General features: G+C 46.5%; 1 long non-coding RNA gene and 1 pseudogene across 1 annotated transcript; both read left to right on the forward strand.

Moving 5' to 3' along the window:
• The first annotated feature begins 55,940 nt into the window (after positions 1–55,940).
• On the forward strand, positions 55,941–97,180 carry LOC144805559 (uncharacterized; annotated as a pseudogene).
• Positions 97,181–125,246: 28,066 nt separating this feature from the next.
• On the forward strand, positions 125,247–137,292 carry LOC144805547 (uncharacterized). The gene is made up of 3 exons (XR_013605536.1): positions 125,247–125,349; positions 129,975–130,046; positions 132,483–137,292. It is a non-coding gene; the product is annotated as an uncharacterized LOC144805547 (long non-coding RNA).
• Positions 137,293–144,179: the final 6,887 nt, after the last annotated feature.

Here is a 144,179-nt window from a genome sequence, read left to right on the forward strand (position 1 = left end):
GCTTGCCCTGGTGCATATCCCAAGAAGGCAGAAGCAAGTGTAGCTGAAAGGGGCCCCCTGTCGAGGCTTGGGCGTATGAAGTGCTGCAAGATTCAAAGGGTCCCCGATACTCCGGTATGAGCACCAGAAGTCATGAGTCGGGGTGGTTAACGTATGGATTGGACTCTTGCCCTTCTGCAGCAGCAGAATGCCTTTCTTGCCTAGGCTAGTGTCCCTTTGTGGTGCGTGTTTTCCGGCGCTCAGCACGTACCGCTTTCGGTGCACATATTCCTGAGGGTGCTGCAGGCAGAGGGTCATTGCCCAGGTACACTCAGGTATGGACACCATGGAGAGCTACAGCAGAATGGGACACACAACCATATACTGGCCGTCTTTGACATACCGAGTTGCCCCCCATTCTCACATACACCACCAGGTTGGTGCTTTCTCTGACTGCCCTCAAAATAGACCTCCCCAGTAGATGTACTACCCTCAGTGTACGCTTGGCCTGCCAAGGCTGCAGCTTACCCTGCATGGGCGGATACGCACTCACGGCGCCTGCCTCCTGTGGCTGCCTAGCCGGTCTGAGGCACACTTAGCATGCACAGCGCAGATGATCGAAGTGTGACGGGGCTGTGAGGAGGAGTCCTGCGGGTGGTGCCACACGCTTCGAGGAGGGTTATGCGGTTGTGCATGCTGAAGCAGCTCATTGATTAATTCAACAAGATAATCTGTGATCTGCCCCGAAACAGTGGCTTCTATTTCCGCACTGTTGTTTAACTCATAAGTACTGCTATCTCGCTCAGGCCTGCAGTCAAATATGTAATCAAACAAATATGCAAAATCTGTAGCAATTTTACGACTCACTCTATTTTGCCTGCCACTACAAAATGCTATGAAGAGACCATCATGCTGCACTAAGGAGAACCTGAGGCCAGAGCACATTCATCACTTAAGAGGCATTGATTGGTACAGGTACCGTACAGTAGCAGAAAACACGCAGCCTCGTAGAAATAACACCGGCCTTCCGCGTTGTAGTTTTTACCTAACTTTTCAAAACGTTCCCATTACAGTTTGCATTGCATTGCCTGCTCAGCAATCTCGTTGCTATCTCTGAATAATTGTAAAACTGATCTGTTTAGAATGGGACCAGATTTACCGTACCACACTAACTGCCCACCACTGCGACCCCCCCCCAACGTGAAACATCCTTTATAACGCAACTTTTACCACGCAGTGCCTTTACGACGCAACTTTTACAACGCAAACCATTACAACGCATTGTGCTGGGGGGCGCTCTAGGATGGGGAATAAGTTTAATTTACTGTCCAACACCTTCCCTAGTGTCCACGGGGACTGGAGTTTGAATAGTAAATTAAACTATTCACTATCCAGCGCCCCAAAGCACTATGCGTTGTAATGGTATTCGTTGTAAATACCACGTTGTAAAGGCATGCGATGTAAAAGTATGCGTTGTAACGTCATACATCCCCCCAACACACGAGATCACTGAATTGTACTGATAAAGCAGAAGATAATTGTATGTTATGGTTACAAGGCCGGTGTCATGTGTCTAAAACCCAGTGACGCCATTATAGCCAGGAAATGCTGGGGAGGAGGCAAAGGAAAGGGGGGAATAATGGAAATTTGGGGGGAAGATGTAGGGGGAGATAACAAAAAAGATGTTGTGTTCACTCATAAGCTTGTTAAGGATCCATTTTCCCCTTTATGAGAAGGTCCATGTACACCATTGTACAGTAACCCAGGTCTGTGAGGTGCAGCACTCGTAGATATTTCGTGCAAGAGAGTTCTCAAAATGCATTTGTGAGAAAATTCGTGGAGGCCCCCCAGTGCTTCCCAAACTGTTGCGGATAATGTAGCTGAGATCTTCTCCATGATCAGGGTGTGGTACAGCTTGTGAAGCCAGTCAAATCTTCCAGCATGTCGCCCATACCCCAATGACCGTTTACTGTTTGCATGTGAATTACAGATGCCCAAGTTGTAGGCGTTGAAACAGCTGTGCGGGAAAGGAGAAGCTCCAGAAAAAGACTGAGCGCCATTAGCACATGTAAAATGTTTTTTAGATACATATTGTTCATACTGACTGCTGAGACATGGTTAGATAAGTCCCTGTTGCCCTCAGATTCCTCCAAATTAAAATCCGGTTTCATCTGCTTTAATACATCAAAACAAGTGATTTTTGTTTGCTCTTATTGCTCAGTGCACTTTACCACCACTAACCAGTGCTAAAGTGCTTGCGCTCTTTCCTTTCAAACATGGTAAAATTGGCTTACACCAAATTGGCAATTGTAATTTACTTGTAAGTCCCCAGAATGTGGTTCTACATGTACCCAGGGACTGTACATTAAATGCTGCTAGTGGACCTGTAACACTTATTGTGCCACCCACTTACGTAGGCTATTTAAAGATGTGTCATGTCAAGGCCAGGGCCTTTGTGTTAATTATTCATGCTTTCTGGCCAGGTGCCATTTGAGACATTTCCATGCCTTCTGTCAGCCTGGGTGCTTATGTGTGACGTTTCCATGCTTTCTGGCCTGGGTGCTTAATTATGTGTGCTATTTCCATAGTTTCTCACCTCAGTGACCTGGAGCTAGAGGCTCATGTGTGACCTTTCCATTTTTACTGCCTGTGTGCTTAAGTGTGACCTTTGCATGCTTACTGGCCTGGTGGTGTAACCAGGCCTGGGTCAGTGCCTAGGTGCTTATGTGTGACATTTCCAGAGTTTCTGGCCTTAGTTAGTGGCCTTTGTGCTCATGTGTAACATCACGTCCATGCTTAATGTGTGACAACATGAGTGACAATTTACTATGCTTTAAAAGTTAATACAATCTAATATGTAATGAAAAATGTTTTGTTTTGGCCTTTCTATCTCTCAAATTTTTTGGAGGGAGACAAGTTTAACCCCCCAAACTACCCCCTAGTAGTGGTTGCTCACTGCACTTGCTCGCTACACACCATGTGGGGGCTGGTCTCACTTTTACTTTGTTCTCTCTGATTCACTACTTGTCTCTATTTTTTGTGCTCTCTGAAAGAATGTCTATGGGTACATATGACTGGGTGGGTAACCTGGTGCTCTATAAGGTCATCTACTATTTACTGTGCTTTGAAAGTTGATAAAATTGAATATGTAATGAAAAATGTGCTGTAAAATTCACCATTTCGGTCTGTCGTTTTCCAAAATTTTCTTGGGGGGAGAACCCCCCCAAACCCTCCTAGTAGCAGTCGAGCTCGCTACGCGCCGGACAGGGGCTGGTCTGCTGAAATTTGCCAGGGCTGCTTTCAGTTCCCAGTCCGGCCCTGCCTTCCTCCCTCTGCACCCCCTCCCAGAGTTCTGCACCCTCCTACCGGGAGAAGTACCCCTGGTAGTCAAACCCTGGGGGACCGTGGTAACAAGTGTCTCACCCTCCAGGTTAGGCAACCCCTGAACCTGGAACCCCAGCCCAGGATCTAAACCCTGCGACTGGTCAGACCCCCGAACCCCTGGAGCTCCGATTACAGATACTCCGGGTTCTCCTGACACGAGGGGATCCCCTTCACTGGAAGGCACATCCGGACAGCATAGGCTCCCAACCTGGGGTTCCCTTATGGAATTCTCCAGGCCCTGTGACTGCGGTTGGGGCACCTCGGGACACCTCCCTGTCTCACTCCTTCCTGTAGATAGGATGTGAGGCCCTACAACCCTCTCACTATCCTGGGACCTAGCTGGCTATTCCTCACCTCTCCCGCCTCGCTGGGTCGGAAGATCCCTGCTCAATTCCCTTCAGTATCACTCCCCAATGTCCTCTCAGACTCTCTGGCACTTACCCGAAGGTCTGCCTCCAGTGCAAGTTCCCTGGGGTCTGAGAACCTACACTGCAACAGGTGGTGCCGCAACCGGGGAAAACAACTGTGTAGCAGGCGCTCCTTGATGACTACCTTGAACAACCCTTCCCCATCATCCACTATGCGATCCACCAACCAATCCTCCAATGCAGTCCAACACTCCTCTGCAAACTCCTTCCAGGACTGGTGGGACAGTTTTCCCCTGCCCCTGAACACTAACCCGTCCCCCTCTTCCTGGGAATCAGGCAGTCTCCTGGGCTCTGGAAGTGGGACTCCCTGCACTGAAACTACTCTTGCTGCCACCACTGGATCCCACCCTCACTGGTGAATCCAGACCACAAAAACAACCACTCTCATGGGACAACCTACCCACCTGAGCTAGTCTCTTCACCATCCTCTCTTGCGCTAGGACCATTTCCGTTTCTAGCCTCTGCTCTTCCACCTTCAGCTGCGCTAACTCCTTGTCATGCCTAAGCTTCTCCAGCCCCAGCCGATGCTCCCTTTCTTCCCTCCTATCTACCCACTCTTCTGGGGACAGGGAAAGGGATGGGGCAGTGCCTCCGGGACTGGACCCAGTGCGAGACTCCCTATCTATGGTGTCCTCATCAGCTACTGGCACCTCTGCCCTATCAATTTCTTCCTCCTCATCAGAGTAACCACCCTCCAGGGTTATGGACTGGGAGCCCTCCCTCTGGTTTCTACCAAATCCACCCTTCAAATACGCGGAGGGGTAATCAGACAGGTCTCCACAGGGCTCTAAGGGTGCCCCCCTCTTGAGAGCTTCGTAGAGGAACAACTTCATTTTAATGTTGCCTACTGATGTTATCGCTCTCTCCTTGCAGAAACTCAAAATGTCCTGGTCGGTATAATCCATGAGGTCGTCTTCTTGGCGCAGCGCTTGCGTGGCACAAGGTCCCAGCAGCTGTAGGGACCTAGGGGGCCCTCCTTCCTCGGGGGCCCGGGGGACAGAGCAGTAGGCACTTCTGGGCCAGGTCAGCAGTTAGTGGGGGCATCATCAAAACAGGGTGGTAGGCTTTCACCATCCCCACTGCAGCGTGGCCCTCCTCCTACATGGCAGCCTGAACTCCTGAAGTGGGGCTCCACAAGCTCTGGTGACAGTAGGGGGGTCCTAGATGGGGGCAGGGTCCAGCACACAGGCCCAATTGGCGGTGTCCCCTTGCAGCAGGTCCCCTCACATTCCTGTCCCAGCTCTGTCTCTGAACATGGTGGCACATCCCCCTTACTTATACCCTCCTCCCCCCACCTCCGAGACAGTGCCAGAACCTTCTAGAATTCTGTGGCAAACTGGTTTAAGCTGGCTCAGGGGGAGGAGTAGAGCACCCTGGGTGCCAGGCTTTACCTCCAAATGCTGGGGTGGCTGGGTACCTAACAACTAGACTGCTAACCTCCTGCAGTCAGGTGGCACAACGCACAGCCATGGCATCCATTTTAAAAATAGCAGTGCACCAGGGTACATTTACACAATGGGGGGGAAATAAGTGTACACACCAATGCATTGCATTTAACATTACACAGGGCTTCTCATACCTCACATGGCCTATTCAATAACCTTTACCATGAGGGAAACATCCTGAATTAGGGGGGCGAAAGGGGAAAAATGTCGGGGAAAAGGGCCAAGTCCAACACCCGGTTTATCATGTTGGGAACTGCTGTGGATGCCTGTTTCGGGGAGAACCCTTGCTTCCGTCTATCGACAGTCCCCCCCCTTGAAATTGAATGGGTGGGATTCTCCCTTTGTGTCGTCTTTGCCTTTTCCTTTACCGGAGATGTTTTTATAGTCATAGGCGGGCTTTCTTTTTTGTCTACAGCTTCTTCTTCTGTGGTCGTAATTATCCTTTTGAAGAATGTTTTTATGTTGGCCGTCTTTTTTCTTCCTTTCCTTTTTTGTTTTCGAGGTCTTTTGTTTTCTGCCCTGAGTTCTTCCTTGCTTACTTTCCGAATGGTTTCATTAAGGGGACTTGTAGAGATGTCTGATTCTAGCCCCTGCGTGTGACCTGGGTGTATGTTTGTTTGCACCGGGGCTTCTCTCCTTTGATTGTCAGGAAGCTGCCTTAAGGATTTCCCTGTGACCCCTGCGTAGGTTTCATAAATTGGTTTACTGACTTCCGGGCCAATTGGGCTTTTTGTCTCGAACTCTCCTTTTGGCTGTTGGGCGCAGTTGGTGAGTTCTGTGAGTTTGCAATGTCTGGCTGTTCTCTAGGATGTTTGAGGTGTTGTTTAGAGACCTCTTTCCCAAGATCGGAGTTGATTATAGTTGCATTTTCCGTTGTCTGTTTTAGATCCTCCTGGATGCCTCCCAGGAGTTGAGGGATTGTTGTGAGTTTATCCACAATTGAATGGCAGGCGCAACTCGGCTGCTCTATTTTGGTTTCCGCTTGCACCCTCTTTATCATGCCATTCATATCTGCCAGCTTGTTGTCAATTTTGGCTACATGTAAGGCCAAGAAGTTTAAGAGGGATAGTTGGATGTCCATTTTTTTCGAGTGATACTGCATGGCCTTTATTGATAATTGAAGCGTGTTTAGCAAAGATGACCATAGGACTTCAGCACTTTTTAGACGTTCTTCAGTTGGTGGGATCATGTCAGAGTCTCGTTTACTATCTGCTGTAGTGCCGTCGGCCTGACTGATAGCTGGTGAGTATGAGGCTACCAACCTCTCCCACTCTTCTGTTGTTAGCTGGGAGTTATCTTCTAAGTTAAAGGCATCTGGTTGATCATGTGCCGGGATTGGGCCAGGTATTCCGTTTTTTTCTGTGGATTCGATTGCTTCTATTTGCTCTCTTTCCGAAGTTTTTTCTGACTCTCTGCCCCACCCCATGTGATCGTGATTTTGGTCTAGCTGAATCCCCAGGACTATGTCCTGGTCCCGATCTGTGTCCGGAGCCACCTTCACGGTGCTGCTGTTGCCTCCTGAGTTGGATTTTTTTTGTTTATTTGTTCCAGCTCCTTTGGAGGCTCCATAGCTGACAGAGTTGGAGTTTTTGGCTCATCAGTTCTTGGTGGGTCTGTTTTACTATCACTGTTGGTCTCATTGCTGCTATTCTCGGCCCCTGTTGCTATGGCAATTGGCTGCACATTTGTCTGTATTGCAATGTTTGGCTCAAGGGGGTAAGTAACCCTTTACGTTGCTACTGTATGTGTTCATGTCGTTGTCAGCCCTGCTGTCGCCATTGTCGAGTCTTTCCGTTTGTGCTCTACTTTCCTTGGGGGTGTACGAATTCCACACTTTTCCACATTTTTTGTCTTCTGCGCTTTCTATGTTGGTGCTTTGACAGCACCCCTCAGGCTCCATTGGCGAGGGCAGGCCCTTAAGATTGCTATTTGAGGTGCTTAGGAAAGAGCCAGGTTCTTTCAGAAATAAAAAAAATAGAGTAAATTTTCGGTTGAAGTCTATTTCTTTCTGTTTTACTGGTGTCTAAGCCAGTCCTTTCAGTCCTTTCTGGCGTCGGGTCTAGTAGTAGGGGCTCTTCTTGTTCCGTCACCAAGTTGTCTGATTGTTTATAAGTTCGCGCTTGTTGGCCCCGTGCCGTTTAGTCGGGACACTGGCTATTACTTTCCTAATTTTTCCTGACCTCATAACATGCTTTGGCACTGTTCTTATGGGTCTTTTGGGTCTTCTGATTCGCGACCGGGAGAGTTGTGATTGCTTGCTTGTACTGGATATGCGTTTTGTGATTTTGCGATGACTTGTTTTAGGTCCTCTGTCTACTTGTGAATTTTTTGTATGGCTGAATGGCACCCCTCCCAATGATAGGTTGCTTTAAATAGCTTGCGGGGTTTTTGTTCTAGTGAGCTTTGACGCAAGTTTTCCTTGGTTGTTCTTTGGTTATTTGATTTGTTTGATTTATTGGTTTTCCTGTTTTTAGTGGTAATTATTGAATTATTGAAGTTAGTGACAGCTAGTGGTGACTCTTTGTTCCTTTGTAGATATAGGTGTTTATCCGGGTTGTCCAGTTAGCTGCTACTCAATTTGTTCAGTTTGTTTCAGATTTCTCTGGGCCTAGTTGATTTTATCTGAAATGGCAGGTTTCGCTGGCTGACGGTTTTCCCTCCTGAGAGATGAGGGATAGGACTGGGTTGACTGGTCTATGTCCCGGGGGGACTGTGCTCCCCAGCCCCTTGGCTTGGCCCCTGTTGGTGTCTCCCCTGTTGGTATCTCTGGTCTATTGTGGTTTTTTGCGGGTCTCTTTCGTGGGTCTCACACCAGTCTCCCACAATTTCCCCAGTTTCCCTGTTAGAAGGGGCGATCCCCGGGGGCCCACAATACACTTCTGACCACCCCGTGACCCACCTCTCCTAGGAACACTGCCGAGCACTGGCGGGAGACCCTTCAGGGGAAGAGTTTCGTATCTAGGATCGCACGCGCTGATGCTTCACTACTCGACAAGGTGACACCACACTGTAGAGTTCTGAAGAACAGGTTCTTTTATCTCGCATAAGAATTTGGATCTTTATGATCCGCAGGGTCACGTATTTACAATCAGAACAAGGGTTCCTCGAAAGTCTCGGTAAGGGTATGGGTAGCAGGACAGTCTAAATGTTCAGGGTCAATGCAAAGCGTATCCGGCGCACAGCTCTCAATCCTCGAGCCGGGGGATACGGTAAGTTCTTGGGTCCAGCCGGACCAGAATATTCTTCGAGCCGCGTCCAAGACAGCAGGGCTCGAGCCGGAACAAACAGGAGGTCTTTCAGTCTTTGGGGAGCCGCGATTCGATCAGCAGGGCTCAGGTGTTCGAGGGTTCAAGAGAGCCGCGACCACGTCAGCAGGGCTCGGATGGTTCAGGCAGATGCTCATCTCTGCCACGCTTGAGCCGCGACAATGTCAGCAGGGCTCACCAAGATTCCAAAGGTCAGGTTGGTAGCGTCTTTTTCGTTGTTCGTTGTGCCGCGATCACGTCAGCAGGGCTCTCTTCATCCAGGATCCAACTGTCCGCCTACTCCAGAGTAGCCCTTGTTATAGGCCGGGTGTCCTTTGAAGTCCGGGCCCTCACGGCCAGTGGTCTGGTGCCCGGGGCTGGGGTTTAGGTGCCGTCCAGACACCCAGCGGGGGGTTGGAGCCAACTCCCAGGGAGGCTGGAGGGGTGATCGAAACCAGTCGTTAGGGCGAGGCCGGAGGTGCAATTGAAACTGCTCCACCCTCTGTTAGCTAAATGAATCCTTCGGCCCCCTGGTCAGGTTGTGGTGCCAAGGTGTCTGGGCTGCGCTTGGGCCGGGGCTGGGGTCGTGCAGCGGCCATGGAGTCAGGGATTGGGGGACAGGGAAGGCCTACGGGCCCTTCTGGGTTGATGCGGGTGGTGGGCGCACGGTATCCGGGAGAGAGCTGTTGGGGTCCAGGAGCGGTCGTCCTTTTAGAAGGTTCCTGCGGGAAGCGAGGTGGGTAGAGGACAGAATGCTCCGGGAATTCTGCTGTACTGGGTGCGGCCGCGGGGCCGTTCTTCGGGAGAGAGAGACCACACCACAAGGCCGGGTCTAACACCTAATTTCCTAAAGGCGGAAACACAGAAGGGGCAGATCTTCTCCCAGTGCCTCACAGCCTGTGTCTCTCACCTTTCTGCCTGTTGCTTTCTGCCTTCTGTCCCTTCTTTGCACGACACTCCGGCTCTCCTCCCCCCCACAGCCATGGGATTAGTGGTGGATATTTAACGGCGTTGTCGACGGAGGAGCAGAGGTGCGGAGGAGCAGAGGGGCAACTTTTTCCGCTTTCCCTCTCCGCTCGACATCGTGGTCAACGCCACGCTCAGCTCCGCTGCTGCTGAGCCGAGGACTCCGAGATCCGCACTTGACTCCGCCGCACACCTCCACTGCTGGCTTGCCACAGAGCGGAGGGCAGAAAGGAGGAGCAGGCCGCTTGTCTCGACCGCAGAACGAAGGAGTAAAGGTATAGAGGTACTGTGGAGCCGCTGCTGCCGCTGCCACTTCCTCGCCCAACTCTGCTCACCACACCTCTGATCACCGGTTGACTGCATAACACGAACTGGACTAGAACCAGCAGGATGGTGAGCGAAGGCTTCGGGAGATGTGTGATGTTGCAGCTGGTGGCACCAATTGCGTGTGTGCAGTCAATAGGTCCCAACACATGAGGGAACGCAGCAATATAATTAAAAAAAAATTACTTTAGTTGTTCTTGCTAGATTTGGGAAGTGCGGAAATTGAAGTGTTAGTCTGAAGAAGGCATCCAGGACACTTTCCAAAAATGAAGACAAAGCACTTGTGCGATTCCTGCTATCAGGCCATAAATACTCTGAAAAGACCCAGATGGCAACAAATAAAGTGCCGCCATTAGTTTCCCATGTGTAATGTGCACATCACAAATAATAAAACCATCAAATAAAAAACAAATACAACAGCCCGTTTGTGGCAAAACAGCAAAGTGAGCACATTTCGTTCGTAGAGGCTTTGAATTCATATTTTTTTAAGTGCTAAGACGGTCAGTAAATTCACCTGGATGCTAAAGCTGGGGCCTGGGAAGAATATACACAGTGGTTAAGGTGGTTTAAGAGCTTGACAGAAGAGCGCAGTGCAAGGACACCGGTCAAGCAAAACATGCCAGGATCTCCAGTCCTGAAGTAGAGCCAACATTTAGGAACCCGTTTTTAGGTCTCGCTGGTGATGCAGCGCGAAATCGCTTTCGCCAGCGAGATCTATTGTGGTCGTCTTGCCTGCCAAGTGGTACAGACTGGGGCACGCGACGATTGATGTCTGTGGGCGCTTCTAAAGAGTCGCGCTTGCGCAGACGCACTTCCATATACACACACAGCCCTTGCTTTCGCTCGGCTAGCATGCACTAACGGCGCGCACACACACACACACACACAGCCAGCCCCCTTCCATAAACACACACACAAACACGCACACACACAAATGCGCACACACACACACACGTACACATACACACACGCACACGTGCACACATACACACACACGCATAGGCGCATTGCCCCCCACCCCACTCACCGCATCGGTGGCCTCAGACGCCACTCCTGACTTCTGCCACCACCACATGGCTCTCCCTCAGGCATGGTAGCCCCGCGTCAGTACTGCTTCTCTGTGCCAGCCACTCCGTGGGTGCAGGCTTCAGAAGACGGAAGTCCCGCCCCACGACAGGCGTCATGCACCCGAACTTCCGGTTTCGGGATGTGCACGCTCACGGCTGCACATCCCGACATCACGGCCTCTGGCAGGAAGTTTTCATTTTTACTGAACACGGGCACGGGAGCTCGCACAGAGGAGCTGGGACAGCATCCACGCGGAGTCCCTCCCTGAACAGCCAATGCCGGCCACTGACCGCTCTGACCCGGGCACCCGCGAGCACCCCGTCTCGGAGGCCCCATGGGCGGGTCATCATGCAGCCAGCTGGACGAGAGCACGTGCGCCTACATCTGAGGTACGGCACTTTCGGGCGGGTGGTGGGGAGATGGGACTAGTTCTTAAAAGTCATCACTAGTGCCCGTGCGTAGCTCGCAGCATGACTCAGGAGTTGGTCGCCATTGTAATACGAACACACTTGTTATGTCTCAGAGGCCTCTAACACGAGGTAGTGCAGTTAGACCAGTGTGGCGTGTGGATTCATACACAGAAAGTAGACGGGTGAAAACCAGGGCTGGCTTTAGGGCAGTGTGGTCGAACTGAGCTCTAACCTGTGGAGGGGGAGCTGGCCTCATAAGGGGGTCCTTATGTTTTGCAATCATTTATTTGACTGAGGAGGGGCACTTTTGCCAGGTGGTAGTGAGGGAATCTTGAGGAGGCGGTCATTGGGTGTGGGGGCGCCAAAAATAAATATTGCACCGGACGCCACCAATGCTAAAGACGGACCTGGTGAAACCCTGTAACTCAGAGACGCTATATAGTCCACTTAACCTTTGTTATTGACATTTCTACATTACGCATATTTAAATTAACACAATGCATAGTTCTAAATTTAAAACGGGGGTAATAAGTAATTTGACCAAAGTCCGGAGCAAAGGCAGGATTGCAAACAGACTTGCTTGCTGAGGTCCTGCATCAGCAAATTTGTCACTTGACCACATCTCTTCTAATTGCCCTGCGCTCAGATCGATTCATATTTTAGAATATGCGCTACTCTTAAGTTTGAAAATAGCTGATAATTTGGCAAATTGGTAGCTAATAAGTTAGAGTAGCGCTCAATTGCCAATTGTGTATCTCAGAGCGAAAAATGCAAAAAATGCCATACATTTAGCAATAAACCACCCATGAGCTGAACATGGCTCGCTGTAACGTCGATAATTATTAACCTTTTAAACAAGTGCCATTTCAGAGTTCATTAGTTGCAAAATGACTTATGTGCCGTAAATGGTTTTCAAATAAGGTTATTTAATTTCTGGCTCAGTCGGTGTCTGCGGCTGCTGAAAGCGGCGAGCTATTTTGTTGACTAATGACATCCTGCACACAGTGATCAGACTTCCCTTTCCGTTTTACAGGGGCTTCATGCGATGGCAACCACATCAGACGGTTTCTGTGTGCCATTCTTTTGAAGTCCTCAGCAGAAACAGATTTTTTGGGATACCTGTTTTTAGGTCTTGCATGGCGAAAGCACCGCATGAGGCAGTGGTTTTCCGGTGCTCAGCAACGGCACTTAATTGTCAACACAGGCACCTACAGCGCAATCAACACCCAAAGGACACATTTCTTTTTCATTTTTGTAGGCTCGGGGAGGTTAAGTAAATTGCCCAGAATCACAGGATGTTGAGCCTATGCTGAGACTCGAACCTGGGTCCCCAGCGTTGTAGTGTAGTTCCTATTATCCCAATAGGCTCTGCGCATTGGAATAATACCTTCAATAGTATAGGCCTAGACCAGACGTTAACTAGGTCTACTACTGTCGATATTAGACTTAAAGTTTTGGGTTTGCCAGCTAGCTCAGAGTTCACTAGAAACTTTCTCGAATGTTCAGGGAGGAATTAACTTCCCTGATTAGACAAGAAGGGATTTAGTTTCTGACAACCATAGAACATGACAACTTTGCTCTCCCCTAATCAAGAGTATATCTCTAGAGTCGTGTGAACAAAAGGCAATTTATTTTACTCAGTCAGTACGTGCATTCTTAGTCTCATCAGATTGTAGAGAAAAGGAAGAGACGGGCGTGTTCAATAAAAGATGTTATTTATTGATCAGTCTCTTTTCTCATACAAGAGAAATGGATCGATATTATTGCAATACTTATGGTTAAGTAAAGTGCATACATTAAAAGCAGAAGTATAAAATAATACTGTAAAAACATTGATATGTTTTCTAAGCCATATGAAGGTTTAAAATGAATAAGATAGATTACATACATATATACATTTGACTAAACGTACTCAACTGGTGTTTCTAAATACGCCTACCCCGTGTACCTGACCTAAGCCTAATACGTGGGCGGGAATAGAAAGTTACAGTTTAAGTTAAGTTTGTTTTGCCAAGTGACTGACTAAAGAATTCTCTGTGAGGGGTTATTCAGTTCTGTACCTGGAATCTAGGAATGAGGGATGGTATCTCTCGTCTCTGGTCTCGATATTCCAGGCTGCCTGCGAGGGCTACCCGGAAACGCCGGTGCTGGATTTCTCGGCAGGAGAAAGGCAGCTTCTCTCAGCGCATCAGGAAGGCGGGGCTGCGCCAGCGGGGTCTGCTCTGCTCTGGGCTTCGGCAAGTCTGGCTGCTCCGTCTCGTCACCACCGCGTGTCTTTGCATAGTGCAATATCGGTAATATTTATACCTGTAAGGTGCCGAGATTGACGTAAGGTTGGACATAGATACGTCAATAAGGATGTCATACGACTTGGTCGTTAGCGCATTCTTTTGCTGAAGTTCTCGGTGAAATCAAAACAATGGCCGCAGGGTTTTTCCCAGGTCTGTCATAGGTTTGATTTGTTTAGAGAACTCTGTATGCCTTATCAGGGGCTGGAGGAATATCGCTTGTCTAATTAGATGGCAAGCGTTATGACCTAATCAGATAACACGTTCCTGTGCCGTAGTGTGGCTTTATCAGATAACGGTTCCTGCATCATGGGGGTTTTCTGCCTCATGGGATGGCTGCTAGTTAACTTGTTAGTTTGTTAACCAGAATAGGGTCAGGAATAGGAGGGATCGATACAGAACCTATAGGAATACATCACACCCACTCCACGATAACTATGGACATATTTACTAATCTAGGCATAGTAAACATAGTACAACATACTATAGAGTATAGTGTATACCTTACCACCCCAAAATACATAAATGCATTTTGAAATGATCAAATATACGGAAAAAATGCAGTCATATGTATTGTATGCACTCAAGCTGTAGAATAATGCTAAAGTAAAACGCATTTGTATACATTATTGCTTATTCGGTATATGAGAATTTACACATGAAATGGCTCTTAATACAGAAGAAAAAGGTTCGAGACCATTTCATCACAGAATATATTAATAATGAACATTCCAGCGGGCAGCTAATGTCTATAAAAGTATCTAAAAATAGAAATTTTAGTTCTCTAAGAATAGTTCTTACTTTAAGCAGAAGATAAGTGTCCCGAAAAATTCGTAAAAAATATTTTGGGGCTGCTGAAAAAATTGCTGTACGTGAACTGGAGGGAAAATTGTTCATGTGACTTTATTATTAAAGTTGAAGGCCAAATTCAGGAAACGCCGTGTGCGAGCTTGCTCAAAAGTTTCTATTTCTGCTCTGGTGAGAACATCATATCATTTAGGCTTTCGAAAAAGCTGTCAACAGCTTCCTGGGAAAGTTCCACTAACTCGGAAATAGGTGTAACCATGCATTCGTGCGCATGATTGTCTCCATTGACGTTCTGATTTGGATTGCTGACAGAAGGTCGTACCTGATCGATGCTGCTTTCATCTTGAACTTCACTACCCCTCAATCGTAGTGGTGAAGCTTCCACGAATGCCGTCATCAGGATTGGTAGCCGTTGAGGGCAGCACAAAGCATGAGCCTTGATTGGACTCAACAATGTTTCTGCATCCATTGGCGCATCCGATTGTAGCGTCAGACAGGTGTCTAACACGCATTCTTCTCCGCATAGCAGGCACCTTAATACAGGTAAAACACATCGTTGCCACATTGGTCGAAATGATAGAAACCAAGTCATGTTCAGGTCTCTAAGCCGGGATAGTCCCAGGATTTTTGATATCCGGTCCCGGTATCCAATGGCTCGGATTGTTTCTTCCCTTGTCGCAGGTGTTTTGTCTGTGACACGGTTTGCCATAACGAAAAATTAGGACCAAGAATAGGATTCCTGCAATTAGTCCCAAGATGAGGGGAAGTCCGCCAAAAATCGAGTGGACGAAATCTGGAAAAATACCCAGTATGGCTTTGAATGGTGTTAATGCCATCTAAAATACTGTCTTAAATACATTTGAGACCCCACTGGTATCAGAAATATTTAAGATTTCATTAAGGATTTCTGCGAAATGTATGGGGGAATTAGTTGATAATAAAGAGTGTATCTCTGCAGTCGTCCTTGCGACTTGGAGATCATATGTTTCTTTTGATGACGTGAGCCTGGTCGGCGTCTGAAGAAGCACTGTTTTCATTCTGCTTAAAGTATCTATTCGAATAGAAGTAATTTTCAAGTTGGGCCATGCCCTTGCCTCCCTGTCTGGAAAGGAGCTGGGGAACAATGAGTGTCCACAGCACTTGACCTTCGCAGTCGTAGTTACGAGATAAGGAGTCCCGGGCATAAGACTACAACATCTGCGATCTACAATTAGAATGTAACTCCCATTATAGAGTCTTTGAAAGAATGGTTCTATCTCTGTTGCAGGTGCGCCTAGCTGGTGACATGAAAGGTTGTTTGAATTCCCTTCACAGGCTCCATGCAAACTAATTCCGTTACACAGTAGTGTACCGCTTAGTGACATCGCACAATTATTGCCACTAAGAAACACTTTCTGTCCTTTATTACTGACACATGCATGTGAATAGGGCAAGTTCCATGTTGTTTTAATGTACCCTTTCCCCAATTTTTCGTAGATGCCAGCCAGTATATATTTTTGGCAGTATTGAAACCTGAAGGTTGATATTGGAATATTAATTATCCCATGTATTATCCATTCACTGACAGGTCGTTCTGACATTGTCACTGGTAATCTTTCGAGTTTCTCAATGCTCAGGATTGTATAATCAGCACCCTTTTGTGCCATACTGATCTGTCTATCAGTAAGGTTAAAGATATGGAATAGTGACGTTGTGTTGATTAAACGCCAAGGCACATAGCCTGAACGCAGATTTTGTAACGTCCAGCCAAGCTGTACAATAGAACGCAATTGAGACTGACCGTGTTGTAACAACAGTAAGTCTTGCGATAATATGTCGATTGCTGAAGACACAATGCTGTCCAGAGAAAAAATTCTGGAGGACAGAGTCATTAACCCATTGTCCACTACAGAAAGTGATTTTTCCAAATTAATACGGTCAATTTCCCGTATTATTTCTGCTGTTTCAATTTGAGTCACCTTCCAGGCCTCGTTGTATGCTGCATATACAGAGGCTGCTATGAAACGTTTTTGACGCTGTTTGCGTGGTCCCATAATGAAATCACGCAAGTCAGCACCATCAGTAAGTAAAGTTAGGTGTTGCTTAATTTCTGCCAGTGTGGAAGTTTTAAGCCATTGAAGGCATAATTTGCCCACACTGTAGGTGGTTATTATCCCTGGGTGATGTCTTTGGGAATATCTAGGGTCTGGCCTGGTAATTTTGAACCCCTGTGTTTTGTTCAGGAATCTGTCTTGACAGTTATTAGTATCTGTGGGCCAGATCAACCACTGTTTCCAATCAGGATGTGTTCTGTTTTGGTTTAATACATAGTTTACGTCTATCTCTTCATCTGTAGAGCTATTGCTGTTCATTGTTGGTTTTGGAATAGACGGTTTATTTAAGTCTTTGATTTTGGCTAGGCCAAGACAGGTAGTTTGTTGAACAGTGTCATTTAAAAATATAATTTGTTCTGGGATCATGCAGGCTCTAAACAAAGATTCTATACCCTGTACTTGCCATTCTTTTGTACCCCAAACACTTTTCAATTCAACATTTTTGTCCAAATAATCAAAACCAAAAGTATTCATTTGTTCAAAAAATGAGTCTGAATATATCAATTTTGTGTTTGTTATCATGGTCTTTGTCCCTGTCTTATTTGACAATTTGAAATAAAATGTTTCAGCATTACTTGTGTTAAAACCTGAAAAGTATGAATATTTGTCATAAACGGTTCTTGAGCTTCCTTTTGGAGGGGTTGCACAATGTTCCCATTGATTATAATTTAAAACTAAAGTAAAAACATCGCTCAAACGTAGCATGTTCCTAGCGTATATGCCATTTAGACTCGCAAATCTTTGTATAACAGTCCAGACGTCAGCCGAGTGCTGAGGATCTACATTATAAGTGGAAACTAGCCTGTATATGTTAATCGGACGCTTTGCTTTTTACTGTTGATCTTTTCTGGAGTGAAACGCCACGGTAGTATACCGTTTCTCTCGCCACTGCGATCTCTGTTGCAGTTTGGGCATTTTTTAACAAAAATGTGATGCTGCAGGCTCATGCCTGGCCACCAGTACCTTGATTGTAATTCTTCCAGAGAATCTTTTAGTTTGAGGTGTCCGAGACCCTCACCCATATGTGCGTCTGCAATTAACAACGTTCTCCTGTCCATGTTTGGAATTACTCTATCCCCCACTCCAGGGATTCGAGCAAAAGGGACGGAGTTTGCATCGATTATGTATGTATAATTGAGTTGATAGTTGATCGGTAGCGCTGAGCAGTCGCCTTTTGATGACGTTTTCACCGCCAGCACTGTTTCACCGTCAATGTATTTTATTGTACGTTTTTTTCTGACTACGGAAGCCGATTTAGTTGCTACCGCTGTGGCTGTCTCAGCCAATGAATTCCCTGCAACGTGAGCGCCATCACGCTGATGACTCAGTGAGTGTGTCACGTGAGTCTTTGGTAGTTCTTTTTGTAACAGAACTATTTGTTCCCAAAGCAGTTTTTGCTTTATTGTTGCACCTGTGTCATCTTTGTAACCGTTTTGAATCCATGTCTGCAAATCGTTGTTATATGATTTGACGCAGTAATATGAATCGGACACTATAAGTGTCGGGAATTCGCGATCCGCATTATCTAGCGCCATTTTCAATGCTAATATTTCAGTCTGTTGTTCTGAATTAGTTTCTACTGAGTGTGTTTTTGTTAATAGAGGTCTTAGTTTACCTCCGCGCCACACTTCTTTTGTAATCTCACATGTGGGGTTGTATGCTTGTTCTCCCCAAACGGAGGGTTGAGCATGTCCGTCTGTATAGATTACACAAGCGTATTGTCGTAAGGGCAGAATGTCGATTGGCAGAGGGAATGTTCTTTCATATTCTAGATTTTTTAATTCTTCTAATTCTGGATCAAAGTAGTAGTATACTTTGTCCGTTGTAATTGAATTCACCCATTGTATCCATTCCGGATTCAATGTTGTTGTTGGTAAATTACATGGTGTTGTTAATGCCTCAAAGGCTGGTTCTGCTGTTCTGACCGTGATATGTCTACCGTCAGCTTTATCTTTTTCTATAGCTATTGCGGTTTGAACTGCATGAACAATGTTTTCTTTAATACTGAACTTCTTTTCAGCTTCTGTGTACAAGTGTGATTTGAATGCAATTGGTACCTTTTCTCCCTCATTAGAGGTCAGGTATGTGAATCCGCATCTTCCTGGGATGACTCGAATCACAAGATTGCGTGTGTTATCACGTGTTTCTAATTTTGTTTTAATTAACATGTCTGTTTGTAAGGATCTCAGAATTTCTGTGTGTATTTGAGTCCAATTCGTTCTTTTAAAATCTGGTTTAATTAGATCATAAAGGGATTTGACCCTTTCTGCGTAATTTGCAATGTATGTTCTTCCGAAATTTAGGAAGCCTAGAATTGACTGTAGGTTTTTTAGTGTTCTAGGTGCTTGGAGTACGGCACATTTCTCTAGGAAATTGTCAGCCAGGCTTTTGCCTTCACTTGATAATTCATATCCTAAGAACAGGACTGTCAGATGGGCAATTCTGGATTTTTTAAAGTTGAATTTGTAACCCTCTGCTGCGAACCCAAGTATTATGGTGTTCACTCTTTTCAAGTGAGTCTCCAAGTCATCATCTGTTAAGTAAATGTCATCGACATAAGATAATGCTTCGTCATCATATGTTTGTAGTAATTCTGTTACTCTCGCTGAGAATACCCCTGGGCTGTTCTTGTACCCCTGGGCTAACCGACAGAATTGTTTTTGAGTGCCGTTTATTGAAAATGCAGACAAATATCTGCTCTCTGGTGCTATGTTTTGACAAAAGAATCCATTAGAGATGTCTAATGTTGTTTTGTATTTTTTGCGCACTATGTTATTCATTAGTGCAGCACTATGTGAGTTTTGCACTGCAAAAGTTTTGCAACATGAGTTAAGGTGTCGGTAATCCAAAACTAGACGATATGAATTGTCTGGTTTGGAGACCGGAAACAAAGGGTTGTTCATTTGTGAGGTGCAAGTTTCAATCACCCCCTGGTATTCTAATTGATCTAGTATTTCTTTTACCTGTTTTTTGGCTTCTTGCTTAATTGGGTACTGCCTTTGTGCAGTAGGTTGTGACTTTTACTGGATTTTGTGAGGAGGAGAGTCCTCATCCCATCCAACGTGATTTTTATATAAAGCAGGAGCTAGAGCTACTGCCCACTTTCTAGCAAGTGTATATTTTTTATGAATTGGGATATGATTTGAGAAGGCAGGCATAATTATTTCTTCGCCATGAGGGCAATCCCTGACAAACTCTGGTGGCCAGTCTTTTTCAGCTAGAAGGATGTCATAGCCCTTGGAGAGATTATCCCAAAATAGTCCCCTTATTTTTCTAGTCTTATCCCCCTCTATACGTAATGTTATTTCATATATTTTGTGAGGTTTGCTAACTCTGGTGTCGGCAGTTTCCACTTGAAGATATTCATTCGTGTCCACTGTCTCCAGATGATTCATAAGGACTTTGCGAGCTATGCTCACTTCTGCTGCGCTGTCTAGCATTGTCTGAGCCCATTCTCCGTTTTTCAGTTGTGTCCTCAGAATTCTCGGCATTGTTAACTATTTTAATGCTGGCTACCTTCTTTTTTTGAAATTTTAATTTCTTTTTTAGCTGAGCAGGTTCCTTGTCTTTGGACTTGGCGTGCTCTTCTCTTTGTTCTGATCGTCCTCTTCTTTCCGATTTCTGCGAGGAAGTCTGAAAAGATTGAGAGGGACGTGTATCAATGTCTTGATATCTATCAGGCTTTTTTATATTATCCCTATTTCTAAGGTTATATCTTTTCCCAGAGGGGTCACTTTGGGGTGACCTGTGTCTTTGGTTCGGAGATTTTTCTCTCCGCCTAGGAGACCTTCCTCTGGACTGGAATTTCCTTTCTTTAGGATTGGAGTGTTTGTTTCCATCCCAGTTCTTTTTTGGTGATGTTGAATTATTATTAAAAAATATTTTTTCAGGACTTTCAATCAGTTGTGGTTTTACTGGTATTCCACCTAAACTATCTCTACCTAGTTCCTCATAGGATTTTTCTATGATTCTGGCAATTTCAGCTGGTTGGTCTGCTATATCTGTCTCTTTTAACCTCTGGCGGATCGCCACGTTTGCTGCTTCTCCCTTTATGTTGGCTAATAATATAGCCGAGACCTGCTTGAAGTCTTTTAGTAATTTCATACCAAGAGTTAAAGCGGGTTCTGGACCGTATTCGTCTTGAATTTGTTTTAGCCCATCTGGTATTACCGAAATGGATGGAACACCGTGCGTTTTTGTGTAGATGGAAGCAAAGACTGTACCCCAAGTGTCACAGTCCTCAATGTGTGGTGCGATTCCCATTGGAAGACAGATAGTCAGAATCCTATGTTTTTCTAACGGGGTGGTGTCTGGAAACACCGCCTCTATTTGGGTGATTTTTTGTGCTAGCCAGAAAGGTATTTGTTCCCGTTTAGTCGGTACTTTGCTAGGCAGGACTGTATGTTCTGTGGTGTAATTTTATTTGTGTTCCCCTGGTGAGGGGTCAGCTGTGGAATTTTAATTGCTGGTTGAATTGTTGAAGTCCGCATCACATACTGGACTAGTTGTCTATGTACTTTTATTAATTGTTTTAGCTGTGTTAAAAGCTCTGCTGCAGACATCCCGTCGATGTCTGGATGTGGTGTGTATCTGGCTAGGACTGGCCACGTTGCTCCTGGTCTACCTAAGGGACCGAGCCTGGTGATGTGATTATTATGTTTTAGGGCGCCATCAAATAAGAGCAGGTGCTCTTGAAATTTGAGTGGTACTTCCACCTCCTCGAAAGGAGTGTACATTTCAGGAGGTTCCTCTATCTTGTAATAGTGGAAGTACTTTGTTACAGGATTTGCTGCTGGAAAGTTTATCCATGAATAGTATACCTCTGTCTGCCGATATTCGTGTGCCTCAATTACGAATATGACTGTGCCACCTCTAGGTGTCAGTCCATTTTCTATAAGTTTTAAGGTTATAGATTTCCTTTGGATGACCGGAATGAGTATTATATTCGGGTCTGCTTCCTGCATAGTAGCATCAGCTTCTGCGAGTTCAGTTGCTAATCTAACCGCCTCTCTTTCATCATCACTGTCTACCATTTTACTGACAGGAAGTTTATTTCTTTTGTTTGCAGATCAGGTTTCTTATGGAAACAAAGATTAGATGCACAATATTTTGGAACAGTGTATCCTTCAACGTTGACTAAACCAAGAACCATACATAGGAGTTCCCTCCTGCGAGGTCTGGCGGATATATTACCTTTCACCCACTCCAGACGTCTTTGGAGTATTATGGGAAAAGGGGTCTGAGTGAGAAAGCACGACTGAGTTACTCTAAATGTCTTACGTTAGTTTTATCGCCCTTTCCAAACGCGTTGGGCGCCATGTAGTGTAGTTCCTATTATCCCAATAGGCTCTGCGCATTGGAATAATACCTTCAATAGTATAGGCCTAGACCAGACGTTAACTAGGTCTACTACTGTCGATATTAGACTTAAAGTTTTGGGTTTGCCAGCTAGCTCAGAGTTCACTAGAAACTTTCTCGAATGTTCAGGGAGGAATTAACTTCCCTGATTAGACAAGAAGGGATTTAGTTTCTGACAACCATAGAACATGACAACTTTGCTCTCCCCTAATCAAGAGTCTATCTCTAGAGTCGTGTGAACAAAAGGCAATTTATTTTACTCAGTCAGTACGTGCATTCTTAGTCTCATCAGATTGTAGAGAAAAGGAAGAGACGGGCGTGTTCAATAAAATATGTTATTTATTGATCAGTCTCTTTTCTCATACAAGAGAAATGGATCGATATTATTGCAATACTTATGGTTAAGTAAAGTGCATACATTAAAAGCAGAAGTATAAAATAATACTGTAAAAACATTGATATGGTTTCTAAGCCATATGAAGGTTTAAAATGAATAAGATAGATTACATACATATATACATTTGACTAAACGCACTCAACTGGTGTTTCTAAATACGCCTACCCCGTGTACCTGACCTAAGCCTAATACGTGGGCGGGAATAGAAAGTTACAGTTTAAGTTAAGTTTGTTTTGCCAAGTGACTGACTAAAGAATTCTCTGTGAGGGGTTATTCAGTTCTGTACCTGGAATCTAGGAATGAGGGATAGTATCTCTCGTCTCTGGTCTCGATATTCCAGGCTGCCTGCGAGGGCTACCCGGAAACGCCGGTGCTGGATTTCTCGGCAGGAGAAAGGCAGCTTCTCTCAGCGCGTCAGGAAGGCGGGGCTGCGCCAGCAGGGTCTGCTCTGCTCTGGGCTTCGGCAAGTCTGGCTGCTCCGTCTCGTCACCACCGCGTGTCTTTGCATAGTGCAATATCGGTAATATTTATACCTTTAAGGTGCCGAGATTGACGTAAGGATGGACATAGATACGTCAATAAGGATGTCATACGACTTGGTCGTTAGCGCATTCTTTTGCTGAAGTTCTCGGTGAAATCAAAACAATGGCCGCAGGGTTTTTCCCAGGTCTGTCATAGGTTTGATTTGTTTAGAGAACTCCGTATGCCTTATCAGGGGCTGGAGGAATATCGCTTGTCTAATTAGATGGCAAGCGTTATGACCTAATCAGATAACACGTTCCTGTGCCGTAGTGTGGCTTTATCAGATAACGGTTCCTGCATCATGGGGGTTTTCTGCCTCATGGGATGGCTGCTAGTTAACTTGTTAGTTTGTTAACCAGAATAGGGTCAGGAATAGGGGGGATCGATGCAGAACCTATAGGAATACATCACAGCGTCAAAGTCAGTTGATCAGGCCCTTATGCCACATTCTCTCCCCACTTGTAGGGTTTCGGTTAGATCTGTTATTCGCTAATAGGAGCAATGGTCTAGTGGAAGCTGCCTTCTGACGAGAGCCCAAGCACTTATTTTTTCACAAATTAACCACTGTTACCATGACGATTTACATACCTTTGTGGCACGTAAATGTGGGCTTAACTATAGTAAATCTATATTGCCCTATGTCAACTTACCTTCCCAGTATTTTGGCGGTCTGATACTCTGGCTATATTTTTGCACTAACGTCATCCCCGCCCATCGTTATGTTGCACACCATTCACCTCAGTTTACTCTAGACCCTGTCAGAATGATATTTTTCCATCACAATATTTTTGTGTTTGGTATTCTGACATACAATTCATTCTAGCCTGTATCCCAGTCACTCTTGGAATGTCTCATCTAAATTGTTGTTCAACTGTTACTTGGTTAGTTATGTACAGGTAATATCCAGGGATGTGCTACACGGACGCAGAGCTATACTTGCCAAGCAAACTGACACTGGTATTTTCTGCCTGGCTTTGCCAAATTATGAGGGAATAATTCATTTGCTTTGGCGCCTTGAAGGTGCTGTAAATGATAATGCCTTTTATTTAGGTTTCACAAACGAAAATAAAAATAAAAGGTATTGTTATTTGCAATGTCAATAGCTCAAACGCACGTAAATGCGAGACCTATTTCATTGTTAATGCTTGTTGGTCTTCCTACCAACTGGTGACACTTTCGACATGACACATAGGATTCGAGGCATTTAGAAACAAGCATTGGGTAGCATCATTATACTGTCATTAGAGAGGGCAGGTTTGGATATATAAAACATCAAGGTAAGACAAGCAATAAACGTAAAAGTTTACTTCTTTGTTTGTTGTTAATGTTTTGTGGACGATAGACAAGCCAACACACTGACCCTATAGACTCGCCTGTGAATGTGACACAGGTGTACGTCCTCCACACCGGGTAGTGTGAGATGAGTTTCAGTGACATTTTCTATTATCCTGCACACCTCAAGTACGCCTTGGCCATAGTACAAGAAATGGGGCACAGAAATGTTTGTATCGGGCATCAGTCGGCACGGCAAGCTACAAATTATACGTTTGGTCGAGGACGTTCCAGGGCTGCCTGAGAGCATTCCAGACGCACAACAGCAAAACAACGTCATTGTGTGATTTGCAAAATCAGCCAAAATACCTGTCAGCCATATTGCCCTAGTTTCTCAATTTCCTGCATAAGCAGTGCATGGCTCCTTACATCGAAATCAGACATTGCGGTTTGTTTTTAGCGTTGCATCATTTGAGAAACAATACACGCTCATTTCGTATGCAACGTCAACACTGTGTTTTGCAGACTGCTGCAAGCTGTAAGTAAGCTGTACATTGGCCTCATTATACACACTGCTCCTGTAAACTGAACTGCCTCTTTCTTGTCCCTAAGCAGGCAGGTCGGGCGAGGAATAGCTGAGGGAAAAGCACAAAGACGCGCACTCTGGCCTGCTGCTCAGTGTTCAGTGCAGTGGTCAAAGTGGGAAAAAAACACAAGCAGCACTGAAAGCGATCGTTTTTGCGATCGCTATAGTAACAAGATCAGACCAGCTGCCTTGTGAAGGAGGGGGCAAAGGGCAGACAGGGGAGAGCAATCGGCAGAGGGGAGCTCACAGTTCAACCTTCTCAGCTGCAGAACGTGGATAACGAGTGGTGCGCGCACCTTTCCTGCCATATGCTTTGGCCGCAATAATTTAAAGCATATGTCAGGAAATGCGCGTAATAGACACCAATAGGCCAGGGACAGAGCTATGCACCCGCCTCTGGCCTATTGGTATCTATCTTACAAAACAGCAAGCAGCGAAAGGCCAATAGCAGGCCACAAAAAGAAAATCATACGCACGAGCGTGTGGAATTTGCAGGTCTATTTTTAAAGCCCCTCTCAAACGCGCGGCAGCGAAAGTGAAAGTGATCGTGATTGCGCTCAAGTGGGCGGCGAGCGGGAGGAGAGCGATGCGCTTAATGAGCATGAGGAATGCCATGCTAAAGCGCGCGCCCGCTCACATGCACTGTAAGCTGTCGCCAGCAGCGTTTTTTGGCGGTTGCATTTTTTGAAGCCCTTCTTACAATAGGTCTGGCACGCGATGGGTCAGGCCTCGACCTAATAAAAATCAGACTCGAGTCACAGCAACACATTCAGATCCGGGCGGAGCTTCTACCGTCTGACCCAACGCGCTGTGTGACCCTCTGCAGTCTGTGCCTGGATTCATGTAGTCACGAGGCGCTCACCTCGGGGCGCTTCAGGCTGAGATAGGGCAGGACACTGTCCTGGGTCACCGTGACCGTCTGGACCCTGTCCATTGCGGTCGCTCCTACACGCTTCCTGCTTCCAGACCCCGAGCGTGAGCCTCCTTCCAGCGCTGTTGGGAACTGCTGTGTGGTATTGTTTGGCTTGTAATTGCTGGCGCTTTCTACCTAACTAGCGCCGAGTCTCGCCCTCTGATTTGCGCATGCGCGAGCTATTGCAATTTAATTCGTGTTATTTTTGTTGAACACAAGGTGCTGCTTGGTACTGCTGCTTTCAATTGCATTATCGCTATTTGTTTATTGTTTCTGGAACTTCTGTGCCCTCTGCCCCGTCTCACGTTCCACTCCCATTCCTCCATTCCATTTGGTGTGCACTCCCCTGGCCCGCCTACCCTCCCCGATACCGCCTCCCAGCTGCCCCTCCCACCCACGAATACCTAGCTGACCTCCCCCCTCCCAACGCTGTGACCGTCTGGACCCTGTCCATTGCGGTCGCTCCTACACGCTTCCTGCTTCCAGACCCCGAGCGTGAGCCTCCTTCCAGCGCTGTTGGGAACTGCTGTGTGGTATTGTTTGGCTTGTAATTGCTGGCGCTTTCTACCATAACTAGCCCCGAGTCTCGCCCTCTGATTTGCGCATGCGCGAGCTATTGCAATTTAATTTGTGTTATTTTTGTTGAACACAAGGTGCTGCTTGGTACTGCTGCTTTCAATTGCATTATCGCTATTTGTTTATTGTTTCTGGAACTTCTGTGCCCTCTGCCCCGTCTCACGTTCCACTCCCATTCCTCCATTCCATTTGGTGTGCACTCCCCTGGCCCACCTACCCTCCCCGATACCGCCTCCCAGCTGCCCCTCCCACGCTCCGCCCCCTATCCACCATTTAAGGCAGATGTTCCAACGCGCAGCGTCCACGCGCTGCGGCCGCGCCGAAGGTGCGCCAAAGGTAAGCCCGTCCGCGCCTGGACCGCGCCCAGAGCCAGACCCCCTGGTCCCCGCTTCACCCATCCTCCCCGCATTACATACAACGCCTCCTCCCTCATAGCACTCAACCCCGGCCGACACACTAACTGCGCCCAAGCAGCACCAGGACTCACTCATGGACCCTTCAACTGCCACTCCTGCAAATTCACCTGCGTCAAGCCCCAATCCAAATCCACAAACACCAAACAGAGAGCCAACACCAACCACCTCAAGTGCATCCTTCTCAACACCCGCTCGGTTCACAAACACGCCATCGACCTCTGGAATCTACTCGACACCATTTCCCCGGACATCGCCTTCCTAACAGAAACCTGGATGAATGCCTCTTCAGCTCCAGACATCACCATAGCCATCCCGGACGGCTACAAGATCATCCGTAAGGACCGCCCCATCCAAACAGGAGGAGGCATCGCCATCGTCCACAAGAACACCATCCGCGCCTCAACTAGCTCAGATGACAACCTCGCTATCGCCGAACACCTTCACTTCCAGATCCACACCGACCCCAAGACCACACTCAGAGGCACCCTCCTCTACAGGCCACCAGGACCCCGTACAAAATTCAGCGAAGACATCACTGACTTTATCACCCCACACGCCCTCCCTTCGGAAGAATATATTCTACTGGGAGACCTCAATTTCCATCTGGAAAAGAGCAACGACAGTAACACTACCACCCTTCTGGACAATCTCGCCAATCTCGGACTCAAACAACTTGTTAACACCCCCACACACTACGCAGGACACACACTTGACCCTATCTTCACTTCCAGCAATCATATCTCCTTCACTCATACCACACCCCTCCACTGGACGGACCACAGCTGCATCCACTTCATTTACAACAAGACCTCGACCCACAACCACCCTCAACCAACTCTGCGAAGAAATTGGAACAAAATCACAATAGACCAGATATCCACATCGCTCCTTCAAAAACCCCCTGCCTATTCAACGAACCCTAACCAAGCCGCCATTAACCTCACACAATGGTTAACCCAAACCGCCGACAAATTAGCACCCTTGAAAAAACATCAAATCAAGCAAGGAAGCAAGAACGCCCCCTGGTTTAACGATGACCTTAAGAAATCCAAGAAGCTCTGTCGTTCCCTTGAGAAAACTTGGAAAACAGACCCAAACACTATCACCCAAGCCGCCTTCAAAAACGCCACTCGCAAACATCACCAACTAATCCGGACAGCCAAGAAATCAGCACTCAAAGATCGACTAGACAACAACGCCCACAACAGCAAGGAACTTTTCAACATCATCAAAGAATTCACCAACCCCACCGCCAGCTCTAACGACATCACCCCCTCTCAAGTCCTCTGCGACTCCCTTGCCTCATTCTTTCATGACAAAATCGCCGACATCCATAACAGCTTTGACAACACACCTGTAAACCAATCCACCCCACTCACCTCCGAACCGTTACCTCCTCCGAATATCCTTCTCGAATGGAACCCAATCACCACAGAAGAGACCATTCGCCTGATGAACTCCATCCACTCAGGATCCCCCACAGACCCATGTCCCCATCACATCTTCAACAAAGCAGACTGTTATGTTATGTTATATAGCTTTTATATAGCGTACGGCTACTCGGTTAGAGTGTCCCGACGCTTTCCACCAACAGATCAGAGTAAAATAACACAACACAGCTAAAAACAGAAGACATCAGAGAAAATAAATAAAAACAGAAAGCAGTACAACAAACTAAGAGTTTAAAAGCCAGGTCTTCAGGCCCTTCCTAAACTGGAGCAAGTTGACAGTGCTGCGGAGTGGAAGTGGAAGCAGATTCCAAAGCTGGGGAGCTCTGCAACTTAAAGACCGTCCTCCCACGCGGGCCTTCCTCACCCGCGGGACCACAGCTTTGAAAAGGGATTCCGAACGGAGGGAACGGACTGGACGGTAGAAAGTCAGTCTCCGCTGCAGATATCCAGCTCCTGATCCATGCAAAGCTTTATGCATCAGGGTCAAGGATTTGAACTGGATCCGCTTCCTGATGGGGAGCCAGTGGAGCGTCTGAAGCAACCCGGAAGCTCGAGCTCGTCTGCCTAGGCCAAAAATCGCCCGGGCAGCAGAGTTCTGCACCACCTGAAGGCGCTGGACCAGATAATCAGGGAGGCCAAGAAAGAGGGCATTGACATAGTCTAGCCTTGATCCGACAAGAGCCTGCACAGTAATCCTCCTATGCTCCTCCGACAGCAGAAGCAAAATTTTGCGGAGCATTTTTAGGATTCCGTAGCAGGTGCCGGCCAGGCCAAGAATATGAGTTCGTAGTGACAGCTGGTTGTCTAGCTTAACGCCCAGATTTTTGGCCACCAGGGAAGACTGTGCTGGAGGGTTCATGTCGGTCGGCCACCAGTGCTGCCACGCCGGATCGGCAACGCAACCAAAAAATAAAATCTCGGACTTGCCCGAGTTGGCCCTCAGACTGTTCCGCTGGAACCAGTCGAAGACCAGCGAAAGGCAGTCCCGGATTCTCTCTCCATCAAACTCTTGTTCTTTCCCGCATGTGAAGAGGAGTTGCGTGTCGTCGGCATAGGAGACGATCTGGGCCCCGTAAGCCTCCACCAAGGCCGCCATTATCGCACCCCATCTCCGAGATGTCATCAACCACTCCCTTAACTCCACCACATTCCCAGATAGCTGGAAACACGCCGAACTCAGCGCCCTTCTGAAGAAACCCACAGCTGACCCCACCGAACTCAAAAACTACCGCCCCATCTCGCTCCTCCCATTCCCCGCCAAAGTCATTGAGAAAGCCATTAACAATCAGCTCGCCACCTTCCTCGAAACTAACAAATCACTCGACTCCTCACAGTCTGGCTTCCGAGCCAAACACAGCACCGAGACCGCCCTCATCGCAGCAACAGACGACATTCGAACACTACTGGACAATGGAGACACAGTCGCCCTTATCCTCCTTGACCTCTCCGCAGCCTTCGACACAGTCTGCCATAGCACCCTGATACATCGCCTCAGAAATATCGGAATTCAAGGAAAAGCATTGGACTGGATCATTTCGTTCCTCGCTGGAAGAACTCAGAGAGTCCGCCTCCCCCTTTTAAATCAGAGGCCACCGAAGTCATCTGCGGCGTCCCGCAAGGATCATCACTCAGCCCCACCCTCTTCAACGTCTACATGAGCCCCCTCGCAACCATCGCACGTCAACACAACCTCAACATCATCTCCTACGCTGATGACACTCAGCTGATCCTCTCACTCACCAAAGACCCTACCACCGCCAAAACCAACCTACACGAAGGGATGAAAGAAGTAGCCGAGTGGATGAAGCAGAGCCGTCTGAAACTGAACTCGGACAAAACGGAAGTCCTCATCTTAGGCTCATCCCCTTCCGCCTGGGACGACTCTTGGTGGCCAACGGCCCTAGGAAAAGCCCCCATACCGACGGACCACGCACGGAACCTGGGCATCATCCTGGACTCCTCACTCTCGATGACCAGACAAGTCAACGCCGTCTCATCTTCATGCTTCAACATCCTACGCATGCTCAAAAAAACATTTCACTGGATCCCCACCGAAACAAGAAAAACGGTCACCCACGCACTGGTTACAAGCCGGCTGGACTACGGAAATACCCTTTACGCCGGTTCCACCGCGAAACTACAGAAAAAACTCCAACGCATCCAAAATGCCTCAGCCAGACTCATACTAGACATCCCCCGCACAGACCACATTTCCGCTCACCTGAAAGACCTTCACTGGCTCCCCGTCAACAAGAGAATAACGTTCCGTCTCCTCACCCACGCACACAAAGCCCTATACGAACTTGGACCTGATTGTCTCAACACGCGCCTTTCCTTTTACACCCCCACCCGCCAGCTGCGTTCATCCAACCAAGCCCTCGCCGCTGTTCCGCGCATCCACAAAGCCACCATGGGAGGAAGATCCTTCTCCTACTTAGCGGCCAAGACCTGGAATTCCCTTCCCATCCACCTCCGCCTTACTCAAAACCACCTAGCCTTCAGAAAACAACTTAAAACATGGATATTCGATAAGTAAACCTCCCCCCCCTCCCTCAAGCGCCTTGAGACCCTATGGGTATGTAGTGCGCTATATAAATTCTGACTTGACTTGACTTGACTTGGTCACCTGTTTGGAGATGGATCATTGAACGAGGGGGGGCAGCAGCATCACCGGAACCAGGTCCCGGGGCTGAAAGATGGAAATGGATCAGGACATTTCTCTCATTTCCCTCATTCTGAGGGATGAACACGTGCCTCGTGTGTAGCGCCTTGAGTCTGGGGTGTGGTATTAAAGCGCTTCGTTCCGAGCCACAGTCCTGACCCTGGGAGGCACCTCTGGGCAGGTCCAGGGGAGCAGTGTCTCTCTTCAGGGCCTGTGCATAGCGCCCAAGGCTCAGGGCGGAGCCAGAGGCGCTGTATGGGGTGGAAGGAACTCTGGGCTCCTCTGTCCTTAATGAGAATCCTTCACTGAGAGGCCTGTATAAAAGAGGGGCAGAGGCGGTGAGGCCTGTCCAGGGGCGCAGAGGAGGAGAGGCCTGTCCAGGGGTGCAGAGGAGGTAAGGCCTGTCCAGGGGTGCAGAGGAGCTGAGGCCTGTCCAAGAGGGGGCAGAGGAGGTGAGGCCTATTCAGGGGTGCAGAGGAGGAGAGGCCTGTCCAGGGGTGCAGAGGAGGAGAGGCCTGTCCAGGGGGCAGAAGAGGTGAGGCCTGTCCAGGGGTGCAGAGGAGGTGAGGCCTTTCCAGAGGGGTACACAGGAGGTGAGGCCTGTCCTGGAGGTGCAGAAGCGGTGAGGCCTGTCCAGGGGTGCAGAGACGGTTAGGCCTGTCCAGGGGTGCAGAGAAGCTGAGGCCTGTCCAGGGGTGAAGAGGAGGTGAGACCTGTCCAGGGGGTGCAGAGGAGGTGAGGCCTGTCCAGGGGTGCAGAGGCGGTGAGGCCTGTCCAGGGGTGCAGAGGAGCTGAGGCCTGTCCAGGAGGCAGAGGAGGTGAGTGCTGTCCTGGGGTGCAGAGGAGGTGAGGCTTGTCCAGGGGATGCAGAGGATGTGTGGCCTGTCCAGGAGTGCAGAGGAGGTGAGGCCTGTCCAGGGGTGCAGAGGAGGTGAGGCCTGTCCAGAGGGGTTCGGAGGAGGTGAGGCCTCTCCACGGGTGCAAAGGAGGTGAGGCCTGTCCAGGGGTGCAGAGGAAGAGATGCCTGTCCAGGGGGTGCAGAGGAGGAGAGGCCTGTCCAGGGAGTGCAGAGGAGGAGAAGCCTGTCCAGGGAGTGCCGAGGAGGAGAGGCCTGTCCCGGAGTGCAGAGGAGGAGAGGCCTGTCCAAGGGTGCAGAGGAGGTGAGGCCTGTCCAGGGAGTGCAGAGGAGGAGAGGCCTGTCCAGGAGTGCAGAGGAGGAGAAGCCTGTCCAGGGAGTGCCGAGGAGGAGAGGCCTGTCCCGGAGTGCAGAGGAGGAGAGGCCTGTCCAAGGGTGCAGAGGAGGTGAGGCCTGTCCAGGGAGTGCAGAGGAGGAGAGGCCTGTCCAGGAGTGCAGAGGAGGAGAGGCCTGTCCAAGGGTGCAGAGGAGGAGAGGCCTGTCCAGGAGGGCAGAGGAGGAGAGGCCTGCCCGTGGATGCAGAGGAGGTGAGACCTGTCCAGGGGCAGAGGAGGTGAGACCTGTCCAGGGGTGCAGAGGAGGTCAGGCCTGTCCAGGGGGGGTGCAGAGAAGATGAGGCCTGTCCAGAAGATGCAGAGGAGGTGAGGCCTGTCCTGTTCAGGGGAGTGCAGAGGAGGTAGGGCCTATCCAATGAGGTGCAGAGGAGGTAAGCATTGTTCAGGAGATGAAGAAGATGTCCTGTGCTTGTAAGAGTTTAGGGGAGGTGGGGAGTGTCTAGGTGGGATGCAGAGAATATGAGGCCTGTCCAGTAGGGTTGCGAAGGTGGTGAGACCTGTGCAGGGGTGCAGAGGAGGTGAGATTGGTCAATTCGGAGGGAGTGCAGAGAAGAGGAGGTCTGTCCAGGGCAGGCAGGAGAGGTGAGGCCCATTGTTGGAAAGTGGATTATTAGTTGTGGTCAATATATATCTACCACTGACAGTAATACCACGGACACAATTTAGGGATCAGAATAGGTCTCAGAAAAGTATTCCCATGCTCATCCCATGGTAGTTTGGCTGTGGAAGGGGGCGTGGCTTAGCGCGCAAACGGAATGGCCGCTTAATTAAGCAGCTCCCGTTTCCTACGACCTTGATCCTGCAATCATCCTCACCGTCTGGAGAGCTGCCTCTCCCTGAATCGGCGGAATCAACCTCTCACAGCCTCCTCTACACCCGGTCCAATTTGCGGACTGCTGGGGGCCGCCTCCGTCAAGTTATTGGAGCTGTGACTCTCACCGGCATCCTCCCAGGCCCCGCGGAGGTGCGCGACTCGGCCTCTGGCACCCACGCGAGGCCGGTGCTGACCGCGAGGTAGAAGGCCCCTGGCTAGGGGCTCGTCGCAGAAATCCACCGCGCTTAATCGGGCTGGCTGAGCCCCCGACTCTGCCGTCAGCTACAGCGGACGCCTTCGCGGGCTCGCGCGCGCCTGCCTTCCTGCGTGCCGCCTCGCTGCGGGAACTGGCTGAGAGGGACGCGATACACGGCGGGACCGGCCGCCCTGTCATGGCGGCCGCCGACCACGGCAAGTCTGAGGTGCCCTGCCCCTGCTGAGATCCCGCTGTCGATATGGCCCTCCGTGCTGCGCAGTGAGTACCTGGCTATACTTTGGGCATTGACTTGCTAACGCTGACAATTCATAGCGGACCTCATTATCACGTGCGGGTGCCCTGGCGGCGGTGTTGCCTCTGCTCCCCGAGAGGTGTGCTGTCCCACCACTACTGCTTTTTGTTGGAGCTCGGCCCTCACGGAGGCCTGGCCTGCCCATATACTTGAACCGGGTTGAACTGGGAGATTGCTGCACAGGTCTGCTGGAGGTCCTGGAGGTGCATTGACTGGCCTGGGGCTATCCAACCTGTGTGCAGTGAGCAGGCACCATTGGTACTACTGTTCCCCACCTCCCCTCCGCATCGTCCTGCCTGTGGCCCTAGCCTGGCCGACCAGTTACGACGGCATTTGGTTCTCGGGGCCTGGAATTGACTAACCTGCCTGATCACATTGCGGCCCTACCCTTCCTGGCTAGATCCTATAGCGGTGGCGCAAGAGAGGCGCAGGGGCACGATGGTGCGCACAGAGCACCGACAAGCGAAGCTCAGCTTTGAGAACGCCAAAAAGGGAACAAAGTCGAACGTGATGGATCCTGGGCCTAGCGACGCGGACCCTGCTGCTGCGCCCTCCCCCCCGACTGCTTCTGATCTTCAGGGCCTGTTCCAAGAAATGCGCCAAGGCTTTGCCACGGTGGTGGAGAAGGTGGACAGGATTTCCTCCCGCCTGGACGCACTGGTTCACAAGGTTGACCAACACGAGCGACTCGGCCTCTGGCACCCACGCGAGGCCGGTGCTGACCGCGAGGTAGAAGGCCCCTGGCTAGGGGCTCGTCGCAGAAATCCACCGCGCTTAATTGGGCTGGCTGAGCCCCCGACTCTGCCGTCAGCTACAGCGGACGCCTTCGCGGGCTCGCGCGCGCCTGCCTTCCTGCGTGCCGCCTCGCTGCGGGAACTGGCTGAGAGGGACGCGATACACGGCGGGACCGGCCGCCCTGTCATGGCAGCCGCCGACCACGGCAAGTCTGAGGTGCCCTGCCCCTGCTGAGATCCCGCTGTCGATATGGCCCTCCGTGCTGCGCAGTGAGTACCTGGCTATACTTTGGGCATTGACTTGCTAACGCTGACAATTCATAGCGGACCTCATTATCACGTGCGGGTGCCCTGGCGGCGGTGTTGCCTCTGCTCCCCGAGAGGTGTGCTGTCCCACCACTACTGCTTTTTGTTGGAGCTCGGCCCTCACGGAGGCCTGGCCTGCCCATATACTTGAACCGGGTTGAACTGGGAGATTGCTGCACAGGTCTGCTGGAGGTCCTGGAGGTGCATTGACTGGCCTGGGGCTATCCGACCTGTGTGCAGTGAGCAGGCACCATTGGTACTACTGTTCCCCACCTCCCCTCCGCATCGTCCTGCCTGTGGCCCTAGCCTGGCCGACCAGTTACGACGGCATTTGGTTCTCGGGGCCTGGAATTGACTAACCTGCCTGATCACATTGCGGCCCTACCCTTCCTGGCTAGATCCTATAGCGGTGGCGCAAGAGAGGCGCAGGGGCACGATGGTGCGCACAGAGCACCGACAAGCGAAGCTCAGCTTTGAGAACGCCAAAAAGGGAACAAAGTCGAACGTGATGGATCCTGGGCCTAGCGGCGCGGACCCTGCTGCTGCGCCCTCCCCCCCGACTGCTTCTGATCTTCAGGGCCTGTTCCAAGAAATGCGCCAAGGCTTTGCCACGGTGGTGGAGAAGGTGGACAGGATTTCCTCCCGCCTGGACGCACTGGTTCACAAGGTTGACCAACACGAGGAGAGATTTACCGCGACAGAGCAACGTATATCGGACAACGACGACCTCACTGCGACCCACACCTCCCGACTTGCTCGTATGGATAACCTTCTCAGGGTCATAGCAGCCAAGAATGAGGACTTGGAAGCCCGTAGCCGACGCAATAACATCCCCGTCACGGGTATTCCGGAGTCTACAGCCACTGGGAGGATGGAAATATACGTAGAGTCACTTCTCCGGGCGTCCATAGGGGAGGATGCCTTCTCGCCTCAGTTCATTGTGGAAAGAGCACATAGATCCCTGGCACCTATGCCACAGCCTGGCTTGCCACCAAGGCCTATCATTGCCAGACTGTTGAATTACCGTGACCGGGATGTTGCCTTAAGAGCTGCTAGAACCAAACGTACCCTGAACTATAATGGCGTTGCTTTTTCTATCTATCCCGATTTCACCCCCATTGTGCAGGAGGAAAGGCGGAAGTTTTTGGCTGTCAAGAAAAAGCTGAGAGAGGCTCAGATAGATTATGCTCTGTTATATCCAGCAAGGCTGAGGGTGACACACCAGGGTAAACAACGATTTTTCAAGGATCCGAGTAAAGCTGAGGATTATCTGAAGCAGCATCGCAGGGCACAGAGAGATCGACGAGAGGGTCATGAGGACCCCGAGGAGGAGTTGCCCCCGGTGGTCAATGAAGATTGACGAACTTTGCCCTCCCCGCAAGTATCAGTCTTGGGACTACCTTGGTATCATTGACTTGCACCTGCTACTTACATTGGCGTTGATGTGTATACTAAGCATTGAGCCTCACTGAGCCCCCTGATGGTGCGAGATATGTAGGAACCGCCCCCGCTATCCCTGCCTCTACCATGGACGGCACCGAATGTGAGGCTATTGGGAAGGGGGGTGGCTGTGCGCCTTTGCTGATGTTCCCCCTACGGGATTACCCCGCTGTTCTAGTCACGTTGTGGGAGATTCTGGGGAATGGGAGGTGGGTGGGTGTGGGACTGAATGGCTGCTGGCATGATTGGGATGCAGTAGTGGGTGGGGGGGTGGGACCTGTTACGGAAATGTCTGGTTTGTTGACGTCGACATTTGGCTGGCTGGTGGTAGCATTCTGTGATTTCATATACAAGATGCCGCAGCTTTGGACTCTGCAGTGGAAAAATGTTTTAGTCAGTTCATGTCCGGGTTATGGCTAGTTCTGGATCTACTGTACAATTGAAATGCTTGTCTTGGAACGTCCGAGGGCTCAACGATGCCAAAAAATGCAGAAATGTTATTGCATATTTAGATCGCCAACAGGTACAAATCGCTATGTTACAGGAAACGCACTTGGCTCCACAGGGGCGCCCTACTTTTGGCTGTAAATGGGCCGCTACTCGGTCATTTTCGTCATATTCTTCATATGCACGGGGTGTTGTCATCCTGATCAAACGTAATGTTCCTTTTCAGGTATGTGGTGAGCTGGCGGACCTAGATGGCCGCTTTGTGTTACTCTGGGGGCGGCTGGTTTGCGATACAGTCACACTGGTTAACTTCTATGCCCCTAATTTTGTTGTGCCATGTTTTTTTACCACACTGTGGGGTAAAATATTAGATGTGGGGTCCCGCCATATCATTTGGGGGGGTGATTTCAACATAGCGTTAGTGCCTCCATTAGATAGAGCTGATGGCGCGACCATTTACAAGCCTAGATCGAGGGAGGCGTTGGCGGGTGTGCTCTCGGAGGGTAACCTATTGGATGCCTGGCGACAGCTGCACCCTGGCTGCTTGGAGGGCACCCACTTTACATCACAGACTGGTACATGGGCGCGCCTAGATTACTTTTTTCTGACCCGAGCACTGCTACCTGGGGTGACTAATGTGACACACCTTCCTAGAACGTATTCGGACCACAGCCCGGTTCTGCTGTCTTTGTTGATTCCCGGCTGGGATTGCTCTAGACCACGCTGGCGCCTGCAACCGGCGGCCTTGCTGGACGAGGTCTTCCGTGTTGAGTTGGAGGATGAGATCACTGCTTTCTTCCCAAGGAACAAGGGTTCTGTCGCATCTGTCGAAACTATTTGGGAGGCGTTTAAGGTCACTGTCAGGGGCCACTGCATGTCTAAGAGCTTTGGGGTATTGCGCGACATACAGCGTACGATCCGGAAGCTCGAGGATGAGCTACGGGCATTGGAGGCGCGGATGGTGAAGGGCGATAGCACTGCCGCTCATGCTGAGTTCAGGGATAAGCTTACACACTATGAAGAAGAAGCAAACAGGGAAACTAGGTTTAGGAGTAAACACTGGCAGGCAAGGAAATATTGTGAGGGGGATAGGCCCGGCAAGGCGCTAGCTATACTGACCAGATCGCCGCGCATAGACAACACTATCATTGAGGTGGTTACTCGCCAAGGTCACACTGTCAGGGATTCAGATGAATTGTTAGATGCCTTTGTTTCCCACTACCGCACGCTATATACCACAGTCACTACTCCTGATATGCATTACGACGACTTTCTAAGTGAGCTGGCCTTATGCTGGTTGAGCGATGTTGACAGGCAATTCCTTGCCGCTCCTTTCGAACTGGACGAAATTAGGGATGCCATTATGTCGCTTAGTAACGGGAAGGCGCCCGGACTGGACGGTCTTCCCGCCGAATTCTACAAGACCTATATAGATGTCATGGCCCTGGTCCTCCGAGAGGTGTTCATGGAATCCTTCGAGGACGGCGTCCTCCCATGCTCCATGCGCGAAGTCGTTATCACTTCCTTATTAAAACCCGGCAAAAATCCCTCATCCTGTGATTCGTATCGGCCCCTGTCACTCCTGAATTGTGATGTCAAAATTCTGGCCAAAGTCCTAGCCACTAGGTTGTCACTCCTCATGACCCGGATAGTTTTACCCGACCAATCTGGCTTTGTCCCGGGCCGCTCCACCTCACATAATCTGCACACTCTTTTCTCCCTGCTTCATACAATTCACCCTGACCTCCCTGTTGCGGCGATCTTTTTGGACGCCTCAAAAGCATTCGACTCTGTTGAATGGCCCTATTCGTTCACCGTCTTGGCCCGCATGGGGTTCCCCGCCATCTTCATCTCCTGGGTCCGATTACTATATACTCAACCTACCGCGAGAGTCCTGATCAACGGACATCTCTCCACGCCACTTGACATCTCCAGGGGCACCCGGCAGGGGTGCCCACTGTCCCCCCTGTTATTCGCGATTGCCATCGAACCCCTTGCGTGTCGGCTCCGCCAGCTCCATGGCGAGGGAGCGATTCGCTGTTTCCAGCGCCAGATCGATGTGTCCCTATATGCAGATGATATGACTTTGTTCGTTAAGGACCCAGTGCACAACCTGAACCCCCTGCTCCGGGATTTTGTGGTCTTTGGAAGAATGTCAGGGGTGCAGATCAATTGGACAAAATCCCAGTTTTTCCTACTCACAGATGCCGTACCTGACTTCCCCCTAGATTACCCTCTGGAGTGGTGCAGGTCTGACCTTCGGTATCTGGGCATACAGATCTCACGTGACAAGGATGAGATTCTCCGCTCCAATTATGGCGTGGCTGTGACCAAACTTATTGCCCTTGTGGATCGCTGGATTTCTCTACCCATTTCCATGGCAGGGAGAGCGTCTCTTATCAAAATGGTTGTGCTCCCGCGCTTTCTCTATCTTTTTCTCAATATCCCCTTTCACCCGGGAGCCTCTTTCTTCAAAACACTGAGATCAGAACTCTGCCGCCTTTTCTGGGGAGGCAAAGGCCCGCGGCTTAAATGGTCGATGCTGATCCTACCGTATGATAAAGGGGGGTTTGACCTCCCGGATTTCGAAGCCTATTATCTATGCGCGCAGGCGCACTATGCGTACCACTGGCTTCTCCCTACTCCCTTTATGCCTCAGTTGGCAGTGGAGGACTGGATTGCCAACCGCCTACCATTGAAGGGCCTACTGCACTGTCAGCCCTCGGCCATAACGACACCTCATACGTCGGTCACATGTACAGTTGATGCGTGGCGCCGACTGGCTAAAAGGCTGCACTGCGACCTATTGTATTCTCCCCTACTGCCACTGACGTATCATCCCGAGCTTGCCCTCCTGCAGGAGAAAGGCTTTCAGAGGGTGTGCGCGGCCCTGAAGATTACTTGCTGGGGTGACCTCTTCGCTGCGGGTTGCTTTAAATCTGCTGATGCTTTCTTCAATGAGCATGCACGTACCCCTCTCGAGGTATTTTACTATTTGCGACTTCGCCAGGGCATGCGCGCTATACTTCCTGACTACCCCACAGAGCCTGCCATTACGCCCCCGCTTCACTTCCTGTTGAGCTCGCGTGATGGCTCTCATTTGGTCTCAGGAATGTACCGTCACATTAGAGCGAGTTGCCCGTTACCGATGGCCCCAGCGAAAACGCGCTGGGCTGCCGAACTAGCTATTGATATCACTGATGACCAATGGATGTACTGCTGTACTCTTACGGCTCGAATATCGGCGAGCAGTAGGCTCAAAATCATTCATTATAAATACCTACAGCGCTTGTATTATACCCCCGTGAAAAAATATAAATTTCAATTATCTGACACAGACCGCTGCGACCGCTGCCGCGCAGAACATGCCGATTTCCTGCATCTAGCCTGGGAATGCCCCTCCATACAGATCTATTGGCAACAGGTACATGCCGCCCTAACATCCATGATCGGGTCATCCATGCCGTCGGACCCACTGCTGATGCTGCTGGGACACTCACCACAAATTCCATCACAATGCAGAAAGTTTGTAGATGTCGCGCTCCTCCTGGCAAAAAGGCGCGTAGCATGCAGATGGGGTCGTGGCAGGGCCCCCAAATTCAAAGAATGGCTTGCTGATATGACATATAGTCAGGACCAACACACAACTTTTGCTGACCTGCTCCCAATGTCTAGCAGGCCGGGTGACATTTGGCAGCCCCTGGTTACCTATCTTCAAGCCCAGGCGGCTCGTGATGACGAGCCTTAGGTGTATCCCACTGGGGACGGTAATGGTTACCTGGTTTAGGGTAATTCAATCACCTAATGATTCTGTACTGTCCATGCTATTATTACTATTGTGCTGCCTCACGACTGCATGTATTACTATGCTTCCCTACCGCTCCGCTATTAACTATTCCTATTTTTGCACATGTGTGTTTCCGTGCATCTGTTGACCCCTTGATGTAATGTACCTGATCCTTTTGCTTATGCCCTATGTATGAACACCACTGTACTGCCTCTGATCATGGTATGAACTTTGCTTTCTGTCGCACTGTTGATGCTCTGGACGCCTCGATGTACTATACTCTGCTGCGATTCGGTATTCCACTTGGATGAGAATTCGTGAATCTTGTGCCCCAGCCACTGTAATGTCGCACTGTGTGTATTGTCTTGTTCTCTTTTGTTGCAAAACCACCAATAAACAAAGTTTTCAAAATGGTAGTTTGGCTGTGAGCAGGCAGGCTTAACTTCAGAGACAGGTATGTAAAGCATTTAAAAACACCAATTCAGTAACTAATTAAGACACAGCCCAATATAAAAATCCAACACCAATTTATGAAAATAGGAAATATGTTTATCTTTTAAATAACATCAAAACAAAAACAATCCAATGTAGGGTACCAGAGATATGGTTTTTTAAAGATTAAGCACTTTTTAGTGCTTAGGAACCAATAGAATCACTTCTAGACATTTGGTCGCCTCTGACTGGGACAAGGTCCAAGTTTGAGGCCGACGAGATCGATCCCTGGTGGATACACAAAGCAGGAGGCCCTGTCAAGAGTTTACCTTTACACTAAGAACCTTTTCTGGAGGATTTCTCACCAGACGACTCGCAACCTCCTCCAGCAGGCCAGATTCAGTGAGGTTCGCCGGATTGCCTTTCTGTGAGAGTCCTGTCTCCCTATGTAGCTTTTTCACAAAAGTTCACCAAACTTTCCCAAAAGTCTGGAACTTCTTCCTGAAGTTCCTCTTGATGGTCCAAAGTGTCCAAAACACAACCTAAAGGTCTGGAATCGCAAAAAATGGTCCTTGAAAGGTTAGGACCACAATTCCCAAAATGCACCTGGACAACACCCTTAAAAGTCCACTGGATTCACTCTAAGCAGGGGACTCTTGGTGGAGTTGATGCAGGTGAGCTCTGTTAACCTGTAGCTTGCACGGAGCCCACTCTTTATTCCTCTTGAAACAAGGTACATTTAAAGGGCTGTAGTTCCAGATAACAATAAACAACTACAACCGCCAATACTGCCACTTGTTTTTCTACTTCAGAACGAGGAAAAAGAATACAACCAGTCCCTCTTAACCACTCTTTCAGTTTAAATTAATCTTTTTATTTTTTCAATTACCAATTTTTTTTTCTTTTTTCAAAATACAACTCATTACAACATTTCCATACTCAATAAAAACTATACAAAATTCCCCACAGAAAATGTCACCCTTTTTGGAACCTAATTAGTGTTCCTTTTTCAACAATCTTACATCAGCATTCTCTCTTTCATACTCACATATAGTGTCACATTCATACGTGTGTTTGGACTCATTACCAAATTTGTACATACATCCTTCTTTCATTCACTCTAAACCCACCCTGGGGTACCAACAACAAATCTTTTTCAATGCAAGTGTAACAAAACATTTTTCCAAAAATACAAACAAAGGCTAATACATTTCAAATTTCAAAATAGGCCATCCGTGATTCAACAAAACCATACAATTCTTGAAATGATGATTTGACTTGATTGGCCTAAAAAAACTGTGGTCGAAGTATTTCGAATCCCTTTATTCAAGGGATTCTCCTATGGACCAAGTGTCTCTGAAAAACATGCTAGACCGTTTCTTACTATGCTGTTTTGTGGCTTAATACTCCAATATCCATCTAGGACGACAGCTTGGGACTTCTTACCTTTTCAACCATTCGGCAGATTCTCATGGATTTTTTCTCATGTCTTATCTATAAACAAAAATTAAATACACTTGTCACAGTCTCCCTCTTAAATATGTCATGGCATACATTGCTAGTCTGAAAAACCGAAGTTGCTTACTTCAACCCGTCCAGGCGCGGAGCGCCTGAATCTGGGTAGTCTTCCCAAATGTTGTTGTAGTCAATGTGCTGATGTTCTGAAAAGTGAGGATCGGGTCTATCAGTAACCAAGATGTCAAAAAAGGTAGCAGTAATTGAGAACAGTTATGGTTGCATCTTCGTACCTGTTTAGCTCTAATGTTCTTCTGGGTGGAATTCTCTCTATGTAGAGTAAGCCGGGTTTCTGAAAATGAAAAAGGGACCAAATGTATTATTCTTATTTTTTGATGGTATTATTCTGCATTGGAATGGGGTCGTTCTATCGTGCCATGGCCGCAATGAATTTTGCTCACACGTGCTGAAAGAATTGTTTGTTTATAAGGTGGTATTAGTTATAGAACAACAAACTCTATTGCTTTCCAGTAACCGGCTGAGCATAATATGGCAGAATGTGCTTCTTTTGGTTTTGATATTTTGTCCTTAAACTCAAACTTTCCAATTGTCCAAAAATGTCGAGTGTGGGAACAATAAACACATACTGCTCAAGCAAATGCCTTATGTATTAGCGGAAACGCCGTGTTATGTCTACGCGGTGGGCAAAGCTATTTTTATCCGGAGCTAGTAAGTGTTTAAAGCTCCGCGTATTGTTTTGGGCTCTGCAAGGTCCTGGATGGGGTAATATATTTTTTTCTTCGTGCTACTGATACAAAACTCTTAACGAATTACAGGGGACGCCGTATTATAGGCAAGCGAACAGCAGAACTATTTACCTCCGGGGCTTGTAAATACTTAAAGCGCGACTATTGTTTTGCTGTCTAACCTGTTGTCAAATGTTGTGGGCTCTACTGGGCGTTACAGGGACATGATTAAAATGCTTAAAGACTGCAGCCAGCGTTATCATAATTTCTAGACATTGGCGTTTACCTCTGTTGTCTCGGCCGAGTTCTGCTCGTCTTGTTTGTTATTTTTTCGCGGGTGCGGAAAGACGTATCCTCTTGGTACTTGAACGTGAGTAATATGCATTGAATTCTGGGAATTGTAGTCAATACTTGTTTACGAAAAGGCTGTTCCATAAATACGTCTGTGATCTTAATCTCTCATATTTGACACAATGGATCATCATGTAGCTGTCATACGATTTCCCGTATACATTGTTTGCCCATAGTTAGTTCTCCCGAAGTCCAATAAAAAAAAGGGGGGGGAATCATTCGTGCAATCATTTGCCACGATGTATTACATAGCACTATTACTACGCTAAGAGATAAGTGAAACTATCGTAATCTAGTTCATGGTTGGAATAAAAATGAAGTGAACATGCGAGATAGAATCCCAGCACTTTTTTTTTACATGGAGCTTAATCGGATGAGAATCATGTCTTATTCAAGTTAAACATTGCTCTTAAAAGAGGAATAATAGTGTTGATCTCATAATTTCTCAGGGAACTTGGATTGTGTTCTCAAGATGTCTGTCACAATTATACAAGCGCAGTCCAGCCTTTCCTGTCACTTTACTGTTGTATAACATGGGTACTCAGCAAAGGATGGTATCTTCTGTTCTCTAAAGCGTTAGCCTCGCTGACCAAAAGAGAAGCAACACTAATTATCAAATTCAACACAGCAGTAGATGGACTTAATGAACTTTCAGAAATGTACCATCTTTAATCTATATCACAATTACCACACACAGTTTCTGCAAGCAAAGTGAGCGAGTACCAACCATCGCGAGTTAGTGCAGATTTACACAATATAGCAAAGCCAGAGACCGGACAGAAGAGGGCGCCTGTGGTTTAGAGTCTGCCTGTCTTTTAGCGTTGCATCCAGAAATGTTTTTTCTCAAAGTATTGGTTTTACTAACCATGACAATATAAATACCTAAAATATTAATAATGTGCAGAATAAGACACGCCCCTTGCCATGCTTGCATCAAACTGGGAAACTAGAACTTAAATCAGATGGCACAGAATGGGATGTCACAGCCAATGGTCCCAGCCCAACTGGCCTCTGTGCCGAGCATGCAGAATCAAAGGCAGTTAAATTGGAACATGCCTTCAGTCCTGATGGCCCCACAGCCCAATACAGAATAGAACGCCAAATTCTTGACAAATTCAGGATTTCAACAAAATTCTTCAGTGATTAATAATGATTTTCCACAACTTCCACCTACACTAGGAGTTTCTACTGGACTGAATCAGACACAATGACTGTGCCTGAGACGGGAGAATGATTGCATGCTTGGTGCAGTCCTAGAGGTCACCCAGAGTGGCCCTTTTGTGGAGGAAGTAAATGGGAATCCAGCATCTCTTTTAATCAATAAATGTGCCTCCCGTTCCACAGTCAGACTGACTGGAGTGCCCAACCCACCCCTCTTGGGAAAGGAGTCCAAGTTGTAGGCATTTCTAATAAACAACTAATATGCTGTCAGCAAATGTTCCCGTACAAATTGTGTCAATGATGAATGGCCACAAACTGTGATTAAGATCCAGTTATACTGTTAGGGAATAACCTTGTGAAATGACTTGTGTAAATTACTGTACACCGGATGGTGTTGGTATTCAAACACAATGTGAAGACTCTAACTTACATTCGGCAACTTCTGAGTTAATTTGTTTCCAGGCTTTACATAAGAGTATTTAACCCCAGATTTAAATTGGACGAAAAATCAAGAGGCTTGGAATTTTACAGGAAAGAAATATGAATTGATTGAAAGTGCAGAGCCAGCTTAAATCACGGTGAAAACGAATGCAGTGTATCCACACACTCCTCAGTACAACCGTACACGTGAAGCAGAGGAGGGCATGTACCTGTCATTGATAAAAATTTTAAGCAGGCATTCTAAAAGAAGAGATATGGAGCCCATGTAACTCTACTATCACAGAAATTAAAGAAACAGGTAGAACTAGCATTTACAATGCTACGGTCTCACCTTTGCAAAAGTTAGAGATATTGGCATTGTAAATGACGACATTTGTATTTATGTGTTGGTTTTGAAAACATAAATAAATGGCATTGTCATTTACAATGTCAATAGCGTAATCTCTAGCAAATGCCACACACAGACCCCCCCACACACACACACACACACACACAGAGCCCCCTCACACACAGAGCCCCACACACACAGAGCCCCCCCCACACACACACACACAGAACCCCCCCCCCCACACACACACACACAGACAGAGCCCCCCCACACACACAGAGCCCCCCACACACACAGAGCCCCCCATACACACACACACACAGAACCCCCCCACACAGAGCCCCCCACACACAGAGAGCCCCCCACACACACAGAGCCCCCCCCACACACACACACAGAGCCCCCCCCCCACACACACACAGAGCCCCACATACACACACAGAGCCCCACACACACACACACACAGAGCCCCACATACAAAGCCACACACACACAGAGCCCCCCCACACACAGAGCCACACACACACACACAGAGCCACACACAGAGAGAGAAACACACAGAGCCAAACACACACTCAAAGTCAAATGCACACACAGAGCCACACAAACACAGTGCTACACACACAGAGCCACACACACAGAGCCACACACACAGAGCCACACACACACAGAGCCACACACACACACAGGGCCACACACACACACACAGGGCCTCACACAGAGCCACACACACACACAGAGCCCCCCCCCACACACACAGAGCCCCACACAGAGCCCCACACACACCCAGAGCCCCCCATACACACACACAGAACCCCCCCCACACACAGAGCCCCCCACACAGAGAGCCCCCCCACATACACAGAGCCCCCCCCCACACACACACACACACACAGAGCCCCCCCACACACACAGAGCCCCATACACACACAGAGCCCCCCACACACATGCAGAGCCCCACATACACACGCAGAGCCCCACATACACACAGAGCCACACACACACACACACACAGAGCCCCCCACACACAGAGCCACACACACACAGAGCCACACACAGAGAGACAAACACACAGAGCCAAACACACACACAGAGCCAAACACACACACACAGCCATACACACACAGAGCTACACACACAGAGCCACACACACAGACCACACACACAGAGCCACACACACACACACAGCCATATACACACACAGAGCCACACACACACACACACAGTGCCACACCCACACACACACAGCCTCACACAGAGCCACACACACACACACAGAGCCACACAGACACACAGACACAGCGCAACACACACGCAGAGCCACACACACACAGAGCCACACACACCCACACACACACAGAGCCACACACACACAGAGTCACATACACACAGAGGCATACACACACACAGAGCCCCCCCACACACACAGAGCCCCCCACACACACACACACAGAGCCCCACACACACACGTCCTTCCGGTCTGTTCCGGAAGAACGGAGAGCTCTGGTGGCAAAAGAAAAGCCAGTTCATGCACGTGATGTGTGGGCTTCACAAGCGGCAATGTTTGGGATTATAAATCGTGTACATTGGAGGGAATTTAGCTAACCCCCCCCCCCCTGCCCCTCACCGCTTGTCAGGAAAGGTTGGTGATATATTAAAAAATCAGGAGGGACAAGTAGACAAAAGGGATGGTGAGGAAGCAAAGAGGCCATGAAGGGTGCGTAAAGCAGTAACAAGAAGATGATAGGAGACTTTTAAAAAAACTGCAAAATAGAAGCGGCCGAGAGACAAGAGTGAAAAGAAAAAGTCAGGAAAAATTGAAGAAATCAATGAAAACCACATGTTCAAAACTGCAGAAATAGAGATGGAATTATAGAGGAATTAAGGTTGGTAACCAGAGAAGGGGATAGAAAGAATATAAATAAAACTACTTGTAGGAGGCAAAAACTACATGGGAAAAGGAAGGAAAAAAGACAACAACAGTCCACAAAAATGTGATGGAGAAAACCTCTGCTTCATTTTTTGGAGACTGCTTGAAAAAGGTGGGACAAGGATGAGCAAGAGAACATTAGATAGGCGAGTGCCTTGGGTCCTATTGCAGCGAAGGAAAATGGGCACACTGCCCGACTGGTTGAGGAGTAAAAGGCATAGCTGATGTGCAGTACGCGAAGGGTAGCCCTCTTTCTCCATGTCACCGGAGACAGCGTTTCCACTCTTGAACTTTTGATTAACAAATGACAGATATCAAATGTTTCTGTACAATTAGTGCAATGTTAGCAAAATTAAACTACAATACCCAGAAGGCATTAGGTTGTCATATGAAATACTAGTAACTGAAAACAATGTGATTGCACAGAGTGAGGTGGCCACCTGAAGTCTGTTCTTCAGAGCCGTGGCATCACCATTCCTGCTTTGTAAATGGCAGCTACATCCTCAGTAGTCTTTGAGCACTTCAGCTGAACCACAAGGACCGAAAACACGTTACAAATGTTTGAGAAAGGCACGTCCAGTAGTATTTCCATTGTGCAAACATAGCTGGCAGGTAGTGACCCACTCAGCAATAAGCGGATGAAAGGAGCATCTGTTCTCAGTGGCACTGTGCAACATGTACAACGAGCAGGAGACTGAGAAGGAGGAAACAGACAGGAGATGTGGACATGAAGAAGAATAAAATGTATAAGGGAGAAAGGAGGAAAATGAAAGAAATTGGAAAAGATTATAGAGAAATAGAAGGCTGAGAGAATTTGTTGTTTATATATTTCGCATAGTTCACCAATCTCTTTGCCTCTTCGCGGTTTGGGGAATCTCGGAGCGCAGATTATCTTCAGATGGATAAAGACATAAGTAGACAGTGTGGATGAAAAGAGGAGACGGTGGGGCATGATGGGGGCGGGGAGAAGTTGTCAGGCTAGGCAGGGAGATGTAATACGAACGTAGGAAATATACGAAAGGGAGAAGAGAGGGGCGGAGAAGACCGAAAGAGGGCAGGTAAAAGATACTTGGGAGAGAGGAAAGAGCGACCGTTGGGGAATGTGAGAGGGGAATATAAGAAAGGAAACCTAGGAAAGGAGGACAACCATGAAAGTTTCTTAAGTTTCACTAGGACAAAAACATAAACATGGATATGCGGAGGGATGCCTGAAACTAGCAAAGCCCTGCCCTCATGTGTACATAACACGGATGTTGCAATAACCAGCGCCTACCTGACCCGGCTCCCGGCAACCAGTAATGACCGGGCCACTCGCTCGCTGACTGACCCCTTGTCAAAAACGATAACTATCGGACTGGCTGAACTGCAGGAGACAGCGGCCAAAACTCCTGCGTGCTCCTCTCCTCACCCCAAACTTCAAAAACAAGCATTGGCAAGGTCAGCAAGTCAATCAGGAGCCTGCTGAAATATTAAGCATGGCACCTGTGTTGTTGCTAATACTGAAAGTTTTGCACGTGCCTGGGAGCGGGAAGGCAATGCAGAGCAAGCTGCAATGCTGTCTAAAAAAACCCACAAAAAAACAAAACAGAAAGAGAAGGGAAGGGGTGCGGCCACTAACGTTAAATCTTGCTGTACTTGTAAACAAGACATCGCCGGGTCCGCGGAGCGCCCGCGAGGCGCCGATCAGGCAGATCCTGGATTTCGGCAGGCTCCGACGAGAGGAGGGGGAGGGAGGGAGGAAGGGGGAGGCATCTGGGGAAAGAGAAGAGGTGGGAAAAGACGGGGCAGGAGAGGACACCAGGGGAGGGATCGTGAAGAGAAGCGCTTGCCAAGACAAGAGTACGGTGTCCGATAGGGGACACATGCAATCACAACTAAGCCCTGTCCTTTTCAGACTTGGGGGTGTGTCTTTTTAGCTTTGAGTAACTGAAGACGTCACAGAGAGAACCTAAAAAACACACCCGAGTCCAAAAAAGACAGGGCTTAAATGGAGTGACGCCCCTATCCTCCAATTGCTGGCCAGCATTTACGAGACCAGCCAATGGAGAAGAGGGGCAGTTTAAGCCCCCAATACTGTAAACATTAAATCTCGGCTGCGCGAACACTGCTGCGCAGTGTAACGCTAGGCCGAGACCTAAAAAGGAGGATAGTAAAGGACCTAAGAAGAATTAATACTATTGTTGTCCCATGTTGCTGTATTGTATGGTAGAGCATGCAAGGTCCAATGCCAATATCCTGCTTTAAGGTGAAGAGTCATAATTAAATATTCATTTTGTAGGTGTGTTTTTATAAAATTACATTTGTTGTGCTATGTTTTCATGAACATTCATTGGTTGTTGTAATTTTTACCTCATCATGAACCATGTCAATAATGTGTTCTCTCTGTCTAAAAACCTATGAAATGTACTGTTTTGGGATATTTGTTGCAATTGTTTTATTTTACAATTTTCCAAAATGCAGACTACAAGTCACTCCTCTTACTGATTTTGTACGTAAAACTTTTCCTTGATTTTGAACTAGTCAGATTCTATGTCAGTTTGCTATTTGATATTATAGAAAAAGATTTTCTTTTTTCTTAGCACGCATTTGTTGTGGTGGTCTGTCTATTGACTTTACATCTTGAGTTATATCAGAGTGTGGCTTTTGATATCATTTGAGGTTAACTGTATGTGATCCTTCTGCAAATATTAAGATGATTATTTCTCTGACTAAGTAACCATTATATCTTTAATATGAGCTTACTGCTTGCTGTAGCTCCAAAGCTAAATGCAAGTGCCTTTACCAAGGGAGCGGTGCTTTAATGGGCAGTATAGCCTGCTATGGTTGACTATAACTTCATTACACTGTTGCCCTATGAGGGCAGAATGTGTTAATTAATAAAACAAAGGTGTCCCAAAGACTGAGGAGGTTGAAACACCTCTGGTACTCCTGAATCTTTGTTTCACAGCTGTTGCTGTGAATGTTGAACAGTTAACAGCCGCATGCAGGACCACAGTGGTTAATTGTTGAACATTCACAGCAATAGCTGTTAAAGGAGGCTGAAGTCAGCCCCCGATTCTCCCTGGGCTCGACTAAACAGCTTTTCATCATTCAGTTGAGCCGGGGAGATGCAGGAGATGAGCAGAATCCCCTTCTTCCTTCTTAGATACCAGTGACACTGCGACCTACGGGAGGAGGAAGAGGGGAGGCTCCTGTGTGCCCTGCTGCAGGCTCTAACTTCTGCCTTCTCCGGCCCAATCCATATATTTCAGAGAGGCAGAAGAAAGAGAGAGGCAGAGGTTGTGTATTAGGACATTGTAATGTTGAGAGCAGCGGGCCTATATCAGGTTGTATAGGCTGCTGCTGCTCCGTTGTCTTCAATGGAGGTCTAAACATTTCAATGTTCCAAGCTTTGTCTTGTGAAGGATTTATTTATACTGACCCTCTGCATCATCCCTTCAGATAATTTATCAATAAAAAGCACCAACACATTGATGCCTTGTTGCTTCCATTGCTCAGCATTCAAACTCTGCATCAGCTTGAGCTTGAATTGCTGTTGCTCCGGGAGCATGGGTTGTTTAAATCTAAGAGTCTGGTTGACTGATTTATGAACCTGTTGTGATTGATACCCCCTCCTGAGGCGTGAGCCGGGAGGTTGCTGTATTTTGTGTTCTGATTTATGTTACTTTGCACGTTTTTACTAGCTGTTCATCCAGCTTTTTAATTTCACTCGCTTTTGCTTGAATACGAAGCTTAATCATTGCACTGTATTTTGCATTTAATGTGATCTTCCCCGCCTGACTAAAAAGTGGTGGTTATATCCTCCCCTCGCCCCCCTCGCTGCTCGCTCGTTTAAAAAACGTTTCTTCCGTCCCCAAGACTCTCACCTACCTCAGCCGATCTTGACGCTGAGTTAGCGCTGTCTTGGGCGGCCGGAATTACTTCCGCGGCCATCTTTGATTGGGGTAGCCTTCGAAGGCACTCGATTGGCCAGTATAAAAGGACATTCCTGGATTGGCTCTCTAACCTGTTGTGATTGATACCCCCTCCTGAGGCATGAGCAGGGAGGTTGCTATATTTTGTGTTCTGATTTATATTACTTTGCACGTTTTTACTAGCTGTTCATCCAGCTTTTTAATTTCACTCGCTTTTGCTTGAATACGAAGCTTAATCATTGCACTGTATTTTGCATTTAATGTGATCTTCCCCGCCTGACTAAAAAGCGGTCGTTATATCCTCCCCTCGCCCCCCTCGCTGCTCGCTCGTTTAAAAAACGTTTCTTCCGTCCCCAAGACTCTCACCTACCTCAGCTGATCTTGACGCTGAGTTAGCGCTGTCTTGGGCGGCCGGAATTACTTCCGCGGCCATCTTTGATTGGGGTAGCCTTCAAAGGCACTCGATTGGCCAGTATAAAAGGACATTCCTGGATTGGCTCTCTAACCTGTTGTGATTGATACCCCCTCCTGAGGCATGAGCCGGGAGGTTGCTATATTTTGTGTTCTGATTTATATTACTTTGCACGTTTTTACTAGCTGTTCATCCAGCTTTTTAATTTCACTCGCTTTTGCCTGAATACGAAGCTTAATCATTGCACTGTATTTTGCATTTAATGTGATCTTCCCCGCCTGACTAAAAAGCGGCGGTTATATCCTCCCCTCACCCCCCTCGCTGCTCGCTCGTTTAAAAAACGTTTCTTCCGTCCCCAAGACTCTCACTTACCTCAGCCGATCTTGACGCTGAGTTAGCGCTGTCTTGGGCGGCCAGAATTACTTCCGCGGCCATCTTTGATTGGGGTAGCCTTCAAAGGCACTCGATTGGCCAGTATAAAAGGACATTCCTGGATTGGCTCTCTAACCTGTTGTGATTGATACCCCCTCCTGAGGCGTGAGCCGGGAGGTTGCTGTATTTTGTGTTCTGATTTATGTTACTTTGCACGTTTTTACTAGCTGTTCATCCAGCTTTTTAATTTCACTCGCTTTTGCTTGAATACGAAGCTTAATCATTGCACTGTATTTTGCATTTAATGTGATCTTCCCCGCCTGACTAAAAAGCGGTGGTTATATCCTCCCCTCGCCCCCCTCGCTGCTCGCTCGTTTAAAAAACGTTTCTTCCGTCCCCAAGACTCTCACCTACCTCAGCCGATCTTGACGCTGAGTTAGCGCTGTCTTGGGTGGCCGGAATTACTTCCGCGGCCATCTTTGATTGGGGTAGCCTTCGAAGGCACTCGATTGGCCAGTATAAAAGGACATTCCTGGATTGGCTCTCTAACCTGTTGTGATTGATACCCCCTCCTGAGGCGTGAGCCGGGAGGTTACTGTATTTTGTGTTCTGATTTATGTTACTTTGCATGTTTTTACTAGCTGTTCATCCAGCTTTTTAATTTCACTCGCTTTTGCTTGAATACGAAGCTTAATCATTGCACTGTATTTTGCATTTAATGTGATCTTCCCCGCCTGACTAAAAAGCGGTGGTTATATCCTCCCCTCGCCCCCCTCGCTGCTCGCTCGTTTAAAAAATGTTTCTTCCGTCCCCAAGAATCTCACCTACCTCAGCCGATCTTGATGCTGAGTTAGCGCTGTCTTGGGCGGCCGGAATTACTTCCGCGGCCATCTTTGATTGGGGTAGCCTTCGAAGGCACTCGATTGTACAGTATAAAAAAGGAAGGCTATGCCTCCGCGCAGCGGACGCGATCAGCGGACGCGCCAGACCTGCGCCGGAGTTGTGCCAGAGTCCTGCCTGTCTGTGCCCGTCCGCGACCAGAACCAGTAATCCCCCACATTCCATCTCCTATGATAGTGCCACGCTCAAGTCCTTGAAGCCTAAACACTGCATTTTACCTCCTATTACATCCAAGGATGCTTGCCCCCATTTACCTCTCATAAAATGTCTCTCAGGACAACCTGACGCCCTAAAGCATAACTGCTTCTTCCTGCAGACAACTCCTAACTTGGCACGAATAAAATCTGGTTTGATAAATTGCCGTTCCCTAGTAAAACATACCCTCGATATCGCCCAGACTTTGGAAGAGGACAAATGGGATCTTTTATTTCTAACCGAGACTTGGTTAGGAGATGATACTAATCCCGCGATACACTTAGCCATTCCCTCCGGCTATAGTATATTCTGCGCTAATAGACAGGGCTCACACCCTGGAGGCGGTGTTGCCATAATATACAGATCTCATTGGACTATATCCTCTTTTCCTTACAACCAATTGGAACGCATTGAAGCACTTCCTTTTTGTATTAAAATAGCGGCCAATTTTACTTTCTCTGGCCTTCTGGTTTATCGTCCCCCTAACTCTAAAACATCTCATCTCCCCGTATTCCTAGACTATGTTCTACAAGCCACATCGCGATATGCTAATTTTACTCTTCTTGGGGATTTTAATCTTCACGTTGACAATACCTCGGACTCTACCTCCCTTAACTTTTTGTCTACATTATCAGATGGAGGGCTAAATTAACTTATTAGTTGCCCTACACATAAAGCGGGCCATACCCTTGATCTGATCTGTACCAACTTGGATGGTCTGGCCATTAGTGATCCCCTTCCGGTGATCTGGTTGGACCACCTCCTCGTCCCTTTCTCGTTCCCTTGGCACCGTCAAGATCGCCATATTTGCCCGGCCAAACTACAGGGCAGAAATTGGAGCAAGATCTCCCCTGACAGCCTTGCTGCCCATCTCCAATCTATTGATCTCTTAGACACGACTTCTGACCTAGACACTCGTTTGACCAACTTTAACGGCCGGATTTCTTCTGCAATCGACCTCCTCGCCCCTATCAGGCCCATCAAAACCTACCGCTCTGCTCCATCGGCCCCGTGGTACTCCAATGACCTCCGAAATCTTAAATCAGAATGTAAACGCCTTGAGAGACGCTGGAGAATAACCTACTCACCTGATCGTAAATCTCTCTATAAATCTGCCTTAAAAAAATATAGGAAAAAGATCATTGAACATAAAATAACTTTTCTAGAAGAAAAAATCAACCGTTCACAAGGCTCCTCTAGGGAAATATTTGATACAGTCAGATCTTTCACCGATCCCCTGGCTTTAAAACGCCCACCTGTGGTGTCTCAGACTCTTTGCAATAGCCTCTCTGATTTTTTTGAGAACAAAATAGCCACCATTTACGATTCCTTTCCCAGTAATACCCATGCAAACAAAAGTACCATTAACTTTATCATCACTGGACCTGAGTGTACGTTCTCCAACTTTATAAAGATTGCTTTGGATCAATCTCTTATGGAACTCCTTAAAAGCAAATCCGGTTCTCCTCTTGACCCTTGGCCTGCCAAGCAATACAAGTCCCTAGCACCCATTCTCAACCATACCCTGAACGGGATTTGGAATGACTCGCTACAGATGGGAGTATTTCCAGATTCCTGGAAGCATGCGCGATTAGTCCCCATAATCAAGAAAGCCAACGCCGACCCGAGTGAACCCTCCAACTATAGGCCAATTTCTCTTTTACCAGCTCCCGCTAAAGTGCTCGAAAGACTTGCTCAGCAACAACTAGCGGGTTTTTTAGAAACATCAGGTGCTTACCATGACTCCCAGCACGGCTTCAGGCCAGGGTATAGCACTGAGTCAGCACTAATCGAGATGGCAGATGCAGTACGCTGGAGGATGGATGAGGGATCAAGAGCGGTGTTGGTGCTGCTGGACTTGTCAGCAGCATTCGACACCGTCTCCCACCCCCTCCTCCTAGACCGCCTCCAATCCAAAGGTATCCAATCCAAAGGTATCCAGGGTACGGCCTTAAAATGGATTGCATCTTTTTTGTCCAACCGTACGCAGGCAGTGTTCACTCCCCCATACACCTCAGATAGCCGCCCTCTTCGGTGGGGAGTCCCCCAAGGCTCCTCGCTGAGTCCCCTCCTATTTAATGTTTATTTTTCACCCCTCTTTGATATCATCGCCCAAACTGGAATAAAGGCCACCTCTTACGCCGATGATATTCAACTTTTGTTTTCATTCAACAGCATTACCCCAACAACCTTTGATCCCCTAAAAAACTCCCAGTGGATGGACAATAATTTTTTAAGGCTAAACGCAGGAAAAACTGAGGTACTTTTCTTTCACCAGCCGTCTCCACTTGACCCTAACATCTGGTGGCCTCTTGATTTGAGTGCTCCACCTCTGCCCAAAGACTCTGTGAAAAATTTAGGGGTAAGATGGGACTCCAACCTCACACTACATCATCATGGCCACACAGTCTCCGCTGCATGCTTCGCCAAGATCGGAATGGTAAAAAAGTTTATCAATTTCTTGCCCAGTAACACCAGGAAGATTGTAGTCCAGGCGTTGATTACCTCGCACCTGGACTACGCCAATGGCTTGTATACTGGCCTGTCTGCGGGTCTCTGTCATCGCCTCGAGACAGTCCAGAATGCTGCAGTGCGACTGGTTCGTGGTGTTCCCTTACGTGAGCACATCTCGCCCCACCGTCGTAGACTTCATTGGCTACCGATACAAAAAAGGGCAGAATTCAAGGCACTGGTACTGGCTCACCGTGCATTGAGAGGCAAGGGTTCTGCCTATCTTTCCACCTGTCTGATCCCTTACAACAACACTAGGACTCTTCGTTCTTCTTCAAAAAAATCTCATCGCTATTCCCAGATTTAGGAAAACTCGCTCAGGCGGAAAAACTTTCCAAGTGTTTACCTCTGCCCTCGGGAACAAGTTACCAAATTCCATCCGGTTGATTCAGGAAGAACAACCCTTCCGGAGAGCCCTAAAAACTCACCTGTTCTGTTGACCATTTCTTTTCTAAATAATACCTTAGCCAGCATAAGACCACACAGGAGCGCCGGGACACCCCGTTGGGGATTCTGTGCAATATATCAAAATACACGAAATAAAATAAAATCAATAAACGGTGGGCAGAATTATGTACAAGGGCATTAAGGTAACTTTGCAAATCAGATTGTTTTGATTTGCAAGTTTCATGGTCTGTAAATGGAAAGATGGGGGTTATGAAGAAGTGGACTGGGTTGTTAGGGTTTGTTCTCTGAGACTGTGGGTTCACTCTATATTCACAAGGACCTTTTCCAGCAAAGGATCTTGGTTCTTGAACCCAAAAAAAAAATATTTATTCATAACCAGAGTTGCTTCACAATGGCCTCCATAGAACAAGAGATTCTTGTGTTTTGTAAGTTCAGGACGGTTATTGGTAAAATGTGATGAAGTGTGATTGTTGTCTGACACAAAACCATTTCTTTACTTCCTTTCAAGATATTCTGGGATGACCAGGCAGTGCAGCGTGGCTGCCACCCTCGGAAGAACAAAATAAAGTATAACTGTCAGGTAAGGATTCCTATAACTCTACGTTTCCTTTTCCCCTGCTTCTTCTTTCTCTATTCCCTTTCTTGATCTCTGTTTTTTTTGTCTCTACACTTCAACATTTGACTCCTTCTGTGCACTATTCTTGTTGTTATCAAACTTCTGATAATCACCTGATGGATCCACATTCCTCCTGGTACATGTTGGGAGTGTAGTGCAGGTCCAATTCTTTTTAGGTCAGTTTTGCCTAGCAGTTCCTTAACAATTGGCATATTTGTCTCCTCTTCCAGACCACATGATACCATCCTCCCTCTGTCTGTTCTTTCTGCGTATTTTCTCTCTGGATCTGACTTCCATCTCTTTGCATCCTCCCATCCTGCCCTTTTTTGTCCTGTCTACTACAAGCAAAAGACACAGTACATGTGCGTGGACCGGTGGAACTGCTCCTGGTGCTGACCTTGGGGGCACTGCATTTAGAAGTAACTTATGGGTTCACAAGCATCTGCTGAAGAGTAGGGGTGGGCTCAATTTGAGTAGTTGCGCTACGCAAAGGTTGTCGAAATGGTAAAAAATCTCCGCGAGCGCACAAACGTTCAGCGAACACACGGAATTGCTTGTTCCGCCCGTTCACGTTGCTTTTTTCCTGTTCGCGAATGCTGTTTGCGTGCTTGGGGAGAAATATCTCGCAAACAAGCATTTTGAAAGCGCGAGCAAGCAAAAAATTCCTCGAAACCGTCGAATCGCAGAAATTTTGGCAATTCCGTGTTCTCCACAGAACGCAAAATTACCCAATTGTTTTGTGTTTTTCTTTTTTTGACCCTTTTTGGTTTCCTTTACTGTTGTGCTATTCAATAACATGTCCCTTCCTAGAACACTCGAAAAAGGAATAGATTAACAGTCTAGGTGGGCAGGGGAGTAAATAACATCTAGTAATTTATTACAAGAATTACAAATATCTCACTATGTTCCCAGCCGTTGCCACAGAAATTGCAATTTGATAGTGTGGCTGCTTCTGAGAATCTGTGTTTCTTTCTTAAATATTTACTTCTTTTGCTCTCACATCCTTGATTTCCAGTGATCACAAGCTCCCGATCAACACTGTTTCACCACTATCAGAAATGCAACTCAAACTGATTTCCTGTCTTATTTTTGTTAATGCTTTCTTTGTGCAAAGTATAAAGTCACAAATATTTTGTCTTTGTGTTCATTTACAATTTTTGACTCCATTTCTACAGGTGACAGAAGCATGAACAGAAAAAAGAAGGTTTAAATTTAGTGAAACACAACGAAAAAGATTATTTCAAGGAAAGTTAAAACATTCTCGAGCTCTAGAGAAGAAACACATTCTATGTGCCAGGAATGGTGAGGATGTTGGAGCGGAAGAAACTGGTGAATGTGAAAGTTGTCAACTCCCTAAAGCAAAATTATCATAAATGTTTATCAAGTGTCAGTAACTGAGATTAAGGAGAACATTCGCCACAACTGATACCCACACAGAGCACTTGAGAAAACTCGTGTTGCAAATTCTGTTTGATGGTTTATGAGAACTGCATTGGAGACTTAAACCCTCCCCAACAGATCAGCATCCGTAGATGTGTTGTGATGTGACAGAACCGTCAAAAAGACTAATATCCCCGATTTACAAGTGCAAGCTTTTGACTCCGTCTCCTGTGATTCAGAGGAGAGAAAAGATTGTTTAAAAGAAACAAATTGTAACTGCTCTTTATTAGATGTTGTTTCGGCAAAGATGCCGGATTATCATTTCCAATATAGGAAGATTTTCGCCCACCAACTGTCTCTTCGGTTGATCCGAGTAGTTTCCAAGTGGCCTGAACCTTCCAAAGTGGATCATGTACTTGTCTTAGCCACTGAGCAAAAACAGCATATACTGCTACAGAAAGTATAAAAGGGGCCAGTGTTACACTATTGATAATTCATAAACCACCCTGGCATGCCCTAATTACCTGCCATTACTTGAATGAACAAACATACTTAACAGGCAAACACTAAAGCCCAAAGACCTTATAAGTGCCTTTAAAACTCCTAAATCAAATGTGATAAACTAGAATACCTAAATGAGACTAATTAAACTAGACAGAATTCACCCGGGCATAACTTGGAGAATATGAATCCATGAGGAGCATCTTAGTAAATACAAGGGGCTCCTCAGTGAAAGTTTATAAGACAAGTTAGATCGGTGCCTTTAAAGGTAGGAAAATGATCTCCAGGAAAAAACTATAATTAGTTAAATACATATGTTAAGAAGAGCATCTGAAATTTATTTTAGAAGTTAATGCTGAGTTGTAACAAACAAGTACATGATCAGAAATCAGATTCAGTCTTAAGATGGCATGTATCCAGGAACAAACCCAACTTGGAGAAACAAAGAACTCGAATGAGAGCAATGAATGTGAGAACAGCTTTAGCCATCAATCCCACCTCACTAAACATGAGAAAACTAGCACTGGACGAAAGCCCTATCAGTGTCCAGAATGCCAGAAAGGCTTCACTTGTAAATCCAACCTTACGGTACATGAACGAACCCACACTGGGCAGAAACCGTATCAGTGCTCTGAATGCTGTAAAAGCTTCAGTAGCAAATCCAATCTCACTTCACATGAAAGAACCCATACTGGGCAAAAACCGTATCAGTGCTCTGAATGCTGGAAAAGCTTCAGTCATAAATCCAGACTTACTGCACATGAAAGAACCCACACTGGTCAAAAACCTTATCAATGCTCTGAATGCTGTAAAAGCTTCAGTCAAAAATACAGGCTTACTGCACATGAAAAAACCCACACTGGGCAGAAACCGTATCAGTGTTCTGAATGCCAAAAAGCTTTCTATCACAAATCCGGTTTAACTCTACATGAGAGAATCCATACTGGGCTCAAACCCTATCAGTGCTCTGAATGCCAGAAAAGCTTCAGTCGGAAAATAATTCTCACTCGCCATGAGAGAACTCACACTGGGCAAAAACCTTATCAGTGCTCTGAATGCCAGAAAAGCTTCAGTCATAAATCCAGCCTTACTGCACATGAAAGGACCCACACTGGACAGAAACCTTTTCAGTGCTCTGAATGCTGTAAAAGCTTCAATCAGAAATACAACCTTACTGTACATCAACGAACCCACACTGGGCATAATCCATATCAGTGCTCTGAATGCCAGAAAAGCTTCAGACTGAAACAGGCTCTCACTAGACATGAGAGAACTCACACTGGGGTAAGACCTTCTTAGCTCTCTGAATGCTGTAAAAGTTTCAGCCGGAAATCTGGTCTCACTCAACCTGCGAGAACTTACCTGGAAAAAATCTCGTCATTGTTCTAAATGCCAGGGAAGCGTCTACTGGAGATTCAGTTTCATTCAACAAGAGAGAACCCACAATGAGAAAGAAAATGATCTGTGCTCTCAATGTGACAAAAACGTTAGTTGTAAATGTAACCTTTTTACATAAGAGAGACAATGTGGGAGAATAAAAGGTGCTCACTGTGAACCCTGAGGAGGAGCTTTCAGCATCACAAAACCTTTGCATGAAGCAGCCACAAAGACATCGATCCGTTGTTTGTCCAACAAACCGTCTACTGAGAAAAGCTCACAGTGTGGGATGGAAATGCTTGAATTAACCTCATTCTTTTGTAACTATTTGTGGCCTCATTCCATTCAGCGTGTTGTGCTTGCTGAGTGTTTATAAGCCATGACTGACCCACAAAGTCCATTTGATCCTGAACTTTGAGGCCACGCCCCCAAGGGTCTGGAATGCATGTAACTTCAAATTGTTTCCATCCTTAATGAGCTTCACCAGGGGGCTGCAGCAGGAGTCCCTTTGTCGTAGGTCTCTATGGGACCAACATCTGTTCCTATCTGTACCACGTAGGGCTCATCATTGAGAAAAACTAAAGGTGATGGATGGAATGGTAGCTAATCGCTGCAACATCCCACCACATCATTCTCTAGTCCTGTGTAACTACAGACGAGGCCAGCCATATGCAAACCATTCTTGGCTCCACCCTAAATAGTCCTAATGACTTCTGTTCCAATGGGACATGGCCTCGTATTACAAAGATGCATACGAGTGGCCTCTTTCCATCTTCTTTTTGTTTCAAATGGAACCTGCTATCCCCTTAACCATGCCTCAGGCCTGCCACGTTCCATGCTTTGGCTCTTATCATCAACCTTGAACCATCTCCATAACTTGGAAGCACCGAAGAATGTGCAGCTGTTGTAACTGCTTGAAGTTTCCCGCATGTTGATGGCCCTGGATTCAGGTTCAACTTGATAGCCCAACTCTACTCTGTGGGAATTTTGCACTTCAAGCCACTTCTGTGCAGCTCGTCACCTTCTGAGACTCATTCAGCCAAAAACCTTGCTTCAAATTCCAGTGTTAATCATCACCAGAGACTAAACGTATCTTTGTCCTCTTGAGCATAGCTACCGAAGTCAGCTACAATTTTGTAGGTGACTTCCTGATTGATTCAGTGGATCTGCTTTTTTTTTATTCATTTACCTTTTTGTTTGGTTTTGACAGTGGTTTTGCTAATTAGTAATGCTTAAATCACAGCCCTCCTTTAGATTTTGCTTCTGAATAAGTATTAAATATTCTTTTGATCTAAACTTGGTTTGAATCTTAAAGTTCCTTGTCTATTTTTAATAAACTGTATTGAAATTTGTGACTTCCACTGTTTTTCTTTACCTTCGAGTGCGCCTTAGGCCATACTGCTCAGGCCACGTTACCAAAAGCGAGCTAAGAACCCTTGAGTAGAAGACACATTTACCTTTGCTGACCAAAGTTTGGGAAAATCAAAGCAGGCTGACTCCAGAAAGCACACTAAGATACTCTCTTAGGTGGCATCTGTGCCACCTGTAGATGCAAAAAGCCAAGATTACGAGGGAAGCTGTTGGTATCTGTGCCCCAAGAATTTGAGACTGCCACCCTCTCAGTCTGAAACAGTTGAAAGAGCTAAAGATGCACCCGTCAGAGATTCATATCTCAGCAACTAAGACTGCTCACTGCTGCCATACAACACTCAGACTGTTACCTGAATCACGGAAGAGGTGTGGCGCCGCGGCCAGGGCGACTGACGCTGGAATTTGGGGACCACGGTTCGATCCCCGGCTCCGGCGGCAGGTTAGCCCAGCACCATGTGACTCTGGGCAATAGCTCGCTTAATCTTCCCGACGGCCCCCCAGCACCTAGAGACCCTTACGGGTGATTGTGCGCTTTACAAATGTGGACTTTACAATCCCTGTGCAATGTACAAACCTTTACATAAACAAGTTGTGTTGCGCTTTGTGAACAGGCTTTCACCCCCCCTTTGTATGTAAATGAGTTTCTGTGATCAGACACCCCAGGCTCACATTTCTTCTACTGCGGATGATAATATGAGAACTGTAACGATATCACAAACAAGGGCTGTATTGAGAAATAATCGTTTTCCAAGTCACACAGTAGTTTGTAGTTCTTTATTATTCTTTTAAATGTACATCTCCCATCCCGTTTCAAGGTAGAGTATAGTTTGCGAAGCGCGACTCTCTTGTGGCCCGCTCCCCAGATTAGGTCCATAAGAACAGAAACAGAGTCCAATTTCCTGAAGAAGCGCCGGGGCGGGTAAACTGGAGGGGGGGGGGGTCGAGAAGCAGTATAAATGTATTAACATCATTTTTGCAACTTCCACTCTACCCATGGGTCGATAGTGGCAGGGAGCCCCAAAATGACAGGGAGCTGCAAACATTGGACATCACCTAAATTGCCCTGTATATGTTCTTTGTCGGTGTGGTAAGTTCACCCCTAAATACCTGAAGATGTCAGGGTGCCACCCCAGTGCTAATTGGGGCAGCACTTCCTGTTGTAAGTTGTGAGTTTGCGCATGGGATTTAAGCTGGATTTGGTCCAATTTAGCCTTAATCTAGAAGCCCTACCAAAATCGTCTAGAACATCCATCACCTGTGGTAGATACGAATGCACGATCCTGAGGTACACAAATGCATCATCAGCATACAGTGATATGTCCTCTCAATTTGGCTCGCTCGGTATACAGATTGCTGGGTCCTGTGAACGAAACAGGACAGCGAACAGATCCATGGCTAGGGCAAAAGTAATCGACAGCGGGCATCTTTTCTGCATGCTTCAAAAGAAACTGAGATCTCTGCCTGTCCGGATGCGGGCCAGCGGGATGGTGTATTAGTCAAAGCAGGGGCGGACGTGCAGCGGACGCGCGCAGCGGGCTCCCCAAAGGCAAGCCCATCTGCGCCCGTCCACGCCATTACGAGACACGGGGCACGCCACCCTGCCAAAAAATACATCTATTCTATAGCCAGTCTCCTACATATGGCACCCAAGAAACTTTATACGATTGAGGATCATTTACAGCAAAAGCTACAGCCCTTTGGGACATCCTGGCAGCCCTCCCCGACAATTACTATATCCTACGCACAGACAGGCCACTAGGGAAGAGAGGGGGAGGAGTGGCTGCAATTTTTAAAAAAAAAGAACTTCCTGCCTCTGCCCTGTCTCACCTGGTAATTGCATCAGTAGATTCTCTTGTAATTAAACTTACTTTATACAGTAGCACGCTTATTTTTCTGATATTTTACAGACCCCCGCAACAATGCCTGACTTCCCCAAGACCCTTGCTAATCACATTGCATCTTTGATCTCTGACTATGACAAAGTAATGACTATAGGTGACCTGAACTACTAGGCCAATGAGACTGATGAGGAAAAATCTTCCAGAGAGCTTTCTGAGTCCCTTGCCTGTCTAAACCTTACTCAACACATTGATACCCCTACGCACATTAAGGGCCACACCCTTGATCAAGTGTGGTCAATCAATGTTAACATGACTAACCTGGCAGTACTACCCTGCGCTTGGTCTAATCACTATATCATCAATTTTATTCTGCTTGCCCCCTCCCCCACTGAACTCTAATCCCTCACTCTCAAAAAGCACTTATAGAAACTGGAATCGGGTTGAGCTGGATAAACTATTAGAAACTCTGTTTACGGAGCAGCCGGTACCAGAAGGCAATCCTGATAACTGGGAGAGTAAGATTAACGATTATCAAAAGAAGGCCTTCGATCTCCATGCACCTATACAGACCAAAACCTACCTCCCTAGGCAGCATGAAGACGCCAAAGGGTTTAACAAGGATCTAAAAACATTAAACTCCAAGTACGCCAAGCTGAGCGAAAGTAGAGAAAAACCTACAAAGATAAACTTGATTACATCACCATTCTTCATCAGTATAAGGTGGCTATACTGGAGGCCAAGACAGCCTTCTTTACGAACAGGGTACTCGACTCCGACAATGGCTCGAAAGAAATCTTCAAAATCGTAAAAGAACTCTCTAACCCCAGCCGTGTCACTCCTTTTTTTGAGCCTAGTCAGGTACTTCGCGATGATCTGAACTCCTTTTTCTTAGACAAAATAAAGAAAATTTCAAAATTCCAATGCTCCCACTACCTGTGACCCCCGAAACAACAGGGAGGCTTCCAATCCTTGTGTTCTCAACTCCCTTCCCTTAATGGACAAGAAATGTTTCCTTGACCTTGTCGCTAAGATCAAATCAGGCTCCCCTACGGAGGATTGCCCCATCTATGTCTCCAAAGCAATCTATCGGTCCTTCCCCGAAATCTTTCTTAAATTACTGAACCATTCACTGTCCCTTGGCATTGTTCCATTTACTTTTAAAGAAGCCGTGGTCGTTACACTTCAGAAAAAAGGAAGGCATGGACCCCAATAAATTGGAGAACTACAGACCCATCGCTCTCCTCCCTTTCCCCGCGAAAGTGCAGATGACCCATGTGGCTACTTGCCTCAGCTCTTTTCTGGAAACCACTAAATTCTTGGATAACCATCAGGCAGGTTTTCATCCCGCACACTCCACTGAAGCAGTGATTCTATCAGTACTGGATGACCTCAAGGGACAGGTCAAAATGGGCCATACTCAGGCTCTGATCCTCCTTGACCTGTCTGCGGCATTTGACACAGTGAACCACAAAATCTTGTTGGAGCGCATTGCCGCAGCAGGTCTCGAGGGCTCTGCCCTTGCCTGGGTCAGCTCATTTCTGGAAGCCTATAAACAGTCAGGGTGGCTCTCACCCTTCAAATCTAGAATGGTAGACCTGAACTGTGGCGTTCCTCAGGGTTCCTCCCTCTCGCCAATTTTATTTAATATCTATATACGATCCCTGATTTCAGGTCTACGTCAGATGGGTGTGAAAATCTTCAACTACGCAGATGACATGCAGCTTATTTTCACCCTTGACAACTCTGTAGAATCTAAGGATTTTGTCAAGAGGTCTATGCTCTATGTGAAAGCATGGATGAATGAAAATCAACTAGAGCTAGAACTAGAGCTGAACTCAGAAAAAACTGAGATCATCGTTCTCCACAGCAAACCTGACTACTGGACCCCCTCCTATTGGTTCCTCGATCTAGGAGAGGCACCCATCCCTAAATCTGCTATAAAAAGTCTTGGTGTTCATATTGATGCCGACCTCTCTGTGAGCACCCAAATTGGCTCAGTGACATCGCCATGCTTTGTCCAATTGTGCAAACTGTGCAAGATCAGACACTTCTTTAGTAAGAAAGCCATCACCCAAATCGCCATAGCCCTAATCCTTTCTAAAATTGACTATGGGAATGTCCTCTACATTGGACTCCCACAATTCCCGAGACACCGATTGGAGATGATTCAAAATCAAGTGGCGAGGATCATCTATCTTAAGGACAGAAAATGGCATATTAGCCCCCTGCTTAAAGACGTCCACTGGCTCCCAGTGGAGCAACGAGCCTTGTTCAAAGCTGGTTGTACACTCTTCAAAGCTATTCAAGACACCGGCCCAAGATTCATCGTCTCTTTGATCAATAAACATCTACCTAAGGTGACTTTGAGGTCCTCCCACCAGAATCTCCTGACAGTGCCCAGAATCCGTTGCAAACGCGTTGGCAGGACTAGGTTCCCTTTCCTGGGTCCCATGATCTGGAATGCTTTACCTGCTCACCTCAGGCTTGAGAGAGACTATCTGCGGTTCAGAAACAGCTAAAGACCCGGCTCTTCACTACGGCCTACAACTAGATATCTCGGGCCCACAACTGCACTTATCTATTCACTCTCACAGTGCTAAGAAACCTGCCGGTGTACCTGCGCTCTAGAAATCCCCATATAACATAGCATAACATAGCATATCGTGACACAGGACGTCACACCTTCTCCCCCTCACACATTCTAAACTTAAATAAAATAAAAGGAAACTTAATTATAAATGCAAAGGATACAAAGAACATAATAGAGAATGCAGTTACGAACTTTGAAGAACACAACAAAGCGATTTTATAGGCAAAGAGAAAACTGGGGTGCATGGGAAATGGGAAAGAGCTCACTTTAAAAAACACAATTGTGCAAACGTCAGGGAATACATTTCAAGTGAAGTGGCCCAGAGCCCCTTTCTCGTGCAAAAGGCTCTTCCACCTCAGAGCCCGAATCAGGCCCAGCAGTTGCGGTGATTCTATGGTCACTTGTCTTTATTGCATTTTTAAAAACCTTGATAACCTTAAACGGAAAACCGAATTTGGATCTGGGAGACTTGATCTTGACCCAGTCTCCCATGTCGACCATTGTTGTCTTCACAGCCCTCGTTTTATCATACACATCTTTCTTTTTTATCACCTCTTTCTCTCTTTCCAGTCCTCAATACTGCCCACTGTTAGACCTGGTACCATTGAAGTGAGTCTCCCTTCCATTTTTCGCTGTTGTCTCCTCTGTTTTTGATATGTTTTTTCTGGTTAGATGCTTTGGGCACTGTGCCACTGCTATTCAGTGCCACAGTGCAAGTGCTCCCTTTGTTAAATTGATGTAATGTATTAGGGACTCCATGAAAGTCTTATTTGGTTTACTCGTCAGTCCCTAGTACAGTACACTGCATGTGCCCAGGGCTTGTAAGGCAAATGCTGCTGGTAAGCTTGCAGCACTGATTGTGCCACCCGCAGAAGCAGCTTGTAAAGTGCATCTTAGGCCTAACCATCCAAGCCTGCCCCAGCTAGGTTGTGTATTCCATGTCTGGTTTGTGAGGAGTGAAAGGGGCTGCGGTGGCTCCAGGAGACAGGGTGAGTCAGCACAAGGCTGAATAGACCTATCTGCATTGGGAGTGGTGGGAGGAGTAGCACCTGGCCCTGAATAAGGCTGTGCCTACCTTCCACAATGCTGGCTCCACCTCCCGTGGAGCGTCTGGTAACCCTGGCCCACCCTGACAAAGGAAGAAGTAGTGCACTGGCAGGATGCACCCAGAACTGGTTTGGACTAGGTACAGAAACTCTCTGCCTTCAGAGACAAAAGATTTGTGTGTATAAAAAGGGGAAACCAGAGCTTCTTTCTCTACAACAGAACAGTTGCATTCAGCACCTTTCAAGGGCCTAGAGATGAAAAGAGTGGCTTTATCCTCCCTATAAAAGCATCTGCAAAAGAACTGCTCCTAACCCCTTCGAGCTGGCATCAGTCATGGGATTAGATACCTTTGTGGGATCAAAACTTGCTAGACAAGGTGCTTCATTCAGATGTTTCTAAATGCACTCAAACTCTTCTTCACAGCCCCTGGACCAAACAAATGTGCCTCCCTTCTTGAGGAGAGACCTCAAACAAGAGGTTTTCCCTGCAAAGTTCAGAATGAACTTGTGATCAAATTCAGCTATGGCCAGAAAGTTTACAAACTCTTCTTTGTTCAAAGGGGTGCGCAAATTACAAAGGGTGTTTACCAATGAGTCTTTGGGTTTGATGCCTGCAGCGGACACAAAATGCCCTAGGTACTCTATTACTTTGACACCAAATTTGCACTGGTCAGCCCTAAGCGTGAGGTCAGCATCGCGTAATTTCTTCAATACTGACCTCAACATCCCGTTATGCTCCTCAAAATCCACGCCAAAGATGAGCACATCATCTGGGTACACCTTGACATCCTGAAGGCCTCGAAGAATTCCCTTCATCACCCTCTGAAAAAATGAGGCTGCAGAAATCAGTCCAAAAGGCATTCTTAGAAATCTAAAGGTACCAAAGGGTGTTACACAGGAGGTAAGGTCCTGGGAAGAAGAGTGAATATTCTGAATGTTCTGACGAGGAGTGAAGGCTGGCCTTGTGATAGGCAGAGGTCAAGTCCAAGGAAGGAAATGCCTCGCACCCTCAAGAGAACACAGCATTTTAGTTATGTTGCGTAATGGGTTATGATCAATAACTGCTTTGTTGAGCTCCCTCAAGCTGACACAAAGCCTGGCCTCCCCATTGGCTTTGGGGCCATAACAACAGGAGAGACCCATTTTGTTGCTTCAACTTCTTGAATGATGCATTTGGCTAAGAGATTATCTAATTCAACTTTCATGCTCTCCCTTACTTACCAGGTGCATTCCTAACCTTAACTGTTTTTGGAACAGCATAGGATTTGACCTTTATCCAATTTACATAGTTGTTGAGACAAACCCAGTTCACCAGCAAAGATCTTAGGGAATTCCTTGATCCAGTCTCAATTAGCATTACTAACAACCTTAACTGGTGGTAATTCTTCTAGGCAGACAGATCTCATTGGGATCAAGGCAGATATGTAGATCATGTTGATGGGACCAACTTATGAGCGAGTCCCACTTCTACAAGACATAGATTTTACCAGTGATGACTCTCCCTTTGAAGTCAATTGTGCCCCAGAAATAACCCAGCAACTCAATAGTCACCCCACCTTAACCTTTTGGTCTAATGTCTGGCTTCAACAGGGTGACTTTGCCCAGCAGATTATGCTCATAAAGTGTCTTGGGGACTAGCGGTATCTTTGCCCCAGAGTCAAAGAGCATGCTCACTGGAGCATCATTAATCAAACAAGCTCCTGAGGGCCATCACTAGCATTCCCTGTGACTGGGAGAATATTGATTCCTTCCAAATCTTCTTCATAAAGATCAACTTCCCTGACTTTTTAATGCTCGTTGCCCGTTCTGCAGCTCTTTGAGACGTGACATTTTCTCTCACAAGTTTTTCACATGGCCTTCCAACCTGGGCAGTCTTTAAATTTGGCCACATGGGCAGGGTTGCCACACCCGAAGCACTTCCCCAGAAAATTATTTGTGTTAAAGGATTTTGAAGTGGTGCTCGATTTGGGTTTAACTAATCTATCCACCACCACCTTGACATTAATGTTCTCCTTTTTATCACCTGAACTGTCTTTGTGCATAATATCAAAACACGCTTTTAAATGCTTGTGACTTTTGGCTATGGTCAGCACTTCTTGAAGAGGTGGCATGTCTTTTTTGCCACAGGGCGTCTCTCATTTTGTCGAGGGCGCATCCCAACATGAACTGACCTCTTAAGCGCTCCTCTAAAGCAGCATCAAAATTGCATGTGAAAGCCAATTTGTGCAAGGTAGTTATGTACTGTTCGACTGACTTATCCTGCCTTTGCATCCTTCTCCCGAAGTGATATCGCTGAAGGACAGTACTCACTTTGGGGAGGTAGTGCAAGACAACTTTTTGAAGCAGATCTCGTATTCATTAAGAGTGACAGAGTCACTATCAGAGAGTTTAGGAAGATGTTCAAAGAATTCTTGTCCCTCAGAGCCCAAACAATGGATTAACAATGAGGCTTTCCTCTCTGTGCTTAAGGAAGTACCACAGACATGAGCATAATGTGTGAAAACCTCCTTCCATGAGAGAGGAGGAACTCCTGGAGATGTCAACAAGAAGGGAGGGGTAGTGACATTTTGCATGTTGTACGTACTGTTTTGACTTAGTTACTACTTAAGGGTGAACTTCAGTGATCTGCCCACAGTGCGCAATATCCACAAACCTTCTAAGCTGTGCGCATCAGTAAAACTGTGTGAAACTTCAGCAATTAAAATTTAGGCCAATGCGCGCAATCCCAGAAACTTTATTTGCTGTGCGTATCAGCTGAACCATCACCCCGAATACTAATGGCACATATTTATATAGGGAGTAGTCACTTTAGTCTGGTGCTCAATTACATGTGTAGATGTGAGTCTGGTGGTGCCTGATAACTGAAAGGCACATATTTATTTACATACAATTTCATATATGGATGATTTATTATTCCTGTTACAGCACCTTCTACCTTGAGAAGACCCATCCTAGACCAGTGTGTGAACAAAACCCATGCCAACAAATCGAGGACAAAGGGATCGGGACATGGTCTAGGGACACTAACAACAAATCCTACATCAAACCTCCCGTTTAACTGATGGAGAGCAACGAGCAATATAAAGTGATATACCGAGAAAAAGTAACCTGGAGAATTGCTGCAAATTAAAGCAAATTTTAAAAAAAACTAATAAAGAACTACATACCCACAGCTGTGTGACCTGAAAGCTGTTTCTCAATAAAGCCCTAGTTTGTGATTAACTTACAGTGCTCACATTATCATCCTCGCTAGAAGAGATGGGAGCTTGGGGTGTCTGGTCACAGAAGCTCATTTACATAGAAAGGGGGGGTGACAGCCTGTTCACAATGCACAGCACAACTTGTTTACGTAAAGTGCTTGTACACAGAACAGGGTAAAGTCTTGTGTCTCTTTTTTTCATTTTCTTTAATATATCCTGCACCTCGCTCGCTTCTTCTCTTTCTCTCATTTTAATTCATCATAAATTACTCAAATTCAGTATTGCTTTAGCAGCACGGCACAAGTCGGGGGGTAGCCACAGTTTGAAGGGGTCCCCCACTATTATCTAGAAACAAGGCTCAGTTCCACCTAGCTCCTTAGCGTGCGATTGATAATTGTTACTTTGTGCCCCAGCACTGCAGACACAAGCCTCTGAGTGTTTGTTTGTGTGAGTGGCGCAAGAGAGAAACAGAGAACTTGACACAATTAGTCCTTCTATTGCTTAATACATTGTAAATGTGAATCACTTTGGGGCTTAGGGGCTGGATAAAGAATAACGTCAGGAAACAAGCGCAAATTAAAAGCACATTCTATTTTTTTGCTGAAAACAGTTGAAAAATTTAATTTCCAAGTTCCACATATCTGTTTAAATATTTACACTTTCAGTCATTTCCGAGTTTAGTTACAAACTAATAGTGTGAAAAACACATGATGTATAAAAACTGTAACCAAAAACGTATTTTTACATTATTTTATGTTTCTTGTTTTTTATTTTTAAAACAGGCCGTCAACCTTTCACGTGAAAATTATTATAAGGGACTGACATCACTTCTTGTGATGTCACTATATGTGACGTCACTGTGATTTGCATATGATAATGGGCTCCCTTACTATTTTCCTTACTTGTGCCCTGTTTATTGGCATGTTTTGAACAACAAGGGAACCCCAAGTGAGTCGGTAGTCCCATCTTTTCTGGATCTCGGGAGACTGGGACATCTCGGGAGACTGGAGGGCTGAGGCAAGATGGCTGCCGTGAGGTTGTGCTGAGCGGTCGCATCGAGCCGCTCTTCTCCACACAGATATGCTGATGGTGTATTAAGAAGGATGTCGTGCTGCCCCCATGGCCCCCATGACCATAATAATCTGGGTGTACACTACATTTTTGGACTGGAAATTGCTGGACAACAAGGAACCAATCACCCAAGGACTGTACCGGTTTAAGAGAAAGGTTCAGCATTTGGTAACTACTTTCGGCACCAGCTTTATAAAGATGCCCCCTCTACCTCCCTTGCCTCCATGTTCTACGAGGCAAGAAAAGGCAAAAATGCAAGTGGACCCGAGCATGGCGAGAGGCGGTGCGGGTAATGGTGGAGGAAGCAAGACGACTGGAGATACTGCCGGCCCCCCGCTGCGGGCTCTAGGAGCAATTAAAAAGACCATAACCCCAGCGGCTAAAGAAAAGAAACAGGAGGGCCGTGGTAAAGAGAGAGTGCAGGCGGAACAACCGAGCCCTACAAAAGATCATAGCGGCAACGTCGGAACACAAAAGCAGGGGAAAGCGAGTGTAAAGATAATTAAAGATATGGGGCTAAGTGTCAGGGCTCCAAGTAATTAACCTGATGGCTTCTCGTATCTTGCACAGGAGCAGAGATGCTAGTACCCGAATCCCTTTAGACAATGCCAGCAGGTCTATTTCAGAACCTTCCTACATTATCTCCAGGGAAGGGGGAATTGGATAAAAATAATAAAAGAGAAGAGACTGGTCTGGACTTGTTTCCTCAGACTACTTCTTGTGATGCGGTCTGCATACCAGGAAACCTAGAAAATTAACACATCATTATACCCTACTCTCCTTATCACTAGCCTTCTTATTACTGCTGAGAAAAGGCTTTCACCCACCCTTATGTCTCTGGACCTGGCTTCTATTCTTAGCTGTTGTATGGTGCTCTCTCTCACTCTTCTAGTTAGTTGTCACTGTGTGGATTCAAGAAATAAATTTAATATTATTACCTTCCTATTGCTACACTATTGACCTATCTTATTAGGTCGAATTAACTTGCACTTACTTCACTGACTAGATGAGAGTTCCTTGTAAGGGGGGGGGGTCAGGTGATTTTTGTGGTTATTTGATATTGCTCTTGACTATTCTTTCTTCCTTTCTTATTTTACAGGAGTGTCTCAAACGCTGTCAAGATTGGCTTGGTAAGTGTTAATTTAATTCCTTATTTCTTATTATCTCAGTCTCTCTGGTTATGTATTTAACTGTCTTTCATTCTTCTTTTCTTTTTCTTTCCAGAAATAACTATTTACAACGTATCCTCTCGGTTGTTAATCTTTGGCATGAAATTCGACATATACATCTTTCTTCTAACAGGCTAAGCATGCGTGTCCTTTTACTTAGCTTCGCATTTCCTTGGAGCTCCTTCGAGTCTAACGGTTTCTCCTCAGCCGAGGGCAGCGACTCTTAACTTCCTCTCAGGTGACGCCACTCTCTTCAGTTGAAGTCGGTAACTTGCTTCTACCTCAGACAAGCTGACTAGGACTTGGAACTAGGGGGGTTGAGATACGCGTTTGAATTACTACGCCATACTCACTTCCTCTACACTCGCGATAACGAGCGCAGTACTTCAACCACTTTTAAACTAGGACAGGGAATATTTTTACCAGAGTCAGAAATGTAGGTCCTCACTAGACTATGGCTCTGGTGAAGTGCGTAGTCTCTGACGCTCGCGCACTGCTCATAGCCTTCAGAACCAGTAATGACAGAAAGACTAGAACTCCGACCTCAAATCATCGTGGCCACGGTGGCGGCCATCTTGTCTCTCCAGTTTCTGACCTTTTCGGTCCACGTAAAGCAGGCAGGGATAAATTGATCAGACTGGGTCAAAACGGAGCCACATATCTGGGAATCTTTTTGAGTCCTGACAGTACCCCCCAACAAGGCAGGCCCCTTCCCTCTGGGTTTGTGAGGGAAACGTTGATGAAAGGAGCGAATCAGCCGGGGAGCATGAACATCTTCTTCTAATTCCCATGACCGTTCCTCTGGTCCATAACCCTTCCAGTCAATGAAGTAGTATAATTTTCCTCTGGATGTCTTAGAATTCAGAATTTCCTTTACTTCGAACTCAGCTCCTGTCTCGAACTGGATCGGCTTAGGGGGGTGACTGAATTCTCAGATCTGAGGGTGCCTTTTTGAGCAAGGACACATGAAAAACTGGATGAATCTTTATCCTGGAGGGCAGTGCTAGTCGGTAGGTGACCTGATTGACTTGTTTCTCAACTGGGTAAGGGCCAAATAAAGCGAGGTTGAAACTTTCGATTTCCTTTCAGTCTCAAATGTTTTGTACTCAACCATACTTTATCTCCAAGTGCTAGTGGAGGTCCTGCTCGTCTCTTTCGATCTGCGCAAATCTTATATCTTTCCTTGGCTATTCTTAAATTATTTACCGCCTTCTGCTGAATCTGATTCAAATGCGAAACTAATTCCTTGACCGCAGGAACAGCAACCTCCATTTGTCGAATAGTCGCATTTGGATGCCTGCCATAATTCAGGAAGAAGGGGGAGAAACCTGTCAAACTATTCTTGGCATTGTTATGGGCGAATTCCGCCAACCACAAATAGTCTGACCAGTTTATCTCCTCCTTTAGGAGGAAAAGTCGAAGTTATTGTTCTAACTCCTGGTTCACTCTCTCAGTTTGCCCATCAGTTTCCGCTTCCATAAAGGCCCTCCAGAAATGGGACATAAACTGGGAACCCCTATCTGAGATGACTACCTTGGGGATACCATGGATTCTAACTATCTGGGAACTGAAATGTCCTGCTAACTGCTTGGCAGAAGGAATCCCCCTTAAAGCTGTGAAATGGGCCATCTTGGAAAATGCATCCACCACCACTAGGATTGTATCAAACCCCTGACTTGAAGGTAAATCAGTAATGAGATCTAGTGTAACTGTGTGCCATGGGTAGGGGGGGGTAGGCAAGGGTTGTAACAATCCTTTAGGTGCTTGTCGTTCTGACTTTCCCTGCGCGCAGATTTCACAGGCCTTAACATAACTCTCAATATCCGCCGACATCCGAGGCCACCAGTAGTGTCTCTTAATTAACCCTTCAGTCTTGTTCTCTCCCTTGTGACCAGCTAACTTGTCATCGTGACACTCGCGCATCACTTGTTGCTGAAGTTCAGCCGCTGGCACATACAAGGCATCACTGTGGTATGGCATTTGGTGAATGATAGTTCTTTTTGGATGTTCTTTTACCCAGTCCTGCATAGCCTCTGGACTCATGTTCTCTGCAATGGCCTTTTGCAAATTGATTGAAACAATTGCTCCAATAAACCTTGTTTCTGGAATGATCGGTTGAATGTCTGTAACTGTTCTCTGGGATTCTGTGCCTAATCTTGAGAGTGCATCTGCCTTTCCATTTTGCGCTCCAGGGCGAAAGGTAATCACGAAGTCATAATCCGCAAAATATAAGGACCATCTAAGTTGCCTTGGTGTAAGTGTTCTGGCGGATTTTAAAAATTTTAAGTTTCTATGATCAGTAAACACCGTTACTTGATGCTGGGCTCCCATCAGGTAGTGTCGCCACTCCTTAAAAGCATCCTAAATGGCCAGTAACTCCTTTTCTGTAATGGTATAGTTGATCTCAGCCTGGGTCAGTTTCCTGGACCGATAAGCTACTGGATGTAGCTGACCCGTGGTCTTGTGACGCTGAGACAGAATCCCTCCTAAAGCTTGATCTGATGCGTCGGTCTCCACGTAGAATGGTTCTGACGGGTTGGCATGAAGCAGCACTGGTGCAGTAGTGAAATCTTTCTTCAAGGATTGGAAGGCCTCCTCCGACTCCTTTAACCATTCGAATTTCATTCCTTTCTTTAGCAATTTGGTGAGGGGTAGGATCTTTCTGGAGAACTCACTAATGAATCTTCTGTAAAAATTGGCGAACCCAATGAAACATTGGACTTCCTTTACGCTCGTCGGAGATTTCCAAGTGGTCACTGCCTCCACTTTTCGAGGATCCATCAAAATGCCAGATGGCGAAAGAACAAATCCCAAAAATTCTACCTGCGAAACATCAAAGGCGCATTTCTCCAGTTTTACAAACAATTTATTCTCTTGCAGTCTTCTCAAAACTCCTTTCACCTGCTCATTGTGTTTTGTCACATCAGGTGAATAAATCAAGATATCGTCGATGTACACGATGGCACACCGATCAATGAACTCCTTCAGGGCATCATTAATAAAATGCTGGAATGCAGCTGGAGCATTACACAGACCATATGGCATGACTTGGTATTCAAATAGCCCAAATCTAGTCCGAAAGGCCGTCTTCCACTCGTCTCCTTCACGCATTCGAACTAGATGGTAAGCCCCTCTTAAATCTAACTTCGTGTAGATTTGGGCTCCTTTCACTTGGTCCAGTAAGACCGATATCAATGGCAAGGGGTATCTGTTTTTCTTTGTTATCCTGTTAATGGCTTTATAATCGATACACGTCCTCAATTCCCCTTCTTCCTTCTTAGGCACGAAAAACAAGGGTGATGAGACGGGTGACTGCGATGGTCGGATGAAACCATTGGCTAGATATCTGTCCAGGTATTCCTTCAAGTGTTGATGTTCTTTCTCCGTCAATGCATAAACTCGACTGCATGGCACGTTTGCTCCTGGCTCCAAATCTATCTTGCAGTCATAAACTCGATGTGGAGGTAAGAGTTCTGCTTCCACCTCGTTAAATACATTCTCAAACTCCTTATACTCCTCTGGAATTTGGTACGTATCGATTGTGCACATAGAATGCCCCCCAGAGCACAAGCAGAGAGCTGGATTACTCTCCTCCACTGCAGTCCTAAAATCAAAACAGTTTTCATGACAATAACTTGAATCCATTACAACTGTTCTGGAGCTCCAGTTAATCGTAGGGTTATGCTCTGTGAGCCATGGCAGTCCAAGAATCAGTTGAAACTGAGGAGCATCTATTAAATTGAACTGAATTTGTTCTTGGTGCCCATCATTGGTAATCAGTTGAATTAGCTCGGTATGACTCACGATGGGGCCAGATGATAGATTAGTTCCATCTACCGCTCGGACCGGTTCACTCTTTGCTTTTGTTATAGCTTGGATGCCCACCTTCTCCGCAAATTGCAAGTCACAGAAATTTCCTGTCGCATAACTGATACTTCCGTTAGGGTCGTCAGGTTCAGGTTTTAAAGTCTTTATTTCGATATCGAAATCATAAAAGACAACATTTAAAACATATTTAAAACAATTAGGATTATAAATAACATGGTAAAGGGCATTATAATGACATTTTTAAAATAGCAGCACCATTATCATAAAAAGTTATTAAACATTCAAAAATACAAAGACCAACCAGACCATAGCTTATTGAAAGTTAAAAAGAAAAACAACAAGAATATGCAAGAACATTCCTCATACTATATACATTTTTCCTGAATTTAGTTGAAAAGGAATGGTTAAGCTTTTATGAACAAATTAAGAAGCCCTATTGAAGGTTTTGTCTGCTTCTTGCCCTGATGGCCCAAGCCCACCCTAGGAATTTGGCTATGCTCACCACAATCACCTCTGAGATATTGGTTTTAGAGCCCAGATAGCCTCCGAAGACCTTCTAAAAGTGAGGCGCTGGAACAGGGGTTTTAACCATTTTGTTCGTGGCACTGAATAGATCGGGCAGGCAAACAAAAAGTGACCCTCAATTTCTTTGTGACTTGGACACCAACTACAAAATTCAGTTACTCCATTAACCCATTTTTTTGTTAAGGAATTCAATGGCAATGCTCCTACCCGAAACTGATGGTAAAGTTTCTTGTCCAGCGGTTTGGTGATGATATCCCAATAGGTCTCACGGGAGGGATCCAACTTAATGGTCAGAAATCTTCCCGTTAGACCAACAGAGCTGGAAGCCGTTACTAGCGATTGACGGACCGAGGCCCAGTACAATGCCTTGAATTCCTGTTTGGAGGGAAAAGCGTTGGTACTTGGAGATATCCACAGATGTTCCAGTCCTATTTCAACCAGAATGGTTTTTACCGTTTTTAGCCAAGGGATTCTCCCAGATCCCCCAATTGACCTAACTTCAGCCAATTCCTTTGCAAAAAGGGTAAGGTTAGGGGATGTCCAATTACGCCTCCAGAAGGCCACCAATCTAAATCTTGCCATCTCGTTAATTGGATTGCATCCCAGATCCAGGCATAGGGGTATAGAAGGGGATGATTGGGGTAGCCCAATCATGTTCCTTAAAAACTTACACTGGGTTCTGAATAGGCTAGAGAGATCCATGTGTCCCCAGAGATCAGCACCATATAGGATTGCGGTGTTGATCTTAGTATCATAGATTTTTAACGCTGGGGTAACCCGTTTTGTAATTGATCTCCTTTGCTCATTCAAAAGACAGCCGGTAAGTCGGGCAAATTTAAGCTGTTGGGCACCAACCTGATCTTTCCATCCCAGACGACGGTCCAAGGTAACCCCCAAGTACGTCATGGTTTTAACTTGTTCCAAGTTGACTCCACTCATACTTACGGAGCTCCGGACAAAATGCCTCCTATTAAGAACCATAAACTTGGTTTTGCCCACATTTACCTTTAGGTCATTGATGGCACAGAACTCCTCGAAGCGGTCCAGCGCCCGCTGCAGACCACTGCGTGTTTTTGAGAGGAGTAGGGTGTCGTCGGCAAAGATAAGCATTGGAAACCTTGTCCCTGCCAGCAAGGGGGCGTCAGTGGGAGTGTCTGCAAAGAATTTGACCACTTGATCTATGAATAGCAAGAAGAGTGTTGGCGCCAGGACACATCCCTGGCGAACACCACGGGTCACGGGGAAGGGTTTCGTCACTTGTCCCAGGCCTCCCCACCTCACCCTTGCATAGTTGTCCTCATGCATTTTGACTATCAGATCAAGTAGTTCCCTAGGTAAGCCTAGGTCCCTCAGGACGCACCACAATTTATCCCTCGGCACTAGATCAAAAGCGGACTTCAGATCAATAAATGCGGCAAAGATGGTTCCACCGCCGAGCAAGACCACCTTCCAGTAGATCAGACAAAATCTGAACACCTGGTCGATGGTGCTCGTACCTGATCTGAAGCCCGCTTGCATGGGAGACAGTATGTCCTCTAGTTCAATCCAGCCTTGAACTCTACTCAAGACCATGCGTGCAATAATTTTTTGGAGGGAGTCGATAAGGCTAATCGGGCGATAATTGCCCGGATTAGACCTATTGCCTTTTTTGTGGCACCCTTCCACGACCTGGGGATTCTTGCCCCTTTAGCTATTGCATTTGCGATCTTTGTTATGTAGGGCACCCATAGAGCGGGGTTGGCTTTAAACAGATCGGCAGGGATTAAATCCATCCCTGGTGCTTTCCCCCGCTGGGTCAAGCCAAGTGCTAGCTCTGCCTCAGTTTCCGAGAAGATGAGTTTCTCCCCACGAATAGATGACGGAGGTACCTCGTCCAATTTAAAAGGGGGTTCAGAGGTTTCAGCACTAAATTGGGCCGAATAATGGGTCACCCAAGCTTCAGGGGTACATGATTTGTGGGAATGCGTGAGTCAGAGTCCTTGCCCCATTTCGCTAAATCCCAGAACTTGGACAGATTATTCGAAGTGGAGGCATCCAAAAGATCGGACCAATACATATCCTCCCACTCCCGTTTGGCTTCCCACTGAACTTTCTTATATTGCACCCTAGCTGCCTTAACCGCACACATGTTCCGGGACTTAACCGCTTTGACAAGGTGTCTATGGGCCTACCTGCACTTTTTATTGTACCATTTCTGACGGGGGGCATTTTGTTTGGCGGTTCCCTTCTGACCTGGTAGAGAAAGAAGGAGTTTGAGCTCATTAAAACAACACTCATGAAGATCAATAACAGTATTTACAGAACCACCCCCCAGCAAATCATCAAGCATTAAATTTCATTAAACATATTAGAGACCACAGTCTCAACGCTCTCCTGTAAGGTCTCGTCCCCCGCTAGCCTGGACCATTTTAACCTCCTTCGATCATTGGTCAGAATAACGTCCCCTGTCCGGGAAGTATCAGGTTCCTTCAATCTCTTCATTCCCGGCAGCCTTAGTTTAAGTATCAGGGGGTTATGATCACTTTCTGGGCGGGGTACCACTTCCATATCTACCAGCAAAGGCCAGTGTTCCAGCTTTAACAAAAAATAATCAATCCGGCTTTTCCTTCGTCCGTTGTCAAAGGTGTAGTTAGCACCCAAATCTGATCTTGACCGACCATTTATAGCCCTTAGCCCCCGGGTAAGACACAGAGCCATCCAGTTCAGCGCTACCTCAGTTGCTTTAACAGTTTTATTTAGCATCAAATCTGGAATATTCCAAACTGCATCTTCTGCAGAGCCCCAGCTGTCCCCGGCTACATAAAGCGGCTCAAAAGTACAATTTAAGTCTCCTGCCAGGAGGATGAAGTTTTCTCTGCCCAGTCCGGCAAGATAATGATCCAATACATCCCACACAACAGGGCAGCGACCCCCAGGGAGACCTCGTGCATATATATTAATAACAATCAGGTACCGATGGCCATTTTTGCTCAGTTTAATTACCAGGAGGTCAGGGTTGTCTACAAGTATCTCAGATGGGTGATATCCTGATGACTGCTTCACCCAAATCAGCAAACCCCCTGAGGCTCGCCCTTTACCACCCCTAATAGCTGGTTTGAAAAAGTTTACAAAACCTACCCTATGAATTGGATCAGGTGCCCAAGTTTCCTGTAGCAGAATGATATCAAATGTATCCACAAACTCCAACCAATCTTCTGAATACATGCGTCCCATAACCCCTGCAACATTCCAGGACACTATGTTGAATATTTCTGATAAGGGAGCTGCTAAGGGGATCATTGATGCTGATACAGCCGGGGTCACTAATATACACCCTGTTTTTACACTATTCTCATTGCTGTCAACATTATCCCGGGTTTCCCCCACCCGCATAACCTCTGTTGGATCATCAGCAGCTGTTACAGCATGTTCCTCGGTTGCTAGTGCTCCCTGAATTGCCTCTACCTTATTTGTGAAAGGAGGGACCCCCCGACTTGGCATCGCTTCCACGTACCCACTGTTCACAGCAGATTTAATTTTTCTATTCTCTATAGAAAGTCAGTCTATGGCCTCAAGATCGGAAAGGGGCCCAAAGTGGTTAAAAAGTGGGGGATATTGCTGGGGGTGTGGTGTTCTTACTATGGGGTGCCTCCTAACTGGGGGTCTTCTGTGAGTGGGGCCTAATGACAAATTACTCTGTCTTTGGGGGTAGAAATATGCTAGCCCCAGAGTTTGTACATCCCCCTGCCTAGCAAACCTGGCTTCCCTTCGAATAGGGTCCACCACCCAAGGATCCTTAAACGATATTAAAATACAGTCACCCTCCAAGTCTTTGGTGCCGTGTCCCACCCAATCAACTCTCCTTACAAACAGAATTTCAGTAGGAGATGATGGTGGCAGGGGACGGTTTTTATTCAACCAGAATATCACCTTGTTACGTAGATCCCCATATGACTCCTTAGTACTACTTTTAACGGGGCAACACCTGTTAATACTATTGTATATTGGGTTGCCTCCGTGGGTAAGTCAGCGCGGGGAATGGCATACCTATTTTGTTTCCCCCCAGTTGGGGTTTTGGTGCTCCGGTGATTAATTGTTTGCCCAGGGGGTGGCTGTAAGCATGTGCTAACGTTGGATTTCGCTGGATTAGCGGACCGAGCAACTTGGGACCTATCTAGGTTGGAAATGTCAGCGACCTTCTTTTTAAGAACCTGTGACAGAGTACCCTCAGCTACCGTGCTAAGATTATTTCTATGCCTCCCCCCAGCTAACGGTTTCTTATTAGCTACCCCTATTGGTACAGGGTTGGTGGACTTACTACTGAAAACATGGTTTGGAGATTTTGTCTTAGATACCGGCTGTATTGGAACCCCTCCCGCTGGACTGGAAGTAGTTAACTTTTGTAGCAAGCCCAAATTTGTCCTTACTACTATCTCCAGAGCATCTATTTTGGAGGTCATCAGCCTAGTACGCTCCAAAACAGGGAGCAGGAGGGTTTTAATCATAGCCTCCATTTTTACCAGTAAGACTTCATCACTATTGAGGCACATAGGGCAGGGATTAGATGACCCCAGGGTAGTTAAAGCAGGACATAGCACGCTAGGGAATGCAGAAGGTATTTGTAAGTCAGGGGGATACACCAAAGCAGAGGCAACATTACTAGATGGATCATTAAATTTGGGCATCTTGTGATCTCTCCACCCCTGAGGACTTGAATCCTGTTTTCTTTTTCGGGATGTTGTTCCTAATCCCAAAGGATCATCCTCTACTATGAGATTTAAGACAGCATTAGTAGGTGACTGTGAATTTTCCAAACTAAGGTCGTTTTCCCCACTATTCTGAGTTTGATCCCCGCCACTTGACTGAGTATCATCCAATGTTTGCTCAAAATTAACCAAAGGAGCTGAAGGACCCACCCCTTCACCATCTATGTGAACTATTGCCTCGGTGGTAACAGAATATACACAATTTGATGCTGCATGAGCCGCAGGACTAGTCATTTTTGCCATTCCGCCCAGTGAAGAGCGCTTACCGCTAACAAGGTCTAAGGAGAGGCGTTTTTCCACCATCGCTATTTCTTTTTCCAATATCCCTGTTGCTCGGGTGATAAAAGCGGCCAGTGGGCCCGAGACAACTCCCTTCGTTGTTTGTATTTGAACTGTCCGATCTTTGCCTGATCTTAAAGGCATGTTACCAACTACTTATGCCTGTTTTAACTATAGTAAACTCCTACAGTGATGGTATGGAATGCTAGTGACTCCGTGGAACCCACACAATGTGAATAAAGTAATTTCCACAGAATCTCAACTTACCGGAGGGTCGTTCATAAATTTGAGGGTAAGTGAGGGTGAGCAGAGGTGGGGGGCCCGGCCCGAACTCTACCGTACTCGAACGGCCTCAAACGGCCCGCTCTTTGCCCGGTCTTCGCCCCGAGCTCCGTCCCGCTGTGCGGGACGGTTAAACTGCTTTTATCCTCCCAGGCGGGGGGGGCGTTGCCGCTGCGGGAAGAGGCTCCAGGTGTTGTAGATCGCCTCGCAGTCCCGCAGCGGTGTGGGCGGTGTGGGCGGGGTGGGCGGGTCCGGTTCAAGCAGCAGGCGTGGAGCGGGTGCCAAGACCGGAGAACAACGAAGCAGAGGCCGGCAAAGTTTCACCACAAGATGCGCCTAGTCAGGTCAGGAAAGCGTCAGAGCCCCAGCACTGAGTAGCCAGGGCGTTTACCCCCCCAGTTAGGGTCGTCAATCCTAATCTAATCTCCATTGACAGGATTAAATGTGGAGCCGCAGATTACAATGTATTCGCCACTTGATGTTCGTTTGGAGTTATTTCCGAAATTGCACCCACCCGTTCAACTCCGTCCACAGGTGGTGCCGTTAGTTTTCCTTCGGCTTAAAGGTTCCTTTAGGTTTCTTCGGACAATTTCGGACGAAATGTCCACCACTTGTGATAACCTCCGACAATCAAATATACGAAGAAACTCTTGCTTGAAATTTTCAAAGTTCCTTAACAAAGGATCTTCTCGGGAGACTAAGGACATTGACCAGGCGGCTGCATCTCCACTTAGGTACGAGAGTATAAAGGCCACCTTAGACTGCGCGTCAGGGAAGATGGAAGGACGGCACAGGAAATGTAGAGAGCATTGTGAGAGGAATATCTGCGCCTTCTGTGGATCTCCATTAAACCTTTGTGGAGCTGCTAAGGGTATTACTGGAGACAAGTAATGTATAACTTGTGTGGTTGACCTATTGGTTGCCTCTAATACCGGATTCATGGCCTCTCTCTCTAAACTACTCATCCGACGTAATCTTAAAGCCAACTCTGCTGTCTCCTTCCTGGCGCTCACTACCTCCTGCCTTAGATTTTGGTTTTCCTCCCTAACCGCTCCCAGTTCCTTTTGATTGGACATCAATTCCTTCTGCCATCTCTGCTCGGGTGCAAAATAAAACTTGGGCACTTCACTCTGTCAGGGCTCCAAGTAATTTACCTGATGGCTTCTCGTATCTTGCACAGGAGCAGAGATGCTAGTACCCGAATCCCTTTAGACCATGGGTACTCACAAACTTTCTCTCGGGGGCCAAATTTACAGTGTGGTTTGTGTCCGAGGGCCGTACTGGTGGGGGCGGGGTCAGTGGGGAAGAGGCGGGGCTGGAGCAAAAAAAGAATTGTGACCATGAGGTTGATCATAGGTCCTTGCAGCGGACGCCTTCGTCCACTGAGCCACCAGACCCACCAGACCCGGCATAGACACATCTGTCTCTCTCTCTCTCTCTCTCTCTCACTCCCTCTCCCTCTCCCTCTCTCTGTCTCTCTGACTCTCTGTCTCCCTCTGACTCTCTGTCTCCCTCTGACTCTCTGTCTTCCTCTGACTCTCTGTCTCCCTCTCACTCCCTCTCACTCCCTCTCCCTCCCACTCCCTCTCTCTCCATCTCTCCCCATCTCTCCCTCTGTCTCACTCACTCTGACTCTCTCACCCCCTCTCATCCTCTGTCTCACTCACTCTGACTCTCTCACTCCCTCTGTCTCCCTCCCTCTGTCTCCCTCCCTCTGTCTCCCTCCCTCCACCTTTCCCTCCCACCCTTGCTCTCCCTCCCGCTGTCTCCCTCTCGCTCCCTTTCCCTCCCTTCCTCGCTCTCCCTCTGTCTCCCTCCCTCTCTGCCTCCCTTTCCCTCCCTCCCTCTCTCTGTCTGCCTCCCTTTTCCTCCCTCTCTCACTTTCCCTCCCTCCCTCGCTCTCCCTCGCTCTCCCTCCCTTTCCCTCCCTCTCGCTCTCCCTCCCTCTGTCTCCCTCTCCCTCCCTTTTCCTCCCTCTGCCTCCCTTACCCTCCCTCCCTCGCTTTCCCTCCCTCCCTAGCTTTCCCTCCCTTCCTCTGTCTCCCTCTCTCTGTCACCCTCCCTCTCTCTGTCTCCCTCCCTCCCTCTGTCTCTCTCCCTCCACCTCTCTCTCCCTCGGTCTCCCTCTCCCTCCCTTTCCCTCCCACCCTTGCTCTCCCACCCTTGCTCTCCCTCCCTCTATCTCCTTCTCCCTCCCTTTTGCTCCCTCTGTCTCCCTCCTTCTGCCTCCCTTTCCCTCCCTCCCTCGCTTTCTATCCCTCCCTCGCTCTCCCTCCCTCCCTCGCTCTCCTTCCCTCCCTCCCTCTCCCTCCCTCTCCCTCGCTCTCCCTCGCTCTCCCGCCCTCACTTTCCCTCTCCCTCTCTTTCCCTCCCTCTCGCTCCCCCTCCCTCTGTCTCCCTTTGTCTCCCTTTCCTCCCTCTGTCTCCCTTCCTCTGTCTACCTTCCTTTCCCTCCCTCCCTCTCCTTCCCTCCCTTGCTCTCCCTCCCTCGCAAACCAACATTAATAGGTCACGAAAGGAGCACATTTCTCAATTAGTTTTGCTCCTCGTTATGTTATGTTATGTTATGTTATGTTATTTGAATCTTGTATAGCGCACGGCTACTCAGAGTGTCCCGGCGCTTTATTGTAACTGAAATCTCAACATAACAAGGAAAAACAGAACAGAAAAGATAAACAAAGAGCCTAACTATAAAGTGAAACTGCTACCTACAGGGTGAAGAGCCACGTTTTAAGGCCCTTCCTGAACGCCAGTAAATTAGAGGTACTACGCAGTGCCACTGGCAAAGTGTTCCACAACTGCGGAGCCAGCAGACTGAAAGACCGACCTCCAATGCGTGCCCTTTTTATCCGAGGGACCACGGCAAGACACAAAGACCCGGACCTCAGAGACCTTGCCGGATGATAGAAGGAAAGCCTTCTCTGAAGGTATTTAGCTCCAGAAGCATGTAAAGCCTCGTGAGCCAAGGTCAACGCCTTGAACATTATCCGCTTCCGGATCGGGAGCCAGTGGAGTGACTGGAGTAGGCCCGAAACCCTAGCACGGCCAGATAATCCATAAATGGCCCGTGCAGCTGAGTTCTGGACCACCTGCATCCTTTGAAGCAGATACTCTGGCAGGCCCAAATAGAGAATGTTAGAGTAATCCATTCTCGAGCCAATTAAGGCCTGGACCGTTATTTTCCTATGCTCCTCCGATAGTAAAGGCAGGAACTTACGGAGCATCCGAAGAAGCCCGAAACAAGTGCCAACCAGCCCTAGAATCTGGGGACGCAGAGTCAGACCGTCGTCTATCTTAATTCCCAGGTTCTTGGCTATCCGGGAGGAGGCTGCAGGAGGGAACATGTTCACAGGCCACCATCTTTTCCAGTCAGGATCTGTTTTGCAGCCAAAAAAGAGTACCTCCGATTTATCCGGGTTGCACTTGAGGCCGTTTAGATGGAACCAGTTAAAAACAGCCCCAAGGCAACCCTGGATACTCTCTCCATCGAAATCCGCTCCCTTCTGGCAGGTGAAAAGGAGCTGAGTGTCATCGGCGTAGGAAACCATCTGGGCCCCAAAAGACTCTGCCAGAGCCGCCAGGGGGTTCATAAAGATGTTAAAAAGAGTCGGGCTCAACACTGAGCCCTGAGGGACTCCGACCCCTAATGACGGCATCACGGCGGAGCTAGTGGAGGCCCAGACCGTTTGTTGCCGGCCGGCCAGGAAAGATTGAAACCAGCCGAGCACCGTCCCCCGCAGACCGATCTCAAAAAGTCTAGCGAGGAGACCCTCATGGGGGACAGTGTCGAAAGCCGCCGATAGATCTAACATCACGAGCATCGCTTTACCACCTGAATCCAGCACCTCCTTAACAGCCTCCGCAACTTCCAGGAGAGCTGTCTCGGTACTAAGATTGGCACGGAAGCCGGATTGGGAGGGGTGCAACAGGTCATGAGATTCCAGATAATCAGAGAGCACCCTGTGCACGTGCTTCTCAAGGATCTTAGCAAAGGCAGGCAGAAGCGAAATGGGCCTGTAATTGGCCAACACCTCCAGATCCAGTCCGGGCTTTTTAAGTAGAGGGATAATCATCGTCTGCTTCCAGATCTCAGGAACCAACCCTTCTCCAAGAGAGCGATTCAAAATAGGATTCACGATGGGATTGATGACTTCAGCCATTCTTGCCAGAAATTTGGCCGGACATACGTCAAGAGGTGAACCTGACTTTAGGCCGGCCATCAATTCCTGCGATGACGCTGTGGAAAGTGGAGTAAAATCAGCCAGAACCGGGCCTACGCTGGCAGGAATGGCAGAAGCATCCTCCGGGTAACCAGATACTTCCGGTCCCTTCGGAGGGAAAGAGTCCTGGATCAGCTTGATCTTGGAGGTGAAAAAGTTAGCCAAGGCGCTTATCCACGCCTCCGTAGGGGGTGTCTGGGTCTTAGAGGCTCGGGGAGCCATAAATTCCCTAACAATGGCAAATACCTCCTTGCAGGAATTGGAAGCGGTTTCAATTCTCCTGGAAAAATAACTTCTTTTCTCAGTGAGAATATCACGATGATAAATTTTAACCGAGGCTCTGTAGGCAAGTTTAGCAGCGGGATCATATTGCAGACGCCACGCTCTTTCGGCGACCTTGCACTGCCTTCGGGATGCCAGCAGCGCTTCCGTGAACCAGGGTGCAGACACCCGTTGTACAGCATCGCGAAGGGGCTTCATCGGGGCCAGATCGTCGAGCCTCTCCGTGAGCCACACATGCAACTGCTCCAGGTCCTTATGCAGGTCCCCTGTCAGAGGGCAGGGGTGATCCCGACATGCCTGCGCCAACAGTTCCGGCGTTACCCGATAGAAAGCCCTCGATCCTTTACAGGGCTGCCGAGCAAACGCACTAGAAGGCTTACTTAATTCCAGCACATAGTACTTAACTAGCCTGTGGTCCGACCATAAAACCTGTAGCGGTACTGACATCTCAATAGAGATCGTCGAAAAGACCAGATCCAGGATATGGCCCTTTTCATGCGTTGGGCCACAAGAATATGGAGAGAGGCCAAGGGGGGCTGTCACATCCATCATTTTAACCGTATCTACGCCTATTTCATCATCCATATGGATATTAAAATCTCCAGCCAGTATACAATGCTCAGATCGAAGCACCAGTGATGGAATTATTGCCTGAAGCTCTTCAAAAAAGGTGCCCGCCGGCCCTCGTAGATTTTAGATAAGTCGACTACACGTTCTGTAAGTTTCAATAATATTCCCTTTAACTCTGTACCAAGATTTAGAAAAATTAAAACGTTTTGTCCTAGTAATTTCAGAATGCTCCTTTCACCATTAACAAGATCTATAAATAATTCAGTGGCAAGTTCTAGCAGTTTCTGGAATGTTCCCCTTCAACGTTACGGCAAAATTTAGGCAAAACGGAATGTCTTCAGAACTATTTCAACACCGCAATATAGTACTTTATTGTCTATCGGTAAGGCCCCACCTTTTACCCAAAGTACGGAGAGTCTTTGCCAAGTCTGAAGTTTCTGTATTGGTGAGTACCGGCACATGGGAGGCACAGGGAGAGTACCTCGCACTGGGTCTGATGGCCACAAAGGTCCTGTAAAGCTCCAGTGAAGCCCTCAAGCAAAAAGACGATCAGTAATAAAGTTACAATGATGCACAAAGCAGAATCGAGCTGGTGATGACCAGCTGTAATGCAAGCGAAGCTCTGGTCTCAATACTTAATAGCATACATTTGCTGTGGCATCTTTATGTGGGCACTGTCAAAACAAGTTGTCCTCCATGGTGCGAGTCCTGGGACATGTCGTTCTGAATCCAAAATACGCCAAAGTGCTGACTGTTGGCTAGCATGACACTGTATAAGGAAGCATTGGTGGTCCCAAACATGCACATGTACACATAACAGAGGGGAGATAAAATTCCTAGACGAGGGCAGTGATCTAACAGATACGAGCGAGTTCATGTGTGACTGGCAGGTTTGGCTGTGTTCATGTGAGACAACTCCAGGGGGCGCACACAGCCGCACCCAAGCATTTCACAGGTCTTTAAAAGACCATTAGCATGTTAATGAGGCTATGTTCACCTCTCTGCGCCCCTGCTGCCCCACTTTGACTACGGCGGAAATCGCCCGGCCCCCACAGGCAGCAGAGTCTCGGAGTCGAGCTCTGGTTGCAGACAGCCTTTAAAAAAAATAATAAACCTCGGTCCGATGTCTGAAAGGTCCGTGGGCCGCCAGGGAAGGCTTGCCGGGCCGCCAGCGGCCCGCGGGCCGTACTATGAGTACCCCTGCTTTAGACAATGCCAGCAGGTCTATTTCAGAACCTTCCTACATTATCTCCAGGGAAGGGGGAATTGGATAAAATAATAAAAGAGAAGAGACTGGTCCGGACTTGTTTCCTCAGACTACTTCTTGTGATGCGGTCTGCATACCAGGAAACCTAGAAAATTAACACATCATTATACCCTACTATCCTTATCACTAGCCTTCTTATTACTGCTGAGAAAAGGCTTTCACCAACCCTTATGTCTCTGGACCTGGCTTCTCTTCTTAGCTGTTGTATGGTGCTCTCTCTCTCTTTTCTAGTTAGTTGTCACTGTGTGGATTCAAGAAATAAATGTAATATTATTACCTTCCTATTGCTACACTATTGACCTATCTTATTATGTCGAATTAACTTGCACTTACTTCACTGACTAGATGAGAGTTCCTTGTAAGGGGGGGGTCAGGTGATTTTTGTGGTTATTTGATATTGCTCTTGACTATTCTTTCTTCCTTTCTTATTTTACAGGAGTGTCTCAAACGCTGTCAAGATTGGCTTGGTAAGTGTTAATTTAATTCCTTATTTCTTATTATCTCAGTCTCTCTGGTCATGTATTTAACTGTCTTTCATTCTTCTTTTCTTTTTCTTTCCAGAAATAACTATTTACAACGTATCCTCTCGGTTGTTAATCTTTGGCATGAAATTCGACATATACATCTTTCTTCTAACAGGCTAAGCATGCGTGTCCTTTTACTTAGCTTCGCATTTCCTTGGAGCTCCTTCGAGTCTATCGGTTTCTCCTCAGCCGAGGGCAGCGACTCTTAACTTCCTCTCAGGCGACGCCACTCTCTTCAGTTGAAGTCGGTAACTTGCTTCTACCTCAGACAAGCTGACTAGGACTTGGAACTAGGGGGGTTGAAATACGCGTTTGAATTACTACGCCGTACTCACTTCCTCTACACTCGCGATAACGAGCGGAGTACTTCAACCACTTTTAAACTAGGACAGGGAATCTTTTTACCAGAGTCAGAAACGTAGGTCCTCACTAGACTATGGCTCTGGTGAAGTGCGTGGTCTCTGACGCTCGCGCACTGCTCATAGCCTTCAGAACAAGTAATGACAGAAAGACTAGAACTCCGACCTCAAATCATCGTGGCCACGGTGGCGGCCATCTTGTCTCTCCAGTTTCGGACCTTTTTGGTCCACGTAAAGCAGGCGGGGATAAATTGATCAGACTGGGTCAAAACGGAGCCACATATCTGGGAATCTAATTTTTGAGTCCTGACACTAAGGCAGCCTACCTTGGTCGAGGTTTTTACTCCGAGGCGTCCCGCACCACTCGACGCACCACTCTAGGCAGAACAGAATCAAGGAGGAAACGCCCTCGTGGACGTCCAGGACGCTGAAGTGTTGGTTGCTAGGCAACGTCCTGGTTCAGAGCACGGCTTGGGAAACAGCGCGGCCTCGAGTAAGGAGGTCGCTCTGGAAGGTCTCGACCACGGTGAGAAAGGTACAATTACTGGGGGGGTAAACGCCAAGGTTTCAGACACTGAGATGACAAGCAACAGCACAGGAAATGCGGGCATGATGGAGGCCCTATTGCAGGTCGAGGCTGAGCTTAATTCGACTCTGCAGGCTAGTGGTACATGGGGAATCAACGCAGCACTTGAAAAAAAAGACAGCGAAGTCTATGGTTAGGGAGAATGCTTCTTTTCACCCTTTGAGGATACAGACACTACCAGAACCAGTGATCTTATCTCAGAGGAGGGATTGATAGAGCAAGATTTCGCATCGCGACTTGCTCGAGTCATGAACCTCGAATCTGTTGTAATCCTATAATCAAATTGTACGTTTTACTAATCTCCTTTATTTTTGATATGCGTGTATATTAGTGAAGCTTGCCTATGTGTTCTACTAATACGATTAACCCGTGTCTCTAAAATGGCCGCTGCTTTAGAATTTGCTTCTGCGCATGCGTTAGTCACACACTTTACGTAGTTGCAGTTATGGAGGGAATTTGCGCGTGTTGCAGCTAAAATGGCTGTCAATGTACTCACATGCTGAAACTCACACCGTTGCTCTTGTGTTATTGTCTGTTGCATTCACGCTAATTGCCTAGTATATTTTTATAAGTAAGAAATATAAAGTAATTACTCATGGTATATGATACATTCATTCATTTCTATGTTTTAATTTGTTCTCGCTTACTTTTCATGCATCCACGGCATGGAGGGGTGATGGGGTGCTTAGGAGTCCATTTTGAAGTGCAGTACTGCACAGGACCAGAAGTGGCAAAGTGGCATTGACATAATGCCAAGTGAAAGTCGCTGCCAAGATGTGCCTGGGAAGATGCACCTTCACCCGGCCCGAGAAACTAAAATGTTCTGTGATGGATACATTGTATTTCTTTCTATTGTATTCTGTGCGACTTCTCATGGGAACCCCAAATCTGCTAGGCGGTACCCTAGAATGTAAATTAGGACTTGTAGAAGTCTCTTCTGATTGGTGTGTTAACCCATCCTACCTTAGGACCAATCGAAATTGGGGATTCTGACACTTTGCAACATTGGGGGGTGGTAAACTGACCCGAAAACAGTATAACTAGCCTAGGTTCACCTAGGGAATTTGTCCGACTTGTCTGAATTAGCTGACCTGTCACTGACCCAACGCACTCAATAGGTGACTGAATTTACAGAGGGCTGCGGAGCACTCTGTCCGAATTTGACCATAGACTAAAAGGTTTTACTAAACCTTAAGTGCTGGCGGAGCACTTTGCTGGGGAGTTCGCTAACCCAATCGGGGTTCTGACCGAAGGCTGCAGAGAGGGTGGAGCGCAGGCGTTGCTTCCGAACTGCGGGTGCTGGTCGTGTCCTGGTGGTCCTGTCCTGATCCTAATCTGGTTTTCCTGTCCTGTCCTGGGGTGTCCATTCTGCACCTGCTGTCCCGTTGATGACTGTCCATCCTTGGGGTTTTCCTGTCCTTAACTGACCCGTGGCCAGGGTTGGTTTTTCACACCAGTCTAGGTAAATATCGCTGAAACTCTAGAACTGCACCTTTCTATTTTTTCCTGTCTTTGCTTCAATAAAGACATACCTTTGCATATGATAATTTTCCATGCTTTCCGCTACCATTGTGTTCCATAAACTCATTTGCATTTTTATTTCATAGCGTGTTCCTATGTTACCCTACCTTTTAGAAATCATTTTCGCTATTGCAGTTTGCAATTTCCTAATGTGGTCTGTAATTTTCTCACGTAAAACTGGCTGAAGCAATTTTCTAGATTTATAGTATGTCCCACCTTTTCACTCCTCTATAGCTGTTTTAGGATTAGAAATTTCCCTTTATATTCATGCAGTACCTCCTAAAGGTATACGTAGTTAAGTTTGCCCATTGATAGATGTCCATTCTTGAGTTTGGATTTTTACTTTATTTAGCGTGTTCCCTGTCGCACTATTCTTAAGAAAACCCTAATGGTTGCCCTTACACTGTTTCTCTATGGTTATATGCTGTGTGTCATCTTGATTATCGACTGCTTTATTACTGCAAGCCTAATGCTCTCAGAAATCTGATTACTAAGATAAAATTCTTAAAAACTTTTCAGTTGTCCGTGGTCATTTTCAGAAATATTGAACGTTTATGAAGTGGGGTTTTGTATTTTTCCTGCCTTTTCCTTTTACAGCTAGCTCCCTGACCCATCGTGGTCATAGGTACCCGTAACGGTGGATGGTAAGTCGGGTACCCTAGAACAAATCGAAAGGGACTCATGGTTATTGATAGTAGATTGTAAGGTCATCTGATTAATGTATATGGTGAATTGAAGTATATGGGCCCGAAAGCTATATGATAAAATTATTGGTCGGGTGACCTGCGATCTCTATCAGTAATTTACTGGTAGCACAGAGGATGGTTAGGGAACAGTTAAAGGTTAGGTAGGACTAGTTAAAATAGCTAGGTCGGAGGCTGCTAGGCAACGAATCTTGTTGCTGCTACGAGAGTAGGCACTTCAGGGGAATTGATCACTCACTTGAAATGTTTGCTTTAAGAAAATTATGAAATGTTTTAAAATCATTGTTCTTGTTATTATACTGATATATGTATTAATTCATTCGTTTGTAAAACGTTTTATGTGTTGTGGGAATCCCCGGGGAAATTGAATAGCGAGTGGTGAATAGAATCCACTTGCTTCGAGGTCACTGGCTTTCAAGGAAAGTTGGTGCAGGTTAGGCAGAACTGGAAGCACTAACTAGGGTTCTTTCTGAATGTATGTTTGAATAAATGACAGCAGCGAGTTCATTGGCAAAACTTTTAGCGTGACATAACTTAGTGAGGGTCACATCGGAAGGAGTAGCAGGTTCATCGGTGCTTGGGTGAAGGCAAAGGGGTTCGCTGGTGAAACTTTAGGCTTAATAATATCCCAGAAAGTGGATAAGTCTAAGAGAAGTAGCAGGTTCCTTAATGCTTGAGTGAAGGGTAGGCAGAATAGATCTATCCATAGTGTATGAAAGGTAGACAAACTGAAGTCTACTTGCAGAGAAACAAAAGCTTTTCTGTCTAGACACTTGAGTACAGTGGCGAATGTATATTTGTTGTTAAATAACCAAGCACTAGCACTTTAGAAAGAAAGTGCCCGTTACCTTGTAAAGGAGGGAGTCAGTCGCGAAGCTGCTCTGACGTCACTCTGTGCCGCGCTGGGATTGGTAGACGCAGCGGGTGTGTAGCGGAGCTGGAATTGTAAAGGAGGGGTGAGAGCCGAAGCGTGAGAACTGTCTCGCGAAGAGGCCGCGCACCCATTAGTCAAGATTGTTTGAAATCGTGCATTTCATTGGTTGCACGAAATAAAAGACGCTCTTGAATTGGAAGTGATTTTGTAAACAAAAATCACCTGTAGGAATCGTATGTGGCATTCGTATAGACCGCATATCAGACCTGATCGTCGGTATATGGGATTTGAGAACGATCAGTGGAAAGGTGTTAAAAAAGACATTATGTACGGAAACAAGAGAACATTGTCCCTTGTGAACAAGGTAAAGACTTATTTTAAAAAGGACAAACCGATTAGAACCAGAGAAGGTGTTGTCATTCCACCACCAAATACTCCCGCATCTTTCATGATGTTTGATAGAGGGTACAATACGTGTGTATGGTTAGAAAACTGGGCAGAATATACAAAGAATGACGGAATTTTGGCTTTTCCGTTAGAAGGTACCTTTAATGGCAGGATTTTATTCAATTTGAGAACCCGAATGAATGATTTACATCCCAGACCTAGGTTAACGCAGTACGAAGCATTAGAGGAATGGGAGATCGAGGCTTTTGAAAGGGATAAGCCCCGAATGGATAAAGGGTTAACTAAATTTTATCCGAAATTGAAGCAGGAAACTCGAGACAAAAAGATGAAACAGTGGAGGCAGAGTATGATTGTAGAAGGGTTGTTCCCAATGATGCAAGCGGGTGGGCCTCCTCAAGGAGGAAAGAGTACAGAAAAATGTAAGCATTGGGTGCCCCTCGGGGAATCGGATAATGAATTGTTAGATGACATGTTTCTGAAAAGTCCGCCGCCTTATAATGAGGGACATAGACCCTGCAGTGAAGGTGATAATTCCTGAAGACCTCCTCCCCAGGAGGAGGCCAGATCTGCAAGTGTAGGAGGAGGTTGTCAAATACCTACCTATACTGAGAGTCTAGGACCCATAGATGCAAGAGAGATTTACCCCAGAATGCCCACTAGTGGAGAGATGAGATACTCACGTGAAAGAGACTTTTGCCCGAGACTTCCTTACGAAGGTGAGGCAAGACCGCCAACTTCAGGGATGCCCATCTTACAGCCTCTGTATGAGGAGGGACTAAGACCCCTAGGAACAGGAACTTTGTTCCCAAGACCTAATTATGGAGACGGACCCAGTGAAACCCATCCCACTGCTCCAAGTTATGCACCCACCTTAACCCCGCAGGTATTACATGAAAAATCCTTAGATAGGTTATTGGAAGAAAGGGAGCGAGAGGCTCTAGCTAAACAAAGAACCGAAATAATTCAGAAAATCACCCAGTTAAATACCAGCCCTGAAGCCCTTACTATCCCAGTAACTATTGGACCAGTGGTTCCGTTCTATGGGGACCGGCAAGGGAGTCCAAAAACTCCAGTTATTACCCCAATTGTAGCGCAGCCCAGACCAGAACCCTCAATTGTAGATGATCAGACCAGTGAGTGCGAGTCTGAAGTCTCGCTAATGGACCTGCCGGGAAAGGAAAGCAGAAAAGACATAATCCATTTAACACGAAGGAGATTCAAATTGAATCAACTTCAGGTACCAGGAGTGTCACTGTCGTGACTCCTGAAGTAATCGAAAGGTGGAGTCGAGAATTAGAAAAACAAACCCCTCAGACGAAACCTTTAGATCTTTATAAACTGAGAGTAGAAATAGAAGAACTGATGGCAGGAAACGTAGGATTAGATCGATTAAATACCTACTCTGAAGAAGAGCGGCTGTTTATCTGCAAAAGTCTTACACGAAATGCCTTTCGGCATCTTTCATCTCTGGATCTGACTTCCATTTCTTTGCGTCCTCCCATCGTGCCCTTTTCTTATGTGTTTACAAGCACGTGCCGCAGAGTTTCCTGTGCCGGACCCCTGTGGTGAAAGTGGAAGATAGCCTTTTTTCTCTTTCCTCTTTCCTCTGTTTTGTGTTTTTCTTTTCTTGACCCTTTTTGGTTTCCTTTACTGTTGTGCTGTTCAATAAAATGTCCCTTCCTAGATCACTGGAAAAAGGAATAGATTAACAGTCTAGGTGGGCAGGGGAGTAAATAACATCTAATAATTCATTAAAAGAATTACAAATATCTCACTATGACGCCAGCCTTTGCCAAAGAAGTTGCAATTTGATAGTGGTGGCTGCTTCTGAGAATCTGTGTTTCTTTATTAAATATTCACTTCTTTTGCTCTCACATCCTTGATTTCCAGTGATCCCAAGCTCCCGATCTACACTGTTTCACCACTATCAGAAATGCAACTCAAACTAATTTTCTATCTTGTTTTTGTTAATAATTTCTGTGTGCAAAGTATAAGGTCACAAATATTTTTTCTTTGTGTTCATTTAAAATATTGACCCCATTTCTACAGGTGACAGAAGCATGAACAGAAAAAAGAAGGTTTAAATTTAGCGAAATACAACGAAAAGGAATACTTCAAGGAAAGTAAGGACATTCTCACGCTCTAGAGAAGAAACACATTCTATGTGCCAGGAATGGTGAGGATGTTGGAGTGGAAGAACCTGGTGAATGTGAAAGTTGTCAAATCCCTAAAGTAAAAGGACCATAAATGTTTACCAAGTGTCAGTAACTCAGATTGAGGAGAACATTGGCCACAAATGATCCCCACGCGGTGCACTTGAGAAAACTCAGTGTTGCAAATTCTGTTTGATGGTTTATGAAAAAAACTTTGGAGACCCAACCCCTCCCCAACAGATCAGCATCCGTAGACGTGTTGTGATGTGATGAACTGTCAAAAATACTAATATCCTTAGTTTACCAGTGCAAGCATTTGTCTCTGTCTCCTGGAGATGAGAGGCGAGAAAAGATTATTTAAAAAAAAGTCATTGTAAATACTCTTTCTCAGATGTCATTATCATTTCCAATATAGGAAGATTTTCCCCCACCAACTCTGTCTCTTGGGTTGATCCGAGTGGTTTCAAAGTGTCTTGTACCTTCAAAGTGGATCATGAAACTGTCTTAGCCACTGAGCAAAAAAGCATATAATGGCACATAGAGTATAAAAGGGGCCAGTGTTACACTATTGATAATTCATAACCCTCCCTGGCATGCCCTAATCATCTGTCATTACTTGTATGAACAAACATACCTAACAGGCAAACACTAAACCCCAAAGACCTTATCAATGCCTTTAAAACTCCTAAATCAAATGTGATAAACTAGAATCACTAAATGAGACTAATTAAACTTGAGGGAATTCCCCCGGGCATAACTTGGAGAAAATGAATCCATGTGAGGCATCTTCATCAATAGAAGGGGCTCCTTGGTGAAAGGTAATAAGACCAGTTAGATCGGTGCCTTTAAAGGTAGGAAGTTAATGCTGAGTTGTAACATAAACAAGTACACAATCCGAAATCATATTCAGTCTTAAGATGGCATGTATCCAGGAACAAACCCAACTTGGAGAAACAAACAACTCGAATAAGAGCAATGACTGTGAGAACAGCTTTAGTCATCAATCCCACCTCACTAAACAGGAGAAAACTAGCTCTGGACGAAAACCCTATCAGTGTCCAGAATGCCAGAAAAGCTTCAGCCACAAATCTAGTGTCGCTATACACGCAAGAACCCACACAGGACAAAAACCATATCAGTGCTCCACGTGCCAAAAAAGCTTCAGTTTTAGTGGTAGTCTGATTAAACATCAGAGAACTCACACCGGACAAAAAGCTTATCAGTGCTCTGAATGCTGTAAAAGCTTCAGTAGCAAACACAATCTCACTTTACATGAAAGAACCCACACTGGACAAAAACCTTATCAGTGCTCTGAATGCTGTAAAAGCTTCAGTAGCAAATCCATTCTAACTGTACATGAAAGAACCCACACTGGGCATAAACCGTATCAGTGCTCTGAATGCTGTAAAAGCTTCAGTCAGAAAAGCAGCCTTACTGTACGTGAAAGAACCCACACTGGGCATACACCGTATCAGTGCTCTGAATGCTGTAAAAGCTTCAATCAGAAAGGCCACCTTACTAAACATGAAAGGACCCACACTGGGCATAAACCGTATCAGTGTTCTGAATGCCAAAAAGGTTTCTATTCCAAATTCGGTTTAACTCAACATCAGAGAATCCATACTGGGCTCAAACCGTATCAGTGCTCTGAATGCCAAAAACGTTTCTATCAGAAATCGGGTTTAACTGTACATCAGAGAATCCATACTGGGCTCAAACCGTATCAGGGTTCTGAATGTCAGAAAAGCTTCAGTCATAAAATAATTCTCACTCACCATGAGAGAACTCATACTTGGCAAAAACCTTATCAGTGCTCTCAATGCCGAAAAGGATTCAGTCAGAAATCCAACCTTACTAAGCATGAAAGAACCCACACTGGGCAAAAACCGTATCAGTGCTCCGAATGCCAAAAAAGCTTCAGATTGAAAGAATGTCTCACTAGACATGAGAGAACCCACACTGGACAAAAACTATATCGGTGCTCTGAATGCCGGAAAGGATTCAGTTGGAAATCCAACCTTACTGTGCATGAAGGAACCCACACGGGGCTCAAACCGTATCAGTGCTCTGAATGCCAAAAAAGCTTCAGATTGAAAGAAAGTCTCACTAGACATGAGAGAACCCACACTGGACAAAAACCGTATCGGTGCTCTGAATGCTGGAAAGGATTCAGTTGCAAATCCAACCTTACTGTGCATGAAAGAACTCACACTGGACAAAAACCATATCAGTGTTCTGAATGCCAGAAAAGCTTCAGTCGGAAATCCAGCCTTACTGTACATGAAAGAACCCACACTGGGCATAAACCATATCAGTGTTCTGAATGCCAGAAAAGCTTCAGTCATAAAGCAACTCTCACTAGACATGAGAGAACTCACACTGGGGAAAAACCTTCTTAGCTCTCTAAATGCTGGAAAAGTTTCAGCCAGAAATCTGGTCTCACTCAACCTGCGACAACTTACCTGGAAAAAACCTCGTCATTGTTCTAAATGCCTGAGAAGCGTATGCTGGAGATTCAGTTTGATTCAACAATAGAGAACCCACAACGTGAAAAAAAATGATCAGTTCTCTCAATGTGACAAAAACTTCAGTTGTAAATGTAACCTTTCTAAATAAGAGAGACAATGTGGGAGAATAAAAGGTGCTCACTGTAATCCCTGAGGAGGAGCTTTCAGCATCGCAAAACATTTACATGAAGCAGCTACAAAGACACCGCTCCATTGATTGTCCAACAAACTGTCTACTCAGAAAAGCACACAGCGTGGGATGGAAATGCTTGAATTAACCTCATTCTTTTGTAACTATTTGTGGCCTTATTCCGTTCAGCGTGTTTTGCTCCCCGAGTGTTAATAAGCCATGGCTCCAACCCACAAAGTCCATTTGATCCTGAATTTTGAGGCCACGCCCCCAAGGATCTGGAATGCATATAACCTCAAACTGTTTCCAACCTTAACGAGCCTCCCCAGGAAGCTGCAGCAGGAGTCCCTTTCTCGTAGGTCTCTATGTGTGAGAAGTTGGCCTGGTAGGGGATGTTTCCAATTCTGGAACCACCTACTACCTGACCAAACAATCCCCTTATGGTGTCTGGTTGTAAGTCAACCTTATTAGACAAGCTATCCTAGTGGTAGCATGGACTAAGCAGCCTAAAGGCTTAACTTAAGAGGTCGTGTTAAGCGAGCTGTTTTACCACATACAATCCTGTAATACCAAATGAAAGGACACCACACAAGTATATATTATAAAAATATATGTGTTTATTACTAAAAACAATCCCCAGTATTCTTTATGAATAAAGGGGCACAAGCGTTAAATCAAAAGCACTGTTTAAACATACAAAGTTGCACAATTATGGATGAGGGCAGGGGGCCACTCAAACCATATACTAAACAAGTGGTATAAGAGAGGCCACTCGAACAGTGGTTAGGCCTAGGGCCTAGGGAATCGCTGGGAGCAGTCAGGACAAGCAATGCTGAAGTCGGGAATGGCCCTCGGGATTCGGGAGATGTGCGGAAAGCGCACGCATGCACCAATGTTAACCAATGGTGCGTAAAAGTCAAATAGTTAAAGTTTAAGGACACTTCCGCTGAACCTAGAGGAACAAAACTTAACACACAGACCCTAGAGGTGTGCACCAGTGTGGGAACACCGGCGGAGCAAAGTTACCTCACCCACAGGAAGTGGGTGCACAGGGTCGAAGTGGCGTTGGGTTTTGACACGCAGGCTCTTGGTGCTTGAAGCTGAAAGGGCTGCAGGCAGGGTGAAGACGAAGTGTCCGGTGGAGTCCAAGGGTGGACTCAAGTTGTAGAGTACCTGAAAGCAGAGGGGACAGAGTCTGGGTCACTCAGCAGTGACCAGGGTGGAACCAGGACGGAACCAGGCAATGTCGGGCGCAATCAGGTGGTCGTCGAGGCGCTTCTCTTCGCTGTCACGTGGGCTCTGGGGCATCTGCGACGTCCAGGAGCAGGTCACGATCTGTCCCACGCAGGCTCTCACCGTCGGTGCAGTCGGCTTCCGGTTTGGAGCAAACAAGCCTTGGTAAGAGCAATCCACGCGGGATTGGAAGATGGCGTCTCACTCGGACCAGGAAGGTCAGAGTCGGGGCTCCCTTTCAGGGGAGCTGGTGTGGATCTGGAGCAACCAGAATCACGAGTCTTCTTTTGTAGTTCGTCGGCACAGGGACCACAAGCCAGCTGGCAAGTGACCGGGCCAACGCGTTGAGCCAAATCGTGCCAAAGGGCCCCACGCAGCACTCGTCGAGTGTGGAGGGCTGAACTTCGGCTCAGGAGTAGCTCAGGGTGGGGGCTTCTCAAACCCCGGTGTACAGCTTCGAGGGTCACTCGTGGGCTGCACGGTCAGCGTCTCGTGGTCACTTCAAGATGGCGTGCCCCACGCTTCCGGTCGCCTCCACGGGTCTCAGCTTTGCAGGGACTGTGGATCGGGCTGTTAGAAGCTGGGCAGGCTTGATCTCGTCGATCTCAGTCGCTCGAGTTCCGGCGGGAACTGCAACTAAGTAGACATCGAGGGCTGGATGGTGCCTGCTGCTGCAGGGTGGTCACTCCTTGACCACAAGGGAGATTCTTCGGGCTTCCACGTTGAGATGGAGGGCGAAGGGTCCAGAATATCGTTTCAAATGTTTCTTCCAGGAAATCTGATGTGCATTGGCACTGCTCCCACTCTTATTCGAATCTGGTGGGCGTGATTACCTGCTAGGTCCCCTCCTATGGGTGGGACCCAGGAAGTGGGTGGATACACCCCCTTCCTTTGATCCAGGCCGCCCTGGCACGAGGGCTGGAGTGCCCCAGAACCGGTTTGGCCGGATTATGCAAGGGGCAGCCTTGTGCGCCCCAGGCAGTGTCTGGTTTCTTTCAAACCTCCCTGCTACAATACACTATCTCCTGTCTGGAGGGCGGTGACACCCTCCTGTGACAGGAAACCCTTTGTCCAGGACCCCCTTGACTGGGTTTCGGTCAGCTCCAGGGGTCCAGACATTTGTCTGTGGCAGAGGCATCCATTTTGTGGATCTTAAGGCCTTTGGAGAAATCAACCGCATTGAAGTGAAGTAACATGTCTTACCCCTCTAGAGGGGTGGAATGCCATCCCCGTCGCCAGAACTGGCGAGGGGATGGTATTCCAAAGCGTATGACACCTTACACGACATGTTTTGATAAAGCCAAACCAGAGTTGCTAAATAACCGCGAGGATTATAAGGCACTTAATAGTATATGGTATGGCATTATCCTGAAACAGCTTAGGGATTTGTTCCCGACGGCTGCAGACAGGCTCAGCTCATGCTAGAGCTCCATCTCACATAAAACCACGCACTCAGCCTCCAGGATTGATGAGGCCTTTCTATAGGAGTGGCTCACAGGTTTACATGTGTCCAGATATAGGTTTAGACATAGGTATACTATATCTAAGCAAGGGGTGTGTACACCACCTTACCCCAGCTGAGTGATCAGCCAGTTGTGTCAATTTAAGAACCAGCCAGGGGTGGCAAAAGATATGCTGCAGCCCCTGGTAGGCCTTAGTGGCTCCTGTGCCCTGTGCACCTATAGTGCCTTCTACAGGGGCTGACAAGGAGTCCATTTCCAATTGGTGTGTACCTAGGGTACATGGAATCCATTTTACAGAGAGAGCAGATGGCCTGGGGCCCTGATTAGCAGGGAACCAGGTCAACTAAGTCAAAAAACCAGCTAAACACAGGCAAAAAAATCTGGGGTAACCATAGTCAGGTAGCCACCTTCCTACATAACCCCCCCCCAAACGAAAGGAGATAAGGCTATCCTTGGCCAGGTAAGCCTATATTGCCTGAGTGGCCATATAAGGAAGTACCTGCACTAGCATGGGTACCCCCTGTCTCATGGTCCACTAAGCAGTCCCTCACCCTTTGGGTATTAGAGGGTCTCCACCATAGGGAATCACTACCTTGGGTGTGTTTATGCAAAGTTAAAGGCTGGTTTGGATATGGAGTATTGAAGTTAGGCTCTACTAAGTTAGGGCTTGGCTTCCTCCAATTATCTTCCACCAGGTGTGCCTTTCTTTCTTTAACTGAGTTGCACTGTGCTCTCAGGGTCAGCCTCTGGCTACCTAAAGCTGGAGGCTGGGTCCCTCTGTTTGGCTTGCTGGAGGGACAGTTCAGGTTTGGGCCCCTTGGGTCCCAGGTTTGGCTGTGCCCAACAGAATCCATCTGGGGGAGGTCCCTAACTGTTTTTAAGGGGGCTCCCTCAGGAGTTTTTAAAGTTTTCACCTTACTAGGGCTACTAGTTTTGGTGCACCTAATCTTTTGATGGGGGTGCTTTATTTGACAGGGGGCCCTCTGGGTCTCACTGTCCTTCTTGTCCTCTGCAGCCCTGGGCTGGCTAAGGCAAGGGAGAGAGGGGCAGGTTACCTGCTCCAGACTGGGTCCCACCTGAGAAGGGTCCACTGACATCAGAGGTTCTGTCAGGCTAGGCCCAACCACCTCTGGGGCAGTTCCTTCATCAGGGGTAAGATCAGTTCCCTGAGGAGGCTGATCCTGTCCTAAAGTCTGGTGAGGGGGAGATTTCTCTTCCTCCTCCATGCTCTCAGTTTGTGTGGAGTTATCCATCATTTCAGGTTTCACAACACACGTGTCAGTTTGAGTTTGGGCTGTGGCCATCACAGCCCCACCAACCTTTTCAGGAGGAGACTCAGTTTGGGTTTCTGCTGTTATCATAACAGCTTTGCTATTCTGTTCAGGAAGAGCTTTTGCTAAAGATGGGGCAGGGAGTATCTCCGCCCTACCAACCTTTTCAGGAAGGACATCTTGAATTGGGGCTGTAGCCAGTACAGCCTCACTAACCTTTCCATGGGAATTCACCATTCTAGAATGGGTTTCCTGTTCAACCTCAGCCCAGGCTGAGATTTCTAAATCATTACCCAGTAGACAGTCCACAGGCAAGTTTGGTGACACTGCCACTCTCTTTGGGCCAGTGACACCTCCCCAGCTGAGACTTACTACTGCCATGGGATGATTTGTTTGGATGCCATCAATGTTTATTACCTGGTATGTGGCACCAGGTAAAAGTTGCTTAGAGGGGACTATGCCATCAGCCACCATGGTGATGCTAGCCCCTGTGTCTCTAAAAGCTTCAACTCTTAAACCATTGATGATGGGTTCTTGTCTATACTTGCTCAAAGTATTTGGGCAAGCAGAGAAGTTGGCAAACCCCATGCCAGCCTCATAAACAAGATCATTGGGTGATGGGGACCTGGATAGGCCAGGGTCCACCTGAGCTCCAACAGTAAACCCACCCAGATTCCTGGGTGTGCTTCCACTTCCTGGGGGATTACTGCTGACAGTAACAGGAGGTGTTGAAGCTGGCTTTGGAGGTATATTTTCTTTATTGTTATTCTTGGGACAACAGTTGTCTGTTTTGTAATGCCCCACCTGTTTACAGGCATAACAATAAGGCTTTTTCTCAGTTGAAGAAGTGTCTTGGGACCCACCCCCATTCTTGGAGTTTTGGGGCCCTGGGGAAGTCTTTTCTTTATTTTTATCCCCACCCTTATCTTGAGGCTTGGTAGACTCCTTCTTCTGGTTACTGTCCTGATTTTTAGGCCTAATCCTGGTTCTGACCCACTTGTCTGCCTTCTTTCCCAATTCTTGGGGAGAGGTCAGATCAGAGTCCACCAGGTGCTGGTGTAAGAGCTGGTTCTGACAATTACTTAGGATCTGCTCCCTCATAATCAAATTATACAATCCTGTAAAGTCATGTACTTTGCTGCCATGTAGCCAACCCTCCAGAGCCTTAGTAGCACAATCTACAAAATCAGTCCAGTCCTGAGTCTGTGTCTTCTGGGTATCTCTGAACTTCAACCTGTACTGTTCAGTGGTTAAGCCAAACCCATCTATCAGAACACTCTTCAGGACTTTGTAATTGTTTGCATCCTCATGTCTAACAGTGAGGAGCTTATCTCTCCCTTTCTCTGAAAAGGAGTACCATAAGATTGCTGCCCACTGTTCCTCAGGAACCTGCTGTACCATGCAGGCTCTCTCAAGAGCAGTCATCCATTTGTGGATGTCATCCCCTTCTTTGAAGGGGGGCACAATCTTTGTCAGGTTTCTACTATCATAGGACCTGGGTTTCTCTTTTGGAATATTGCTGCCACCAGTGGCATCTAAGCCACACAATTTCTGCTCTCTTGCCAAGGCAAGTTTAGCTTGAGCTAAGGTAAGCTTAGCTTGACTCAGGGCTACCTCCTCTCTCTCTATCTGGAGTCTGACAGCCCTCATTCTAGCCCTATGCTCAGCTTTCTGAGAAGCACTCATGCCTCTCTCTGATTCTCTGGAGGCACTAGAAAGATGAGAGTCCCCTGAGGGAGATCTCACTCTTCTGTTGCCTGGGAGAATCACATGTTGGGTTCTGGGGAGGTGCTGGCCCTCTCCATTCCCCAGTAGGTCCAAGTTGGCCTGGCTAAGCCTACCAACTGGAACCTGGCTACCCTGATCCTGTACTTGTTATGTTATGTTATGTTATGTTAATTGGCTCTTCTATAGCGCAACGGCTACTCACAATGGAGTGTCCCGGCGCTTTGGCGAAGAGGACCTTTAATGGAAAGGAAACATAACTGAAAATAAAAGACAACACGATTCCTAAATAAAAAGCCATGTTTTTAATGCCTTTCTAAAAGACAACAGACTAGGGGCCTGTCTAAGAGCAATTGGAAGTTCATTCCAAGCACGTGGGGCCAGGTAATGAAACGAACGCCCCCCTTGTCTGGCTCGTTTGATGGATGGAACGCGCATTGTAGACAAGGAGGCGGAGCGAAGAGCTCTGCTCGGTTGGTACAAAGCAAGGCGCTTTCTAATATACCTAGGGCCCAAATCATGGAGGGCCTTATAGGTAAGCGTCAGGCTTTTAAACAGCACCCTTTTGGCTATAGGAAGCCAATGCAATTCCTTCAGCAGATTGGAAGCACTAGCTCGTCTAGGTAGACCATAAATGGCCCGAGCAGCTGAGTTTTGCACGACCTGAAGTCTTCTTACAAGATACTTAGGAAGACCTAAATAAAGGACATTAACATAGTCCAGGCGCGACCCTACCAATGCCTGGACAATAACCCTTCGATGATTCACAGAAACCAAAGGGAGGAATTTCCTAAGCATCCGTAGGATACCAAAGCACTTCCCTGCAAGACAGGCTATTTGAGGTCCAAAAGTCAACTCGTTGTCAACAATAATACCAAGGTTTTTAGCCTTGGTACTGGCATTGGCAGGGGGAAAAAGATCCTGAGGCCACCAGTTCTTCCAGTTTGGTTCGGAGACACACCCGAAAAAGAGCAGCTCCGATTTATCGGAGTTGCATTTCAGGCCATGCCTCCTGAACCAATCAAAGACTGCCTCTAAGCAGCCTCTGATGCGGGTCCCATCAAACACCTCGTTCTTATTCTGAGTGAACAAGAGCTGGGTGTCATCAGCATAAGACACGATCTGGGCGCCAAACAACTCCGCAACCTCTGCAAGGGGGGCCATAAAGATGTTAAAAAGCAGGGGGCTAAGAATAGACCCCTGAGGGACCCCCACTTCCAGGGCTGACATAGCTGCGGAGTGAGGTGGCGCCCAGATCGTTTGACGACGGTTGGCTAGAAATGATTTAAGCCATTTCCACACCGTCCCCCTTAGACCACAATCCCAGAGTCGAATTAGGAGAGTGTCATGGGGAACGGTGTCGAACGCCGCCGACAAGTCTAACATAACCAACATGGCCTTTCCTCCTGAGTCTAAAACCTCCCTAATGGCAGTGGTGACTTCCAGTAATGTGGTCTCGGTGCTATAATTCGCACGAAACCCAGATTGAGTACTGTGCAATAAGTTGTTAATCTCGATAAAATCGGAGATGGATCGATGCACATGTCTTTCCGCCACCTTTGCCAAAGCAGGGAGTAGGGAAATAGGCCTATAGTTGGCATGTATGATGGGATCCAAAGTTGGTTTTTTTATTAAAGGAATAATACAGGCGCTCTTCCAGGCCTGTGGCACAATGCCGGCGGACAATGAGGAATTTAGAATGGAATTAATGGGACTATTTAGCACAGAGGCTATTTTGTTAAGACACGAGACCGGGCAAGGATCAAGGGGAGAGCCCGATTTCAAGCTTGTCAAATGATCCAGTGAAGCAGTAAGGCTTAGCTGCGGAAATTCCCAAAGAGTGGGAATAGCAAGAGAGATAGCATCAGGATCCACAGCCCGAGGCTGAATGGAATGAGTGGCAAGGTCGGCTTGAATAGTGGTTATTTTCTCAACAAAATAACGTGCAAGTTCATTCAGCCAAGATTCTGAATGACACTGCACATACGTGGCTAAGGATGGGGAAGTGAAGTCTCTAACAATTTTAAAAATTTCCTTACAGGAATTATCCGATTCATCTATCCGCCGTTCAAGAAAGGATTTTTTTTCACTCCAGATCATCCTATGATAGGATTTGGTCAGATCTTTAAATTTTTCTCTCTCACGAGGGTTATAGTCTTTCCTCCAAGTTCTTTCGGCTCTCTTGCAATTTTGACGTAATTCTCTAAGCTTAGATGAGAACCAAGGAGCAGAAGAACGTTTCATTCCAGGTTTGACAACTTTCTCAGGCACGAGATCCGCCAGTATGGCCGTGAGCCACTCCGTATAACGGGGTAGGTCAACTTCCACCTCACCGGACAAAGTGCAGGGTGAACGAGCCAAGACCTGGAGTAACGTGTCACTAGATAGCAGATGAAAAGGCTTAAACAAACGTTTGGCAGAACTAACGGGGTTCTGCAACTTGTGAGTCCCCACCATCTGAGTCCTCATCCAAGTCATCATCATCCTCCTCTTCAGGGGGATCAACTACAGGGGGGTTCCCTCCAGTTCCTGTATCTAGGGAAGCTGCTTTTGCCTTCTCTAAGTCATCCTGTTCTAGGATTTCTACCAGGATTAGGCAGGTGGGGCTTCTGCCCCTTTTTAACCCTCTTGCTTTGCACAAGGCAATCAAGTCTCTGCGGGTTAGTTTGTCATATCCAAAAGTTGCCTGGGTAGGGTCAACTGTCACAGGACTAGACCCTGAGGCCTTTCCTGTGTCAGACATGGTTACTAGTGAGGTGTAAGTGGTGCACTTACCTACACTAAGTGTTTTCCTACTGGACCTTGCTAGTGAGTTGTAGTCAGGGGTGTGCTACTCCCTTCAACCTACAACTACTAAGTTCAGTAGAACTTAATATGCTAAGCTTTTGATTTTATATGTACCTAGAGGTACTTGATGTGATCTTTCAATTTGATATAAAGATTGCAATGGTAAAACAACAGCAAGCTCAAATCCGCACCGCTGCTCACCAATGTGAGAAGTTGGCCTGGTAGGGGATGTTTCCAATTCTGGAACCACCTACTACCTGACCAAACAATCCCCTTATGGTGTCTGGTTGTAAGTCAACCTTATTAGACAAGCTATCCTAGTGGTAGCATGGACTAAGCAGCCTAAAGGCTTAACTTAAGAGGTCGTGTTAAGCGAGCTGTTTTACCACATACAATCCTGTAATACCAAATGAAAGGACACCACACAAGTATATATTATAAAAATATATGTGTTTATTACTAAAAACAATCCCCAGTATTCTTTATGAATAAAGGGGCACAAGCGTTAAATCAAAAGCACTGTTTAAACATACAAAGTTGCACAATTATGGATGAGGGCAGGGGGCCACTCAAACCATATACTAAACAAGTGGTATAAGAGAGGCCACTCGAACAGTGGTTAGGCCTAGGGCCTAGGGAATCGCTGGGAGCAGTCAGGACAAGCAATGCTGAAGTCGGGAATGGCCCTCGGGATTCGGGAGATGTGCGGAAAGCGCACGCATGCACCAATGTTAACCAATGGTGCGTAAAAGTCAAATAGTTAAAGTTTAAGGACACTTCCGCTGAACCTAGAGGAACAAAACTTAACACACAGACCCTAGAGGTGTGCACCAGTGTGGGAACACCGGCGGAGCAAAGTTACCTCACCCACAGGAAGTGGGTGCACAGGGTCGAAGTGGCGTCGGGTTTTGACACGCAGGCTCTTGGTGCTTGAAGCTGAAAGGGCTGCAGGCAGGGTGAAGACGAAGTGTCCGGTGGAGTCCAAGGGTGGACTCAAGTTGTAGAGTACCTGAAAGCAGAGGGGACAGAGTCTGGGTCACTCAGCAGTGACCAGGGTGGAACCAGGACGGAACCAGGCAATGTCGGGCGCAATCAGGTGGTCGTCGAGGCGCTTCTCTTCGCTGTCACGTGGGCTCTGGGGCATCTGCGACGTCCAGGAGCAGGTCACGATCTGTCCCACGCAGGCTCTCACCGTCGGTGCAGTCGGCTTCCGGTTTGGAGCAAACAAGCCTTGGTAAGAGCAATCCACGCGGGATTGGAAGATGGCGTCTCACTCGGACCAGGAAGGTCAGAGTCGGGGCTCCCTTTCAGGGGAGCTGGTGTGGATCTGGAGCAACCAGAATCACGAGTCTTCTTTTGTAGTTCGTCGGCACAGGGACCACAAGCCAGCTGGCAAGTGACCGGGCCAACGCGTTGAGCCAAATCGTGCCAAAGGGCCCCACGCAGCACTCGTCGAGTGTGGAGGGCTGAACTTCGGCTCAGGAGTAGCTCAGGGTGGGGGCTTCTCAAACCCTGGTGTACAGCTTCGAGGGTCACTCGTGGGCTGCACGGTCAGCGTCTCGTGGTCACTTCAAGATGGCGTGCCCCACGCTTCCGGTCGCCTCCACGGGTCTCAGCTTTGCAGGGACTGTGGATCGGGCTGTTAGAAGCTGGGCAGGCTTGATCTCGTCGATCTCAGTCGCTCGAGTTCCGGCGGGAACTGCAACTAAGTAGACGTCGAGGGCTGGATGGTGCCTGCTGCTGCAGGGTGGTCACTCCTTGACCACAAGGGAGATTCTTCGGGCTTCCACGTTGAGATGGAGGGCGAAGGGTCCAGAATATCGTTTCAAATGTTTCTTCCAGGAAATCTGATGTGCATTGGCACTGCTCCCACTCTTATTCGAATCTGGTGGGCGTGATTACCTGCTAGGTCCCCTCCTATGGGTGGGACCCAGGAAGTGGGTGGATACACCCCCTTCCTTTGATCCAGGCCGCCCTGGCACGAGGGCTGGAGTGCCCCAGAACCGGTTTGGCCGGATTATGCAAGGGGCAGCCTTGTGCGCCCCAGGCAGTGTCTGGTTTCTTTCAAACCTCCCTGCTACAATACACTATCTCCTGTCTGGAGGGCGGTGACACCCTCCTGTGACAGGAAACCCTTTGTCCAGGACCCCCTTGACTGGGTTTCGGTCAGCTCCAGGGGTCCAGACATTTGTCTGTGGCAGAGGCATCCATTTTGTGGATCTTAAGGCCTTTGGAGAAATCAACCGCATTGAAGTGAAGTAACATGTCTTACCCCTCTAGAGGGGTGGAATGCCATCCCCGTCGCCAGAACTGGCGAGGGGATGGTATTCCAAAGCGTATGACACCTTACACGACATGTTTTGATAAAGCCAAACCAGAGTTGCTAAATAACCGCGAGGATTATAAGGCACTTAATAGTATATGGTATGGCATTATCCTGAAACAGCTTAGGGATTTGTTCCCGACGGCTGCAGACAGGCTCAGCTCATGCTAGAGCTCCATCTCACATAAAACCACGCACTCAGCCTCCAGGATTGATGAGGCCTTTCTATAGGAGTGGCTCACAGGTTTACATGTGTCCAGATATAGGTTTAGACATAGGTATACTATATCTAAGCAAGGGGTGTGTACACCACCTTACCCCAGCTGAGTGATCAGCCAGTTGTGTCAATTTAAGAACCAGCCAGGGGTGGCAAAAGATATGCTGCAGCCCCTGGTAGGCCTTAGTGGCTCCTGTGCCCTGTGCACCTATAGTGCCTTCTACAGGGGCTGACAAGGAGTCCATTTCCAATTGGTGTGTACCTAGGGTACATGGAATCCATTTTACAGAGAGAGCAGATGGCCTGGGGCCCTGATTAGCAGGGAACCAGGTCAACTAAGTCAAAAAACCAGCTAAACACAGGCAAAAAAATCTGGGGTAACCATAGTCAGGTAGCCACCTTCCTACACTATGGGACCAACATCTGTTCATGTCTGTACCACATAGGGCTGATCTTTGAGAAAAGCTAAAGGTGATGGATGAACTGTTAGCTAATCTCGGCAACATCCCGCCACATCATTCTCTAGTCTTTGTGTAACTACAGATGAGGCCAGCCATATGCAAACCATTCTTGGCTCCACCCTAAATAGTCCTAATGACTTCTGTTCCAATGGGACACGGCCTCGTATTACAAAGATCCACACCAGTGGCCTCTTTCCATCTTCTTTTTGTTTCAAATGGAACCTGCTATCCCTCTAACCATGCCTCAGGCCTGCCAGGTTCCCTGCTTTCGCTCTTATCATCAACCTTGAACCATCTCCATATCTTGGAAGCTCCGTAGACTTCGCAGCTGTTGTAACTGCTTGAAGTTTCCCGCATGTTGATGGCCGTGGATTCAGGTTCAACTTGATAGCCCAACTCTACTCTGTCGGAACTTTGCACTTCAAGCCACTTCTGTGCACCTTCTGAGACTGATTCAGCCCAAATCCTCGCATCAAATTCCAGTGTTAATCATCACCGGAGACTAAACTTATCTTTGTCCTCTCGAGCATAGCTACCAAAGTCAGCTACAATTTTGTAGGTGACTTCCTGATTGATTCAGTGGAACTGCTTGTTTTTTATTCATTTACCTTTTTGTTTGGTTTTGACAGTTGTTTTTGCTAATTAATAATCCTTAAATCACAGCCCACCTTTAGATTTTGCTTCTGAATAATTATTAAATATTCTTTTTGATCTAAACTTGGTTTGAATCTTAAAGTTCCTTGTCTATTTCTAATAAACTGTATTGAAATGTGTGACTTCCACTGTTTTTCTTTACCTTCAAGCGTGCCTTAGGCCATTCTGCTCAAGCCACGTTACCAAAAGCGGGCTAAGAACACTTGAGTAGAAGACACATTTACCTTTGCTGACCAAAGTTTGGGAAAAGCAAAGCAGGCTGACTCCAGAAAGCACACTACCTAGCTGGAAAGGTTACTCTCTTAGGTGGCATCTGCACCACCTGTAAATGCAAAAATCAAAGATTATGAGGGAAGCTGTTGGTATCTGTGCCCCCAGATTTTGAGACTGCCGCCCTCTCTCAAACAGTTGAAAGAGCTAAAGATGCACCCGTCAGAGATTCATGTCTCAGCAACTAAGACTGCTCGCTCCTGTCATACAACACTCACACTGTTACCTGAATCACACTCACTGTGCAATGTACAAACTTTTACATGAACAAGTTGTGTTGTGCTTTGTGAAGACTCTTTCACCCCCTTTATATGTAAATGATTTTCTGTGATCAGACACCCCAGGCTCCCATCTCTTCTAGTGCGGATGATAATGTGAGAACTGTAACGAGATCACAAACAAGAGCTGTATTGAGAAATAATAGTCTTCCAAGTCACACAGTGCTTCACTGCAATTCTTTTTGATAAATATGGCCCTAAATATCTATCTAGAACTGTCTGGCAAGTAGCCATGATCCTGTGCTTAGTCTCAAGCAGGAGTGTCATAGACGTCTGAGCTGTCAACCTAACAAGTAGGGTATTTACCCAAGAAGCGGTTACTTTTCACATACCCAGAAGCACAAAATGTAGTTCTAGAATTGTATTATACCTGGCGTTTAGGGATTTCCCAAAATGGTGCGTGGTAAAATGAATAAAGGCATATGATAGTATAACAGAGGAACCTCGCCCTCCAGGTGAGAGGCAATTGCTCAGCTAGATGGGTTCAGCGGGTCATGCAGGAAGCTGGGATCGAGACTAAAGAGTATGGTGCGCACTCGACTAGAGACACTATGGCAGCAAAAGCCTTCAAACTTGGTGCTGGATTAGAGGACACTCTTAATGCTGCAGATTGGTCTTCAGATTCAACCTTCAAGAGGTTTTACTTTAAAGCGGTCGCTGATGTGCCTCAAACTACCATAATTCTCGCTTCCAGTCCGGGTATAGATGAAGAATATCCTTGCTAACATAACTGAATCTTTCAATTCTATTAAAGACACAGAGGTAAGGATTATCCCACCAAAGGACTGAAGGTCATTCACCCCACCCGGGGACATTAAATGGACAGAGGTAAACATGAAAATGTGGACAGTAGGTAATTTAGATTGTTGCTAATAGGTGTATCATATATAGGATTAGGTAAATGAAAGCATGAACAAGGGTATGGAGTTATCAATGTATGCCTGCGTAACATCTAATTACTGGTACATCTGCATTGTTAATAATCGAAATGAAAATGGATTTTATAATTGTGGAGACAGTGAAAAGCCCTGTTATTTTCAGGAAATGAAAGTACTAAACAGGATTAACTGGATCAACTGTATTGGTGCTCGTCGCTGGAAGAATGAGGGTCATGGAAAGTGATGAGGGACCATTATGGACTGGGAAGCATTGTGATTTGATGAATCTGCCTTTGCACCTTTGCCCAAGTTCTTATGGATTATTTATAAACAACAAGAGAGTGAGGAAAGGAATAAATGGGGTTATGTCCTCTTCCCCAAGTAAGTTAACAATAAACAACGTGGACAAGCCCACAAAGAAATGGGGTCACTGTAGGTGACGCATTAATTTGTACAGGAGCACAGACATCCAGTGGATGTATAAGAAGACCCCTCACCCACCAACCTAGTTGGTGGCATGCGTCATCATTGGGGTCCCAGCTGGGCTGCCAAATGCAACCCAGCTGTGCTACAACGCCTGATTACAGTGGAGCGGGTATTGTGATGTGAGGGGAGTGCTCTATGTGATGTGACAAAGTGTTAAAAATGTCTCTAAGAAAGTTCAATAAAGTTCAATTTGTAACCCGAAAAGATTCCAAAAGTTGTTGCTAGCTCCTCAATCTTAGGGAGAGCTTTATCAAGATGTGTCGTTACCACCACCACATCATCCGCATATGCTAATGCTCTATAAGTAACACCTGCAACCCTTACTGGAATGATCTCTTCAGCCCGGTTTAACTCATTCAAAGAAATATCTATATAAATAGCGAAGAGAAGTGGAGAAGAGGGGCATCCTTGTCGGGTACCTCTCTGAATAGGAAACTAAATAGATTTATTAGCTCCAAATTTAACACAGGATGTTGGATTTAAATAGAGCACTTTCAATGCTATTATTATATTTGGGCCAAATCCCTTTAAATGTAATAGGTTCCAGAGATATGACCAAGTCACCTTATCGAAAGCCTTCTCGGCATCCAATAGGGTGATCCCGATAGATGTCTTAGTAGCTTCTGCCCAGTCCATTAAGGCGATGACCCTCCGAATATGGTCTGAGGTGTCTCTATTCGGAATAAAGCCATGCTGCCATCGAGAAACTATTGTCGAAATAATTTGTGATAGCCGAGAGGCCAATACCATTGAATATATTTTGCTATCAGCATTAATTAATGAGATAGGTCTATACGACGCCGGGTTTAGTGGATCTTTATCTTTCTTAAGAAATGTCATAATTGTAGACTGAGCCCATGAAGATGGCGGTGCTCCCCTCTGTGCTTCTAAAAAGGTAGTCAAGATGTCTTGTTTTAATACATTTCTAAATACTTTATAAAATTCTAATGGGATGCTGTCAGGTCCCACGGCTTTGCCTATTGCTAAATATAACAAAGCTTTCTCAATTTCCTCCCATGTAATGTCTGCCTCGAGATCCTGCCTTTGCTCATTGGATAAACAAGGAGTCAGATTTGTAGTCCCAAAATTAAGTAGAAGATCAGAAGAGTAAGGAGAACTATCATGCTGATATAATTTAGAATAATTTAGAATAGAATTTGCGAAAAACCTCCAAGATTGACTTGGGTGTATTATGTACCTGGCCAGCTTCATCTTTTATTAAATTTATAGTATTAAAAACCTCTTTCTGTCTAATTTTTCTGGCTAAGATCCTACCGGAGTTCTCCCCCATTTCATATATCTGTGAACAATAATTTGCCATCTGATTAGCCAATTTAGATACAAAACTCTCATAAAGCCGTGCTTTATTAATGGCTAATTTTGTTTCTATAGCCCCTGTCTCTTGTGAGAGTGATATTGCTACTACTAATTTCTTCTCCCAATTCAAAACCTGTCTATAATCTGCGTCCATTTTCTGATGTATGATTTTTTGGTTTTTAATAACGTAAGATAGTGATTCTCCCCGAACCCCCGCTTTAAAAGCATCCCATACAATCTATGTTGATGCTGGTCCCCTATTAAATTCGAAAAATTATTTTATCCATTTTGACATATATTCCAAATAAGCGGGATCTAACAATAATTTCCGATCAAATGTCCATGTTCTAGCTTGAGGTGTAGGCACCATGTCAGTTTTTATTTCTATCATGATTGGATTATGGTCGGAGATTATGCGTGGATATAATTCGAATGTAGTATCCTTAATTAATGCGGAGTCAATAAAAAAATAATCTAAGCGGACAAATTTCTTGTGTGGAGAGGAAAAGAAAGTAAACCCTGGTGCAGAAGAATTTTTTGAGTAGGCTACATCCCATAAACCGTAATCCAATACCATAGATCGAATTGCTCTATACAATTTCTTCTTAACACCCTGATACACTGAGTTACAGCATATATCAAAACCATTTCCTAGGTGAAGATTTAAATCACCACATATTATCAAAGATGGCGACCATCCAGCTAGTTCTGTATTTAGAAAGTCGACCATAACTGGATCGTCTGAATTCGGGGCATATATTGAACATAATGTCCACAATCTATTATTGATATTAATACCCATCTTCCGTATTGATCCTCTTTACTACGTTTGAGAAGACCGAGGCCTTTTTTTATTAAAATTGCGACCCCCTTTGTAGTTGTCCCTTGTCGAGTACATGCTAATAAGACCATCCCTAAGTCTTTGTAAACCTGTCTATCATTCCAGATAATATGTGACTCCTGAATGCAAAGGATATCTATCTTCATAATCAATATATGTGCAGCAATTCCCCTTTTTTTCTTATTATTTAATCCGCAAATATTCCAAGAACATATTCGTAATTTTCCCATCTTTAATCAATTCAGTTCGCAGGTACATAGCACCCTCCATATATATATCTTAGCATTAACACCAAATCTACAACAAGACAGAGCATATCTAAATTTCCATAGCTGATCTGTATGCATCAAAATACTTTTATTCTTATCGAAAAGAAAGAAATCAGGCAATCTAGCACTTTTTTTGACATTGTTTGCACCCCATTGTCCCTCCCCAACCACCCCCGGCTTACTTAAAACACAAACATTGTACGTAGGCGAAAATCCTCCTCCTCGAATTAATATAGTTTCAGAAGCGGTATATTTAGGAATAAATTTAACAACTCCAGTTTCTAACATACCAAAGCTAAACTATATTTCAATTCTGAAAAAGGCCAATTCTACCCTTTAGCGTATTGACCCCCTACATCTATCTTTGTATGGCAGAAATAATGTTTTTAAAATGATCATTTTGCCTAAATTCTTATATTTATTTAGAACAATACCGCTGGAATTTCCATTAGATTTGTTTAAACAAGTGGAGAAGATGGTAAGTGGATTTTTATGGGGCTATAGGGATAACTGAAGAGCTTACAAAAAAATGATCGTTCCAAAACTTAGTGGAGGATGGGGTGTCCCACACTTTTTATTTTATTACCTAGGTGCAGTATTGCACTTTATAGCTCCTTTAATAGTAGGTGTTAAAGCCCCAATATCTCCAGCATATACACCATCTATCTACGAATTTGCTTTAGGTACAGAAGCTCGTGGCCATTTACTAAGCATTATAGAACCAAGCTACTATAAAAAAACAAAATTCAAGGTGATAATTGCAGCATACAGGGCATGGAAAATTATTAAGAAAATTACAAGGATTCCAAATTTAGTAAGATATACTCCTTTAATCTCACCACACTTCTTCCCCCCAATCTTTAGGGATCCCATTATGAGAAAATGGGGGAATAAAGGGATTATTCACCTCGGAGATTTGTGGTAAGATAATCGTATAATTACATTCCCTGAACTTCAATCATGGTTTAATCTATCAGTACAGGATTATTTTAAATATCTTCAGATATTTAGCTTTATAAGCTCTATTACCTCTTCTGAACAACAGGGTCTTAAAAAGATTGTATTGATAGATAGTCTTTATGTTAAAAAAAGGATTGTTTTTTTTTATAATGTACTCATCACAATGCTTCCAGATGATTTAACCGTGATTCAACAGAAATGATCAGAAAAATTAGGGGTGGGCAATGTCTTAATAGAGAAATCAATAGAGCTTGCAAATTCCATTCTTTTATCCGGACGTTCACGTACACAGCATTATATGGTTTTGTTTGATCTTTATTATACACCGGCTAGAGTTATGAAATGGGGAACAAACACAGGCATATGTTGTAATAGATGTACCTTGAGAGGAGCAGACGCAATACATATGTTTTACGGTTGCCCTAAACTGACTAAAATACTTAGTGAAATTCAGAGTTTTCTTTCAAATATCTTGGGCATATCAATCATATTAACATCGGAATGGGTTATAACTGGGGTTTCGTCGGCTCCTCTCAAAGATGAACATCGGTCTTTGATTTTTATCATGATGTCTGTGTTTCGAGCATGTATCACCCAAGAGTAGATTAGCTCTGAATCGCCTTCTTTTTCTATTTGGAGAGCTCGGCTACTAGCTAAATTTAATCTTGAATCAGCAATCTATGAAACAAAAGGACTGAAAAAAAAGCAAAGGGGAAAGAAAATCTGGTTACCATTACAGTCCTGGATTCATGAGGAAATGAGAACATAGTATGGATCTGGCCACCCTAATAATGTTAAAAAAAAACAACAAAAAAAAATGTTATGTTTGGTTCTGTATATACTGAAAATGTATGCATCATGCACTACGGAGAAAAAATGTATGTAATTTTTTTCTCACTTGTTTGCAATAAAATAAAAAAACTTAATTTTTTTTTTTTTAAATGTCTCTAAGAAGTGCCCTTATGAAAAACTGTAATAAAAGGGTCTTAGGACATGGTTAAAAACATAGGCAGGATATAGTGAAGATAAAAATTGTACTTGAATATCTCTAGAATAAAGGTCAACTAGTTTCAGCCTTCAACGGGTTTGTGTGGCTTTCATCAGGACCAATGTGAAGTGGCTAAAAAGGTGAAGTACCCAGAAAACGTGAAAATATCAGCAAACGTACTAAAGTGTGCTGTGAGTGTGGTGGGTACGTTGTACTTACAGACCCATGAAAGGTAGGTATTTTAACCCTTTATTAAGCTGCCATACTGATCCTGCAAAGGGGATTCCCCTATAGTCGCACATTCGTCAAGAAATGGTTCCCTCGTCTCAAACCTGCATTGCTCTCATTCAGGATCTCGCCGGCGACCCATTCCTTGACTTTATTCCGTACACTGCTGATAGATCATTAGTGATAAAGTTTCATTATAAGTGGGGTCTCTGGAAGGCTGCTAGGGATGGGACAGTCAATTACAGATCAGGAAATACCTCAATTACATTGTTACATTGTTCCACAGCATGTGATTGAATACACCTTGGCATTTCTGTCCTTTCATAGACGCCAAACTGTTATAAAATGTTCCTATTTTTAAGTGCATTTTAAAATAATTCACTTATGTGCTATTTCATCAAACCTTTCCAGATATTGAAGCAATTAGTTAATCCACACTGTCACCATTCATCTTCTTTCAAGTTACCCTTAGAGAGAAACGACCTCCCTTGTGTAAAATTGCATTTATATGTGTCTCTGACAAAGTTGCTGGCTCTATTTGCTTTAAACTGCACCACTGACCAGTTTTCCCACGTTACTAAAGGAATTTCCACCAGTCAACTATAAATTATTTTATTTTTTAATTACCTTTATTGCCCACATTGCCTTAAAGTGTTTTTGCCTTTTCATGTTCGTAAAATTCTCCAATGAGGGTTCCTATCTTGGCGTAAATATTTCTTTAAATACCCTCTATTTTTGACCAGTAATTGTCACAATATGCTTTAAAATACAATGTTTGCTATGGATGCTGGGAAGCAATTTAGAAGAGAACAAGAATGAGACCAGCAATAGGGGGTTTTCATCATTCTGAGACTGATAAAATTGGTATCACTGAGATCACTAATATGAACACTTGACATAACATTGCTAGAAAATAGTAAAACATGCTTAAAGAAACACTACATAAAACAAAAAATACCATATGTTTGGGAAGCTAAAGTTAAATGAGATATACATGGAAAAAACACACACAAAAGTAGGTCTTTAAAAGGTACTGAATCCCATTAGTTAAGTTGCATTATTAACATTTAAAAAATGCACTTTTATTTCTAAAAATGCAAGGAGTGATGTAGTGCGCTCTAGGTGAGCCTTCTTATTTAGTGGAGGAATGTTTTAGCACTTATATTTGTTCTCTCAAAAACGACTTAACTGGTGTGTTTAGTATCTTTGGGATATATATTCTTAAGCGTTGTAGTCTGCACACCCTGTAGCTGTACCTCTTCCTCCAACCTTTCTATAAATTGCATGATCGGGAGATCGGGCCCCACCGTCGCTTTTTTGGAGGTCTTTCAACGCACTGCCTTGGCGGCCTGCCCACCACCCTACCCTATTTAGATGTTTGCGGGACCATAGCCGAAAGACCGCCCCAGTGCAGCTGCCTCCACCAGGAATCTTGGACCGCGTCGACGGCCGCACAGCCAGAATCGCATGGCAGCGGGAGTCCAGCCAAGAGTCCCACCGAGCTGATTACAACGTGCCGTCCTGCCTAGGCAACTGTGGCGGGAAGACCTCTAAGCTCTGGTTGGTGGAATTTAAGGGGGAAAAAAATGAAAACTTATCTTACTTCCTCCCCCGTTTCAGTCTTGTACCCCATTGTCTAGGTCCCTCCTTTCCTGATCCGAAGTCAAATGACTCCATTGTTGCAGAGATCTCACATAAGCTACTTGTACTATGTCCTATGTATGGTGTGTTGACGATCACTGTAGGCTTGGGGTGTGTGTGTAGCATGCAATATGTGATACAAGGGGACATTTCACATTACCTACATCGAATTTGAATACAAACTTGTCATATATGTGTATTGAGGTGAAAATAAGTTGCACTTCCAATCGACACACCTCCACAAACCTCACTCTGTCAGTAATCCACCGCCAGCACAACGGGAACATCGAAACTGGCTTTGTGCAATCCCACCATCCTGACTGCAGCAGAGTACTGTTAGCCAGCCACAAAGCTCGTTGCCACCGTGGTCTTCTGTCTCCAGCTGCAACATCTAAATACGGCAGGCAGAGCACCGCCAGCTGAACGGAGTACTTGGGACTGCACCACTGCGGACTGGCACCGCTACGGACTTGGCACCACTACAGACAGGCACCGCTGCAGACTGGCACCACTGAGTACTGACACCACTGCGGACTGGCACCGCTACGGACTTGGCACCACTACAGACAGGCACCGCTGCAGACTGGCACCACTGAGTACTGACACCACTGCGGACTGGCACTGCTGCAGACTGACACTGCGGCGGACTGGCACTGCGGCGGACTGGCACTGCTGCGGACTGGCACTGCTGACTGGCACTGCTGCAGACTGCCGCGCTATGCACTGAGACCACTGCGGACTGGCACCACTGCAGACTGGCACCGCTATGCACTGACACCACTGCAGCCTGGCACCGCTGCAGACTGGCACCGCTATGCACAGACACCACTGCGGACTGGCACCGCTGCAGACTGGCACCGCTATGCACTGACACCACTGCGGACTGGCACCGCTGCAGACTGGCACCGCTATGCACTGGCACCGCTATGCACTGACACCACTGCGGACTGACACCGCTGCGGACTGGCACTGCTGTGGACTGACACCACTGCGGACTGGCACCGCTGTGGACTGGCACCACTGTAGAGTTATGTAGTGCTCCGCAAGGTGCGGTCAAGTCAGAATATGTGTTGCTTCCATCTTTGATTATTAGCATCCTTCCATATATTTTTAAAAGCTCTTTGACATGCGCTTACTCAAAATGTGTGCATGAGGGAAAGTTTAGAAAAACATATGAATTGGAAGGATGAGCTTGAATTGCAAACTGTGTTGCTGCTGTCAGATACCACATAAGGTGCGCAGGGGGCCAGACGCATTTACTAGTCCTATTAATCCAAAGGTGTCCCCTTCCTAGATGCTGGGAGTCCCATGAGATCCCCTTGGGGATGATTTGTTTTGCTCCAAAAAACAATCGAATAAGTGCAGAGGCAGTGGTGATAGAATCAACCTCCTAAACGTTGTAGATAACCAAAAGGATTCTATCAATGTGAAGAAAGTGAATATTTTATTCGTTTTTGCTATAAGGTGAAGACTTGGTGTCTAAGGGTTGTGAGATAAGCTCTCTTTGCGGGTGGCAAAAGGAGAGCACTATGTGCTTTTAAAATACCCCTCACACACTATGAGTCCCATAGTGTCATGCTTCATCATAGGGGTCTTCCCGTCCCTCTACGGGGCAGGGCGTGCTGCGACCTATGAGCTATGCGGGAGCACTTAAATATTGACGATAGGCTATGTGTGATGTTACGGCAGTGGTGAGTGGTGGGGCTAGGGACCTATTTAAGTGTAGTGATAATATAAAAAGATTAAAAATTCCCTGGCTAGTAGAAAAAAATTATTTATTGACTTCTCTGGCTGGGAACAGTAAAAAAGGGGTTTAGAGAGAGTAGAACGAAATACGTTATCTACTTGGTCGACATAACATGTTTCATAAGCAGTCCCCTCCTGCTTACTCATCAGGACCTATATTGGTCCCTACTAACAGATCTCAATTCTAAATGAATGTTATATGCCTAAAGTCCTAAACTAGGTGGCAAAAATAAGCCACCCAGTTATGCTTCTGGGCTTGAGTAGGCCCCCGGTGAAGCGTAAAATAGATTGAACTGTTGTGGTCCCTGTGGAGAGAAAAGGGAAAAACAGAAAATACAAATTTGTAAAAACACATAGAAAAAGGCTCTTCGCATAGTGTTTAAGACCAGCTTGATTGCGTGGGTCACATAGTGGCATAGTATCCATACAAAGGGGAGTATATTGTACTCATAGTCATTCTAAGGGAAGGCGGGCCATTGGTATATATTTACTTAATATCCATGGTGCTGAGGGTATATTGTCCCTCCAATCCCTCACACACAAAACAGTGCACATACTTCCAAACATTCCACACACGTATTCTCCAGCGGTCCCAAGTCATGTAGGTCTTAGCGCGACAAGGAACCTAATTAAAAAGGTTCTGGGTGGCAAATTAAATTAAAATGGAATTAAAATGGAGAGACAAAACACGGGTCCGTTTTTTGAAAAAAATGAACGAAAAACTAATGGCACCTGTTCATAAAATAAATACATCAGGCATATACATACAGTTGTTTCACATGGTGTGTGCCCCATGAGTCTGCATCTTAGGGTTATAATCAACGGTTTACTGTGAAGAAACAAACGATAGAGTCATTCAGAATGCTTTTTTCTCGAGCGCGGCCCATTCATAGTGTTTGACCAGGTATTTTTAACGACCCATGATCTAGGTCTGACTTACGTGACCGCTTCCGATAATCAGCCTTACTCCTACCCTTCAGCAGCTCAGTTGGATCTAGGAGGGATGTCAGGCCCCCTCTATTTGTGCAGGAAATGCAACTTCGTGGCAAATGCTGTGTCATCCTCCCCGGTTTTTGCTATTGTTGGGAGACTAGAGTGGGAACAAAAATGGCCGTTCAATTTGGCATAATCGGTGAAGAAAACCGCTCGTGAGGTCTTTCTTCTCTCTTTTTTTGCCTCAAAAAATTGGTAATCGGCCAATAGAAAAAATGAAATGTTAGGCGAGCAAAAGTGATTGTATTTACCACTCATTGTAATGAAAAAGTAGAGAAAATGGATCAATGATAGCAGAGCATTGTAGGTTCATACATCTCAGCTCATATGTAATGCAATAGTGAGGACAGCCCTGGTCGGTTGATCACAGCTGTCCCCACGGTATCTCGTCATTCAGGCCAGTCTTGTTGGTGTCCAGACGAAACACCCACCTTTGTTCCTTCTTGAGGAGGTGTTCTTCTTTTGCAAACTGTTCAATTATTGTCCAAGAGATATCTTCATGTTTATGGTCAAGTTCCAAAAAGTGTGTCGTTAATTTTGTACTTGCTCTTCTGCATTTGATAGTACTTTTGTGCTCCCCTATTCTTGTTTTTACGGCCTTGCTGGTCATGCCCACATACTCCAGGTGGCAGGGACAGGTGATCAGATATACAACGTTGTTGGTGTTGCATGTTGTGAAACATCTCTGTTCCCAGCTTGTTCCATTCCTGAAGGCCAGTTTTTTGCTCTGTTTTGTTAGACAGCAAACCTTACATTTGCCGCATGGATGGTGGCCTTGGACAAAATTGGAATTATTGCCGGGGTTATTGTTCAAGGTTTTGGGTCTGGTACGCACCAGCATGTCTCTTATACTCCTCCCCCTTCTGTGAGAGAACATGGGTTTTGGTAACTGTAGTCCCCCACTGTTCAGAATCCTCCAATGATTGTTGACAATCTTGGTGACTTGGTTTGAGCTTGAATTGTATGTGGTGATACATATGTGTAGGACCCGGCCTCGTGTCGTGGTTCGCGCCTGTCCCTCCACACCATGCGAGCGTAGGCCTGCACCCCGAATCCCTGCGCAGCATCTCCGTGAGTGTAGCCTGCACCCCGAAGCCTGGTCGTCTCGCCCCCGATAAGCCCAGACCCCCGTAACCCACGACCAGGCCCGCCTGTCCCCGTCCCGCTCCCGGCTCCGAGCGCCTAACCTGACATGCCCCACAAGGCACGGCAGCCATTTTTCCCTTCCCGAGATCCCTGTCTCCCTGAGCCTAGCGTGACCCCCGCCCCAGCGAAACCCAGACTCCAAAGGCGCGCCAGTCCCGGCTGGGGGGTAAAAGCGCTCCCCGAGTGTGATAAGCCAGGCAGTTTCGATTGCACCTCTGGCCTCCCCTGAGAGACTGGTATCTGTCACACCTTCGGCCCTCCCCTGTGGGCCAGTTTCGATCGCACCTTTGGCCTCCCTGAGTGCTGGCTCCAGACCTGCTGGGTGTCTGGGAATTCCCGGACCCTTTTCTCAAAGGATCAAAGAGCCCACCGCCGGACCCCGCCAACGACCAGCCCCCAGGGCTTGAGACCTCCGCCTGCGAGGGTCCGGACATCAAAGGGCCATTGGACTATATCTGGGCCCGCCCGACAACTAGCGGGCAGTTGTATCTTGGACCTGAAGCCTGCTGATCTGATCGCGGCTGACCCTAAGAAGAACTCATCTTGAACCTCTGAGCCCTGCTGACGCTGTCACGGCTCCCTCTTCGCAACAAGGAACTGAACCACCTGAGCCCTGCTGACGCTGTCGCGGCTCGAGCTAACCTCGTAACCATCGGAGCCCTGCTGACGCTGTCGCAGCTCGAGCTGAACTTGTAACCATAATAAAAACCAAATGCCTCATTGTCACTGATCTGGTGTCTTAAACTCCATGGTATTTACCTCTGTTGACTTTGCAATCTAGGAAGTTGTGGATTTGAAAAACTGCAAATAAATTATTTAAAAGAATAAATAAGCTGCCCATGATCTGAAGTCCCATTACACAGTGGAGAGCCAGAGAGATACGCTCTGTGGACGATATAGTAAGGGACGGTGAGTTGGCTCCCTTTTCTACACTCATGCGTGATTATGGGCTGCCACAATCGCATCAATGACAGTACCGACAGCTCATGCAGAGCCTGCGACACATGCTGGGTGCTCCCCCTTATGATCTAGAGACTGACCCAATGTTGCATTATATCCTGATGTGGAAAGGTTTCAAGGACACTATGGTGGGATTGTATGTTACCACTATGGACAGCCTTTTTTTGAGCACCACTGCCCACACTTTATGCTGTTTGTTGGAGCAGAGGCTGTGCCTCTCACTGTCTGAGCAGGACGGGCACGACCTTTGGAAAGACCATGGCAGTTTCCTCCAGGAGGTCAGGTTGAAATTCAGTTATTTCAAGTTCCTACACCACTGGCACTGGACGCCGGAGTGGATCTATAAAGCACATATAGTGGAGGATTCCAAGTGCCGGAGGTGCTGAAGGTGTGACGCACTCGCCTGTGATATTTTACATTTCCTGCGGACTGTACAGTACTTTGTGCTACTTGGGCTCAGTTTGGGATACCTTGATGACCAACCAAGGGGTGGCACCGCAATTGATGGCCCGTCTGACCTTGCTTCACAAAATGTCAGTATTCCAGGATTTACCCACCACTGTAAGAGTCAGCTGGCTATGGCCTTCATAGTGGGAGTTGTCTTTTTTGGTGGCGACCTTTGGGCCTGGCACCCTAACATATTTTTTCCTGTTCCCAAGTCCCTTTCCCTCGTGTTCTCCCTCATCCTCCTTCCCTGATCATCTGCGGGATCTTCTGAGCCACATCACCTCTATCTAGAGGGGTTATTTCATTTACTGTTTTTCCTGTTTTCAATGTCTTCTCATAAGTTCTAGTTTACACAGTATCTTGCTGAATCGATAAACTTTCATACCTGTAATATGCTCATTGTATATTAATAATCAATAGAGAATTGAGGTATAAAAAAAGACACAGGGAGTGGTGTCACTTAACATTTGACTTTGACAATTCTAAAGGAAGAGACATTACTGAATTTATAGACCTGATCAGAACACATGTAAAGTGATAAAATTACAACCAAGTCTCACTAAAATAGACATTCAATGTAACATTCTACTGAACTGTGTGCAGTACTCATGGTGAAATATGAGAAAGGTTTATCCACCAAAATGTGGGACAGAGGGCCTGCTCCATGCCGAGTAGTCACTTGTGAAGTTCTAGTTAATCTCCATAGTTTGGAAGAATGGGCCAGGTTTGAGTGAGACTTCAGTCCGACCTCCAAATGTGTTAGTGTCACTCGTGATGAGTGAGGCTTGAGGGCTCTGATGTATGCACCTCCGAACTGCTTGTATGACAATGCTACAAAGAGTTGACACCCTCGCTAATCAATGGTGTATTGATGGCGAGTGTACTGTGATATAGGGTCCTATGTGAAGGAGTAGAATATTTTCGATTAATGAAATGCCCCTCCCCTGTTCGTCAGACCAGTAATACCCACTCATTTTTATGATACAATGTAAACCGTGTGAGAAATTTCTGGTTCATACTCGGTTGCCCTATCTTAGGAATTAATTGTTTCAAAGATATATTGCTTTATTTTTGTCAGTGAATCTTTGTTGAGAGAGGATGGTGGTTACTGGAAACAAAACAAGAAAGCCTACAAGAGACCGCTATCTTAATATTTTAGGAGACAGCTGTGCTCTTAAACCAGAAACTCAAAACCTAATTAGAACCTACATTTCAGTCTTGTTCAAGGATATAAAACCGTATTAAATATAAGGAATAAGCCACAGACATAGGAAAATTAGAAATAAGCTGTTAATTGTCGCTTTGACACAAGACCTATGCCTCATTGTCACTGATCTGGTGTCTTAAACTCCATGGTATTTACCTCTGTTGACTTTGCAATCTAGGAAGTTGTGGATTTGAAAAACTGCAAATAAATTATTTAAAAGAATAAATAAGCTGCCCAGTTTAATTGCAAAACTGACCCATTTACCCATATATTAATTGAAATACAGATATATTAATTGAAATACAGATATATTATTATTTGAAATACAGACTGCCACTTCCAGTTGTCACCTTTCTGTAAATACTCTTAAGTCCTTTACATCAGTGTTTGGAAGATGCTCATCTGAAGTGAAGCTATAAATTATTTTTGACAGCAGCAAAGTGTGAGGCCCTGTACTTGAACTGCCTGACCCTTAAAAACATTCCCATCTGTGACATCTGAAATCCCAGGTCTTTACAGGCACCAATGCTTGTTTGTGTGAAATGTATTCACTCTTGGAGCCTGGAGGCGGCGGTTCTGTCAGCGGCCACCAGAGTGCGGTCCTCGCCTGCTGATGGAAACCCACTGAGCTGCACATTGGATGAAAGAGAGAAAGGTTTCCTCTTCTGGGTCAGCAGCAGCAGAGACAGCACCAGCAGCGGTGGTGACATCACTTCCTGTCTCTCATGGTGTGCAGCCTGTTGCAGAGGAGGAAGGATCCCTGCCTGGTGGGCAGTTACCTCCATCTACAGCCCCTCACAGACTCCAGATCTGCCCCCCCCCAGGAGAAGGCAAGGCCTGTCCAGGGGTGCAGAGGAAGTGAGGCCTGTCCAGGGGTGCAGAGGAGGAGAGGCCTGTTCAGAGGTATAGAAGATGTGAGGCCTGTCCAGGGGTGCAGAGGAGGAGAGGCCTGTCCAGAGGAGTGCAGAGGAGGTGAGGCCTGTCCAGGGGTGCAGAGGAGGAGAGACCTGTCCAGAGGAGTGCAGAGGAGGAGAGGCCTGTCCAGGGGTGCAGAGGAGGAGAGACATGTCCAGAGGTGCGGAGGAGGAGAGGCCTGTCCAGAGGTGCAGAGGAGGAGAGGCCTGTCCAGAGGTGCAGAGGAGGAGAGGCCTGTCCAGGAGTGCAGAGGAGGAGAGGCCTGTCCAGAGGAGTGCAGAGGAGGTGAGGCCTATCCAGGGGTGCAGAGGAGGTGAGGCCTGTCCAGGGGGTGCAGAGGAGGTGAGGCCTGTCCAGGAGTGCAGAGGAGGAGAGGCCTGTCCGGAGGAGTGCAGAGGAGGTGAGGCCTATCTAGGGGTGCAGAGGAGGTGAGGCATATCTGGGAGTGGTGCAGAGGAGGTGAAGCCTCTCCAGGGGGATGCTGAGTGGTGAGGCCTGCCCAGGGGGATGCAGAAGAAGCTAGGCCTGTCCTGAGGGGTGCAGAGGAGGTGAGGCCTATCCAGGGGTGCAGAGGAGGTGAGGCCTGTCCAGGTGGTGCAGAGGAGGGGAGGCCTGTCCAGGGGGTGCAGAGGAGGTGAGGCCTGTCCAGGGGTGCAGAGGAGGTGAGGGCTGTCCAAAGGAAGGGCAGAGGAAGTGAGGCCTGTCCAGAGGAGGAGAGGCCTGTCCAGAGGAGGAGCAGAGGAGGGGAGGCATGTCCATGGATGCAGAGGAAACAAGGCCTGTCCAGGGGTGCAGAGGAGGAGAGGCCTGTCCAGGGGAGCAGAAGAGTTGAGGTCTGTCCAGGGGATGCTGAGGAGGAGAGGCCTGTCCAGGGGTGCAGAGGTGGAGAGACCTGTCCAGGGATGCAGAGGAGGTGAGGCCTGTCCAGGGGTGCAGAGGAGGTGAGGCCTGTCCAGGAGTGCAGAGGAGGAGAGGCCTGTCCAGGGATGCAGAGGAGGTGAGGCCTGTCCAGGGGTGCAGAGGAGGTGAGGCCTGTCCAGGGGTGCAGAGGAGGTGAGGCCTGTCCAGGAGTGCAGAGGAGGAGAGGCCTGTCCCGAGGAGCAGAGGAGGAGAGACCAGTCCAGGTGTGCCGAGGAGGAGAGGCCTGTCCAGCGGAACAGAGGAAGAGAGGCCTGTCCAGGGGTATAGAGGAGGTGAGGACTGTCACGGGGTGCAGAGGGGGAGAGGCCTGTCCAGGGGACAGAGGAGGAGAGGCCTGCCCAGGGGTGCAGAGGAGGAGAGACCGGTCCGGGGGTGATGCAGAGGAGGTAAGGCCTGTTCTGTCCATGAGGGTGCAGCCGAGGTGAGACCTGTCCGGGTGGTACAGAGAAGGTGAGACCTGTGGAGAGGGAGTGAGGGGCAAAAGAGGTGAGACCTGTGAAGAGGGGGAGGGGCAGAGGAGGTGAAACCTGTCCTTTCGGGGGGAGGTTAGAAGAGGTGAAGCCTGTCCAGGGGGAGGCACAAAGAAGATGAGGCCTGTCCAGCAGGTGCAGAGGAGGGGAGGACTGTCCATGGGATGTAGAGGGGGGTGAGGCATGTTTGGAGGTAGGTGCAGAGGAGGCGAGACCTGTTGTGGGGATGCAGAGGAAGCAAGGCCTGTCTAGGGCCTCAGAGGAGGTGAGTGAGGCCTGTCCAGGGGGATGTAGAGGAGGTGAGGCCTGTCCAAGGGTGCAGTGGGGGAGAGGCCTGTACAGGAGGGTGCAGATGAGGTGAGGCCTGTCTTGTGTTTGGGTGTTTCAAAGGAGGTGGGGCCTCTCCAGGAGGGATGCAGTGGAGATGAGGCCTGTTCGGCCGGGCGGGGTGGTCGAGAACTGAGTTTAAGTTTGTTAATTGTTGTCCCAAGAGATTTGTGGAATGAGTCTAAGTTGCTTGTAAACTGGCCAATTGAAGAGCCACAGAGTGAAGCGCCTCAAAATATTTTATTATATAGTACAAGAGATTAATGCAGAGTTACAGACAATATTGCAAAGGCAAAGACCAGGTAAAAGAGGGCGCATCTTTTAGCGTTGCATCCAGAGGTTAGTCCACATATCCAGCAAAATGTGAGGGGCTAACATTCCGGATGAGATTTTGTTTTACGCAAAGTTCTATAGTGAGAATGTTGTTCCTAAGCAGAAAATTATCCCAAAAAAATAATGAGCGCTCAGACAAAAATGTTCCATACGGGTGACGATAGTGGTTCTCACGGATTGTATTCTTGTTTTGATTCTGGGTTTGTTGCTGCTGTGAATTTGAATATGCACGGCGTTGGTGTGCAGAGTAATGATGTTCAGTATGTGCAAGGAGGAAATGTTCCTCTGGGTCAGGGCTGGACTGGGAACCCAAACCAGGCCTGACAATTTTGACAGACCAGCTCCCTGCCTCTTTTGTTGCTGGAGGGGGCGATATAGCAGCACCACAGCAAAACCAGCCCCCAGTAACAAATACGTTTCCCAGCACTGAAGAATCAGCCCCGACTCTTCCAGCCCCCGGGGAAACACCCGAAGCCAGTTACGGCCAGTCCGGCCCTGCTCAGAGTGTAGGTTTTACTGACAGTGGCAATTTAAATACCTCAAACACTAATAGTGTGCAGAATAAGACACGCTCCTTGCGATGTTTGCAGGAACCTGTGAAACTGGAACATGAATCAGATGGCCAGAATGGGATGTCTCGGTCAATGGTACCAGCCCAACTGGCCTCTGTGCTGAGCATGCAGAATCAAAGGCAGATATATTGGAACATGCCTTCAGTCCCGATGGTCCCACAGCCCAGAGTAGAATAGAACGCCAAATTCTCAACAAATTCAGTATTTCAACAAAATCCTTCAGTGATTAATAAGGATTTTCCACAACTTCCTCCTGCACTTGGAGTTTCTGCTGGACTGAATCAGACACAATGACGGTGCCTGGGACGGGAGAAGGATTGCATGCTTGGTGCAGTCCTAGAGATCACCCAGAGTGGCTCTTTTGTAGAAGATGTAAATGGGAATCCAGCATCACTTTTAATCAATAAATGTGCCTCCCGTTCCACAGTCATACTGACGGGAGCTCCCAACCCCCCTCTTGGGAAAGGAGTCCAAGTTGTAGGCATTTCTATTAAACAAGTAATAATCTGTCAGCAAATGTTCCCGTACAAATTGTGTCAATGATGAATGGCCAGAAACTTAAACTGTGATTAAGATCCAGTTATTATGTTAGGGAATTACCTTGTAAAATGACTTGTGGCTTTTGGGGAAGAGTCACAATTAATTATTCATGTTGTAGGTGTGGTTTATTAAATTACATTTTGTTGTGCCATGTTTTCATGAACATTCATTGATTGCAGTCATTTTTACCTCATCGTGAACCATGTCAATAATGTGTTCTCTCTGTCTAAAAACATAAGAACTTTTCCTTGATTCCTAACTGAGCAGATTCCATATCAGTTTGCTATTTGATATAATAAAAAAAATGTTTTCTTATTTCTTAGCACACATTTGTTGTGTGTGGTCTGTCTATTGACATTACAGCTAGAGTTATTTCTGATTCTGGCTTTTCATATACTTTAGAGGTTATCTTTATGTGATTCTCCTGCAAATATTATGATAATTATTTCTCTGACTGAGTACCCATGTTTATGCCTTCAGTAATTATTTGAAACCTTTAATATAGCTTTGAAGCTTGTTGCAGCTCCAAAGGCAAGGGCCTTTACCAAGGGAGCGGTCCTTTAAGGGGATGTACTGCCTGCTATGGCTGACTATAAGGTCATTACACTGTTTGCCCCATGAGGGCAGAATGTGTTAATTAATAAAACAATGGTGTCCCAGACACCGAGGGGGTTGAAACATCCCCCGTACTCCAAAACCTTTGTTTCACAGCTGTTGCGGTGAATGTTGAACAGCCGCATGCGGGACCACGGTGGTTAATTGTTGAACATTCACAGCAATAGCTGTGAAAGGAGGCGGAAGTCAGCGCTGGTTCGCCCTGGGCTCGGCTAAACTGCATTTCATCATTCAGGTGAGCCGGGGAGATGCAGGAGATGAGCAGAACCTCCCCTCCTTCCGAGACGCCAGTGACACTGCGAGCTACGGGAGGAGGAAGGGGGAGGCTCTTGTGTGCCCTGCTGCAGGCTCTATCTTCTGCCTTCTCCTGCCCAATCCATATATTTCGGAGAGGCAGAGGAAAGAAAGAGGCAGAGGCTGTGTATTTGGACATTGTAATGTTCAGAGCAGCGGGCCTAGATCAGGTTGTATAGGCTGCTGCTGCTCCGTTGTCTTCAATGGAGGTCTCAACATTCCAATGTTCCAAGCTTTGTCTCGTGAAGGATTTATTCCAATGTTCTAGTGCTTTGGTCACTGTCCTATAGGGCTCACAAGACGCTGATCCTCCACATCACACCTTTAGATAACTTATCAATAAAAAGCGCCAACACATTGATTGAAGCCTTGTTGCTTCCATTGCTCAGCATTCGAACTCTGCATCAGCTGGAGCTTGAATTGCAGTTGCTCAGAGAACATGGTTTGGAAAAATCTAAGAGTCTTGTTGAATTATCTATGAACGGTGGGCAGAATTATGTACAAGGACATTAACATGCCTTTTGTGAACCAGATTTTTTTGATTTACAAGTTTCATGGCCTGGAAATGGAAAGATGGGGGTTATTAAGACGTGGACTGGGTTGTTGGGGTCTGTTATCTGAGACTGTGGGTGCACTCCATATTCACAGAGACCTTTTACAGCAGGGGATCATGGCTCTTGAGACAAAAAAATTATTTATTCATAACCATAGTTGCTTCGCAATGGCCTCCAGAGAACAAGAGATTCTTTTGTTTTGGAAGTTCAGGACGGTTATTTGTAAAATGTGATGAAGTGTGATAGTCGTCTGACGCAAAACCATTTCTTTACTTCCTTTCAAGGTATTCTGGGATGACCAAGTAGTGCGGCGTGGCTGCCACACTCGGAGGAACCAAATATAATATAACTTTCAGGTAAGGATTCCTATACCTCTAAGTTTCCTCTTCCTGTGTTTCTTCTTTCTCTATTCCCTTTCTTGATCTCTGTTTTGTTTTTGTCTCTTCAGCTTCAACATTTGACTCCCTCAGTGCACTATTCTTGTTGTTATCAAACTTCTGATAATAATATGATGGAGCCACATTCCTCCTCGAACATGTGAGGGGTGTAGTGCAGGTCCAGTTCCTTTTTTGGTCAGTTTTGCCCAAGCAGTTCCTTAACTTTGCCTTTGACACCGTCCCCCATGAGGGTCTCTCGCCAGACTCCATGACATCAGTCTGAGGGGGACGGTGTACAATTGGTTTGGATCATTTCTGGCTGGCCGCCGTCAAACGGTCTGGGCCTCATCTAGCTCGGCCGTGATGCCGCCACTGGGAGTCGGAGTTCCGCAGGGTTCTGTGTTGAGCCCGACTCTTTTTAACATCTTTATGACCCCTTTGGCGGCATTGGCTAGGTCCTTTGGGGCCCGGATCGTATCCTAAGCCGATGATACCCAGCTCCTCTTTTCGTGCAGGAAAGGAGAAGACTTCGATGGAGAGAGTATCCGTGAGTGCCTTGGGGCTGTTTTTAAATGGTTCCAGCTGAACAGCCTCAAGTGCAACTCAGATAAATCTGAGGTACTCTTCTTCGGCTGTCCTTTTGACCCGGATTGGCAGGCATGGTGGCCTGAAAACATGTTCCCTCCGTCTTCCCAGCTGGTTAAGAACTTGGGGGTCAAGATAGATAAGGGTCTGACGTTAAGATCTCAGATCCTTGGTTTAACGGGAACATGCTTCGGTCTCCTCAAGATGCTGCGGAAGTTTTTGCCTCTACTCTCAGAGGAGCACAGGAAGATGACAGTGCAGGCCCTGATTGGTTCAAGACTGGATTATTCCAACGTCCTTTATCTGGGCCTGCCGGAATATTTTTTGCAGCGGCTGCAAGTCGTCCAGAACTCGGCTGCGAGGGCGATTTATGGCCTAAACAGGCGAGTCAGTGCTGCTAGCCTTTTGCAGGCACTCCATTGGCTGCCTATCCGGAAGCGGATAGCTTTTAAGGCCTTGACCTTGGCCTATAAGGCTCTTCATGCTGTGGGAGCACAGTATCTCCAAAGGAGACTTGCCTTTTACCACCCGGCCCGATCTCTAAGATCTGAATCTTTACTTCTTGCGGTGGTCCCGCGAGTAAAAAGGGCTTGTATTGGAGGCCGCTCCTTTGGGTTGCTAGCGCCACAGCTTTGGAATACTTTACCTCTGGTTCTTCGTGGTGCTACTAACCTGTTTACCTTTAGGAAGGGCCTTAAAACCTGGCTTTTTGCCCTTTAGGCTGTTTTATTCAGTTTTATTATATTGTCTGATCTGTGTTCTTTATTGCTGTGTTGTGTTACCTTGATACAGGTTTTAAATAAAGCGCCGGGACACTCTTTTTGAGTAGCCGTGCGCTTTAAAAGACAAACATATAACATAACATAACATAACATAACATAACATAACATAACTATTATCACATTTGTCTCCTCCTCTACAGCACGTGACACCATAATCCCTCTGTCTGTCTTTCGGCGCCTTTTCTCTATGGATCTGACTTCCATCTCTTTACATCCTCCTAAACTGCCCTTTTCTGTCTTGTCTACTACAAGCAAAAGACACAGTATATGTGTGTGGACACACATGCACATAGGGCTTGCTTTAAGGTGGTGCGACTGGTGGAGCCGCACCTGGTGCTGACCTTGTGGGCACTGTGTTTAGAAGTAACTTATGGGTTCACAGGCATCTGCTGCACAGTTCCCTGTGCTGGAACATGTGGTGAGAGTGGAAGATAGCCTTTTTTCTCTTTCTTCTGTTTTGTGCTGCAGTACCCGGGTCCTGTCGAAGGAGCATGATGAGTTCTGGGCCACAAAGTAAGTCCTTATCATCCGCACAATTTGAAATGGTGAATTCCACTGAGCTAACTGGACACAGCGTCAGTCTATGGTGGCATTTAAAGCACTGAGTGTAACAAGGCCAATTCCTTTGTTCAATAAAATGTCCCTTCCTAAATCACCGGAAAAAGGAATAGATGAACAGTCTAGGTGGGCAGGAGAGTAAATAACATCTGAAAATTCATTAAAAGTATTACAAATATCTCATTTGATGCCAGCCTTTGTTACGGATATTGTAAATTGATAGTGTTGGCTGCTTCTGAAAATCTGTGTCACAATATATGTGCAACTTGTGTTTCTTTCTTAAATATTAATTACGTTTACTCTCACATCCTTGAGTTCCAGTGATCCAAAGGTCCCGATCTACAGTGTCCCAGAGCTGTTTCACCACTATCAGAAATGATACTCAACTGATTTCCTATCTTGTTTTTGATAATGCTTTCTTTGTGCAAAGTATAAAGTCATAAATATTTTTCTTTGTGTTCATTTACAATCTCTGACTCCATTTCTACAGGTGACTGAAGCATGAACAGAAATAAGAAGGTTTAAATTAAGTGAAACACAACGAAAAGGATTATTTCAAGGAAAGTTAAAACATTCTCGATCTCTTGAGAAGAAACATATTCTATGTTCCAGGAATGATGAGGATGTTGGAGCGGAAGAAACTGGTGAATGTGAAAGTTGTCAAATCCCTAAAGGAAAAGGAGCATAAATGTTTACCAAGTGTCAGTAACTGAGATTAAGGAGAACATTGGCCACAATTGATCCCCATGCAGTGCACATGGGAAAACTCAGTGCTGTAACTTCTGTTTGATGGTTTATGAGAAATGCTTTGGAGACGCAAACCCTCCCTAACAGATCAGCATCCGTAGACGTGTTGTGATGTGACAGAACCGTCAAAAAGACTAATATCCTTGGTTTACAAGCACAAGCTTTGTCTCTGTCTCCTGAAGATGAGAGGAGAGAAAAGGTTGTTTAAAAGAAAGTCATTGTAAATACACTTTCTCAGATGTCCATTCACCAAAGATGCTGGATTATCATTTCCAATATAGGAAGATTTTCCCCCACCAGCTCTGTCTCTTGGGTTGATCCGAGGGGTTTCAAAGTGACCTGTAACTTCCAAAGTGTATCATGTACCTGTCTTAGCCACTGAGCAAAAAAGCATATACTGGCACAGACAGTATAAAAGGGGCCTTAGTCTAGAAGCCCTACCAAAATCGTCTAGAACATCCATCACCTGTGGTAGATACGAATTCACGATCCTGAGGTACACAAATGCATCATCAGCATACAGTGATATCTCCTCTCAATTTGTCTCACTCGGTATACTGATTGCTGGGTCCTGTGAATGAAACAGGGCAGCAAACAGATCCATGGCTAGGGCAAAAGTAATCGACAGCGGGCCTCTTTGCTGCATGCTTCAAAAGAAACTGAGATCTCTGCCTGTCCAGATGCGGGCCAGCAGGATGGTGTATTAGTCAAAGCAGGGGAGGACGGGCGCAGCGGGCTCCCCAAAGGCAAGCCCGTCTGCACCCGTCCGTGCCATTACGAGATACGGGGCACGCCACCATGACAAAAAATACATCTATTCTATAGCCAGTCTCCTACATATGGCACCCAATACACTTTATACTATTGAGGATCATTTACGGCAAAAGCTACAGTCCTTTGGGCTTTTAAACTCCAAGCCCCTGACTGCTGACGATATCCAACCCCGGGTGTACGATCTGTGATTCGTCTGATGTCATCCACATTAGGAACAGGCAGAGACTTGGTTAAAGACCTCGATTTGATGTACCTTAATAACCGTTCCATGGTCAAACACCAGTTAGAAATTTGTAATACCATAGACACGAACGCACCGGATTGCCTGCTACTTACTGAGATTTGGCTCACAGAGGAGTCGTCACCTGACATCCTGGCAGCCCTCCCCGACAATTACTATATCCTACGCACAGACAGGCCACTAGGGAAGAGAGGGGGAAGAGTGGCTGCAATTTAAAAAAAAGAACTTCCCCCCTCTGCCCTGTCTCATCTGGTAATTGCATCAGTAGATTCTCTTGTAATTAAACTTACTTTATACAGTAGCACGCTTATTTTTCTGATGTTATACAGACCCCCGCAACAATGCCTGACTTCCCCAAGACCCAATCAATCAATCAATCAATCAAGAAATTTGTATAGCGCGCTACTCACCCAGGGTTTCAAGGCGCTTGGGGGGGGGGGAGGTCCGCTACTGCTCGAACAGCCAGTTCTCGAGTTGCTTCCTGAAGGAGAGGTGGTCTTGGGTAAGACGGAGGTGGATGGGGAGGGAATTCCAGGTCATGGCTGCCAGGTAGGAGAAGGATCTTCCTCCCATGGTGGCTCTTCGGATGCGTGGAACGGTGGCAGGGCGTGGCTGGTTGAACGTAGTTGGCGGGTGGGAGTGTAGAAGGTCAGGCGGCTGTTGAGGTACCTGGGGCCTAGGTCGTGGAGGGCTTTGTGTGCTTGGGTGAGGAGGCGGAATGTGATTCTTTTGCTGACGGGGAGCCAGTGCAGGTCTTTCAGGGGTCCGGCAATGTGGCTGTGGCGGGGGATGTCCAGGATGAGTCGTGCGGAGGCGTTCTGGATGCATTGGAGTCTTTTCTGCAGTTTGGCTGTGGTTTCGGTGTAGAGGGTGTATCCGTAGTCTAGTCGGCTGGTGACGAGTGCCTGGGTGACCGTCTTCCTGGTTTCGGTGGGTTCCATCGGAAGATCTTTCGGAGCATGCGCAGGGTGTTGAAGCATGAAGACGAGACGAGACCCTTGCTAATCACATTGCATCTTTGATCACTGACTATGACAAAGTAATGATTATAGGTGACCTGAACTTCTAGGCCAATGAGACTGATGAGGGAAAATCTTCCAGAGAGCTTTCTGAGTCCCTTGCCTGTCTAAACCTTACTCAACACATTGATACCCCTATGCACATTAAGGGCCACACCGTTGATCATGTGTGGTCAATCATTGTTAACTTGACTAACCTGGCAGTACTACCCTGTGCTTGGTCTGATCACTATATCAATAATTTTATTCTGCTTGCCCCCCCCCCCACTGAACTCTAATCCCTCACTCTCAAAAAGCACTTATAGAAACTGGAATCGGGTTGAGCTGGATAAACTAGTAGAAACTCTGTTTACAGAGCAGCTGGTATCAGAAGGCAATCCTGATAACTGGGAGAGTAAGATTAACGATTATCAAAAGAAAGCCTTCGAACTCCATGCACCTCTACAGACCAAACCTACCGCCCTAGGAAGCATGAAGATTCCAAAGGGTTTAACAAAGATCTAAAAAACATTAAACTCCAAGTACGCCAAGCCAAGCGGAAGTGGAGGAAAACCTACAAAGCACAAGATAAACTTGATTACACCACCATTCCCCATCAGTATATGGCGGCTATACTGGAGGCCAAGAGAGCCTTCTTTACGAATAGGGTACTCAACTCTGACAATGGTTCGAAAGAAATCTTCAAGATAGTAAAAGAACTCTCTAACCCCAGCCGTGTCACGCCATCTTTTGTGCCCAGTCAGGTACTTTGCGATGACCTGAACTCCTTTTTCTTGGACAAAATAAAGAAAATTCAAAATTCCATTGCTCCCACTAACCGTGACCACCGAAACAACAGGAGACTTCCAATCCTTGTGTTCTAAACTCCCTTCCCTTAATGGACAAGAAACGTTTCCTGGACCTTATAGCTAAGATCAAATCAGGCTCACCCAAGGAGGATTGCCCCATCTATGTCTCCAAAGCAATCTATCGATACTTCCCCAATACCTCTCTTAAATTACTGAACCATTCACTGTCCCGTGGCATTGTTCCACTTACTTTTAAAGAAGCAGTGGTTGTTATACTTCAGAAAAAAGGAAGGCATAGACCCCAATAAATTGGAGAACTACAGACCCATCTCTCTCCTCCCTTTCCCGACGAAAGTGCTGGAGACCCATGTGGCTACTCGCCTAAGCTCTTTTCTGGAAACCACTACATTCTTGGACAACCATCAGGCAGGTTTTCGTCCCGCACACTCCACCGAAGCAGTGATTCTATCAGTACTGGACGACCTCAAGGGACAGGTTGACATGGGCCATACTCGGGTCTGATCCTCCTTGACCTGTCTGCGGCATTTGGCACCGTGAACCACAAAATCTTGTTGAAGCGCATTGCCGCAGCAGGTCTCGGGGGCTCTGCCCTTGCCTGGGTCAGCTCATTTCTGGAAGCCCGTAAACAGTTAGTGTGGCTCTCACCCTTCAAATCTAGAATGGTAGACCTGAACTGTGGCGTTCCTCAGGGTTCCTCTCTCTCGCCAATTTTATTTAATATCTATATACGACCCCTGATTTCAGGTCTACGTCAGATGGGTGTGAAAATCTTCAACTACGCAGATCACGTGCAGCTTATTTTCACCCTTGACAACTCTGTAGAATCTAAGGATTTTGTCAAGTGGTCGATGCTCTATGTGAAAGCATGGATGAATGAAAATCAACTAGAGCTGAACTCAGAAAAACCTGATATCATCGTTCCCCACAGCAAACATGACTACTGGACCCCTCCTATTGGTTCCTCGATCTAGGAGAGGCACCCATCCCTAAATCTGCTATAAAAAGTCTTGGTGTTCATATTGATGCCGACCTCTCTGTGAGCACCCAAATTGGCTCAGTGACTTCGGCATGCTTTGTCCAATTGCGCAAACTGCGCAAGATCAGACACTTCTTTAGTAAGAAAGCATTCACCCAAATCGCCATAGCCCTAATCCTTTCTAAAATTGACTATGGGAATGTCCTCTACATTGGTCTCCCACAATTCCTGAGACACCGATTGGAGATGATTCAAAATCAAGTGGTGAGGATCATCTATCTTAAGGACAGACAATGGCATATTACCCCCCTGCTTAGAGACCTCCACTGGCTCCCAGTGGAGCAACGAGCCTTGTTCAAAGCTGGTTGTACACTCTTCAAAGCTATTCAAGACACCGGCCCAAGATTCTTCATCTCTTTGATCAATAAACATCTACCTCAGCGGACTTTGAGATCCTCGCACCAGAACCTCCTGATGGTGCCCAGAATCCATCGCTTGAGGGAGACTATCTGCGGGTCATAAAACAGCTAAAGACCTGGCTTTTCACTACAGCCTACAACTAGCTATCTCAGGCCCACAACTGCACTCATCGATTCACTCTCACAGTGCCAAGAAACCAGGCGGTGTACCTGCGCTCTAGAAAGCCCCATATACCATAACATAACATACCATATTATGACACAGGACGTCACACCTTCTCCCCCTAACACATTCTAAACTTAAAGAAAATAAAAGGAAACTTAATAATGAATACAAAGGATACAAAGAACATAATAGAGAATGCAGTTACGATCTTTGAAGAACTCAACAAAGCGATTTTATAGGCAAAGAGAAAACTAGGGTGCATGGCAAATGGGAAAGAGCTCACTTTAAGAAACACAATTGCACAAACGTCGGGGAATACATTTCAAGCGAAGTGGCCCAGAGTCCCATTCTTGTGCAAAAGGCTCTTCCACCTCAGAGCCTGAATCAGGCCCACCAGTTGTGGTGCTAGTATCAAAACTAGCACTAGCCTGACACTTCACCACTCAACTTAAATTCTAAATTTTACGGTCACTCGTCTTTATTGCATTTTTGAGAACCTTGCTAACCTAAACGGAATTTGAATCTGGGAGACTTGATCTTGACCACTTGTTCTCTTCACAGACCTCCTTTTATCATACAAGATTTTTCTTTTTTATCACCTCTTTCTCTCTTTCCAGTTCTCAATACTGCCCACTGTTAGACCTGGTACCATTGAAGTGAGTCTCCCTTCCATTTTTCGCTGTTGTCTCCTCTGTTTTTGATATGTTTTTTCTGGTTAGATGCTTTGGGCACTGTGCCACTGCTATTCAGTGCCACAGTGCAAGTGCTCCCTTTGTTAAATTGATGTAATGTATTAGGGACTCCATGAAAGTCTTATTTGGTTTACTCGTCAGTCCCTAGTACAGTACACTGCATGTGCCCAGGGCTTGTAAGGCAAATGCTGCTGGTAAGCTTGCAGCACTGATTGTGCCACCCGCAGAAGCAGCTTGTAAAGTGCATCTTAGGCCTAACCATCCAAGCCTGCCCCAGCTAGGTTGTGTATTCCATGTCTGGTTTGTGAGGAGTGAAAGGGGCTGCGGTGGCTCCAGGAGACAGGGTGAGTCAGCACAAGGCTGAATAGACCTATCTGCATTGGGAGTGGTGGGAGGAGTAGCACCTGGCCCTGAATAAGGCTGTGCCTACCTTCCACAATGCTGGCTCCACCTCCCGTGGAGCGTCTGGTAACCCTGGCCCACCCTGACAAAGGAAGAAGTAGTGCACTGGCAGGATGCACCCAGAACTGGTTTGGACTAGGTACAGAAACTCTCTGCCTTCAGAGACAAAAGATTTGTGTGTATAAAAAGGGGAAACCAGAGCTTCTTTCTCTACAACAGAACAGTTGCATTCAGCACCTTTCAAGGGCCTAGAGATGAAAAGAGTGGCTTTATCCTCCCTATAAAAGCATCTGCAAAAGAACTGCTCCTAACCCCTTCGAGCTGGCATCAGTCATGGGATTAGATACCTTTGTGGGATCAAAACTTGCTAGACAAGGTGCTTCATTCAGATGTTTCTAAATGCACTCAAACTCTTCTTCACAGCCCCTGGACCAAACAAATGTGCCTCCCTTCTTGAGGAGAGACCTCAAACAAGAGGTTTTCCCTGCAAAGTTCAGAATGAACTTGTGATCAAATTCAGCTATGGCCAGAAAGTTTACAAACTCTTCTTTGTTCAAAGGGGTGCGCAAATTACAAAGGGTGTTTACCAATGAGTCTTTGGGTTTGATGCCTGCAGCGGACACAAAATGCCCTAGGTACTCTATTACTTTGACACCAAATTTGCACTGGTCAGCCCTAAGCGTGAGGTCAGCATCGCGTAATTTCTTCAATACTGACCTCAACATCCCGTTATGCTCCTCAAAATCCACGCCAAAGATGAGCACATCATCTGGGTACACCTTGACATCCTGAAGGCCTCGAAGAATTCCCTTCATCACCCTCTGAAAAAATGAGGCTGCAGAAATCAGTCCAAAAGGCATTCTTAGAAATCTAAAGGTACCAAAGGGTGTTACACAGGAGGTAAGGTCCTGGGAAGAAGAGTGAATATTCTGAATGTTCTGACGAGGAGTGAAGGCTGGCCTTGTGATAGGCAGAGGTCAAGTCCAAGGAAGGAAATGCCTCGCACCCTCAAGAGAACACAGCATTTTAGTTATGTTGCGTAATGGGTTATGATCAATAACTGCTTTGTTGAGCTCCCTCAAGCTGACACAAAGCCTGGCCTCCCCATTGGCTTTGGGGCCATAACAACAGGAGAGACCCATTTTGTTGCTTCAACTTCTTGAATGATGCATTTGGCTAAGAGATTATCTAATTCAACTTTCATGCTCTCCCTTACTTACCAGGTGCATTCCTAACCTTAACTGTTTTTGGAACAGCATAGGATTTGACCTTTATCCAATTTACATAGTTGTTGAGACAAACCCAGTTCACCAGCAAAGATCTTAGGGAATTCCTTGATCCAGTCTCAATTAGCATTACTAACAACCTTAACTGGTGGTAATTCTTCTAGGCAGACAGATCTCATTGGGATCAAGGCAGATATGTAGATCATGTTGATGGGACCAACTTATGAGCGAGTCCCACTTCTACAAGACATAGATTTTACCAGTGATGACTCTCCCTTTGAAGTCAATTGTGCCCCAGAAATAACCCAGCAACTCAATAGTCACCCCACCTTAACCTTTTGGTCTAATGTCTGGCTTCAACAGGGTGACTTTGCCCAGCAGATTATGCTCATAAAGTGTCTTGGGGACTAGCGGTATCTTTGCCCCAGAGTCAAAGAGCATGCTCACTGGAGCATCATTAATCAAACAAGCTCCTGAGGGCCATCACTAGCATTCCCTGTGACTGGGAGAATATTGATTCCTTCCAAATCTTCTTCATAAAGATCAACTTCCCTGACTTTTTAATGCTCGTTGCCCGTTCTGCAGCTCTTTGAGACGTGACATTTTCTCTCACAAGTTTTTCACATGGCCTTCCAACCTGGGCAGTCTTTAAATTTGGCCACATGGGCAGGGTTGCCACACCCGAAGCACTTCCCCAGAAAATTATTTGTGTTAAAGGATTTTGAAGTGGTGCTCGATTTGGGTTTAACTAATCTATCCACCACCACCTTGACATTAATGTTCTCCTTTTTATCACCTGAACTGTCTTTGTGCATAATATCAAAACACGCTTTTAAATGCTTGTGACTTTTGGCTATGGTCAGCACTTCTTGAAGAGGTGGCATGTCTTTTTTGCCACAGGGCGTCTCTCATTTTGTCGAGGGCGCATCCCAACATGAACTGACCTCTTAAGCGCTCCTCTAAAGCAGCATCAAAATTGCATGTGAAAGCCAATTTGTGCAAGGTAGTTATGTACTGTTCGACTGACTTATCCTGCCTTTGCATCCTTCTCCCGAAGTGATATCGCTGAAGGACAGTACTCACTTTGGGGAGGTAGTGCAAGACAACTTTTTGAAGCAGATCTCGTATTCATTAAGAGTGACAGAGTCACTATCAGAGAGTTTAGGAAGATGTTCAAAGAATTCTTGTCCCTCAGAGCCCAAACAATGGATTAACAATGAGGCTTTCCTCTCTGTGCTTAAGGAAGTACCACAGACATGAGCATAATGTGTGAAAACCTCCTTCCATGAGAGAGGAGGAACTCCTGGAGATGTCAACAAGAAGGGAGGGGTAGTGACATTTTGCATGTTGTACGTACTGTTTTGACTTAGTTACTACTTAAGGGTGAACTTCAGTGATCTGCCCACAGTGCGCAATATCCACAAACCTTCTAAGCTGTGCGCATCAGTAAAACTGTGTGAAACTTCAGCAATTAAAATTTAGGCCAATGCGCGCAATCCCAGAAACTTTATTTGCTGTGCGTATCAGCTGAACCATCACCCCGAATACTAATGGCACATATTTATATAGGGAGTAGTCACTTTAGTCTGGTGCTCAATTACATGTGTAGATGTGAGTCTGGTGGTGCCTGATAACTGAAAGGCACATATTTATTTACATACAATTTCATATATGGATGATTTATTATTCCTGTTACAGCACCTTCTACCTTGAGAAGACCCATCCTAGACCAGTGTGTGAACAAAACCCATGCCAACAAATCGAGGACAAAGGGATCGGGACATGGTCTAGGGACACTAACAACAAATCCTACATCAAACCTCCCGTTTAACTGATGGAGAGCAACGAGCAATATAAAGTGATATACCGAGAAAAAGTAACCTGGAGAATTGCTGCAAATTAAAGCAAATTTTAAAAAAAACTAATAAAGAACTACATACCCACAGCTGTGTGACCTGAAAGCTGTTTCTCAATAAAGCCCTAGTTTGTGATTAACTTACAGTGCTCACATTATCATCCTCGCTAGAAGAGATGGGAGCTTGGGGTGTCTGGTCACAGAAGCTCATTTACATAGAAAGGGGGGGTGACAGCCTGTTCACAATGCACAGCACAACTTGTTTACGTAAAGTGCTTGTACACAGAACAGGGTAAAGTCTTGTGTCTCTTTTTTTCATTTTCTTTAATATATCCTGCACCTCGCTCGCTTCTTCTCTTTCTCTCATTTTAATTCATCATAAATTACTCAAATTCAGTATTGCTTTAGCAGCACGGCACAAGTCGGGGGGTAGCCACAGTTTGAAGGGGTCCCCCACTATTATCTAGAAACAAGGCTCAGTTCCACCTAGCTCCTTAGCGTGCGATTGATAATTGTTACTTTGTGCCCCAGCACTGCAGACACAAGCCTCTGAGTGTTTGTTTGTGTGAGTGGCGCAAGAGAGAAACAGAGAACTTGACACAATTAGTCCTTCTATTGCTTAATACATTGTAAATGTGAATCACTTTGGGGCTTAGGGGCTGGATAAAGAATAACGTCAGGAAACAAGCGCAAATTAAAAGCACATTCTATTTTTTTGCTGAAAACAGTTGAAAAATTTAATTTCCAAGTTCCACATATCTGTTTAAATATTTACACTTTCAGTCATTTCCGAGTTTAGTTACAAACTAATAGTGTGAAAAACACATGATGTATAAAAACTGTAACCAAAAACGTATTTTTACATTATTTTATGTTTCTTGTTTTTTATTTTTAAAACAGGCCGTCAACCTTTCACGTGAAAATTATTATAAGGGACTGACATCACTTCTTGTGATGTCACTATATGTGACGTCACTGTGATTTGCATATGATAATGGGCTCCCTTACTATTTTCCTTACTTGTGCCCTGTTTATTGGCATGTTTTGAACAACAAGGGAACCCCAAGTGAGTCGGTAGTCCCATCTTTTCTGGATCTCGGGAGACTGGGACATCTCGGGAGACTGGAGGGCTGAGGCAAGATGGCTGCCGTGAGGTTGTGCTGAGCGGTCGCATCGAGCCGCTCTTCTCCACACAGATATGCTGATGGTGTATTAAGAAGGATGTCGTGCTGCCCCCATGGCCCCCATGACCATAATAATCTGGGTGTACACTACATTTTTGGACTGGAAATTGCTGGACAACAAGGAACCAATCACCCAAGGACTGTACCGGTTTAAGAGAAAGGTTCAGCATTTGGTAACTACTTTCGGCACCAGCTTTATAAAGATGCCCCCTCTACCTCCCTTGCCTCCATGTTCTACGAGGCAAGAAAAGGCAAAAATGCAAGTGGACCCGAGCATGGCGAGAGGCGGTGCGGGTAATGGTGGAGGAAGCAAGACGACTGGAGATACTGCCGGCCCCCCGCTGCGGGCTCTAGGAGCAATTAAAAAGACCATAACCCCAGCGGCTAAAGAAAAGAAACAGGAGGGCCGTGGTAAAGAGAGAGTGCAGGCGGAACAACCGAGCCCTACAAAAGATCATAGCGGCAACGTCGGAACACAAAAGCAGGGGAAAGCGAGTGTAAAGATAATTAAAGATATGGGGCTAAGTGTCAGGGCTCCAAGTAATTAACCTGATGGCTTCTCGTATCTTGCACAGGAGCAGAGATGCTAGTACCCGAATCCCTTTAGACAATGCCAGCAGGTCTATTTCAGAACCTTCCTACATTATCTCCAGGGAAGGGGGAATTGGATAAAAATAATAAAAGAGAAGAGACTGGTCTGGACTTGTTTCCTCAGACTACTTCTTGTGATGCGGTCTGCATACCAGGAAACCTAGAAAATTAACACATCATTATACCCTACTCTCCTTATCACTAGCCTTCTTATTACTGCTGAGAAAAGGCTTTCACCCACCCTTATGTCTCTGGACCTGGCTTCTATTCTTAGCTGTTGTATGGTGCTCTCTCTCACTCTTCTAGTTAGTTGTCACTGTGTGGATTCAAGAAATAAATTTAATATTATTACCTTCCTATTGCTACACTATTGACCTATCTTATTAGGTCGAATTAACTTGCACTTACTTCACTGACTAGATGAGAGTTCCTTGTAAGGGGGGGGGGTCAGGTGATTTTTGTGGTTATTTGATATTGCTCTTGACTATTCTTTCTTCCTTTCTTATTTTACAGGAGTGTCTCAAACGCTGTCAAGATTGGCTTGGTAAGTGTTAATTTAATTCCTTATTTCTTATTATCTCAGTCTCTCTGGTTATGTATTTAACTGTCTTTCATTCTTCTTTTCTTTTTCTTTCCAGAAATAACTATTTACAACGTATCCTCTCGGTTGTTAATCTTTGGCATGAAATTCGACATATACATCTTTCTTCTAACAGGCTAAGCATGCGTGTCCTTTTACTTAGCTTCGCATTTCCTTGGAGCTCCTTCGAGTCTAACGGTTTCTCCTCAGCCGAGGGCAGCGACTCTTAACTTCCTCTCAGGCGACGCCACTCTCTTCAGTTGAAGTCGGTAACTTGCTTCTACCTCAGACAAGCTGACTAGGACTTGGAACTAGGGGGGTTGAGATACGCGTTTGAATTACTACGCCATACTCACTTCCTCTACACTCGCGATAACGAGCGCAGTACTTCAACCACTTTTAAACTAGGACAGGGAATATTTTTACCAGAGTCAGAAATGTAGGTCCTCACTAGACTATGGCTCTGGTGAAGTGCGTAGTCTCTGACGCTCGCGCACTGCTCATAG

This window comes from Lissotriton helveticus, assembly GCF_964261635.1.
Source record: "Lissotriton helveticus chromosome 1_1 unlocalized genomic scaffold, aLisHel1.1 SUPER_1_unloc_14, whole genome shotgun sequence".
In the NCBI taxonomy this organism is placed as follows: Eukaryota; Metazoa; Chordata; class Amphibia; order Caudata; family Salamandridae; genus Lissotriton; species Lissotriton helveticus.